A 142,950-nucleotide genomic window follows, 5' to 3' on the forward strand; every position below is an offset into this window, starting at 1 on the left:
ATCAGGGGGCGGGGCCACCGGCCATGTGACCATTTCCAAGAGGTGCCGGAACTCCGTTCCACCGCGTTCCAGCTGAAAAAAAGCCCTGGTACAGACTAAAAAGAATGGCACCACACTGACCAAACATGAGAGGTGCGAAAGGGCCCAGACAAGCCAATTCCATACCTTTCCGCTGGACTTCTGGGCTAGTGAGGAGTTACATCCCCAGTGCAGAAGGGGCTTGACTTAAGAATCAGGGTCTGTAGTCTATAGTTTCTTAAATAAAATAGCTCTTTGTCTTTGAGCAGCGTGGATTGTGGGTGAGTCTCTTAAAAAAAAAACCACAAGCACAAATATGGCAAGACCTTTACAACCTGAAAAAAATTCCATCCTCCAACCATCCTCTTCCTCTCTGTCTAAATGTTATTTTCTGCTGGGGGTTGGTTCCTTGCAGTCATCAAAAAAATGAATGGAGTAATTGGCAAGGGTGTCAGACAAGGATGCATATTATCTCCCTACCTGTTCAACCTCTAGCAGAGTATATGATAAAGAAAGATGGATTAGATCTAGAAGAAGGTGGAGTGAAAATTGGTGGAAGGAACAACAATTTGAGATATGCAGATGACACCACGTTACGGGAAGAAAATAGTAAAGACTTGAAATGACTACTGATGATGAAGGTTAAAGGAGAAAGCGCCAAGGCAGGATGACAGCTGAACATCAAGAAGACAAAAGTAATGACTACTGAGGAACTGAATAATCTTAACGTTGACAATGAGGAAATTGTTCAAGATTTTCTATTCCTCGGTTCAATCATCAACCAAAAGGGAGACTGCAATGAAGAAATCAGAAGAAGATTGAGACTTGGAAGAGCAGCTGTGAGGGAGCTAGAAAAGATCATTAAAAATAAAGATGCCTCTCTGGGAACCAAGATCAAGATAATCCAAGCTATGATATTCCCCATTACTAATTATGGATGTGAAAGTCGGATAGTGAAGAAAGCTGACAGGAAGAAAATTGGTTCATTTGAAATGTGGGTGCTGGAGGAGAGGTTTACAGATACCGTGGATGGCCAAAAAGACAAATAAGTAGGTAATAGATCGAATCAAGTCTAAATTCTCCCTAGAAGTTAAAATGACAAAGGCTATCGTACTTTGGTCACATCATGAGAAGACAAGATTCTCTGGGGAAAAAAATCAAAAATGCTAGAAAAAGTGGAAGCAGTAGGAAAAGAGGAAAACCCAAAATGAGATGGCTGGACTCAATAAAAGAAGCCACGTCCTCCAGTTTGCAGGATCTGAGCAAGTCTGTTAATGATAGAACCTTTGGGAGGTCTTTCATTCATAGGGTCGCAAGAGGTTGGAGACGATATGATGACACGTAACACACACAACTGACAAAAACAAGATGAGGTCACCAGTTACCCTTCATGCCACCTGGAAGAGGCAGGCGCTTGCTTCTGTAAGGTAGGCCTGTACTCTAATCCCCATATAGATGATGCTGGTGGCTAAGAGGATGGCTAATCCAAGGGCTCAAACACATGAAACAAAGATGGTGGTTCTCCTTCTGTAAACAAGATGCATGACCTCCATCTCATTTGCTTGAGCCCCCCCCCAAGCCATTCCCTCCCTCCTCAGCATCTTCCATATGAGGATTAGAATACAAATGCTAAACAGCACAGGGGACAGAATAGAATCCCATAGCAGAGATCACAGCGTTGAGCTCTACTCTCTCAGCACCATCTTCTGGAAACCACTGGCCAACTAGAACCAGTTTGGTGTAGTGGTGAAGAGTGGCAGGACTCTAAATCTGGAGAGCCAGGTTTGATTCCCCGCTCCTCCGCTTGAAGCCAGCAGGGTGACCTTGGGCTAGTCACGGCTCTCTAGAGCTCTCTCAGCCCCACCCACCTCACAGGGTGATTGTTGTGGGGATAATAATAACACAGTTTGTAAACTGCTCTGAGTGGGCCTTGTCCAGAAGGACAGTGTATAAATCGAATATTGTTGGTTGTTGTGGATTTTACGGGCTGTATAGCCATGGTCTTGGCATTATCGTTCCTGACGTTTCGCCAGCAGTTGTGACTAGCATCTTCAGAGGTGTAGCACCAAAAGACAGAGATCTCACAGTGTCACAACCTGCTGGTGAAACGTCAGGAACGACAATGCCAAGACCACGGCTATACAGCCTGGAAAATCCACAACAACCATCGTTCTCCAGCCGTGAAAGCCTTCGACAATATATTGAATGTTGTTGTTGTTGTTGTTGTTGTTGTTAGGCATGGAAGTGCACCCTGAACCCAGCTTGGCCAATCTGACTTGAAGGATACAATAAACAGTAGCTGAATGGTCCAGAGAAATGAATGGGATGCATTCCCCTATTACTCTCCCAGCAAAGACCAGCAATCACATCACCCAAGACAGTTTAGGTCTTGGCTCAAACCTGAACCTGGATCAAAATGGGTCCAGATAATCAGCCGCATGCTCGACAGCTTGTAGTCCAAGTTTTCTAGCTGCTGAGGCATGGAATCTATCATGCTGATACTTGCTCTTATTGCTCAAAAGTTTATCAAGAGAAGTTAAAATCCAAGCTCTTTTAAAGGTATACCCCGAAATCTACAGCCTAAAACAAAATTGGAAGACCTTACTGTATTTCAACAATCCATTCCTCCTAAGAAAGGGCAAAAGGTAGAAGAAGGATGCAGAAATGCCCAGGAGGTGTTCCTGTTTGCGAGGCTACAGTTAAAAAAAACTCTGTCAAGTATCCCAAATTTTATGCATTTTAGAGGGTGATACTCACTGCACCAGTTACAGAGAGCTGTGTTCACAATTAGTTTAGTTTAGTTTATTCGGTGTTTAACCCACCCTCCCCACAAGTGGGCTCAGGACAGGGTACAACAGTCATAAAATACAATTGCATAGCAAATTCTACAACAAAAGTCAGCAATTAAAATTATATATATACAAAAACCTGATATAGTTGGCTACACCGTCCTGCCCCCAGCATACAAAGAGGAGGTAGACAGACACACGAGCGGTACTTGAATACCGGAGACCGGTGCAAGGCTCAATGACGGTCCTGACACTGGTTACTGTCAACCACAAGATACACATGGACTTCCACCCCTGGCATGCACCTCGGGGAGGCCTGCAACTTTCCCATTCCTTGGATAGCAGCTGTTTCAACATGGGACCCAACTGCAACCACAGTTCTCTTCCGGCAAGGGCTTTGCCCACTTTCCTGAAACATAGGGTAGGTGCCACATTGGGGAATGGTGCTCAGAAAGCCATAGGTGATGTGTCAAACAGCCACATGTGGATCCTGAGCCACTGACTGCATATTACTTTTGGGGGGAGGGGGGGACTAAAAACTTGGCCATCACCTATTGCTTGGACATCCCCTCCCTACTGATGAGCTGGTGTGATGTCATGGAATGTTTACAAGTATTTTAAGGGATAAGGAGCGGTCTTGGAATGTTGAAATTCACTGCAGTTGCACTACAGAAGGAGTGTCCCTATGACCAAATTAAATGCTTCCCAACTGAATACTGTTCAAGCATACACGACATGACTGCATTCCAGCTGAACCGGCATCAAGTTCATGAGTAATTATAATCCATTCTGCTGCGAACATCACCCTGAGGCCTTGGCTACGCCTTCCCTACATTCTCACACTTTCTCCATGATGATGCTCAAGAATATGTCCAAGGAGAATCTAAACCCTGGCTGCAGTTCCTGCTTGTGGGTCAGCACTAGACATGGGCACGAACAGCAATATGAACGAAAAAAATCCACGAACATTGGGTTCAGCTGTTTGCGAACAAGCCGTTCGTGAGGCCCCAGTCTGAACGAACAAGTGGTCATTGCAAAGCCTTGTTCGTGCGTTTGTCAGCCGCATGACTGTCAGTTCGTGGATGGCAACGAACAACGAACAGGGTGTTCGGATTTTTTCCCCCATTCGTGCCCATGTCTAGTCAGCACCCCCTCATCATCCCAGGACACTTCAGGAGAGCATAGAACCTGAGCTTGTATTTTGGATTTGGCAAGCGTCACCAAATTTCGACTCTTGATTTTAGCTCAAAAACAAAGCAAGGCTCTAGCCCTCAAGGCAGCAGAGAAAAACTCAGAGGGAAGTCGTGGTCGCACCATAAGAAGAAATTTTCTGGATCAGACCAAAAGTCTAGTGTCTTGTTTCCAACAGGGAGTGGCCAGGTGACTCAGGAACCCGCAAGGAGGGCTTCTCTTCAGCACCGGGCGTTCAGCGGTGTATTGCCTCTTTGAGGTTTACCAACTCTGGGATAAGAACTTGCTAGAGATTTGGAGACAGAGCCTGGGGAGGGCAGAATATGGGGAGAGGAGGGACCTCAGCCAGGAGTCTAATCTCCAGGGGAAGTGATCTCTGTTGCCTGGAGATCAATAGCCCCTAGTAGATATCTGTGAATTTGTTCCAATTTGTGAGGGACCATCCCTGTTTTGTGGGGCTTCCATTTCCATCCCCTGGCAGAGAATTGCATTGAGTGCCCAGGGAAACTGCCCAGGGAAACTTGCAGGACCCAATACACGAAGAACATGTGTCTGGCATCTCGTGTAGTTTGGCTCTTAGGAGCAGCAGATAATTCAGTTACGTCCCTGGACTGGGAATACATGACACAGAGACATAGTAGAGATAGGCTGCCTAAGAAACCTCACAGTTGCATGGGGATTTGAACCCAGATCTCTACAGCCCTAGTCTGACACCAGCAATTATGTCCAACAGGATCTCTTTAGGGATGGGAACAGAAGTCCCACAAAACAGGGATGGCCCCTCACAAATTGGAACAAATTCACAGATATCTACTAGGGGCTAATGATCTCCAGGCAACAGAGATCACTTCCCCTGGAGATTAGACTCCTGGCTGAGGTCCCTCCTCTCCCCATATTCTGCCCTCCCCAGGCTCTGTCTCCAAATCTCTAGCAAGTTCTTATCCCAGAGTTGGTAAACCTCAAAGAGGCAATACACCGCTGAACGCCCAATGCTGAAAAGAAGAGGCTACTGCCTTCGTGCCCTTCTTGTGGGTTCCCGAGTCACCTGGACGCTCCCTGTCAGAAACAAGACATTAGACTTTTGGTCTGATCCAGCAAAGTTCTTCTTATGGTGTAGCCACCACCTGCCTCTTTTTCTCTGCAGCCTTGAGGGCTAGAGCCTTGCTTTGTTTTCGAGCTAAAATCGTCAAGTTGCATCTGACTTATGGCGATGCTATGAATGAAAGACCTCCGAAATGTCCTCTCATTAACAGACTTGCTCAGATCTTGCAAACTGGAGGAAGTGGCTTTTGTCATTGAGTTTCCTTCTCATTTTCGGTTGTCCTCTTCCACCTTTCCTATCATTATAGCCTCAGTTTTGTCATTTTAGCTTCTAGGGAGAATTCAGGCTTTATGTGATCTAGAACCCACTTTTGGGGTTCACATTTTGTCAATCTTATCAGTGCTATTGGATTCGTATTCTTTTCTACTGCTGTTGGTGGTGACGTCAAGTCACTGCCAACCTATGGCGACCCTATGAATGAAAGGCATCCTATCTTTAACAGATTAGCTTAGATCCTACAAACTGGGATCTAATTTTTAGTACAATTTTTTTCTACTGCTACAGGTGGACTCATATGGCTACCCATCTTGATCTAGAACCCACTTATTTGTCATTTTGACAGTTTATGGTATTTGCAAACCTCTCCTCCAGCACCATATTTCAGATGAATAATGTTTCTTCGTGTCAGCTTTCTTCACTAGCCAACTTTCCCCATCTATCCATTCATATACATACATAAACTTTATTGCATTCTCTCATAGCCTTAAGAAACGACAGTAGGAGAAAACTGCAATACAAAGAATTTCAGTACCAATTAAAACCCTTAAAATGTCCATTTAACATTAAAATACATAATAATTAAAATCATAGCAACAAAATAGAAAATTAGAGGCAGCTTACTGTTTCTGTATTAACACATTGAACCCAGCTAAGGACTTATAGTTTAACAACTTGCTAAAGTGGACTTATAGTTTAACAACTTCGTAAAGTGTCCAGTAGCACCTTTAAGACTAACCAACTTAACTGTAGCATAAGCTTTTGAGAACCACAGCTCTCTTTGACAGCATCTGACGAAGCGAACTGTGGTTCTTGAAAGCTTATGCTTCAATAAAGTTGGTTTTAAAGGTGCTACTGGACTTTTTACAATTTTGCTACTACAGACTAACACGGCCAACTCCTCTGAGTTTAACAACAGATGGTTTTGACAGAGTCTTTACCACCCATGTGACAAACTTTGCCATTTGTGATGTTACCCGTTTATTTTTTTCAAGAAGAAATATTATAAGTCTGTTCTGGTCCGATCTCCCTGGATCTTCTGAAAAAATATTCCTAAGATATTGCTCACGTTCCACTACTAATCTTTGGCTAGGACCTCAATAGATTTCTGGTCACAGGGTCAGACACTTTTGTTATTTGGCATCCCATTAGAACAACCTCTTAACATTGCCAGTTAAAAAACATCCAAATGTGCTTTGGTAAATGCTTTCCTATGCTCAAAATTGAATAGATCAGCACCCATACATAGTACATTCTATAAAAACATGCCTCCTTGGAACCACAAGTGAAAAGAGGAACATCCGGTATGAATAAAACATGTTTATGCTGTTTGGGGTTTGGGAAGTTCTCATTAAAAGGAGTAGATCAGGCAAGCGTCTGGCCTTTCCCTTAGATGTTTCGGAGGTGGGCAGAGAACCTTACAAGTTATGGGTGAGGCTGGCAGAGTTTGCCACAGTAGAGATTGCAAAATCCACCTCCTATTTCCAGAGGAGCTGTAAATTTGCAAGCTGAGAAGAGGACGAATTCTCAACTGGAGCTGATTTTCTGGCTCAGCCAGACTGTTTGGGCCCGCCCAATGATGCTTTGCAAATCTAACAGCCACCTACTTTGGGGTGCCTGGAGATTAAAAAGAGCCATACAAGGATCAGTTCCCAGAAACGTGGAGTCCGAACAGAGGGTTCCTTTTCCAGATCTTTGGGTCAACAGGTAAGCTGAGACCAGGGGGGTATGGAGGGAGGGGTCAGAGAGTTTTGAGGTGATACAGTTTGAGATATTGTAGCGGCGTATGGATTCTAACGAGCCTGCTTCAGCTTTCGTTCCCTTGCCATAATGTCTAAATGGAACCTCCACGTTCAGAGGCAATATATCCCTCAGTTCCAGATTCTAGGACATGCTCTGCTTGGGGGAGCTCCTGGAGGCATGTGGTTGGCTGACACCAGAAGGGAGGCAGAAGGTAGACCTACAGTCCATTGGCCAATTTCTGATGGCCCCTTCCATTGGCCAATTTCTGATGGCCCCTTCCATTGGCCAATTTCTGATGGCCCCTGTCGGTTGCTAGAGATCTTGCAAAGAAAGCTGGGTTCTGTTGGACTTTGGTCTGAGTCCGCAAGGCCCTTCTTTCGTTCATCGATGAAAGCTGAAGATTCAGGATTGTTTCAAGCGGATAACTGAATCGTGATCCGTTTACACCCAATGCAGGGGACAGAACAGAATGGCCTGCAGAAGACTTCTGGTTTAATTTCATTTCATGGATGGTAATAAGGGTACGATGTTAACAGCGCCGTTATTGCATCCAGGACGTTACTCGATACGATTGCCTCCCACAGTATTGCTGACTGCTCTTTGCCACTGTCTGAATATCCAGCTGTTGTACTAATAATTGAAAAGGCCAGAGGGTATTGGTTCTTTTCAGAGGTACTGGAAAACAGTAGCTTCAGGTGAGTAGCCATGTGGGTCTGCTCCCTTAAGGAGCTTTAACTCTCGAAAGCTTATACCCTGAAAATCTTGTTGGTCTTTAAGGTGCGACTGGACTGGAAAACAATTCAAAATATTCTTCAGCACTTAAGACACTGGCTGTCTGTGCACTGCACAGACATCGGGTACAACCCAGGGTTTGTTTATAATAGGCACGATCCTGGTTAATTTGCCCTCTTTTCCCTCTCTTTGTGTGGCACACCAAGATGGATGCTCCGAATTTGTCATGATTTCCAAATGCAGGTTCCCTAACTGGTCACGGTTTGTTCCTTGCACAGGATTAAACCGTGGTTGCAAATCCTGGTTACTGGGAAAGTGACAAACCGCTATTTATGAGTGTTTAAGAAGCTGCGGTTCTGATTTGGGATGAAAATGTGGTTAAAAACCTCAGTTATGGGGGAAACTAGCATGCCTCAATTTGCTGAGGCACCTGCATTTGAATGTCACAACCACTGGAAGGAGCTGGAATTGGTTTTTGATCCCAGCACACTGAGGTAGGGGGGAAATAACAAAGGAAGCGCACATGCTTGACAATTGAGCAGGGTTGTACCCAGGGCTGGTGCGCCCATTGAGGCCAGGTAGGTGGTGGCCTCAGGGCGCGAGGGCACCGGAGAGGCGCTGGAGGGGGTGTTGGGGGTGGAGGCATGTGCCGCAGAGCTGGCATGGCTGGGCCGCAGCTGCTGCAGCCAGCAAGCCCCGTGCTGCTGCAGCCGCCGCCGCCACCACACCCCCCCAGCTGGGTGCAGCAGCCACGAACTGCTGCTGGGGTGGCATGTGGAGTGCGGAGCAGCCTCCGCCCGCCACCCCAGCCATCCGCTGGCCAATGCCCCCGGCTTGCGCTGTGTGATGACATCATCGCGTGATGATGTCATCACGCAGTCCATGGTGCGCGCGCCTGGGGGGGTTGCCGCAGGCGCCAGAAACCCTGGTGCCAGCAGTGGTTGTACCTGTTCTCTTTCTGAGAGCGGGACCACAAGTGACGCCTGACACAGGTTGGACACTAGTCAGCTTCCCTCAAGTTTTGATGGGAAATGTCGGCATCCTGGTCTCGTAGCTTGGCTCTCTGACTGCTGTCCAATGGACTTTTCAACTGTCACTTGTCCAACATTCCGCCAAGCTGCCTCCATTTCCCATCAAAACTTGAGGGAAGCTGGCAAGTGTCCAACCTGTGTCAGGCGTCACTTGTGGTCCCGCTCTGAGATATGAACTGAGCTTCACTATCCATGTGCGAGCATTGAGATGGATGTGCACTAAATAGGATGCACCATTTCCTACTCCATGGGAAACAGGTCTGTTATCAGCTGACATGACTAGGTGGGGTAGTGACATTTCCATTTGGGGCTAGACCAGCCAATTTGCATGTGTTGGGAGGACAGAAATTACATCATGACAAGGGAGATTCCAACTCACAAGAGGAACAAGTTGTCTGTCCCGTCTTTCACTCTTTAAGAGTTGGCTGTCCTTTTAATCTCTTCTAGTATCCTTTCATGCTCTCACTCAGTCTGAGTTGAGTAGGGACTGTTTATAGCAGTTTAAATCGGCCTGACTAGCCTGATTTTGCAGAACTTGGAAACTAAGGTCAGCCCTGCTTAGAACTTGGGACGGAAGGCCACATAGGAAGGCCAGGGTTGCTACGTAGAGGCAGGCAATGGCAAACCACCTCTGTTCATCTTGCCTTGAAAACTTCATGGTTCTGGGGTCCATGTGAGCTGGTTGGGACTGCTTGTCCTATTCAGAAAGGAAGCTCTCATTTAAATGGAAATGGCATGCTACATCTCTTTTGGAAAGATCTCAACCAGCTTAGTGGCAGTGTTTCATAGTGGTTTAAGCATTGCACTAAGACTGGAGAGACCCAGGTTCAAATTCCCACTCAGCCACAATGCTCACATAGCCCAGGTGTAAGGCCTACCTCACAGGGTTGTTGTGTGGGTAAAATGGTGAACTGTCTACATTCCCCCGAGCTCCTTGGAGGAAGGGATGGAATAAAAATGTCGTCAATAGATAGCAGAGGTGATACCATCATCACCATACCTTTATTGGTGTAATAGAAACATTAAATAGTATTTACAGTCAATAAGAGGTTGAGATCATATACATAACATAAGAACACAAAATTAACATAAAACCTCATTTTACAGCATATTTGGATTTGATCTTAAGTATTTCCTCCAAAAATTTTGCAACTTCTCTGGTAATTTCCATTACCGAATCACTCAATAAGAACCAACAATTGATCACAATATTCTGAAGAACCATTACTTGGGAAAGAATATCAAACAAATTTTTACGTAGATTTGCGTAAAACTGGCAGTCGAGCATTATATGCCGAATTGATTCGGGAAGATTCGTTCCACAGGGGCAAAGCCTCTCGTGGAAAGGGACTTACTGGTATCTTCCACAAAGAAGGTTAGAAGGAAATGCATTCAATCTGGCCAACATAAAAGCTCAACGTTGGAAGGGGATCTGAAGATTGTATAAATAATGAGACATCTCCCCAGGCTGAGAGTGGAGACCTAATGAAGCGGGAGAACATATAGACAGAGTTGAGAAAGTTCCAGATCTAAAAGTCTCTGTTTAATAAATCTAAAAATATATAGTTCATCAGACAGGAATAAATGCTCGACTGCTATCTCTATATGTTTTAAGGAAATGATCAAGCTGCCAGGCTTGGCTCTAAAATAAATTTTGATCCAAAATTTGACAGTTATGATCCACACCTTCGTTTCCAGCAAGGATTGACCCATTTCTGAACAAAGTGCAAAATATGAAACTCAATTAGGCACTCCCAAAATTTGCCTACGAAAAGATGTCTAGATATCCTTTAGTTTCCAATTAAAAGCATTAATCCATATGGGAATACCATAGAAGAGTTGCAATAATGTTTTAGCGTTAAATACTCTAATTGCAACAGAAACACATTGATTACCTCTCGTAAAATAAAATTGTTTAATCTGAGATAAAGAACATCTGATCAAGTTTATTATCCTATCATGGTATTAAAGGTGAAACCGAGATATTTAAAGCACTTAACTTTTTCAATTTCCAAATTACCCATAAACCATTTCTGTGGGCATCAGCTTTTGGAAAAAAATACTACTTTAGATTTAGAGTCGTTAACACAGAGTAGATTACATTGACAGTAACTGCAAAATGTGTTCAAAAATCTTTGTAGGCCCACTCTTGTACAGGGAAGGATGGCTATATCACCTGCATAAAGAAACAGAGGAACAGCCAAACCTCCTATTCTAGGTGGATATGGGATTAAGAGATTGTGCCATATCATTTAAAAAGAGATTTAAAAGATAGGGGGCTGCCACAGCCTTATTTAACCCCCTTCAGCACGGGTATTTTGTCAGTTAAATGGCCTCTTCTAGAATATTTTACTTGACAGGTGGTAGCTGTGTGAAGTTTCTTCAATAAAAATAACAATCACATTAGGGGTGTGTGCTTTTGGTTTCCGATTCGGATAAAATACCCGATTTGTAAAGATTCAGGACTCCCAAATCGGGGCCAGAATGATGGCCCAGATTCAGAAATCCTAAATCAAAGCTTCCCCGAAGCATTCGGGTTGCTTCGGGAAGCTTCGGGCCAAGTTTAAAGGGCCCTTTCCCTGCCTCTTGCAAGCAGCAGGATCCCCCACCTGATAGCTGATAGTTTAAAGGGCCCCTTTCCTGCTGCTTGCAAGCGTCAGGTCACTTTAAACTATCAGGGGATCTCCCCGCCTGACAGCCAATAGTTTAAAGGGCCTGCCACTTGCAAGCAGCAGGGCCCTTTAAATACCCCAAACTCCGCAACCCCCAAGCTCCAGCCCCCCAGCCCCAGTCCCCCACTTACCTTGGCTCTGCTGCTGCAGTGGTGGAGGCCGTGGTGCGGCGGCTCTGGCCTTCCCTGCCACCTGTGGGCCTAAGCGCCACCAGATCCGGCCTTCTCAGGCGATGCGCCGGCAGCAGCAGTGGCTCCAGTCCTCCCCACTGCACTGTGAGGCAGGGCTGTGCAGCAGCAAAGGACATGGAGAAGGCCCTTCCTGCCCCTCAAATTGCCACTGTGGCATGGAGAAGGCCCTTCCTGCCCCTCAAATGGCTGCCATGGTGGCCATTTGAATGGCAGGAAGGGCTGGAGAAGCTGGCTCTGGCCTTCCCTGTTGCCCTGCAGGGCCACGCAGTGGAGTAGGAAGTGGTGCAGGCGTCGCAGGAACTGGCTCTACGCTTCCACACTGCCCAGCTGGCCACTGCAGCAGTGAAGGAGGCAGCACAGGCCCCACAGGAGCCATCTCCGTGCTTCTGCGCTACCCAGCTGATCAGCTTCCCTTCTCCCTGCCTGCCAGGTAAGTGGGGTGGAGGGGGGGTTGCCCCAGAGGGGTGAGATGTTGCTCCCCCTCACTTCAGTATGCTCCAAATCTTTACGGAGCATACCGAAGCAAGCTGAATACCAGAATCCCGAAGCGGCTTGCTGCTTCAGGATTCTGGTAATTCCGGATCTTTTCCCCACTTCTGGTAAACCCGAAGTGGGAAACCCCAATTTTTTGGCGGTGCACACCCCTAAATCACATATCTATCCCTATATTCATTAGTTTGCTCCATAACATATCTCTGGATATTGAATCAATTGCTGTCTTCAAGTCAATGAAGGCTACATAAAGTTTTTTCCTTCCTGTATTCATGCATTTATGAGCAAGAAAGGCCAAAGTGAAACAATGACCTATGGCAGATTTTCCTTTAGAGAATCCTATTTGTTCTGGGTCGATTATGTGGTCTGTTAAAAGACACTCTAAATGTTTGGCATATAATTTACCCATAATGTAATTAACCCATTTGACCCAGGTTCAAATTCCCACTGAGAGCCAAGCTACAACTGATGAATGACACTTGCCTGGCAAGTGAACAGACTCAGGGCCAAACCACAAGTGACGAATGACACTTGAACGACAAGTGTATTCCTCCCTGTTCACTTGCCCTCCACTTGCTCTCCCCTCGATCCACTTGCCGTTCAAGTGTCATTCGTCACTTGTAGCTTGGCTCTCAGCCACAATGCTCACATGGCCCAGGCACGTGAGCATTGTGGCCAATGCTTCAGGGTCTATCGGTGGCCCCATCTTGTCTACAGTCATGCTGGGGAAGGAGCGGAACTGTAACAAATGAGAACTCACGCTTTATGAAAATTTAAGAAGGCATTCCTGAAAAGTGGGGGGCAGAATCAAGACACAAAGGAGGCAGGGATTCATTGGGACAGGAAGCACAAAACCAGGCCTCTCCTAAGGTAAATAAGAACAGGGAGAGCCCTGGAGCTATGCAAAAACGTTGAAGATTTAAAGAGTAGACCATGTAATGCTGAAGTCAGCCTCTCTCTGTTCCATACCCCCTTTTAGCCTGCTGTGGTGGAGAAGATGGTCTTTTCTCCTCCTCCGTCTTGGCTCTTTTCCAGCTCTGCAGGCCATAGCTCACCTCTTTCAAAGAGCAGGTGGTACGTAGTGATATTGGAAGAGAGATCACAGAGACGTGTTGCATCCAACAAAGCCGCAATACTCAGTGTCATAGGCTGGATTTCGGTTGTTAAAAACACTGGAACGAGGCCTGCTAAAAACAACAACAACAACAGCAACAAACAACAGAATCCCAAAGTAGCAGCTGCAGATCTGGGCCCCTTTGATTGACACACACCAGCACAAGAGAACACTCCTGTGCGCATTAGGGTGTGTCGGAGAGGCTGCCTGGGAGTGGCAGATGTAGGTGGAGAAGAGAGAGGTGGTGGGTGGGAGAATCTTCCCCTTGGGCAGTCTGCAGGTGAAAACAAGACCAGAGCATCATTGGAGCCAGGTGGAGGGATGGTTTATATTGAATCTAGTTTGTGTGCCTCTTAACGGCTAGCATTCCTAACGTCAGATCAGAGGTTCACATGGGCCAGCATCCGCTTTCCAACAGTGGTCGTCCATGCTGGTGCCTACAGGAAATGCTCAACAGGGCCATGAAAGCAATTGACCTCCCTGATTGTCACCCCCACCCCATCAACTGCCAACAGAGGTAGACTGCCTCTGAATATGGAAGTTTCATTACATGGTCACAGCCAGGGGTCATTTCGTAGAAAAAGAGCTGGAAGAACTCATTAGCATAACTCATTAGCATATGCCACGCCCCTTGCCATCGCCGGAAGTGTGTCATTAGAATAACTGATTTGTATGTGCCACACTCTCTGACATCGCCTATATTGGCTGTTTTGGACCCAATCCTGGCCATTCAGGGCCGAAATTGGGCCCAAAATGCCAAAAAGGGGCTGAAAATGGCCAAAAAGGGGCCCAAAATGGTCAGGATCAGGCTGCTGCTGAGTGGGAGAGTGATCCACCACCCGTCAAAGGCCTGATCTGGGCCGTTTCAGCCCCAATCCAGGCTGAAACGGGCCCAAAATGGCAGAGAGTCAGGTGGGTGGGGCCACCTGACATGTGACCTCTTTGGGGAACTGCCAGAACTGCGTTCCCGTGCGTTCCCCCTCGAAATGAGCCCTGGTCACAGCCCAATGGCTGTTAAGAGACATTTATCCACGACGTTGTCTGATCATTAAAAGAAAATCTGTCACACATCCCATTTCGGCATTTTTTGACTCATCCCAAGCAAACCAACTATTTTATGCTCGGTATACCAGTGCAACCCTGCACAGGGTTTTTCCAATTTATGCCTGTTACTAGAGTCACTTCACGGGATTGTGCTGTTAGTTGTTTGCTTTAAAACAAGAAATGATCTGCTGAATTAGATGAATTAATCCCACATTTTCTATCCAAAAGGGTCCTGCCAGATGTACCTGGGAGGCTAAAAATCAAGACATAAAGGTGACAGTCAAATCTTGTTGGTCCTTAACATGTAGCATCCATTGGTAGACTGCCTCTGGAATAAGGTGTTTCTATCTTTAGACATTGTGCTTAATAACTCAAAAGGGCCATACATTATTACAGTAAATTTAGTGCAGAACAGAATGTACAATACAGCTCTTCTGCATCAGAGGATCTATCTAATTCAGCACTTCGGGAGGCTCAGATTGTTTACAAGCCATACTGTTCTTTCCCCCTTTGAAAGTGTGCGGTTTTTCATGTGCTGTAATCTTGTTAACACCCCCCTCACCAAATGATACCTTCTAGAGATAATTAGCAATAAACAGACAGCACCAACGCACATTTGTTAGCATTTCAGCATAAAGAACTCTTTATGCCGATTCGTTGTTCAAGTTCTAATCAATGAATCAGTGAGTGAAATCTGTGTGTGAATTAAAATAATGGTTTTGATGGCTGTTCTTCGATAATATTCAAACGCGTCACAGTAGCCTCTCTTTTAGAAGACGCAGAAGGTAGAATGCTTCTTAGTTAATGTCGACACATATCTCAGCAGACGTTATCTCAAAAGACATTTCAGGTGTAAGAGGAGAATGTTCTTCTTAAATAATGTCCACACGTATCTCAGTAAGCGCCGTCTAAGAAGAGGCATTCCCTCCAGTGTGTAAGAGGACCCAGGTTGGCACCTGCCGTTATTATAGATGGTTCATGCCACCTGCCATTATTATAATTGTTTGTATTATAAGTAATTTTTTTAAAAAAAGGTTGTTCAATAAGTTAGATCTACCTTTTTAGTTGATCAACAGGTTTTAGTCAATTGAACTGGTTCATTGACTAACTCTTGCAGTCCTACTTCCACGACAATTGGATAGCATGACCCCATGTTTTAATATTTCCAGGCATCCTGGTTATCGTCCTTCTGAATTTTTACCAGATAGGTTGATTGCATTGTGTTTACAGTTTTTCAGAGCTTAAATAGTCAGCAATGGGTCACCAATGGCCACCAATGGCCACCAATCATACGTGCAATCTACCAAGATGGGCCAAATTTATTTTATTTCATCCCCTCGTTTGACTGCCACACCCTCCTTTTGCAGGCGCCCTGGAGTTACATCATTGGTGGTGCCCATGGTTTATGGTAACTCTGCCGTAGCCTGATTTGTTTGGTGGCACCTGGATTTTTATGCTATTTAGATTAATGTGCATTAATATTGGATACTATGCTATTTGCAGTCATGTTTTATTGTATTTTAACATTATATTTTGTTGGAAGCTGCCCTGAGCCCACTTGCGGGAAGAGCGGGGTATAAGTCGAATTAAACAAAAACAAACAAACAAATAAATCCTTTTCTATATAGAGCAGGCTTTTTTCTTCTTTACACTTTAGGGCTCAGTCTTAGACGAGCACCCTCTGTTTGGCTAGCAAATCATTCCACTAACGTTACCGCGCCTCTGATCCACCTTGCAAATAGCCACTTTCTTTTTCATCAGTGGCGTGAGTAATAATCCACTCCAAATGATCAGAAGATAAACTAGAACATTTTATTCTGTTCACCTTGCCCTTGTGCCAAAGTGCCAGCTCGTAGGCCAGCTAGGGTTGCCAGCTCTGGGCTGGGAAATTCCCAGAAATTTGGGGGGTGGAGCCTGGGGAGGGCAGGGTTTGGGGAGGGATGGGACCTCAATGGGGTATAATGCCATAGAGTTTGCTCTTGGAGGCTGCCATTTTCTCCAGCTGAACTGATCTCTATAGCCTGGCGATCAACCTCCAGCCACCACCTGGAGGTTGGCAACAAGCCTTCCCAGTTGTCTGCTGTTGGTGGGCAATCTCCAGAGGGTTTGCCCTGTTGTCCGCTGGCAATCAGTGGGAGGTGGCAACCCCACCCCCCCGTGACCACATGCCACTGTCAGGCATGCACTGGGCACGCTTCTGGCAGGGAGTGACAGTGTTACTACCTGAACTGACACCATCACGCCAGCTGTGGGCTTGCTCCTGCGCTTCTTGGGGGCCAATTTTGGGCCCAAATAGGCTGCATTTGCCCTGCACAAAGCACGAGAGCACACCCATGGCTTCCCAGAAGTGACATCGTCGCATGCGCACAAAGCTCGCACAGGAAAAGAAGACTCCCTGAAAGGAAAAGGTAAATGCCAGGATCCCCTCCCCCCCCCGTTGGAAAGATATAGGGACCTGGCAACCTATTGGCAACCCTAACCAGCCAGCTTGTAGTATTTATGGGCTCTTAATTTCCTGTGGATTTAATTTGCAAGGTGTAGGGATACAAGGTCCCCTGGTGGCAATGGGGGCCCTCTGTTCCCATCTTCCACTTCCTCCCCGCTACCACTCACCTGGCCAGAAGGCGTGCTCCCAGTGAAGTGCAACGCCATCACTCCCAGGAGTAACGTCATTACGCCGTCCTGAGAGCACTCCCAAGCTTCGCAGCAAGCTGATTTGGGCCCCAAACTGGCTGAATAGGGCCCACTCGGGGCCCAAATCAGCCCACTGTGAAGGGTGCATGCTCATGGGCCTGCATGATGACATCACTTCCCAGAAGTGATGTCATCACACAGCCCCTGGAGAACTCTCATGCTTCACATACACTAGGAGCAATGGAAAGGTGAGTGCTGCGTCCCCCCTCCTGCTGGGAGGGTAAGAGGATCTGGCAACCATAGTTCGGAGGCACATCTTTCTGTATGCACACACATGGCTGTGCATACACAGTTATTTATTTAGTCAAAACATTTCTTTGCTGCCTTTCCACCCAACAGAGGGTCCCCAAAGTGGTGAACATTAAAACATTAAAACAGTGTTTGAAATACATATTCATGTTCATGTTCATGTTCATGTTCATGTTCATGTTCATGTTCATGTTCATGTTCATGTTCATGTTCATGTTCATATACACAGGGCTTTTTTTCAGCTGGAGCGCGGTGGAATGGAGTTCTGGAACCTCTTGAAAATAGTCACATGGGCTGGTGGCCGTGAGGCGCGGAGGGCAATCTCAACTCCCCTCTGTCTGGAGATCAGGGGGCGGGGCCACCAGCCCATGTGACCATTTTCTCCGAGGGCAACCTACTGCGTTCCACCACCTCTTTTCCCAGAAAAAAAGCCCTGCATATACACTTCCCAGAAGACTATAAATAATGTAAATAAATAAAATAAAAATAATGAAGGAATACCAAACCAAACAAAAAAGTCTTCATGTGCTGGCAGAAGACAACAACAGAGAGCTGGTGTGGTGTAGTGGCTAGAATGATGGACTAGAATCTGGGAGACCCAGGTTCGAATCCCTGCTCTGCCATGGGATCTTGCTGGGTGACCTTGGGCCAGTCACAAACTGTCCGTCTCACCCACCTCACAGGGTTTGTTGTAAGGAAAAAATGGAGGAGAGGAAAATGACATCAGTTGCTTTGAGTCCCCATGGGGGAGAAAGGCAGGGTATAAATGAAGAATAATATTTAGATATCTACAGGCCTCTTCAAGGCCTGCAACAGAAACCCAATTGCTGCTCTTGACACCATGGTAAAGATACATGGTCAGCATTAGAGATGGGCACGAACCAAAACATGAACCAAAATTCATGACGAACCAGGCCGGTTCACGGTTCGTGAACCAGTGGTTCGTCAGATCCCATTTCTGACGAACCATCACAAACTTTAGGCTGGTTCATTTAGTTCGGTTTTTGATTCCTCACTGCAGACAGCCTGGTGCCGATCAATCAGTTTCCTAGGCAACAGGGGATGGACTTCCTGCAGACATTCTGCAGGCCCGGAAATGACCTTCTGCTGGCCCGGAAGTGATGACTTTCTGACCTGTATGTGACATTTTCACAAACCAAATGAACTGGTTCATGAACTGGGGGCAGGTTCGTGAAAGTTCGTGGTTCGTGAAATTTGATGAACCACGAACCACATGGTTCAGGGGTTTTCCGGTTCTTGCCCATCTCTAGTCAGCATCCTGTCCCAAACTGGGGTGCTTGCAGATTCAAAGGGTAAAAGATCAAAACTGTTGTCTTTGGAATGTTTGTGCAATCGCCTCCTCCAAACTACCTATATCACCCAATGGGAACGATTCACAATGGGGCGGTGGTCCTACTTGTTATGCTTTTTAAAATATATATATATTATTATTATTATTTTAGAAGGTAAGAAAGAGAAAAGTGGTAGGTAACAGGGTAGAAAAGAAACAAAGCCATTTTGCAAATTCATTAAGCTTGTATTGTCGAAGGCTTTCACGGCCGGAGAACGATGGCTGTTGTGGGTTTTCCGGGCTGTATTGCCGTGGTCTTGGCATTGTAGTTCTTGACATTTCGCCAGCAGCTGTGGCTGGCATCTTCAGAGGTGTAGCACCAAAAGACAGAGATCTCTCAGTGTCACAGTGTGGAAAAGAACTGCCAACATCTTTTCCACACCGTGACACTGAGAGATCTCTGTCTTTTGGTTGTCTTTCCAACCTTGGGAATGGCACACATCCACAGGATAATTACTTTATCGATACCAGAGGTGCCAGATGAGAAATATTTGTTCTTTGATATGATAAACCCTTGCTAACTGTGAGAAGATCAAGCCCACTTGTAACTGGCCAATGAAATTGTACCACATCATTTTGGGATGCTACCTTTTGAGCAACAATGTACTTTTTATTGTAATTTCTGTAAAGGATATGCAAGGTATAAGACCTCAGTCAGGGGTGAAAATCTCTGAAGAGCCACTGGTTTCAAGGGTGATTTTAACCATGTGCTAATGCTCTTCCTTGTTTATATAAACAAAATCTCTCTCTCTCCTTCACTAGACTTCATCCGTGTGTTCATTTCAATTGGGCCTGAACATAACTCAGATTTGTGTATAACAATATAAATGAAGAAAAATAAAATCTCCCTGGGGAGGGAGTTCCCAAATTTTAGTAATAATAATAATAATAACAACAAGAACATTTGATTTATATACCGCCCTTCAGGACAACTTAATGCTCACTCAGAACGGTTTACAAAGTATGCCATTATTATCCCCACAACAAAACACCCTGTGAGGTGGGTGGGGCTGAGAGAGCTCTGAGAGAGCTGTGACTGACTCAAGGTCACCCAGCTGGCTTCAAGCGGAGGAGTGGGGAATCAAACCTGGCTCTCCAGATTAGAGTCTCACGCTCTTAACCACTACACCAAACTGGCTCTCCGATTACAAACTGGCTCTCCCAGTACAATCACCAATCACCTTTATAACCCATCTCGCTTCAAATGACTGGATAATGACTGGAGGGGGTAGGTAGGTCCATATGGGAGTGAGCAGTCCACCCTCCACCCCTCCTGCTCATATGGCCAGTCGCCATATTTCGGCGAGGATTGGGCCCGTTTTTGAACTGCTGCAGAGTGCAGGAATGCTCCTGCGCTCCACAGCGCCCAAAATGGGCCCGATCTGTGGCAGAATGGGCCCATTTTGGGCACTGCTGAGTGCAGGAGCACTCCTGCGCTCTGCAGCTGCTGAAAACGGGCCCAGTTTGCTGTGGATCGGGCCCGTTTTGAGAGCTGCAGAGCGCAGGCCCAAATAGCATGTTGAGAAGTGTGTGTATGCTCCTGGGCCTGTGTAATGACATCATTTCACATCCCAGAAGTGACATCATTGCACAGGCCCAGGAACAAAAGAGGAGTAAAAGAAAGGTGGGTGCCAGGTTCTCCCCACCTCCCGCCGGGAGGGTGAGGAGATCTGGCAACCCTATCCAGGCCATTTGCAATATAAATAAAGCAAACATAACATAAATAAACAAAGTTTAAAAACACAGTTTAGGACTGCCAGTAAACATAAAAACAAAGTTAACTAAAAGCAGTGATAAGAAAAAAATACCTGTTATTTGGGGGATCCTTGATTGTGCCAACGAATGTTGTAATGTTAAACAGCAGCTGTGAAAATGTAGGGGAAATTGTTAACTCTGCTTCCACTAGGGCACCTTTTTGAGCCCCTTTGGAATTTTAACACGGGTTGGTGGGAGCTGTCACAAAATGGCTGCCAGAGGAGGCGGAATCGCACGAACACGGGACACCCAAGTACGGGGGGAAGAGGGGTAATTTAAAAATATATACTAGGAAAAACGAGTGAGAGAATAAAACCAACACTGTAGTGGCAGCTGCAGCCAAAATAACATTATTTTAATCTGCCGAGCCCCCACAGCCAATCAGAAGCCCTGCTTGGCAAGAGCCCCACCTGCTTTCTAAAAACACTCTGTGGGCACCAGGAAAAGTGTTGGCGGGTGCCATGATGTCCTTGGGTGGCATGTTGAGGATTCCTACACTAGAGTAACTCTTAATGCTTTATAACATTAAAAAAATACATTAGAAGATCTGATCAGGAAGAGTCTGTATATGTTTGACCCCAAGCTAGGGTTGCCAGCCTCCAGGTAGTGGCTGGAGATCTCCCGGAATTACAACTGGTCTCCAGGCCACAGAGATGTGTTCACCTGGAGAAAATGGCTACTTTTCGGGGTGGACTCTATGGACTCTAAGAGCCCCATGGTGCAGAGTGGTAAGCGGCAGTACTGCAGCCCAATCTCCGCTCATGACCTGAGTTCGATCCTGGCGGAAGCCAGGTTCAAGTAGCTGGCTCAAGGTTGACTCAGCCTTCCATCCTTCCAAGGTCGGTAAAATGAGTACCCAGTTTCCTGGGGGTAAAGTGTAGATGACTGGGGAAGGCAATGGCAAACCACCCCGTAAAAAAGTCTGCGATGTCCCCCCCCCCATGGGTCAGTAATGACTCGGTGCTTGCACAGGGGAGTACCTTTACCTACCCTATGGAATTATGCCATGCCAAGGCCCTTTCCCTCCCCAAACCCCACTTTCTCCCGGTTTCTACAGGTTTCACCCCTCAGATCTCCAGGAATTTCCCAACTTGGAGCTGGCAACCCTACCCCAAACCACAATAGTGGAAAAACACTTCCAGCACTACCAGGGGTGGCGCAAGGGTTTACCTCGGTCGTGGCTGGCCAGCTGGCCGGGCGCCCCCACGCACGCGCACGCGCACGCAACGGCCTGCGTGATGACATCACGTGTGACGTCGTCACAGGAGTGCACACACCGCCGCTGGCCCGATTGCTGCGGCGGGTGGCCTCCAAGCTCTCCCGCTCGGTTGCCTGTGCCGCCACAGATGCCTGCCTGCGGTGGCTGCGCCTGGCCGGGGGCTTGTGCTGGCGGCGGCAGCGGCGCGGGGTGGGAGAGATAGGAGGCTGGTCCTTTGTGGCGCGTGCTCCCGCCCACCGCGCCTCCTCCGGCACTCCCTCTGGCACCCCGCGCCTGCGGCCACCACCTACCTGGCCTCAATAGGCGCGCCGGCCCTGAGCACTACTAAAGTGTGGAAGGCTTAAGCTATTTGGAGAAGGGCAATAAGATTCACATCACACCTCTTTTCTCTTTTTCTTTCAGGTACCCAAAGCTTCTAACTTCCTTCTGGATTGTGGAATCTGTACCAAGGTGTGACCAAGTATTGCCATGTGGCAAGGGGAATTCGGTTTCCTGGCTGGCATCCTGTTTTTACAGTTGACGATTACTGGGACAGGTGAGAGTACGACATTGCTTAGTGGTCTGTATTTGCAAAATAGTAGAGTCCAGTAGCACCTGTAAGACTAACCAACTGACGAAGAGAGCTGTGGTTCTCGAAAGCTTATGCTACAATAAAGTTGGTTAGTCTTTAAGGTGCTACGGGACTCTCTACTATTCAGTAGCTTCAGGACAGTCTAAAGAAAGTATTTCCTCACACAATGTCTAATTCATGTACAGAACTCCCTGCCACAAGATGTGGCAGTGGCCATTGGCTTAAAAAAGGGGATTGGGCCAATTCATGGAGGAAGGGGAAGGTTTCTCAATACTGAGCAGCCATCATGGTTAGAGGAAGCTTCCATGTGCAGTGGCAGTGTACCTTTAGACAGCAGATGCTGGGGATAAACAGCAGGGAAGAGCTGTTAATTTCATTCCCCTGCTTGTGGGTCCCTCCTCCCTTAAAAAACCCCCAAACAATTGGCCATTTTTAGAAATAAGTTGCTGGGCTGGATAAACCTCGGTAGTAATCCAACAGGGCCATATGAATAACGAATCAGATAAACGTGTTGCTGGACAGGTCTAGCGGTAAGCTATCAGCCACAATAACTAAGAACCGAACCTCCCTGTCCAGAGGTAGTCTACCTCATAATTCCTAATGATTTGAGAAGAGGTCTGCACCTGTCTGCACTGTTTGTAGGCTTCTTAGAAAGATCTGGCTACACTGTGAGAACATGCCACATGTAGGAACATAAGCCCCATTCATACGACAGATCTGCACCCAGCAAGGACTTGGAGGTGGGAGCAAGTTCGTGCCGCGTGGTCCCTCCTTCTCTGATCTTTGCCTGTTCTGCAGCATCACGGATGAAACACCCAGACTCTGTCCAGAGATTTGGCTGCATAGAGAACAGTACTGTGGATAAGATCCTGTCACTTTCTTTTGAACAGTTGTTGAATGTGGCCTCCTGTCAGGGCTGACCCACATGTCACAAAGCCCTCATGTCCCCCACGTGTCCAATTGACAGACACCATCTAGGAGTAGGGTTGCTATCCTAGAGGTGGAGATTTTCTGGAATTACAACAGATCTGCAGGCGGTAAAGATTGATTCCCCGGCTGCTTTTGAGGGTGGACTCCATGTAGGATTACCAAGCAACAGATGTGGGGGAGGGGTGGCAGGGTAAGGTGGTGGTAGAAACCTACTAGTCTTACTGGTGCACTTGTGCATTTGTGTCCCTGGCCAATAATGCCAATTCCAAAGTGGCCCGGACACAACAGTTTCTCACTTGGGCTGATTCTTTAATACTCGACTTCAAACACACCCAAAATACTACATTTCCAGCCAAGCGTTAAAGAACTGGCCGTGGTGCGACGCCATCATTTCCAGGTCATGCCAAAATTCATGTAATCAGCCAGGAATGTGTGCCCATTTCCCCAGCATGCCTTCTCCTGCCAATCAGCTGGCAATTGGCAGGTAGAAGCTTAAATTGCTGGGAGTTTGACCACCATAAGCGGGCACCTGACTGGCAAGACCGACTCCATGACATTCTATCCCACTGAGTCCCTCACCCACCCCCAAATCCTACCTTCCCCTGTTTCCATCCTCAAATATTTAGGAATTTCACAGACATGGAACTTGGAACTTTATTCTCAGGCATGCAAGGGCTTGGTTTAGATAAAAGTTAGTGCATGCAGTAAGATGAGGCTTATACCTTCCCCGTGCATTGTATTTCACACCTGAAATACCCACAAGAAGTTGCTATTTGCCCTGTTGAGGAAAGTTACATGGAACTAATCAGTATACATCGGTTTCTCCAACAGGGCATATAGCAGCTCCCAAGGGCTCCTTCAGGTTGGGGAAATGGTGCATGGGATGGATGACAGACTGAAACTGAGAGCCAAGCTACAAGTGACGCCTGACACAGGATGGACACTTGTCAGCTTCCCTCAAGTTTTGATGGGAAATGGAGGCATCCTGGTCTTGCAGCTGTGATGGAGAGCCAAGCTGTAAAACCAGGACGCCTACATTTCCCATCAAAACTTAAGGTAAGCTGTATTGTCGAAGGCTTTCACGGCCAGAGAACAATGGTTGTTGTGGGTTTTCCGGGCTGTATTGCCGTGGTCTTGGCATTGTAGTTCCTGACGTTTCGCCAGCAGCTGTGGCTGGCATCTTCAGAGGTGTAGCACCAAAAGACAGAGATCTCTCAGTGTCACAGAGTGGAAAAGATGTTGGCAGGTCATTTGTCAGCTTACCTTAAGCTTGGCAGCTTAAGGTAAGCTGACAAGCGTCCAACCTGTGTCAGGCGTTACTTGTAGCTTGGCTCTGAATTAGACCCATGTGCATCTGGGAAATAAACTCTGAGCACACAACTTCCAGGGCAGGTTTTGGAGGGGGGGGGCATAAGGACTTTGTGTTAGAATTAGCTCTCATGAAAAGGGCTCCAGAATCAGTCCAGGCCCCTCTGCCTCTGACACTGGCCACAGAAAAAGCCCCCTGATGGGTAAAAACCTCAGAGATACTCCCGACAAAATTTATGATGTGATCCCGCTCGTTTCAGCTGAAAAAAAGTCTTTGGAGCCAAAAAAACCTTAAGACGACTTGGAACATTTCCCACCACTGCATTTGCCCAGCCACCCTCATTCCCTGCTTGTATAAACAGCTCACACACAAGCAGGTAAGACCCCAGCCCTGCTCAGAACAGCCAGGAGGGATGTCATCTTGGTCCCTAACCCCCAACCATTCCCAGTTTGATGCCAGGACAAGAGAATCATCAAATTGGGCTGTTTGGGTAATGTTGGCCATGGGAACTCCTTGCAGGTAGGAATTAGGGTTGGCAAATCTAGTATAGGAAACTCCTGAAGATCTGAGGGGGAAAGAGGGACCTCAGCAGGCATGTGATGCCATAAAGTTAGGTTGCCAGGTCCTGGTTGGGTAATTCCTGGGGATTTGGTGGGTGGAGCCTGGAGACGGCAGGGTTTGGAGAGGGGAGGGACCTCAGCGAACTATAGTGCCTCCAAAGCAGCCATTTTCTCCAGGGGAACTGATCCCTGTGGCCTGGAGATCAGTTGTAATTCCAGGACATCTTCAGCCACCACCTGGAGGCTGGCAACTCTATTCCACCCTCCAAAGAAACCTTTTTCTCCAGGGGAATAGTCTCTCTAGCCTGGAAGTCAGCTGTAGATCTGGGGCGGGGGACACGGGGACTCCAGGCCCCCACCTGGAGGTTGGCAATTCTAGTAGGAATTCAGTCTTTTTATAGCTTAAACAAATACAAGCTTTATTCTACCAGCATACAGGCTACAGGAAGTACAGTGCAGATACTAATAAAGAAAATAGAAACAGAGAAAGGTTTCTAACCTAACACACACACACACACACACACACCATGTGTGTAAAAAGATTTTGACTGCAGCAGCCTGCCAGAACTCAACAGCCAATAGTCAGGTGTTTGCACATCAAAGGGATTCCTTATTTTCCTTGCTGGAGGTGAAAACTTCTAGCTCGGAGTGAAATGAGGTATTCCCAGCTTCCCTCTTTTGCTACTAGTATGGGTCGGTCTCCGTAAATGCCAGCTCTTTCTAAGATGAAAGGTCTTGTCCTACTCTCAATCGATGACAGACCCTCACTCACTTTTTAGCCAATACCTCTTTTCCAAAGATGAGCGTAGCATGGGGCCCACAAACAGGACATTGGGAGGACCTCCCATCCCCTCAGGTGGTTTTGAAAAAGGTTTGGTAAGTTTGGAGACTAGGGGTCCATCGGTGGCTGTTGGATGTTGTCACTCAGAATGAATCTACGTTCGGATGCAGTTTACCAAGGGCTGTGTTTAATACCCCCCTCCCATTCCAATATTTCATTCATTCATTCATTCATTCATTCATTCATTCATTCATTCATTCATTCATTCATATTATTTATTTATTAAAATATATATGCCCCGCTTTTCCTTTTGGCCAAAGGGGGGCTCAGTGTGTCACAGGAATCCAAATTCCGCAACGAGAGCAAAATTCTTCAGCCTGAATTAATTACGCGCTGCTAAGAGCAGGGCTTTTTTTCAGCAGGAGCGTGGTAGAACCGAGTTCCGGCCCCTCTTGATAATGGTCACATGGCCGGTGGCCCCGCCCCCTGGAGGAGGGCAAGGAGCCAGCTCAAGGTTGACTCAGCCTTCCATCCTTCCGAGGTTGGTAAAATGAGTACCCAGTTTCCTGGGGTAAAGTGTAGACGACTAGGGAAGGCCATGGCAAACCACCCCGTAGTGATACGACATCCTCCCATGGGTCAGTAATGACTCAGTGCTTGCACAGGGAACTACCTTTACCTTTACCTACTTAACATATAGATGCTTATAGTTTCATTCATGCAGGATCCTGGTACTTTTCAATATTTTTATCAGTGATCTGGAGGAAGGGGTAAACGGGCTACTCATTAAATTTGCTGATGATACCAAATTGGGAGGAGTGGCAAACACCTAAGAAGATAGATTTAAAATTCAACAAGACCTGAATACTCTGGAGAAGTGGGCGGTTGTGAACAGGATGCAATTCAACATAGATAAGTGCACAGTATTACATCTGGGCCACAAAAACATGAAATGCAAATATTGGATGGGGGATACACGTCTGGGTAGTAGTGTATGCAAAAGAGATCTTGGGGTAAGAGTGGACTGTAAACTAAATATGAGCAGTCAGTGTGATGAGGTGGCAAAGAAGGCAAACACAGTCTTGGGTTGTATCAAAAGGGCCATTACATCGAAATCGCAGGAGGTCATAGCCCCTCTCTATACTGCCCTGGTCAGGCCACACCTGGAGTACCATGTGCAGTTCTGGAGGCCTCACTTCAAAAAGGATGTGGACAAAATCGAGAGGGTGCAGAGGAGAGCGACGAGAATGATCAGGGGTCTGGAGACTGAGCCCTACGAGGAAAGGCTGAGGGCCTTGGGAATGTTTAGTTTGGAGAAGAGAAGATTGATGGGGGACATGATTGCTCTCTTTAAGTATTTGAAAGGCTGTCATTTGGAGGAGGGCAAGGAGCTGTTCCAGTTGGCGGCAGAGGGTAGGACCCGAAGCAACGGGCTTAAATTACATGCACAAAGGTAACGGCTGGATATTAGGAAAACCTTTTTCACGGTCAGAGCAGTTCAAAAGTGGGATCAGCTGCCTAGGGAGGTGGTGAGCTCCCCTTCATTGGCGGTTTTCAAGAAGAGGCTGGGTGAATATTTGTCAGAGATGCTTTGGGCTGATCCTGCACTGGGCAGGGGGTTGGACTAGATGGTCTATATGGCCCCTTCCAACTCTATGATTCTATGATTCTATGATCTCCAGACAGAGGGGAGTTTAGATTGCCCTCCGCGCCACTTCAGCAGAGTGGAGGGCAATCTAAACTCCCCTCTGTCTGGAGATCAGGGGTCAGGGCCACAGGCCATGTGGCCATTTTCACCAAGGGTGATTTAAACTTTTAAAAACTCCCCCCTTGTTCCAGCTGACCCAAAGTGATGTCATTGTGCGGTCCTGAGTTCCACCACTGAGTCCCACCACCTCTTTTCCCAGAAAAAAAGCCCTGGCTAAGAGTGTTTGTTTTATCTAGCAATGGGGAAGGACTGAAGCCCCTTTCTCTGACCCCCTACAAATCTTATTTAGCAACTGCTCTGGCCAGCGTTGCCAGGCCCCCTCCCCAGCAACCACTGGGGGTGGGATTTGCTGGGTTGCAGAGGGTGCTTGTCAGCAACGTCACTGTGTCGCTGGTGACTTGCTGCCGTCACTCCAGGAAGTGACATCAGCGTGATGCCAGGGGATGCTCCAGCATAGAGTTTTCTCCAAATGCATCCACTGGCGACACGCTGATGCCACTTCTACGTGCACAGGAAGTGACATCAGTGCATGAGGACACTGATGATGTCCCCCTACTGCTGCCCCGCTGAGAGTTGGTAGGAAGCCCCAGTCGGCAACAGGGGATCGCCCATCCCAACCTGCAGAATGGTAAGCCTTCCTCTGGCTCCTGAAATGCCACTCAGTCTAGTTCACAGACTTTAAAGCAACAATGTGGGCTAGAAGTTTGCTTTCTTCGTTTTAAAAATAAAAGTGGTGAGTCTTAGGAAATGGAATGCCATGTTGGTATGTGGTGTCCTGTGGCTTTTACATGCAATGGACATGCAATCTTCTAGTCGGCACCTTCTGGATGAAAGAGCCATAGCTCCAGTAGAGGGTTGTGGAGCTTCTGTGTTCAGAGGCTGTCTACCTTAGATTACTAAAAGACATTGCTTGATTACAGAGTTGCTGGCATCCGGATGGGGCCTGAAGATCTCCCAGAATTATAGCTGATCTCCAGTCTACAGAGACCAGTTCTCCTAGAGAAAATGGCTTCTTTGGAGGGTGGACTCTATGGCATTATACGCTGTTGAAGTCTCTCCCCTCCCTAAACCCTGCCTTCCTCAGGCGTCACCCGCAAATCTTCAGGAATTTCCCAATCCATAATTGGCAACCTTACTTGAATGTTACAATGTGCCAAGGTTTAAATTCTGTCTCTGAAATTATATTCTGTCCCTGTCCACTCCTGATTCATCCCTGAGGCCTGAAAGTCCAAGCCTAGAAAGGAGCCTGACTTGAGCTTTGGCTCAGCGAAAACTTTCCTGCTGACAAAAGCACGCTTGCTTTTCCCAGGTGGCCGCCCTTGTTCTGCCAGAAATTTTGGGCATGGCTCGTTGGTGTGCGAATGTGGCGCCTCCTACTGTGACACGTTAGAACCTGTCTCCCTTCCTCCCTTGGGCTCTTTTGTCAAGTATGAAAGCAACAAGGCTGGGCGGCGCATGGAGAGGACCGAGGAGGGGATGCATGACAGCCCTTTACAAACAGGTAGGTTGGCCGGTTGTTTAAGACTGTCATCATACTCTGTCTCCATGTCGTCCGTCTCTGTCTCTGTGTTGCTCCTCTCTGTCTCCATGTCTGTCTCTGCCATATAAGTAAAATCAATAGCTCTGAAGAAACAAAAAGCATCCCTTCTTGGTTATTAGATGATGCACATATGTATCCCATTAAGCTTCCATGGCACAGTGGGGTTTTGAACCCGGATTTCCCAGATCCCAATCCAACACTCTAACCACTACACAACACCATCTGCAATTATTTATATTCTTTATAGTATTAATATAATATATATTTTTAAAAAATCTGCCACCCAGTTAAGAAGGGCATGTTTTTATTTATATTATGTTTTTAAAAGAGTTGATTAATGTAACCAGTTAGTTGATTTCGGCAGCGTTCGAATGTCATATTATAAACTGCTGTTTTATAAAATTCTGTTTTAGTATGGAATCTGATTTCTGGCAGTCCCATTAACTGTAGCTAGTTAGAATGCTATTTGGGTTTGAATGCAAGAATCCCAGTTTGATCCCATTTTGTTCAATCGCTCAGCCCTGGGGAGTATAAAGCAGAGGAGCTAAAAAAATGCAGTTTGTGTGCAATAGTTGCCCCATTGCTCCCAAGAATCTTCAAATGCCAGAAAAGATTCTGGCCTCCTTTTAAACAAAACTTTGCTGTTGGTTCTTGTTGGCAACAGAAAACCCTTGATTTCTGCACAGACTCGTGTAAACTACCAGTTGCTAATCAGGATGTCTAAATGGAGGCACTTCACATGCATCACCTTGTTGTAGTCTTTACAACAGCCTTGTAAGGTAGGCCCATATTGTTAAACCAATGATCCCTAAGGCCTTCCTAGCAATTTCACAGCAGAAGCCAGATTTGGACTGCGGAGGTTCTTGTTTTCGCTCACTCAAATGTCAAGTACTCCCAGCTTAAGCAGTCTTCCAGAATTTAAAAGTGACATAAAACCAACCAGATCTGTATATAGATAGCGGTTGGCTGTCTTCCGCAATGCACATCAAAGAACATGCTTTTAAAAAATTCTGCTTGAACCAAGAATTTCAAATAGTCTACGATACCAAATATAGACAGGTCTTTCCAAAAAATAATAACCTTTGCGTTCCTGTCCTGGATGAATGATAACATTTTCACTGTCTTCTTTCTGAGATCTTTATAGATATTTAGACATTGTTAACATAATCCTCCTCCCCATCCTAATTCCCCAAGATAAAGAATGACTTTGGAAAGGATCACTTTGTGTGGATAAAAAAAAAAAAGGCCTTGGTGTCACGTGCTGCAGCGTCACACTGTTGGCTCCTGTTCACGCTGTTATTCACCATAGTTTAGATTGTGATCATTGGTATGTGCGAATGCAGGCAAAATATAAGCACATTGTATTCTTTGCCTCAGGGATGATCACTGAAATGAGGCTGGGATTAAAAATAGCTGGATGTCAAGTCTATGGATGACAGGCTATGGCGGATAGATCCCTGTACCCTCACAGCAAGCGCTCCATGGTCTTGGTTGAAAAGACTTTATTCAAGGAATCAAATCATGTTCGTAGATATGTCCACAGGTTGATCAGAAGTTGACAGGAATAACAAGATCGGTAAAACTATGGTTCATATAGGCCAAGACCTCATCCCCCCTCCCATCAGGAAAACATAACTTCTAGCGCAAAGCAGTCCTGACAACTCCCTAAATAGTTTACATGCTTAGTCTAGATGTAAAAGAGGCAATAGATTAAGGATGAAACATGGTATTCTTCTTCCCCTGAGAACTAGCAGGTTTGCAAGGGCAGAGATACTGAGCTTCAAAGCACAAGAGAGAAGACACTCTGGATACAGCAGGCCTGTGAATACCAGGCAAGTTATGGCATCAGCAATATGATATCAAGGCACAGCGTAGAACAACGGTTCAGCACGGAACAATGGTTCATAGCATGGAAGGGTGACAGACATGACACTGGAGAAAAACTCCACTGGTGCCTTCTGTTTAACTCAGCTTTCTTCTCCCCCACCAGCTGGTCTTCAACTCAAGCTTAAGACAGCCCAGAAATATCAGAAAATCAAGGGCTTTGGAGGGGCTCTCACCGACTCGGCGGCTCTCAATATTCTGGCTTTGTCCCCAAAGGCTCAGACGAACCTTCTCAAATCTTACTTCTCAGATCATGGTAAGTGCCAGAGGAAGAGTCTGGAGAACCTGTCTTTCAAAAAGGCCAGCCAGCTACAATTCAGTAAGCAAAGCACCTCCTGCTCCCTGCATACCAAGGACAGCTTGGCCTTTTTGGCTGCTTCGGGCACACGAGTCAAATGCTAACTACGAGCAGAACCACAAGTGACAAAAGGCACAGGTTGGACACTTGTCTGCTCCCCTCAAGTTTTGATGGGAAATGTAGGCAGCTTCGCGGAATGTTGGACAAGTGACAGTTGAAAAGTCCATTGGACAGCAGTCGGAGAGCGAAGCTGCGAGACCAGGACGCCTACATTTCCCATCAAAACTTGAGGGAAGCTGACAAGTGTCCAATCTGTGCCTTTTGTCACTTGTGGTTCTGCTCTACATCACAAGGACAGCGACTCCAGTCTTCCTACTTGGCTATTCCTGAACATGAAGGCAAGCATTTTATTTTAGTTTGATTTCCACTGGGCCTTATTAATGGTCCTTGGCCTCACTTAAGACGGAGTCTTCCAACACCCTCGGCTGCTGTGGCGCCAGGATGGGAGGTGCCCTGGGGTAACATTAAATAGCCAAAGAATATATCGTGACGTACTAACTAAACAATAAATCATTTTTCAAATATAAATGTCTTATTATTTGTAATAAATATTTTCTTATACACATGGCGTGCCTTCAGTATATATCATTACATGCAAGCTTCCCACCACAATGGCTTTACAAAAAGTGCTAGTGCATACGTAAACATAAAGTCCTATGAACAAACATTAAAGTGCTAATAAGGCAAGATAACGCATATTCAGCAATAATTCAAAACATAAAGTTCATAGGAGAAATGCCAAGTATGACACAAAGGGTGTAGATGGAAGGACCGTCTGACGGGCAGACTGGTTCACTTTCTTAATCCCGTTTCTGTTCTTTCCCCCCCCCCCAATAAGTTATATTGAGAATTATCAGAAAAATATAATAACAATAAAACAGTTAAATACAAAATACAATAGGTTTAATTTTTATTATTATATTATTTTATATTATTATTATTGTATATTAAATACAGTTTACAGAATGGTTTCTTAATTTCTGTAACAATAACAACAACATAACAATTCCTTAATTCCAGTAATTACAACAGTAACGAGTAAAAATGGGTGGAGGTAGGATATAAGCTATTGTTCTCAATATATTCATAAAATGGTTGTGATTGCACTTTTAGCCGCAAATTAAGAGTGTGTTATTAAGGTCTCTTCTAATCAAGGGGACTGAAGTATTTTCCCATAGATTTAGAAAGAGAATTTCTGGTAGCATAGGAATGTTGTATCCGGTAATATCTTTAATAGAGGTTAGAACCTCTTTCCAGAATTTTTCGATCTGTGAGCATTTCCACCAGCAATGTGTGTATGTGCCTTCAACTTTATAGCTGTTTCCGTTCTATATCAAAGATGGTTGAAGAGCCAACGTCAATTTCAAGTTCTAGAAGCAAGCCATCAATGTATTGATAATACAGACGTCAAGAGATGCTCCTAAAGAAATGGGATGAAGAAAGTGAACCGGTCTGCCCGTCAGATGATCCTTCCATCTACACCCTTTATGCTGTACTTGGCATTTCTCCTATGAACTTTATGTTTTGAATTATTGCTGAATATGTCTTATCTTGCCTTATTAGCACTTGAATGTTTGTTCATAGGACTTTATGTTTACGTATGCACTAGCAGTTTTTGTACCGCCATTGTGGTGGAAAGCTTGCATGTAATGATATATATTGAAGGCCGTCCGTGTGTATAAGAAAATATTTATTACAAATAATAAGATATTTATATTTGAAAATTGATTTATTGTTTAGTTGGTACATCAGGATTTATTCTTTGGCTTTTGACTCTCGCGATTCTCTCTGTACTGGTAACAGTAAAGCAAGCCTCTGTTTTTAATTCAGAAAATTACAGCACCTGGGTAGAAAGGCCAGTAGAAAAGGGCTTCTTTGCGCGTTTCTGATCCCCGTGCATTGTTCTCGCCTGTCTCGTAGGGATTGAGTACAACTTAGTCCGAGTCCCCATGGCGAGCTGTGACTTCTCTGTGAGGCTGTATACATATGCTGACACGGAGAATGATTTCGAGCTGAAAAACTTCAGTCTGACGGAAGAGGACACCAAGATGAAGGCAAGTGACGTTGCTGAATCCACTCCAAAGATCGACATGTAGGCTCTCCTCTCCCCCTCAATGAATCTTCCCCACACATCATTGCAATGGTGAAATTTTTAAAAATCTGCCCATTCAAAATCATGCTATACCACAAGGCTAAGGTTTGCCAACTCCAGATTGGGAAATTCCTGGAGATTTGGGGGTGCAGCCCAGGGAGGGTAGGTTTTGGGGAACAAAGGGACCTCACTGGGGTATAATGCCATAGAGTCCATATTCCTAAGCAGCCATTTTCTCCAGAGGATCTGATCTTTGCAGTATGGAGATAAGCTGTAATTTTTTTTTAATAATATTTTTTATTTTTAACATCTAAAACAGTAAACTACAAGAAACTACAATAGTACAAGGGGATGGAAAAAAGGAAAAAAAGAGAGGGGGAAGGGGGGGTGGAAAAAAGGGGAAGGCAGCATACAAACACTAAACACTACACTTCAATGCTTTCCCTTCATACTGCCATAATTAAAAATTAAAGCTTAATAAAGTAATGATGGAATGGTTGATCTTACAAAATACAAATTACAGTTCAAATTAAATCTCCCCCCCCCCGGGCCTCGGACGCAGTTCTCTCTGAGCAGCTACAGCCGCAGCGCTCGTTGCCTCCCCCCTCCCTTCAGGCTTCGAATCTTCTTCTTTTTGCTTGGTGTCTTGCCCAAATTCTTGATTTTTGTCCACAAAATCCCTTGCTGATCTTCCGAATTAATCTTGTAAGCTTGATCTTTATAACTAAACCAGATTCCTTCCGGAAATAGCCATTTGTACTTTATGCCACGTTCCCTCAAGAGAGCTGCCAGCCTTTTATACTTAAGTCTTCTCTTCCGAACTAAAAATGGAACGTCCTTCAGTATCTTGACTTTATTTCCCAGAAAGTCCAAGTCCGCATTATATGAGTTATATAGGATAGTGTCCCGGACCCTCCTAGATGAAAACTCAATAACAATCTCGCGAGGCAGCTGCCGCTTCATTGCATATTTTGAAGAAGCCCGACGGACTCCCAAAATGGCGCTTTTAACTTCTTCTTTAGTTGCCCTCGCGGGTGTCGCTAAAAGTTCCGAGGCAAGATCCCTTAAATCCTCGTTTTCCTCCTCTTTAACATTCTGGAGACGCAAAATGGTCTGTGTTCACTCCACTTGCAGCCCAATCAGCTGGTTTTCCACCAACTTTAGCTCCTTGTTCGTTGCTCTCATAAGTGACGCATTTTCCCGAGCAGACTTCTCTGCCCCCCCCCGCTACTTCCTTGATGGCTTTCACATCGCTCTCAATTAAGCCCACCCTTTGATCTGTTTCATTCAGCTTGTCAACAAAGGGTTTAATGGCTTCGATAACCGATCTTTTCACCAATTCCTCGAGCGACTCCCCTCTTCCCTGCAGGGCAGCCGAAACTGACTTGCCCAGAGCAGGACTCTGCTTTTTCGCTGCCATTTTAGTGGGGGGGACCGCCAGTCTTCCGAGACTCTGCGAGGGGGAAAAAATCCAAATCTTCTTAACTTCAGATCCCACCACTCCTTCACATGCGCTTGTAGTGACAGAAGGGATTCGCTTACTTATAGGCTTCCGCCTAGTCCTGTTCTTTGCCGTTTTCCGTGGCCCGGCAGCACGCAGGGTGCCGTGCACGTCTGCCGGCCTCCATAGGGACAAACGGGCAATTTACCCCCTGCCTCGATTTGCCAAAGGTCTCTTCCCACCGCGTCCCGGACCCAGACTCCCTCCCTGGGAGTCCTGGGGGCTAACCTTTGCAGATCAGCCACCCAGTCAGGCTGCTTGGCCGCTTCCTCTCGGACCTGCCAAGAGGAGCATCCGACATGGCCACGAAAACGAAAACGAATCAGAGATCAGCTGTAATTCTGAGAGATCGCCAGAAACCACCTGGAGGTTGGAAACCTTAAGACCTGAAGCTGGTTTCACAGCATGGCTGAAAATTAGTACTAAAGACCAGGGCTCATTTTGAGGGGGAACGCGCCGGAACACAGTTCCGGCAGTTCCCCAGAGGTTACACGTCAGGTGGCCTCGCCCACCTGACTGTTGGCATTTTGGGCCCATTTCGGCCTGTATTGGAACCGAAACGTCCTGGATCAGGCCTCTGACGGGTGGTGGATCACTCTCCCGATCAGCAGCGGCCCGATCCTGACCATTTTGGGCCCCTTTTCAGCCATTTTCAGCCCCTTTTTGCCATTTTGGGCCCAATTTTGGCCCTGAATGGCCAGGATTGGGTCCAAACAGGATAGGTAATGTCAGGGTGTGTGGCATATGCGAATCAGTCATGCTAACGACACATTTCTGGTGATGGCAAGGGGCATGGCATATGCTAATGAGCTATGCTAATCAGTTATGCTGATGAATTCCTCCAGCTCTTTTTCTATAAAATGACCCCTGCTAAAGACCTTTGGGAATAGCCTGGCCAAGACCAAGTGTCATGTATGCCTGCCATTAATGGGTTTTGCATTTAGTACTGATCATGCCTGTTTGTTGGAACTGTACTCTGACTTGCTCATCTGAGAGTGTGTAAACTGCTAACAAGAACTGTACTCGGCCAGTGGGGGTTGTCTGTTATCTACTGAAGGTATTTATTTTCACTTTACAGCAAGTGTCCTTGGGCGCAAGCTGCAGGCAGCGAGCGATGTATCTTTTCTCAGAGACTGTGATGATTTCATTCTGTACCATGTCTAGTCTTAAACTAATCAGTTCCCATGAATCTCTTTGGGGTTTTCACGCCAGAATGCCGACGGACCCAAAGGGCAGGAAGTTTCCCTATAATTAGTAGTGTCCATTTTTGAATAGTCACTTCTGCCAATTGCTACCTTTGTGTGAACGCCTTGAACTGTATGGATCTCTAATAATAGTTACTTCAACCAATGCACCTGAGTGCTTGCTGTGAGGGACTTGAGGATCTAACTGCCAAGGACTGACACAAGGCAGCTCGAATAACAGCTAAGTGGAAGTCAGGGTGAGGTCCAATGGTGTAGTGGCTGGCGTGTCGACCTAGGATCTGAGAGACCCAGGTTTGAATCCCCTCTCTGCTGCGGAAGCTCGCTGGGTAACCTTGGGCCATCACACAGGGTCAGCCTAATAGATCCAGAGGAGTTAGCCATGTTAGTCTGTAGTTGCAAAACAGTAAAGACTAAGGGTCCGGTAGCGCTTTTAAGACTAACCAACTTTATTATAGCATAAGCTTTTGAGAGCCACAGCTCTCTTCGGCAGATGCATGGAGGGGATAAAGAAACTGGCCAGAGACCTCTTTCATGTCTTTTGCAACTGATTTGCATTTACATGGCCCTCACTCCCTGCACCCTCTCCCCCCTCCCCTCACCACCTATATATCTCTGGCCAGTTTCTTCATACCTGCCATGCATCTGATGAAGAGAGCTGTGGCTCTCGAAAGCTTATGCTACAATAAAGTTGGTTAGTCTTAAAGGTGCTACTGGACTCTTTACTATTATGTCAGCCTAATGTATCTCCCAGGATTGTTGTGGGAATGAAATGGAGAAGGGGAGAATGGTGGGGGGAAGCCTCTTTGGATCCCCATTGTGGAGAAAAACGGAGTATAAATGAAATAAATATATTAATAAGTCACGGCCATTAACAAGCCTGTTCCACACACAACCCATTGGCAAATGAAAACGCTTTAGCATCCCGACTCGCACAAGTGGCGCAACAGTCATAATTATTTAATGCTAGGGTTGCCAGCTCTGGGTCGGACAATCCCTGGAGATTTGAGGGGTGGGGCCTGGGGAGTGCAGGGTTTGAGAAGAGGAGGGACTTCAGCAGAGTATAATACCATACGGTCCACCCTCCAAAGCATCCATTTTCTCCAGGAGAGCTGATATCCGTAGTCTGGGGCTCTGTTGTATTTGCAAGCCTATTTAATGCTGAAGGGCAGCAGTGTACGGCACACGACTGCACAAAATCCTGGACTTCCGTTTGTTCTGCGGGCTGCTTTCCCTTCCTGCTGAGTCAGTTTCCTTGAATATGCATTTGGCTGCCGGGAGTGCAAAGTCCAGCCGAATGACAACGGCCTTTTGTCCCCTAGATCCCCATCCTCCAGCAGGCCCAAGCCGTGGCCCCGAAGCCCATCCTTCTCTACGCCAGCCCCTGGACCTCCCCGGTCTGGATGAAAACCAACGGAGCCATGACAGGCCGTGGGACCCTGAAGGGGAGACCAGGGGACAAGTACCACAAGACCTGGGCCAACTATTTCATCAGGTATCGGTGCTGCTTTAAGTTTATTTATTTTTTATTTATTTATGTCATTTATAGTCTGCCTTTCTCACTGAGACTCAAGGCGGATTACATGTCCAGTACTGATACCTCCGACAAGTTATGTCTGCAACCAGAAGCTCCTAGTTTTCCACTGTCTGGAACTGAGAGCTAAGCTACAAGTGACACCAGACACGTGTTTTTTAACATGTCGGGGACACAGTGTTACCTGGGAACTGTAGTTTTCAAAGACAATTTTCAAAGACAGTGCCGTGTGGGATTGCTAGGGGAGAGGAACTTTGTAGGGGAAGGATGGGGAAGAGCTGGCAGTTCATCTCTCCACTGAAATTGCAAGAATGAGGCAGCTGGGAAAACATGCTCCCCAATTCATCTGGGACTACCTCCAGCACCTGGCCCGTTAGCCACCTACTTGTGTTCTCTAACCGATCCCCACCTAAGAAAGGCACTAATGTTGGCCAGATTTAACATACTGTCTTCGGCCATCTTTGTTGGTAGATGTCAAGGGACCCCTTATGAACTTAGGAAATGCCCCTGTGGCCTGGATGTAATTGAGTCTGTCTCTCACGTTTTATTAAACTGTTTATTTTACTCTAAGATCTGAGACAAATTTCTGAACTCCCTTCTTTATCCATGGTGTGGCCTTTCTGATAATGTCAAGGTCCAGCGTCTATTATCTGGTCACAATTTTTCTATAACCTCCAAGGTTGCTTGTTTTCTTCAGTCTGCAATTTGTATCAGGGAAGCTGTTAATTAATTTTTACTACTTTGGTTTTTAATGCCTTTTCCCTCCCATTTTTTAATGTATCCCCTTTTGCTTCTGACATGCCAATAAAGGTTATATGTGTGTGTGTGTGTGTGTGTGTGTGTGTGTGTGAGAGAGAGAGAGAGAGAGAGAGAGAGAGAGAGAGAGAGAGAGAGAGATTGCAAGAAAACAATTACAAAGTTCCTCTCCCCCAGCAATCCCAAATGGATCTGTCTTTGAAAACTGTCTTTGAAAACTACAGTTCCCAGGTAAAATTGTGTCCCTGACACATTAAAAAACATGTGTCTGGTGTCACTTGTAGCTTAGCTCTGAGAGTTGCCAGGTCAGATCAGAGGCGGGCCTTGGGGGATATGGGAGGGGGAATGTAGGAGCAGAGGGTAGCCTATGGCAAGTCAGGATGAGGCCTTGACTTCCCTGGCACCTCAGTGGATGTGAATGGGCAGAATACATAGCAGAAACTCTTATTCCAGGCTACTGCCTCGAATCAGCCCCTTGTCTTGAGATTGTACTTCAGAGGAAGTCTATTCTGAATGCTCATTGATGAAGAACAGAGGTTGGCTGTTTCCTTCACGTCTTCCTTATGGGTTTCTTGCCATCATCCGACTGTTCACGTTAAAACACAGGATGCTGGAATGGACGGATTTCTGTTACAACCCAGCAAAGCAGTTCTTGCTAATTGTAATAGGAATGGAAACTCCATATTCAGAAGCAGTATACCCTTAAAGACATAGGAGGGCTTTTTCCTTCGTACCGCTTCGGGGGCTTTCCTGGAGCACCTGACTGGCTGCGGTTGGGACCTTGAGTCCAATCAAGCAAGCGGCTTACGTTTTAGCATTCTCCATCCAGCCCACTCTGAGCTCGGTCTCCCACTTGCCTTTTTCCTGCTTACAGGTTCTTAGATGAATATGCCAAGTACAACCTGACCTTCTGGGCGGTGACTGCTGGGAACGAGCCCACGGCTGGAGACATCATCTTCTACCCGTTCCAGTGTCTGGGCTTTTCTCCGGAGCACCAGAGGGACTTCATTGCCCAAGATTTGGGCCCTGCCTTGGCCAACAGCACTTACAAGGGCATTGAGCTCATTATCCTCGATGACCAAAGAGTCATGCTCCCTTACTGGGCCAAAGTGGTAAGTGTACTGACCCCAGTGGAATGGAATCCCAACATCACTGGTCAAAGGAGGGCATATATGCTTACAGAGGGCACATTCTGTGCTCTTAGGTGCCCCTAATTCCAGATGTGTGAATTTATTATTGTTGTAATATGAATGGAAATTCCATATTCAGTAGCAGTATACCCTTAAATATGAGGTGCAGGGAGAGAGACATAGGAGGGCTACAAGGTTGTTTCATTTGTATACCACTCTTCTGGACAGATTAGTGTCCACTCAGAAACTTAATGGTATCTTTATTTACTTTATTAACAAATATACAAGCGGGCCATGAGTACAGGCAAAGAGATATACCTACAAGGCAGCAGATCTGCTACCCCACAGAGGGAGGACCCTATACTCCCAGATTTTGCATTCTTCAGTTAGCTGTTTCTAGCAAAAGGAAAGAAATCCCACTTCAGACACCAGTTTCACACACTCCTCACTTCCCCAAGTGGCAAGAGGTTCCAGGGGCAATGCTAATGGGAATACTTTCAGTTTTCTTTGAGTGACTATTAGAGCCATAGGGAATGTTTGTAATACTTGCTTAATTTACAAATGCACAAGGAGGTAACAGGAGGTAAATAGACTTTCCTGCAACATAGCCGATCTACCCAACTATGGATCCCTTGTGAGTTACCCTGAAACCCAAGGTGGTTCATCTTCAGCCAATTCACCACTTACTTTTCCTGCTCCTCTCTCTTTCTCACAACTTCCATTCTGTTGCTGTCCACTGTCTCTCTGTACCCACTTTTCCCCACCTTGTGCAAACCTTGAGGGGGTCTCCTGTTCAATAACAGAGATTCTCAATCATCAGGAGAACCTCTTGATGAAATGTCAACTCTTGGATCCAAGCAATCCTCCATAGTAAAGGACTGATTGGCCAGCAGCTGTAACATCAGTATTCCCCTTGTTTCTAGGTTCTCAAGGATCCCAAGGCTTCCCGTTATATTAATGGGATTGGCATTCACTGGTATTTGGATTTCTTGGCCCCTATCGACTTGACGCTGTCCATCACCCACCATCTCTTCCCCCAGTACTATCTCATCTCTACTGAAGCCTCCACCGGCTCTTACTTCTGGGAGCCCCGCGTAGTGCTTGGGGGCTGGGACCGTGGCAGCAAGTACAGCCACAGTATACTCACGGTAAGTTTTAAGGTAACTCTGACCCTAGGGCATGTCTTCTTTTGGGTCATGGAGAATTTATGGCATAAAAACCTTGCTGAGAGATAAGTAAAGCTGAAAAATCCAGTAGCTAGCCTAAGAGAGCCCCTGCAGTCTGTGTTGACAATGCAAATTGTAATTGATTTTTAGGGTTGTCAGCTCTGGGCTGGGAAATTCCTAGAGAACTGGGGATGGAGACCGTGGTCTGGGGAGTGGAGAGACCTCCGCCATGTAATGCCATAGAGCCTATTCCCAAAGCAGCCATTTTCTCCAGGGGAACTGTTCTCTGCACTTTGGAAATCAGTTGTATTTCTGGGAGATCTCCAGGCGCTGTCAGACTCTGGATGATAGATTACAGTGGACAGATCCCTGGTTCATTGTAGCAAGACACAGGTTCTTGGTTAAATGACTTTTATTCAGAAATCAGTTCTTTCCATAATCAGATCCAAAGGTCTACTTAAGAGCAAGGTAAGAACCTAAGTAGTTCTAGTAGAAAGTTGACCAGAATGACCACATAGGAAAATTCGCCCCCTGATCTCCAGACAGAGGGGAGTTTAGATTCCCCTCTGTCTGGAGATCAGGGGGCGGGGCCACCAGCCATGTGACCATTTTCAAGAGGTTCCGGAACTCCGTTCCCCTGCATTTCCCCTGAAAAAAAGCCCTGGTGAGTGCTATAAGAGCATGTTTCATGGTAAGTGCAAAATTCTATGTAGTTATCATGAATAACAATTCTATTATCATAACTACCATAGGATTGTTATTCTTGATAACTACATAGAATTTTGCACTTATTATGTGTGGTCAGAATTTTGGAGTAATATTTTCACAACGTTATGGAACTTGCACTTATAGCACTTGCACTTTCTTAATAGAAATTTGAAAAGGATATGTTGAGTTTATTGTTTCAGTCTCCAGTAGAGGTTTCCTCTCTTGGTTATTACTTCACTTCACAGCGACTCCGTCCTCTTTGGTTGTAGTCCCTGCCTGGAAGTTGGCAACCCCAGTCATGGCTCCTATCCACAGGATCCTGGGAACTGTAGTTCAATGAATGAGGCTTTGTTTTTAGGCAGCCCTCTGGCTCCTTTCTATAGTCCTGTAATTTCACCCCGAAGTCTCTCGTTTTGATGCCTGGAGAACTGGGATGGGCAGCCTGTGATCTTCAGATGGGATTGCCAGGCTCCAGGTGGGCCCTGGAGGCTTCTGGGAATCTGACTAATTGCCATCAGTTCCTCCAGAGTAAATGGCAGCAGCAGAGGGTGGACTCCCGGGCTGTGCCCTCAAAGCTCCAGGAATTTCCCAACCTAGAGTTGGCCACCCTAGATGTGGCCTGCAAAGAGATTGTATCCGGCCCCCACAGCATCCATGAACTTGCTCGAGCAGTGTCTAATTCTGTTGCATTGGGGACTATGAACCCTCATTCTCCCATCTGCTTTGCTCACAGGGCTCCATGAGGGTCCATGCAGTGGAGTTAGGGTTGCCAGCCTCCAGGTGGTGGCTGGAGATCTGCTGGAATTACAACTGATCTCCAAATGACAGAGATCAGTCCTCCCGGAGAAAATGGTGGCTTTGGAGGGAGAACTCGATGGCATGATACCATTCTGAGGCCCCTCCCCAACCCCACCCTTTCCAGGCTCCACCCACAAAATCTCCAGGAATTTCCCAACCTAGATCTGGCAACCCTAACGGAGTTCACTCACCCCCATTCAGCCGCCTTGCCCGACACAGTGAGGCCAGTGAGCAAGCTGGGCTCGGGAGAAAACGGTTGGCTTGTCTGAACTCTGGCGAGATTCAGAATTCTTGCGAGAATTTGAGAGTGGTAGGTGGTAGGACTGAAGGCAACTTTATAAGGGAACAAAGAGGGGGTGGGCAGAGACGAGAACCTGGGTGGGTGACAACAAGTCCCCTCCTCTCCAGTACGCAGTTATCCATCCAGCCGGCATCTGCTCATGGTACAATTCTCCTACCCGTCACTGGTAAAAAAAATCTCTATCCTCTGTTTTAAGAGAAAGCAACGTTGTCTTTTCAAGGATTACAATTTGCTGCATCCTTCTCCTCATTGTTCTTGTTATTCCACCTTTCTCGTTGAGGTCCAAGGCAGATTACACAGTGCAAATGAAAATATAGTATAACCAGCAGCTAGGACATTCACTGACTAAATGCGTAGTATTTAGTCCCTTTGGAGGAAGGGAAACTGAGAGCCAAGCTACAAGTGACAAATATCACGTGTTTGACACATGAAATGACTTACACGGGTCCCCCCCATTCTTTCCTGTTCACTTGTATGCCGCAATCACATTGCTCTGGATCCCGTGTCCGTCCTTGCACGGGTTTCTTCCTTGTTCCGCCCATACTGAGGGAGGTATCCCACGAAGCACCTTGTGTTTGCGCATGCTTAACTCTTTGAATTTTCTGTTCTGATCTAAGCACAGCTTTTTGGTCAGCGGGGTCAGGTAGCCACAGGGGGCTTGTCCAGGACCTGGATCCATATATTCTAAGCCTGTTCCCTGAATGACTAGCAAGCAGTTGGCAACAGCTGGTAACCTACCACTCTGTTCAGCCAAGTCTGAAACCTTCCCCAGGCCCAGGGGTCTTTTGAGCTTGGCTGATCAGCATTGTAGGATACAACCAAGGGCAACGATTTTAATCAAGCGTTTCCCAGACTTCATCTAGGAGCAACATGCTCTTTCCTGAACAGAAGATCATACAGAGATCCAGCGGTCCGCCTCCAACACTGTTGTGCTCCCAGGAGCTTTTCCTTATTCATTTGAATGCATGTATTGAGGCACACAAGCAAACTTTGGGACTGGCCCCTGATGCTCTCTTGGTTTTGCAGAACCTCAACAACTACGTCACAGGCTGGACCGACTGGAACCTGGTGCTAGACATGGAAGGAGGCCCCAACTGGAGCAGGAACTACGTGGACAGCCCAATCATCGTGGACGCGGCCAATGACGTCTTCTACAAGCAGCCCATGTTCTACCACATGGGCCATTTCAGGTGAGCAGGGCTTTTTTCCGGCTGGAACGTGGTGGAACGGAGTTCCAGCACCTCTTGAAGATGGTCACATGGCTGGTGGCCCTGCCCCCTGATCTCCAGACAGAGGGGAGTTTAGATTGCCCTCCGTGCCACTCAGTGCAGAGGGCAATCTAAACTCCCCTCTGTCTGGAGATCAGGGGTTGGAGCCGCCAGCCATGTGACCATTTTTGCCGAGGGCAATTTAAACTTTTAAAAACTCCCCCCTTGTTCCCGCTGACCCAAAGTGACATCATTGTGCGGTCCTGGGAGCTGAGTTCCACCACCTCTTTTCCCAGAAAAAAAGCCCTGCAGGTGAGAGACACGCAAGGCCCCTTTGCTGTCTGGAAACAACTGGGCTGGGCTATGGGGCAAAAGTCCGGGGCCTTGCCCACTCAGGCTCTGCAGGAAGAACCCCTAACGCAGGCTGCAGCTAGATGATGGGCATGCCTAATCCACCCCCATCTTTATCTCTCCACTTCCTTCTCCCCAATAAGTGACAAATTCTTTAAGAATTGGCTCATTTGGGGCCCAAGTCGGTCCCAAGCAAGGCCAGCATGAATTCACTCCTGGAAGTGACATCACACCCTGCCGGGAGAGCAATCACTGTAGGTTTGCCCAGGAAGTATTTTGCCTCCTGGGCCCGTTCCCCATGCCTCCCCCCCGGCCAGGTGAGTGGGGAGTAGATTGGGAGCGAGGGATCCCCCACAAGGGGTCCCCTGCCCCACTGAAGAATTGGCAGCACTACCTGGGCCCCGCCCTTTCGCCAGGCCCCCTCACAAACAATCCAGGCTACAACAGGCCTCCAGTAAAGAGTAGCAGTGCTACAAAAGGAGGCTAGCAGACCCAAATCATTCCAGGGTTCATAAATAAACAGGGCAAGGCATGGAGCAGGGCTGCCAATTTCCTGGTCGGGCCTGGAAATCTCCTGGAGTTCTAACTGATCTGCAGATCTAACCCACTCTGCAACCTGTACAATTCGGCAACCTTCTCATCTGCATAATTTATTCATTTTTTGCTGATCTTGGGGCGTGGCACTGAGCTACCTAGACTACTGAAGCCTCAGCCCCTGATTACTGGAAATAATAACAACATTCGATTTATATACTACTTTTCAGGACAACTTAACGTCCACTCAGAGCGGTTTACTAAGTATGTTATATTTATCCCCACAACAACAATCACCCTGTGAGGTGGGTGGGGCTGAGAGAGCTCTGAGAGAGCTGTGACTGACCCAAGGTCAGCCAGCTGGCTTCAAGCGGAGGAGTGGGGAATCAAACCTGCCTCTCCAGATTAGAGTCCTGCCGCTCTTAACCACTACACCAAACTGCATCCATCTAGTCCAGTGTCTTCCTACTGCAACAGCCAATCAAATGCTTTTTAGGCAGGGAGTGAAGTGGGGTTACCAACCTCCAGGTGGTGGCTGGAGATCTCATGGAATTACAACTGATCTTCAGATGACAGAGATCAGTTCCTCTGGAGAAAATGGCTGCTTTGGAGGGTGGACTCTTTGGCATTATACCCTGCTGAGGTCTCTCTCTTCCTAAACTCCACCCTCCCCTGGCTGTATCCTCAAAATCTCCAAGAATTTCACAACCTGGGGCTGGCAACCCTATCATGAAGGTAACAGCTAATAATAATTACATTCAATTTATATACCGCCCTTCAGGATGACTTAACACCCACTCAGAGCGGTTTACAAAGTATGTCATTATTATCCCCACAACAATCACCCTGTGAGGTGGGTGGGGCTGAGAGAGCTTTGAGAGAGCTGTGACTGACCCAAGTCCACCCAGCTGGCTTCAAGTGGAGGAGTGGGGAATCAAACCTGCCTCTCCAGATTAGAGTTCTGCCGCTCTTAACCACTACATCAAACTTTCTCTCTCACTTTCAGTGGAAGATGCCAGGCTAAAGCTTTTGAGGAAAAGGCAAAATCTCAAAACACCCAAATTCCCAGCATAGCAAACAAAACACTGTTGTGGTTGCAGAATATGACCCATAACTGACTTACCGTTCTGTTACTACAGTAAGTTCCTCCCGGAGGGGACCCAGCGTATTGGCATCCAGAGCAGCAAGTGGACCGGCTTAGAATTTTCCGCTTTCCTGCGCCCGGACAATTCGGCGGCTGTCGTGGTCTTGAACAGGTGAGCACTCAGGATTAAGAATGGGTGGAGTGATGCCGTGGGGCAGCCAGGGCTCCGCAACAATGAGGACACCTCAGAGGGTAAAGGGCCCTGTGTAAGCAGCCCGGACTCGACAGGAGCCGACCTGCAGGAGGAGAAGGCGCGGGCGTGCCAGGACTTACAGCCAGGAGCTGGGTCAGAAGTGTGGGAAAATATAGCAGAGTTGGTGCAAAGATTGCGCATTGGAAGGAATGAGAATAGACTCACACACATTCCAGTGTAGCTCCGTAAAATACTTTACTAAAGGTAAATGTAACTAGGGTTGCATTTGGTGAAAATAATAAATTGCTAAGCTGACTACATCTTGCATGAGGAGTAACTGAGAGAAGACTGAGAGAGAGAGAGTAGTTGAGAGAGTGTACAAAGAGCAATAAAACTTCAGTATATAGGATCATAATTGCCCCCCCCCCAATAAACAAGTTGCTCAATTGGAAATCCTAATTCAACTCCATTATTCATGGAGTCTCCCCTTTCTACAGCGGGGAAACTCTCTCGAAGCCCTAATGGTTACATTCAAAGTAAGGCCGTTTTCACACTGCTTACCTTCTCTCGGAACAACCTGGAACACCGCACAAAAAACGCGGAAGATCACGACATCGCGCAAATCTCGCGTGAGAAAATGTGATCTTCCGCAGTTTCTGCACGATGTTCCGGGTCGTTCCGAGAGAAGGTAAGCAGTGTGAAAACGGCCTAAGTTTACTAATTAAGTAAGTAACACAAATAGTTTAACTCTTTCATGACTGAAACGAAAACACTTGCTAAATGCCAACAAGAAGCATCTCCATTCTTCAGCTCTGACCCAGCAGGTGAAGGCCAGCTGGCCGCTCCCAGCTCTCTAGGATCACCAGTGCCCCTGGAATGCCATAGAAGAAGACTAAGGTCAGAATTACAGGCAAGGAGGCACAGTGCACGCCATTTGGCTCGACCCCAGCTGCCTGCTAACAGTGAAGATAAATCTTGGCAGGCTTGTGCTTGAGAAGCCCGCTGGGTGCTTGACATGTGGGCGTGCAGGCTATAAAGCCTCCAGAGAGATGTTTCATTGCATACCTTGAGAGGCTGACCTGCTGACACTACCTGGATAGATTGCTTGAAGATCTGACCTCAGCCCGAACGACTCTGAATTTCAGATATCCCCTCTCGTTACCTTAAGAGTAAAGGAAGGCAATAGCAAACCACCCCGTAACAGAAGTCTGCCAAGAAAATGTTGTGATGTGACATCCCCCCGTGGGTCAGTAATGACTTGGTGCTTGCACAGGGGACTACTTTTACCTTTTATCTTAAGAGACTGATCGCTGGAAGACCTGACCTCAGCCTGAACGACCTGACTTTGGAACTCCCCCTGGCCTTGTTATTCTCAGTAACTGGAAGAGACACTCAAAAAGAGTCCAGTAGCACCTTTAAGACTAACCAATTTTATTATAGCATAAGCTTTCGAGAATCAAGTTCTCTTCGTCAGATACCGGAGCCCGGCAAGCCTGTACAGGCAGTTGCTGAAATTTGGCTCACTGTAAAATGGAGAGTCCAGCTGGGAGCTCGCTCATGAACGCTTTCCGGGATTGCCTGCCAGTGGTGGGCAATCACCGGGGTGGGTGGGTGGGATTGCCCACCACTGGCGGGCAACTGGTAAGCCTATGCATGGGGTAGAAAACATGGAAAGAGAACTTTCTCTCCCTCTCCCATAATCCTAGAATCTCCACATGGAGCACCCAGTGAAGTGCAGGGCTTTTTTTCAGCTGGAACGCGGTGGAACGGAGTTTCGGCACCTCTTGAAAATGGTCACATGGCCGGTGTCCCCGCCCCCTGATCTCCAGACAGAGGGGAGTTTAGATTGCCCTTCGCGCCGCCAGCGTGGCGCTGAGGATAATCTAAACTCCCCTCTGTCTGGAGATCAGGGGGCGGGGACACTGGCCAAGTGACCATTTTCGCCAAGGGAGATTTAAACTTTAAAAAACTCCCCCCTTTGTTCCAGCTGACCCAAATTAACGTCATTGTGCGGCCCTGAGTTCCACCACCTCTTTTCCCAGAAAAAAAGCCCTGGTGAAGTGGATAGACAAGAAGTTCAGGATGGATAAAAGGAAATATTTCTTTAATTACTCATTAAGCAATTCACTGCCAGTGGAGATGGTTATGGCCATGAGCACACATGGCTTTATTATTGTTGTTGTTATTTAATTTATAGCCCGTGCTCCTCACAGGTGGGCTCAGGACGGGTTACAACAAAAAATAAAAATACAGGAATAGCAATAAAATCACATTAAGGGGAATTGGACAGATTCATGGAGGAAAGCTCCATTGACAGCCACTAGCCCTGGTGACTAATGGGTAACCTCCATATCCCAAGGCAGGAAACCTCTGGATCCAAGTGTCAGGAGGCAGCATCAAGAAATCTTGGCCTCTATACCCTGGTTGTTGGCCCTCCAGGGCAACTGGTTGGCTGCTGTGCGATGCAAGATGCTGGATCACAAAGGCCACTGGTCTGATCTGGCAGGCCACGTTCTTCTGCTGCTCTTATTGTGGCCCAAACATAAGCCTTTGGTGCCTGGGCCTCAGCATTTTGTACTGTCATTTTGTACTCCCCTTGTTCGTTTTTCTTCCCAGGTCCTCCAAGGACGTACCTTTTGGCATCTCAGATCCTGGCGTGGGCTACATCCAGGCAGTGGCGACGGCGGATTCCATCCAGACCTATCTGTGGAAACGGCCCACAGGTGATGCGGAGCAGCCCAGCTCACGATAACAGTCGCACTAAAATGCTTTGTTCCCTTGAGAAGGCTCAACGCTGTTGGGTAGATCGGGAATCGAGGTCCTGAGGATGGGTCTACTGGATATACAGAAAGGCCTGCATGAACCAGGATGAAATGGTAGAGGAGGGGTGCCTGCCGGCCCCAATCCCATCCTAACCAAGATCGAAGTAGTAAATATTCTCAGGGTACCCGGAGAGGCCTAACCTGCCTTCCCGGTCTGCTTCGTTCTGGTTGGTCGACATTAATCCCTCAGCGTTCCTCCTCATCGGTTCAGGGTTTCCTTCTTTTCTCAGATGTTTTCATACAATAAACCGTTTTTTTTTAAAGAAAACTGTCTGCTCTCTGGCTTTCCTTGGGTATCCTAGCTAGAGAGGGGATGAGGGCAGCTTCTCAGCCAAAAACAGAGGATCCGGCTCAAGCGGGGAAGATTCAATAAATTTTGAGGAAATTTCAGTTAGGAAGGCTCGGCCAAGTTCATGAGGTGAGGGAGTTTCCATGCCTGTGAATTTTGCCCACATGGAAACTTCAGGCTGATGATGATTATTTATTTATTTATTTATTTATTTATTTATTTTATTTAATTCGATGTATACCCTGCCCTCCCTACAGATGGGCTCAGGGCGGCTGAGATGATCAGAGGATCTGAAGGCTTTCAAAATGTGAGATTCCTGAATGTAAAGCAGTGGCCTTCTTTCCCCTTTTACATGAGAATGTACTGGGGGGTCTTGTTGAACTGTAATGTGGATGACCTTGGACCTGTCACACAATCTCAGCCTAACCTATCTCGCAGGGGTGTTGTGAGGAAAAATGGAAGAGAGGAGACTGACGTAACCCGCGTTGGGTCCCCAGTGGGGAGAAAGGAAGGGTGTATAGATGAAGTAAACATTTTTTTAAAAAAATCAGGAGGTGCCTTCCGTTTGAGGCACTTTGGTTCATCCCTAGTGGTTATCCTTAATGCGGGCATTGTGGCAAAGGATGGTGTGTGTGTGTGTGTGTGTGTGTGAGAGAGAGAAACCTGTTCTTACTCTTTCCTTCCTTCCTTGGGGAAAAAAGGCCCTTCCCAGCATGCGGCCTAGGGCAGCTGCCCCTGTCAACCATTAGCGAAGAACACCCCTTGTTTTTGTGCCATGTGTCCCCAGAAAGCAAACGTGATTCTTTTACGGTGGTTTCTTGAGGCAGACCTTCCCTTGAAAAACCGTGGTTTCCCAAAGCACCTCTTTAGCTTAAAGACTGCAGTGACACCTGGTGAGCATAAAATGCAAATGGTGTTGAATTTCTTTCCCTCTCTTGCTATATAGAGGAAATCAGTCCGAAGAAGCAGCTACAAAAGCATCCTTTGACAAAATTTACTCTGTAGTAACTTCCCCCACAACCTTACACAACCGTCCACCGCACCCTTCCCTATCCTGCCCCCATCAGGCCCAAGTTGGTACTGTTGATGCAGGCTCCAATGATGTGAAAGTTGGACAATGAAGAAAGCTGGTGGGACGAAAATTGATTCAGTTGAAATGTGGTACTGGGGATACCGTGTGGATGAGCAAAAGTTTTGTGGATACCGTGGATGAGCAAAAAGACAAATAAGTGGGTTCTAGATCAAATCAAGCCTGAATTCTCCCTAGAAGCTAAATTGACAAAACGGAGGCTATTGTACTTTGGTCACGTCATGAGAAGACAAGATTCTCTGGAAAAGTCAATAATGCTGGGAAAAGTGGAAGGCAGTAGGAAAAGAGGAAGATCCAAAATGAGATGGCTTGACTCAATCAAAGAAGCCACGTCCTCCAGCTTGCAGGATCTGAGCAAGTCTGTTAATGATAGGATGTTTTGGAGGGCTTTCATTGATAGGGTCGCCAAAGGTTGGCAGTGACTTGACGGCACATAACACATACATAGCCACTGAAAACCCACTGAAATGGGAAGGTGACTAATAGTTTCCATTAAGTGGATTACGTACGTGGACTACATATGTACGTGCCATCAAGTCTCAACCAATTTGTGGCAATCTCAGCAAAGGGCTTTCAAGGCAAGTAAGAAGCAGAGGAGGTCTGCCATTGCCTCCCTCTGCAGAATCTCCCTTAGTAGTCTCTCACCCAAGTACCAACACTGCGTAGCTTCTGAGATCTGAAGAGATCGGGCAACATCATGCCACCTTCCCTCCTGCCACTGTGGATTACAAACACACCCCACACTTGTTGGAGGATTTCCCCCCACCATTCATAGGAGCCTGCGAATCACCCTCTAAGAAGACTCCGTTGTCTTGCAAATTCTGCAACCAGAAACTGAGGCCCTTGAAAATCCATGTTGAATAGCATCTCGAGCTCCAGGCTTTTTTTCAGCAGGAACGCGGTAGAATGGAGTTCAGGCACCTCTTGAAAATGGTCACATGGCCAGTGGCCCCGCCCCCTGATCTCCAGACGGGGGGAGTTTAGATTGCCCTCTGCGCTGGTGAGAAGTGCAGAGGGCAATCTAAACTCCCTTCTGTCTGGAGACCAGGGGGCGGGGCCACCGGCCATGTGACCATTTTTGCCAAGGGCAATTTAAACTTTAAAAAACTCCCCCCTTGTTCCAGCTGACCCAAAGTGGCGTCATTGTGTGGTCCTGAGTTCCATCACTGAGTCCCACCGCCTCTTTTCCCAGAAAAAAAGCCCGGTTGAGCTCTAAATGTGAAATCGCTCAAATGGAAGAGAAGGGAAAAAATAGCTATTAAAATGTTTTTCTTAGGCTCAAGATGTCTTAGTCACTGGGGCTTCTGTTTTCTATCCCCTCCTCCACGCCAGTCATATGATGCTTGGCCCTGAAGTGGTGTCTTCATACATCGTGATGTGAGCCAGTGTTTGGGCTGTCCTATTTTTCAGCCCATAGCAATACATTCAAATTCCTGTTAAATATGTTTAAGGGCACCCTCTCTTGGTGGTGAAGCCACCAAGTGATGCTTCCAGTTTATGTGTTATGTGCTGTCAAGTCGCCTCCAACCTACGACGACCATATGAAGGCCTCCAAAACGTCCTACCATTAACACACTTGCTCAGATCCTGCAAACTGGAGGAGGTGTCTTCTTTTGTTGAGTCAAGCCATCTCGTCTTAGGTCTTCCTCTTTCCCTACAGCCTTCCACTGTTCCTTGCTCATCTTGTTGGAACTTAAACTCAGGGCTAGCAATTTGAAAGGAGAAAATGAAGGAGGCTAAATGCCATGTTACCGAAAAAGCTCAGAGACAGTGACTCAAGGAGGGTTTGCAAAAGGAAAGGCAGTTGCAAAACAGAAATAGAGTCTAAATCACGTTAGAAATTCGTAAACCCCCATCACCACCACCCAATACACGCACAGCTTCATTTACTGGAAACAATGCACTCTGAAAACACTTGTTTTGGCACGACGGGTGGGTGAGGCGGGGTTGGATATTACTGCAGAGAATGCTGGACTAGCTGGAGCCATGATCTGACCCGACAGACCCAGTTGCATGTTTAAATATTTGTTTGCTGTCTTTTCCTCCAGTTTTGCAGCCCAAAATTGGCTCCCAGAGCAGCCCCCTAGAAATTATGATCTAACAGATATAACGATGGAAATGAAATGGAAAAATGTTCCCCAGGGGAAAAAGTCTCACTTGGAAATGGATCCAGTTATGATGGATGAATGCCTGGCTCTTTCCTGCACTTTCTCTGGTTATTGAAAGCAGGCAGGGAGAACGGCTGGGGCTGGATTAGAGTTGCTAACCTCTAGAGAGCCACTTTGGTATAGTGGTGAAGAGCGGCAGGACTCCCATCTGGAGAGCCAGGTTTGATTCCCCACTCCTCCGCTTGAAGCCAGCTGGGTAACCTTGGGTCAGTCACAGCTCTCTCGGAGCTCTCTCAGCCCCACCCACCTCACAGGGTGATTGTCATGAGGATAATAATAACACACTTTGTAAACCTCTCTGAGTGGGAGTTAAGTTGTCCTGAATGGTTGCCATCTCCCCGCTCAGGGCGGGGGATATCTCGATCCCACCCTCCCCCAGTGCCCACTTACCTGGCTGGCGGGGGGGGCGCACTCCCTGGGGCACCCCTCCCCAGGTGGCGCAGCACACCACTGGGTGCGGGGCATGCTCCTGCGCCACAAGAGCAGACAGCAGCTGCAGCAAAAAGAGAGCAGGCAACGGTTGCAAGAGTACGCCACTCTCACCACTGCTGCTGTGCAGCTGGCGCCGGCAGGGACAAGGGGTGCGGTGGTGGTGGCAGCGAGAGAGCGAGCTGTAGTGGCCATGGCCTGCTCTTTCTCTCACCGCCCTACCCCTTGTCCCTGCCGGCGCTGACTGCACAGGGGTGGCCACAGCCACAGCCAGAGAACAGGATGTGGCCACCACAGCTCACTCTCTCGCCACTGCTGCCGTGTCCCTTGTCCCTGCCAGCGCAGGCAGCACAGGGGCGGCTGCGGCCACAGCGAGAGAGCAGGCCATGGCTACTGGAGCTCGCTCTCACTGCAGCTGCCGCTGCCCCTGTGCTGCTCACGCTGGCATGGTCAAGGGGCGCAGTGGTGGCGGCAAGAGAGAGCTGCCCGCTCTCTCTCTCTCTCTGCGTGAGAGACCCTGTGTGATGACGTCACTCCCGGAAGTGACATCATCACGCTGGGAGACTTGAGGGACCTGGCAACCCTACTTGCTGAGCTCCTTCCCCTCTTCAAATCCTTCTCTCCCAGGTTTCACCCCTAAATCTCCAGGAATTTCCCACTCTGGAGAGGGCAACCCCAGGCTGGCTCCAAGCACCATGGAGGGGTTGCTAAGTTTCTCCGTACCATTTACCATTTGTACTTGCAAAGGCCTACAACTGATATCCTTTTTAGTTCCCTTTTTGCAGCCCCCGAATTGAGCAGTTATGCTTTATACTGAGTCTGACCCTCAGTCTCTCAAGGTTAATATTGTCCACTCTGACTGGCAGCTGCTCTCCAGAGTTCCGGGTGGAGGGAATTCACATCACCTCCTATCTGATTTTTTAAAGTGGAAGTGCCGGGGAGTCAACCGAGGGCTGTCTGTCTGTAGCCATGGCTGCGCCTCCAGGGCATTTGTCCCCACCCCGATAATAATCCTTTCTTCGCAAGAAAGCTACAATTCGGCCTCTAGTTGCTTCCAAGAGGGCTTACATCACCATTAATATGAGGCAGACTGGCCACATATCTTAGATTTTATTCAGGCTCACAAGGTGCTCCTCCCAGGATGTGTTTTGATAGGGTTTCCAGGTCCCCTTAGCCTCCAGGTGGGAGGCAGGGGATCGGGCACTCACCTTTTTCAAAGTCTTCACATGTGCATGCGCAAAGCCTGCACGCGCTCCCAGCCTGTGTGATGACATCACTTCTGGGAAGTGATGTCATGGTGCAAGCCGTGTGCTGCCCCTGGAACTGCTCATGTGATCACGTGCTCTGCAGTGGGCCGAATTGGGCTTGTTTGGGGCTGAAATTAGCCCACTGTGGAATGTGGGAGCGCTGCCAGGGCGGCACAACGGGCCCTGGTGTGCTCCTGTACTCCACAGTGGGCCAATTTAGGCCCGTTTGGTGCCAAATTGGGCCCATTGGAGTCCAAATTCAGTCCACTGTGGAGCGTGGGAGCACTGCCGGGAGGGCCCTGGAGTTCCTGTGCTTCACAGCGGGCCAATTTAGTCTTCAAACGGGCCCCATTTGGCCTGTTTGGGGTCCAAATCAGCACACTGTGGCATGTAAGAGGCGCCATGCTGCCTGGGAGTGCATGTCGGGAGGCGTGTTCCCCTTTTCCCCCTGCCAGCCAGGTAAGCAGGGGCAGAGGGTGGGAGAGGGGAATCCCCCACCCCCAGTGCAGGACTGGCCAACCTAGTTTTGAAAGTTAGACCTCAACTTCAGCCTTAAAATTTGAGGTACTGTATTGAGGATTGCCTCTGAACGTGTCCAGAGTGTCTCTTATTCCTCCAGCTAGCTGGAATGAGCAGACAGGCCTGCCAGTTTAGAAGACACGGTGATCTCCAGAGCAGCAGGATGTCTTTGTTTGCCCAAAGAGCAAAAAGACAACCTCACTTTCTGAGGCCACCCACTGTGCCTGTGGCCGAACTGGGATTCAAACCCAAGCACTCTCAGATCCAACTTTTAAAAAGAACAACTCCAGGCCCTGTAAGTGCAAGAGCCTTGGTGAGCTTGAGGGCAGTGGGGAGCAGGGCTGCCAAGACAAACGGGTCAACCACACTGTCTCGGAAGGCGTATGGGCGAGAGGCACCGAGCGACAGCCGGGCACAGAAGGTTGGGCCGGTTCCAGGCCTCGCTCCGGAAACAGAAGCTGTTTGCTTCGGAACTTGGCAAGACGCAGAGAGCTGACGTCACCCTGTCTGAATCAACAGCTACGGCTGGGGAAAGCGCTTCTGTCTGGCCCACGCTGCCAGGAACCAGCCCCGGCCGAAGCGTGGCAGCCAAACCGTTTGCACAGCCAGGGCAGCAAGCCTGAAACCACATGAGAAGGGCAAAGCCAGTGGTGTGAACAAGGTCATGGAATTATGGGTGTGGGAGGGGAGGTTGATTTGGGGGGATGTGTCTGTGTGTGTGTGTGCTCGTACGTGTATATATAAAGGTTCAACCCATTATCCTTGATCTCTCCTCACCCCAAATCCTCCCCGAAGAGCTGGATACACATTTTGCAGGGGAAATGCTACAGAGCCTCTGAAACTTCTGAGAAAAGGGACTCAGCAGGTCTTAATTCAGATTGCAGGGCATTGAGTTTGGGGAGCCAAAGCAGGCCCAAACACATCCTCTCCAAAAACCCCCGGATTCAAACGGGAGGGAGGGCTTCGTTTGAGGCATGGTAGAAACGTGACGAATGAACCACTCCCCTTCTCAACATGGGACAAATTGTTTTCCCGCCTTCCTCTTCCGGAGGGCTAGAATCCACTACGAAACCATGCCACCCCACGTCTTTCAGAAGGGGACAAAGCACAGATGAATATTGGAGCAGACAAGCACCGGGCTACTGAGGAATTCCTGAGATGTAACTCCGCCTCCCATCTTTTAGGGAAGTGTTGCAGAGTTGCTAGCCTTACTTAGAAATAACTTTTTAAAAAACAGGTAAAAGAGAGGTTGGGCTAGGGGTGATGACTGCCCTTGTCTTGCCATCTGGATGTAAAATCTTCCCCATCCTCACGGGAAGAACAAAATGTCCACAAATTTCAAAAAGGATTTGTGGGCCTGCTTTGGGAACGCCGGCTCTAGTCCAAGGGGCATGACTTTATGGTAAGAGGGGTGGGCTTCTAATGGCCAGAAGGTGGAGCCAGCATCTTTCCCTACACTGAGTCCAAAGTCCATACTAGGTTTGACAGGCTGTGCATGGAAACCAATGGGATATTTGGGCATGGGGACACGGGAGCGGGAGGGGGATGATGTTGTCAGTGCTGCTACGCAATTTCCACGGAAAACCTGGAAGTGGACAGTAGCTCTAGGAATTGCCAGAAACTCTATGGGAAAATAATAGTTTCCAGTGATTCCGAGAGCTACCCCACGTCACTTCTGGATTTTCCCTGAAAGTGATGTAGTGGTACAAACAATGCCATGGTGTTTCCCCACCACCACTTGGAGTGGCAGTGGGCAAAAAGGACCGCTGGTGGAAGGTATCCTGCCATAGCAAGAGGGCTGGCAGCCCTAAGATATACAGGGTGCTCACATCCCTTAAATATTTTAGACTCTTGGTTCCTAAACTTCAGGGCATCTTGCCTGAAGTTGTCACTCCTTGTCCTTCCCCACTCACCCACAAACAAGGTTGTGCTCTGCCCACCCACAGATTCTGGAGACTAAGGATGCACAGGGCCAGGGAGTCGGGGGGAGAGATGTGCTTTTCAATATATTTTTGTACCATTTATCATTTTAAATGTATCAGTGAATGCCCATAGATTTTCCAAGGGGCTGGCATCCGTTCAAAAAATTAATCCAAATGATAAAAACACTGCGCCAGGTACAAAAAGAGATGGTAACGTAGTGCCAGCTTGCAGGATTTGGGCAGCCTGCTCTGCGTACAAAAGCCCCACCTTTCCCCAACTCGGTTTAATTTCTACTTCTGTAAGCTTTTAGGAAAAATTCCCTACCCCTTTGGAATTATTTCCCCTTCCTCCTCCCTGAGGATTAGAAACCTGCTCTGCCTTAAGATGAAATACCTTCTTTTAGACAAAAAGAACACAAAATGAATTGTTTACAGTAGGAAAAAGAGAAGAGGGGGAAAGAATCTGACCGAGTCGCCAGAGACTCCCTAAAACCCAGTTTCACCCGCGCTCGGGTTCAAAAACAGAAAGAGAAATGCGGGCATTCAAAGAAACTGCAGAGGGCCGTGAGGAAAGACAGGCCAGAGGAGACACAGGCGAAGCCACAAAGGATTCACGTGGATTTATTGTCCTTGGCTCCCCGCCCTCCCTGCCGGAATTCTGGAATGAATATGAGGAAAGAGTCCGAGGAGGCGGGTGGGTCAGGCCTGACAAGGTACAAAACAAGTCTGTGGAAAGATGGTGCCTCTCGTTTTCAGCCTCTGCAGGTCACTCCTCTTCCTCCTCCTCTTCCTCCTCCAGGGTGATGGCACGAGGCCGTAACTGACTCGGCGCCTGCCTCTGGACAGAGATGATGCCGCTGAGGAAAGCGTAACCGACCATGGCCGCCAGACCCACCAGCACTGACAGGATCTGGTTCCGGCGTTTGTAGGGCTCCTCCTCAGACTCGCTTCCATCCCCAGCAGCTGCCTTTGGAACCACGGGCGGAGGGTCACCTGGAAGGAGAGAAAACCTGTGAGGGATACGAAGGCAGACCCCTGACTCCGGCCTTAACAGCAAGGAGACAGCTGGCCTTAATTTGGCCAACTAACAACAAAATGGGGCAGCCAGGTTTTGTCAGGCAAGAGATAACTGCTAAATCACCTCAGAAAAGCCACTTTCCAAAAGGAAAGAGGACCAGACTTTGGCAGGCTGATGTAAAAGAGCAGTAACATAGCTCAGTGGCACAGTACAAGCAGAGGGTGCCCGGTTCAATCCCCAGCATGTAGTAATTTTTTTTTGCTTGTTTGTTTAGGATATTTCTATTCCGCCTCTTCAGAATTCTCCTCGAGGCGGCTTACAATTAAACACCACGGTGTGAAAAAAACCCAAAACCATTCTTAAAACCACCATTAGACATAAGTAGCATAAAAACTAGCCATAAAAAAGAAGCAGATCAGTAAAAAGCTGATAAGGTAAAACCCCCAACTAAAAGTCTGGGTAAAAAGATGGAAGTTCTTTAAAAGAAGCAAGTTTCTAGTCCTTCTGTCTGTGAAGATATGCTTGAAAATGTGTGATTGTGGAAATCTCTCACGCCAGAGGGATGGGTGAGTGAGAAAACCAGTTTGGTGTAGTGGTTAAGAGCGGCAGGACTCTAATCTGGAGAACTGGGTTTGATTCCCCACTCCTCCACTTGAAGCCAACTGGGTGACCTTGGGTCAGTCACAGCTCTCTCAGAGCTCTCTCAGCCCCACCCACCTCACAGGGGGATTGTTGTTGGGATAATAACAACATACTTTGTAAACCACTCTGAGTGGGCGTTAAGTTGTCCTGAAAAGTGGTATATAAATCTAATGTTATTATCATTTCCAGTAATCAGGGGCTGAGGCTTCAATATTCTAAGTAGCTCACTACCACGCCTCAAGATCAGCAAAAAAAGAATTATGCAAATGAACATTAAGTCTTCAGATTAGGAGGATCCGAGTCAACGAAGAATAGATTCTATGACTCTCTTCTGCTAAGACATCTTTCAAGGTAGAAAGAGTTCCTCTGACAAAGAACTCGCTCAGATGTAGAGAAATTTTCCTCTGATGGAGAAAAGCCTCTCTTTCCCGAAGGAAGTGCTCCCGTGTTTGAGAAAGACTGGTGGCAGGGGGTCATGGGTTCCCTCCAACACAGCGCCTGCAGCCCTCACCTTCATCCCAGGGGAAGTAAAGACTCAAGATAGCCGTGCAGTAATTGCAGAGATTCTGCAAGGACTTCAAATGGTGCTGGAGCTTCCCGTTGGGCAGCTTGGCCTTCAGGAGCGGGGCCAGGTGGCTGAAGACAAAGGCATCCAAGGAAGCAGGCCTGGAAGAGAAAGAAAACGGGGACGCACAAAGCTGCCTTATATTGAATCAGTCCCATATTCCATCAAAGTCCGTACTATCTGCTCAGACTAGTACCGGCTCTCCGAGGTCTCAAATAGAGTAGAGCCTTCCTTCACATCATCTGCTTCCAGATCCTTTAATTGTAGATGCCAAAGATTGAACCCAGGGCCTTTTTGCATACCAAGCAGATGATCCACCAAGCCACAGTCCCTGCTCTGACTGGTAGGAACTTCTCCCGGGTCAGAGGTGGAAGGTCTATCACATCAGCTACTCCCTGAGCGTTTTAACTGGAAATGCCAGGACTGAACCTGAAGAAAAAAGTTATCATCCGTGTAGGGAACAGCTGCCTACTTCTTTCTCAGCCAGCAACAGAAATCTTGAAGTACAGGTGCTGCTTCTATTACTGGGAGGGGGGTGGTGTTTAAGTGTTTTTTTTAGATTTCAAATTTTCTGCAAACCTGGGGCTTTATTCAGGTTTGTAGGAACATCTATCTGGTCTGTTCATGAGCCACACTGAGAATCAGACATATCGACATCAATAATAAAAATAAATAGTTGATGTTGCCCTTGTCACTGCTGACCCTCTGAAATCTGGGATTTAAAGCCAAGGGGGAAACATCCAAGCAGACTTTCCACAAACCCTGCCTCCTTTAGCAGCAAGTCTCCGCCATCAGCTCCCCAATGTTTTTCCATCGGCTACTTACGAGTCTCCGAAAAAGAACTTCTGCCTGCCAAGCCTTTGGGACAGGAGCGTCAGGCACTCACAGGCTTCCCGGTACAGCTGTGGGGCACAGAGAGAGGAGCTACGTCAAAGCCCGTGACCCATACCACAATCACAAAATGTAGGCCCACCCCAATCTTTGCCAGTTCTCTTCCCCTAGTCATAAACTTTAAATTTCCAAATGAATTGGGAGATTAAGAAAACAGCTCTCATCAACCATGGTAACTTCTGAACGTATATGAATAGCAGATACCAGCTGGCTGGCTGGCTGCCTATATGGTGATAAGCAAAGCCAACCACGCAGATGCGAGCACACTCAAATCAATGGGCATTTACAATTCAAATGAATCAGCCATAAGAGGACAGTGTGCTCAATCTGAAAGAAAGCAGGCCGCGTACATTTTTGAGTACATTATTTTTGTAAATATCACAGCACTATTACTTTTAGAATCTCTGTCAGAAACTAATGATAGCCTCCAGCCAAATCTTCATTGAGTAGTGCCGCAACTTTCAACTGACTGGTTAAAAAAAGTAGCACGAATCTAAAAACCAATTGGTCTGCAACTTTTATAACATGCGTTGAATCATTTCTGTTGTAAATATGTACAAAGGTAGGAATGCCAGATGTTTTCTTAGAAGAGCCATTCCTGTGTATGAGAGATGCACAGAAAGGAATGCTTCTTCTAAGATGGTGCCTACTGCAGTGTCTGGTCATTATCTAAGAAGAGGCATTCTCCCATCTCCCACACAGTCAAGGGAATGCCTCTTCTGAGGTGGCATCTGTTGTGCATGGGCATTATCAGAGAAGAGGCATTCCCTTACACAGATGAGAATGCCTCTTCTAAGTTGTACCTACAGTGGTATGTGCAAGCATTATCCAAGAAGTCTGCATCCTCTAAATATATACAAATTTCTGCCGAATTATGGTTTTGTTCATCTGCAAACTTACGCAAATGCCTTTAACTATTTCTCTGAACAGCCATTAAAGCAGTCCTCGCTTAATGAAAGCAATTCTTGCTTAAGGGCAAAGAAAATTCCTTGCAGGATCGGACCAAGGCCCACCTAGTCCAGCATTCTCTGCAACCAGCAGGTTGTAGATGGCTTGAAGCAAACCAGCCAGTAGACCAGGATTTATTTCAGGCCCAACTTTAGTTTCCTGACTCCTGCCCCCTACGCCAGGGCTCCGGGCTTTCGGACAGCTTTTCTGGCATGGAGGGGCAGATGGCCACAGCTACTCCACTCACCTCCTTCTCCAGCTCTTCCTCGCTGTCCAGGTAGTTTTCTCCGCAGACCACCTGCAGCCTTTCTAGCTGCTGCTTCTGCATGCGGCTGGGCAGGAAGAAGTTCAGCGGGAAGGGGATGGCCTCAGCATACCACTTCCGCGTGTGCTCCACGTAGTTTTTGGCATCTCCCCAGAATGTGTGGATCTGGAAGAGGGGGGAAAGCAGCACTCCAACCACCTAATTTTGCTACTCTTACCCAAGGCGAGCCTGATCTTGTCAGATCTCAGCAGCTAAGCAGTGCCGGCCTTGGTCAGTAATTGGATGGGAGATCTTCGGCAAAGACCAGGGTTGCAGAGGCAGGCAATGGCAAACCACCTCTGTTAATCTCTTTGCCATGAGAACCCCAACAGGGGTTGCCATAAGTTAGCTATGACTTGAGGGCACTCTCCACTACCCAGGGTCAAGTATATTCCAACATTATACCCATCTCTGGAATTTGGCATCAGGCACAGAGTTCTTTGAATCTCAGATTTTTGTGAGTTTTCTTTTTTAAGTTTCTAGCTCTTATGATGGTGAAAGGTAGCAGAGATTCAAGAGTCACGGTTATATTTGAAATCACTAGGACTAGGATCTTGCTTTAATTTCAGAAAATCAGAGTAATCAAAAAATAAGCCTTTCCATTGATTTTTTAAAAAAGTTTTAAACTACAACAGAAGAAGAATGTTCAATAGATACTGTCCTTCAGGACAACTTAATATCCACTCAGAGCAGTTTACAAAGTATGTTATTCTTATTATCCCCACAACCATCACCCTGTGAAGTGGGTGGGGCTGAGAGAGCTCTGAGAGAGCCGTGACTGACCCAAGGTCACCCAGCTGGCCTCAAGCGGAGGAGTGGGGAATCAAACCCGGTTCCCCAGATTAGAGTCCTGCCGCTCTTAACCACTACACCAAACTGGCTCTAGTCCTTACAACTCTTAAGAGAGGCTTGTATAAAATGAACTACAAAGTAAGAACAAAGCATCAAGTTTGCTAAATTTGTACAGATCACAGAATTGTGTATTTCCTATTGTTGTTTTCAGGGCACACTTCGTACATCTAAACTCCACCTTTAGGCACAAACTGGGGGCAAATTTCTAGTCCTTCTGGCTGTGAGGGGACACCAGAAAGTCTATGGGCAAGGAATCTGAGTAAACTTTGGAGCAAGCTTGTTTCCCACCTTGAAGACACAAGCCATTTCCACATGCTGTTAAAGCGACGGGCTGCTTACTGAATGCTGGCGGTTTTTTTCACAGATTCCAGATGCCTCCGATTTCAAAGTGGAAGCAGGCAGTTTGGCTTCCGTGTGTTCAGCATCCTTTACCCGGCACAGGAAAGAGTGGGAAATCCCGTTCTCACAAAAGACCCTGAACAAACAAAAGTGAAACTGCCTGCTTTCTCTTTGAAATCGGAGGCGTCTGGAATCTGTGAAAAAAAACCCGCCAGCATTCAGTAAGTAGCCCATCGCTTTAACAGCACGTGGAAACAGCCACAATCATGTCTACTGGAAACAGTTTATGTCCCACAGATACTTCTTGGACCCAAAACAGATAGAAAGGCATTTAGTGGTATGTATGAAATGTATACGGCAGCACTAGCCAGGCCAACTGCGCCCAGAGGAAATCGAGCACATGGGCCGTTTCCACACGGCTTACCTTGTTCCGGAAAAAAGCAAAATCTCGCACGAAATTGCGTGAGAAGATGCGGTAACAGCGTCTTTGCGCGTGATTTCACGCGAGATTTCGCTGTTTTCCAGAACAAGGTAAGCCATGTGGAAACGGCCCTGGCCTAGAACAGTGGTCCTCCCCCAATGTGGCACCTATCGAGTGTTTTTAGAAAGTGAGTAAGAGCCAGTTTGGTGTAGTGAATAAGAACGGCGAGACTCTAATATGGAGAACCAAGTTTGATTGCCCACTCGTCCGCTTGAAGCCAGATAGGTGACCTTAGGCCAGTCACAGCTCTCTCAGAGCTCTCTCAGCCCCACCCACCTCACAGGGTGATTGTCATGAGGATAATAACACGCTTTGTAAACCGCTCTAAGTGGGCATTAAATTGTCCTGAAGGGCAGTATATAAATTGAATGTTGTTGTTATGGCCACTGGAGATTTGATTGGCTTTTCAGATTAAAATAACGGTGTTTTAGCAGCAGGTGCTACCACAGTGTTGGTTTTATTCTCTCTCTCACGCTTCTTTCCTAATGTATTTCTTAAATGACTCCTCTTCTCCCCCGCACATGGGCTTCCTCTGTGTGTGGCTCTGCCTCCTGTGGCGGCCATTTTGTGATTGCATCAGAATTCCAAAGGTGCTCACAGGTTCAAAAAAGACTGGGGATCCCTGGCCTAGAACTCCTGCATTGCGGGGAAGAAAGTGGTCGTGGTTGACCAATCTGTCTTCTGGGGAAGTTTCCCAGCCATTCCCGATCTTTTCAATATGGGACACTTGACATGCTTTGGAGGGATCGCAGGGTTTCCTGAGTGAAAACCACCATCTTAGGTCCAAACAGTTTTGCGATTCTTAAACTGTCTCACAAGATGTGGCTTGAATCATGCATAACAGACACACCCTCAAAAAAAGAGCCCAGCTCGATCAGACCAGCTGTCCTTCTAGGCCACCATCCTGTCTCACACAGTGGCCAACCAGTTACTCTAAAGGGCCAACAACAGGGCATAGAGGCCGAGGCCTTTCCCCGATGCTGACTCCTGGCATTGGGATTCAGAGGTTGACTGCCTCTGAATAGAGAAGCTCCCTTTAGACATCCCTTTAGACATCGGCTAGTAGCCACAGACCTCTCGTCCTCTATGGATCTGTCTAACCTCCTTTCAGAGCCATCTATGACTGAAACAGTGAACTAGACAGATTCATGGAGGAGGAAATACTGCAGTTGGAACTGAAAACAGTCTTCTGTGGTGAAGAATTCCTCAGTCCAGGAGAAGTTGGATCAAATGGTCCCTGCTGATCCCTGATACACATTCTCTCTCTCTCTCTCTCTCTCTCTCTCTCTCACACACACACACACACACACACACACACACACACACACACACACACACACACGCACTCTCTCACACAGCTGAAGCCTAGGGGCCCCACAGGGACTAGGGGCCCATCAATTTTTACACACCACATAAATTACCATTAATTGATTCTCTTCTAGAACCTCTATTAGTAAGATAATTAACTGCTTCCTTAGTGAAGTGAAACAAATTGTATCTTATATCAAAACAATTATCCATAAATTATATATATTTTTAATAAATAATAAAAATGTTGTATTGTCGAAGGCTTTCACGGCCGGAGAACGATGGTTGTTGTGGGTCAGGAACTACAATGCCAAGACCACGGCAATACAGCCCGGAAAACCCACAACAACCAATAAAAATGTTATTCACTTCGAAATATTACAGTATTGAACAATTATACCCCTAAAATGTGCGTTCCTGAAGAGTTCTACTTGTGCAATAAAAACATTTTAAAAATTGTGAATAGAATTCTTCAGGAGACCCTCAAAATGGATATAGGGCTATGTACTGCGGTCAAGTACCTATCATACCAGGGTCAGGCTGTCAGCTGTAGTGGGGTGAAAGATTCAAGTGTTTGAGGGGGCCTGAAATACCTGAAAGCCTCGGGGCCCGGCCATGGGTTAATACAGCCTTGCTCACACACACACAAGGGGCTGGATCCAGTGCCCATCTTTCCTTCCATCTCTTCCATTTTAGTCCTACCTTTCTTAAAAAAAAAAATCAGGGCAGGAGTACCTCATATTTTAACTACACAACACCCTGCAAGGTAGATTAGGCTTAAAGACAGAGAGAGAGGTTCAAGGCCACTCAGGTACCTTCGTAGTAGGGTGAGTCTTTGAACTAGGCCCTTCTTTTTTTGAGCTTGAATCATGAACCACGCCCCCACATAAACTCCCTTCTGCGATTCAGAGCCTGGACTAAAGAAGAGTCAGGCCTTTTGACCTACACAGCCCTGCCCTTCCCGTCTCCATAGACACATAATTTCCTCTTGCTCTGACTCACCAATACAGGCAGCAGCTTCTTCTGCAGCAGAGACACAAAGGCTAGCGTGTCGGCCCCCTGTCGAGCCGAGAGGTCATAATCGGCATTGAATTTCTAAAGCCAGAAGAAGACACAGTCAGGGCTAGGAAGATGCTCAGAAACAACATCTGAGGAGCAAAACCTGTGTCTAGAACCAGTTTCTGACTGCAGGTGTTGCCTCACATGCCCGATTCCTTCTCCCTATAAAAAAAATCCCTGCACACAGAAAGCCAAGGTATCAAGAATACTAGGCCAGAACTCCTGGGTCTGCCATGCTAGCTTTTTATGAAAAACTTCTCTCTATTTGGAAGGAACTTGCTGCATTTGATGTTAACTGACAGATGTTGCTCCTATAATTTGCACCAATTATGATTTTCGCTGGTTCGGATGACCAAAGTAACAGTTTGTTTAATCCGAGGGCCAAATGACACATTACGTTTTTTGATGAGTTGGGTCTGGTTTGCCCAACTCGCTCTCCCCGCAGTTGCACAGCAGCTGCAGGAAGGGCATTTTAAAAGTCCAGAAGAACCTGACTGGGCTCAGGAAAATGGCATTTAGGGGAAGAGGAGGCAGGACCCACCCCCCTCCCATCTCAGGCCCAACCAGGCTCCTGGGGACTTTAAAAATGCCTTTTCTCGCAGCTGCTGTGAAACTGCAGGGAAAGCAAATGGGGGAACCCGGACCCAACTCGTCCAAAAATGTATTGTGTAGTGCGACCCTGAAAAGGCAGCTATGAGCTTTCAAACTTTTCAGGCTCCCTTTCTCTTTCATGAGTGGTTGGCACATGACTTGTAGACTGAAAGCATCCAGGTTTACAACAGACTGCAATGGAACCACCTGAATCCGCCAAAGTGACAAAATGAGATTTGTTTCTTGCTTACGAATAGGAATTTCCAAACCAAGGTTTCATTCAACCATGAAACAAATTGCACTCTCTCCTTTCACCTGATCTGGATGTCTCAGTAGGCGGTGGTTTGTTACAAACCAAAAAGTTTTAAAGTCTGAAAACTATGAACCACGTGCCAGGGGATGGAGAAAAGTACGGTTCATACGGTCACTGGTATTCATCCATCAGATCAGATACTGACAATATATGGTTTCAGGTAGGTAGCTGTGTTGGTCTGCATTAAAACAGCAGGACTTGAATCCAGTGGCAACTTAGTGGCCAATAAGAATTTCAGGGTATAGACTTAAAGCTGCCTTCTGAAGGGAGCTGAAGAAGGGAGCTTTGACTCTGGCCATTTCCACACACGTTGAATAATGCACTTTAGCAATCCTTTGGAAGTGGATTTTTTGTTCCACACATGGAAAAGCAGTTCCAAATGTTCACTAAAGAGTATTGAAAGTGGATTATCCAATGTGTGTGGAAGCAGCCTCTCAGAAGCTTATACCCTGAAAATCCTGTTGGTCGCTAAGATGCCACTGGACTCAAATCCTGCTGACATTATACAGAAGTTCTCAACATATCACATTTATTTCTCTTCTCTTGGGGGGGAGGGTGTCATGTTTTTCAATCTAGAGGGTGTGTGTCCTTCCTTCCTTCCTTCCTCCCTCCCTTCCCCTGCTTGTGAACATTACTTCCTCTTCTGGTACCCAGTGCTACGAACAAACGCCTGGACTCGCCATCTCAGCCCTGGATACAGGGACAATTCACCCAAGCAACATACCTGTTTCCTGAGATGAGTGATGATCTGGTGCGTATCGGAGAGAATGCCCTCGTCCTTGGTCCTCAGCGCTGGAAGGGTCCCTGGAAGCAGAGGCAGAAGGGAGGAAGGTGACATTTTATCACTTGTAGGAGACATTTTGGGGAAAGGGATTCCCAAATTGTTTATTCCCCACCCTGGACGACTCCTCTCAGGCCAGCAACTGGTCGCCAAACATCAAAAGGTCGTAATTGCTTTTAAAAAAATGTTTTTGCATGTATTTTAAGCTCTAGTTTTGATTGTTTTAATGATTTGCTTCTTGTTGGCTTTAATGATTTTTAAAATGCATTTTTATTATGCATATGTTAATTTGTTATCTGTCTTTGTGGCCTATACGAGGGCAGAAAGGTGGAGTACAAATTTTGTAAAATAAATAAAACAAATAAAAGTACTGTAAGGGGTTACTGTTAGGATAACACAGTAAAACGAGGCCTTCCATAGATAAGGCAGGGGCCACCCCTGGTGTACATAAAAATATGACTTTGTGAATTGACCAAAAGAAAAGGACACACAGAAGTCCCAGCTTGGTGACAACGGAGCATGTAGCAAGAGGGTCACAGTGTTAAGAGCAGAGTCAGGGTCATAACCAAAAAGGCGCCAAACCCAGCCAAGGAGAATAAAGGATCGGATAATGTTTCTTCAACCAACCACTTAGCGGCCCTCGAAGTAATAATACAGATGCCTCTGAACATGAGCGAAGTGCCTTTGAGCAAGAATCACTAGGTGGTGCGCATCTGGGATTACAGCCAGGTTTTCCTGTCAGATCAGGAGACTTCTGGGCGGTCTTCAGTACAGAAGCTCTCATTTAAGGAATTAAAACCTGTCGCAGACTGTGAATTTTAAGGGGTGCAGCTGGAATTCTGGCTCCTGGTCTTAGAAACAGGGACGCCCAGGAAAAGGTGCTAAGGAGGTTAAAGCTGCCAACTTAAAACCAGCCTTACTGCTTTGGCTCAAGAGGCAGAAATGGAGTTTTCCTCTTTTTCTCCCAGAAAAGCCCGCACCCCTTTATATTTCTACATTTCAGGCATCTGTTAATAGCGAAGAAACAAGACCGGTTTACAAAGCTGGCAATCCCAGCTGGAAAAAAGAACGTTTCCTTTGGGGATTTGAAGCCAACATAAGGATGAGGTTCTATATGGATTTCAGCGGGGCCATAACCAAGGCCAGATGCTCAGCGCCTGTTTCCTGTTGCGATGGAAGTTCAAGGCAGCCAAAAGTTTGCAGAGCAAAGAGAGAGAAAACCAGCCCTCTCTCTTAAAAAACTATTTTGGAGGTTGATTCCAGGGCGAAAGGGTTGAGGCCATGGCACGGAGAAGGCGCCAAGCTGACTTGACTCAATGTGTTCTAGGACTTTCTGTCCAGCCAGGAATGGTTGGTCTTTACTGGGCCCAACAACCAAAGGGCTGGCTACCTCATCTGCAGAGACTTGGAACGGGCAAGTGGGAAAATTGCTTCACCTGAGCCAAGACTAACCAGCGCAAAGCCAGTTTTAAAGGAATAATGTAAGTGCCTCTGAGGATGTGAAGAGTGCGTTTCCTTCTCTACCCACATAGCACTGCTTCCATCTATGTCGGATTTCACTAAGGAGTTATTTATTTAAAACATTTTTATGCTGCTGTTCCACCCAAATAGGGTCCCCACTGAAAACATTTGAACATTAAAAACAGCAATTAATATACAATTATTCAATAAAAACACTTAAACACATCAACGCGCAACATCAAAACCAGGGAAGAGAGCCAGTAATAGTTCTTGGGGACATGCCAAATGAAAGAAAAAAGTCCACTGGTGGAAGACAATGACAGAGGGAGATGGACTAATCTCCTTGGGGAGAGAGTTCCAAAGTTTTGGCACCACAACCAAAAAGACCCTTTCTCAGATTGCAATGGGAGCACCTGAAGAGGGGATTCCAAAAAACCCTGAATGGATAGGTAGGTTCATATGGGTAAAGGGGTCCTTAAGGTATACCTTGAATTGGGCCTGGAAGCAAACTTGGAGCCAGTGTAGATGGAACAAGAATGGAGTGATGTGGTCCCTGTGACGCACTACACTGGCTCCAGTATTTGGGACGCAACATTATGTGACAACTGTAGCTTCTGGACAGTCTTCAAGGGCAGCCCTACGTACAAGGCATTGTAGTAATCTAATCTGGATGTTACCGGAGCACACCACAGTGGCAAGACCTTTCCTGCCCAGGAAAAGCCAAAATAGAAAAAGAAAAAGAAGTTCTTTCCTGCCCAGAAAAAGCCAAAGCTGGTGAAAGCTGCCCCAGGCACTGTTACCACCTGCTTATCCAATAAGAGGCCCAGGTCCAGCAGCACCCACAAGCTGCAAACCTGCTCCTTAAGGGAGCGTCTGACAAAGAGAGCTGTGGCTCTCAAAAGCTTATGCCCCAATAAAGTTGGTTAGTCTTAAAGGTGCTACTGGACTCTACTATTTTGCTACTACAGACTAATACGGCTAAAACCTCTGGATCTATGACTTAAGAGAGAGTGTAACCCCACCTAGAACAGGAGATATTCCTATTCTTCGGTTGGGCCTTCCTCCATCAGTAGCACCTCCATTTTGTTGGGATTAAGTTTCAGTTTATAATAATAATAACAACAACATTTGATTTCTATACCACCCTTCAGGATGACTTAACACCCACTCAGAGCGGTTTACAAAGTATGTTACTATGATCCCCACAACAAAACACCCTGTGAGGTGGGTGGGGCTGAGAGAGCTCCAGAGAGCTGTGACTGGCCCAAGGTCACCCAGCTGGCTTCAAGCAGAGGAGTGGGGAATCAAACCCGGCTCTCCAGATTAGAGTCCCACGCTCTTAACCACTACACCAAAATGGCTTTAACAAAAATGCAGATAGGCCTGCCAACCTGAAGTTGGGAATTCCCTTTAGATTTGGGGATTGGTGCCTTGGGGAGGGCAGGCCTCAGAACAGAAGAGCAAAAGGGAGTGTTGGAGCATTCTGGTCCTCTGCAGTATCTTGGGAGGGGCTGAGAGAGCTCTGAGAGAGCTGTGACTGACCCAAGGTCAACCAGCTGGCTTCAAGTGGAGGAGCAGGGAATCAAACCCGGCTCTCCAGATTAGAGTTCTGCCGCTTTTAACCACCACACCCAACTGGCTCTTAAAACTGGTTTGTTAGCTCTCATTCATTCCAAAATTGCCTCCTGGCAGTGTCTCCTTGGAGCCTCTTAAGGTGATCACTTTCCCCTGCACCCATGTTTTCAGAGCTCTCTCAGACATCTTAAGGACTAGAAACACGCTTTCTCTTTAACAGGCAAAAACGGAGAGGTTTTTCTACCAAAAAAAAAAAAGAGATACTGGGCATTGCCTAACGTGAAGGCTGTCAAGCCCTATCCATTGCTGAATTAACATAATCTTAATCGACCCCCGTGGCTTCCTTCTTCCTCGGAAACATTACCTGAGGGGCTTCGCCATGGGTTTGTGATTTTGTGAACCTTGAGAGGCGCTCCTGTGAAGCGGGCATAAGTCTGGAAAAGAAAATAAGAGGGAATGAGTCAGGCTTCTGGAGTGTAGGTATTTGGGGAGTCTTTTTCAGAATATGCTGGGAATAAAAACCTTGTTACATCATCGTTATTTTAAAAACTACTTTTTCCCCAGTTAGATGACAACAATCCATCAGTCCATCACATTAATAGCTTAAGAATTTTTTTTATTTTACATTTTTATTTGAAAATAAAGAAAAACAGTAAACATAAATGGATAAAATAACATAAGCAAGATATATAACAATACACAAAATAATAAACACAGACTATATAACGCCCTATTATACTACAAATCTATTTCTCCTCTCCATCCCATTATTTACATACACTCAATATTTTTAATCAAAGTTTTAAAATGTTAATTTTACAGTTGCTTTATTTTAATAATAGCTGTTCTTAAGTTTTTCTTAATTTTCAGCTACATAGTAAAAAAAGTCTTTCAATTTTTTTCTGAAATTCTAAGATTGGTCTATTATGTATATAAGAAGTTAATTTTGCCATAGATGCATATTCAAACAATTTGTTCATCCACTCAGTCACATCCAGACAAGATTCTGTCTTCCATTTTGCTGAATATACTACTTTCACTGCTACCACCATATATTTAAAAAGTCCACAGTGTGTTTTTATAATATTACTAGATAAAATATTTTAAAACTTTCTAATTGTCCTGAAAAGAGCTCCCGCTTAAAAGGGCGACACATTTTTTAAAACGCTAATCACATTTAGCATAAGCACTTGCAAAATTGTTGGGGTCGGGAGCCATTTTAGAAGAGACATTTTCCTTTCTCAAGATGGGTAGCCATGTTTGTCTATAGAAATTTGTCTGTTTATATAATAATAGTATTGAAATAATAGTATTTCAACAGGTGTTTGTAATTCCAGGCAAGTAGCCATGTTAGTTCACAGTTTAGTTCAGCGTTTTTAGCCACAAGGTTTTAGCCCCAAAGTTAACCATTCCAGAGGGATATTCATGTCAGTTTGTACCAGCAAAATGAAAGAGGAGTCGAGTGGCACCTGAAAGACTAGCACAACTCATACCAGAAGAGGCACAGAAGTTTAAATTGGAATAAAATTAGGCCACCTTCAAAGTGCCACAGGCTTTCTATTTAATGAAGACATTAAACAAACGCATATGCTGAATCTATCTCAAAGAACTCAGTAACTGCCTAGATGGATTTAATTTAAGCCAGATCAGCTAAAATCTTCAGAGCAGGAGGCAGGCAAGTCCTCTGTGAAGGCAAAAAGCACCTTCTGAGCAAGGGTTGCCAACCCTAGAGTGGTGGCTGGAGACATCCTGAAATTATAACTGATATTTAGGCAACAGAGATCAGTTCCCCTGCAGGAATTGGCAGCTTCAGAGGGTGAAATCTGTGGAATTATATCCCTCAGTTCCCACTCATCCTCAAATTCCACCATCCCCAGGCTCTGCTCGCTAATCGCCAGGAATTTCCTAAACCAGAGCTGGCAACCCTAAAATGTGAGCGCACAGAAATTGTCTAAGCAGCCGAGGCACTCCTTTCTCCGCCTAGAATTCAGGGTAGAGTTTCAACCCGGTGAAGGCTACTTTCTTAGCACAGAGGAGTTAGCTGTGTTAGTCTGTAGCAGCAAAATGGTAAAGAGTCCAGTAGCACCTTTAAGACTAACCAACTTTATTGTAGCACAAGCTTTTGAGAGCCACAGCTCTCTTCATCATGCATCTGACGAAGAGAGCTGTGGTTCTTGAAAGCTTGTGCTACAATAAAGTTGGTTAGTCTTAAAGGTGCTACTGGACTCCTTGCTATTTTTCTTAGCACAGAGAGTAAAGGGGCATGAAGGGATAGACAAAAATCACACAGGCAGAAATCAGGCAGGTGAAGCTTCTGATTGCAAGACTGAGGACCCCTCCTCCTAAATATACACCCAATCACCCAATCAAATCAGGTAAGTTTGCAATGTCTCTGAGCATGGGCCAAGTGTCCTTCTGAAGAGAACTTTTTTTCAAAATAAGGACCTAAAGTAAACAAGGCCTCCGAAGGCCCACCTAACCCAGCATCCTGTTTCCAAGACTGGCCAGCTGGGTGTCTCCAAGGAATTATCCAGCATAAAAGTGGCAGCCATCAACAGCTTTGGCCTCCGCCACTGATATTCAAACCACTCTGAATGGTAAGGAAAAGCTGTATCAGAAAGACATTTAAAAAGACATAAATACACATAGTGGTTGACTTCCTCTGAACATGGAGGTTCCATTTAACTATCAATGTTTAATATGTATGCGATGAGATGAAGAGCATGTGCATTCGGGTATATTAAGCAGGCAGAAGTCAGACAGGTGAGACATCCTCCTGCTGAGATTCAGCCTCAGGGCTTTCTCAGCCCTGGCACCATCCTGGTGGAACTCTGAGGGCCAAACTACAAGTGACGAATGACACAGGTTGGACACTTGTCAGCTTCCCTCAAGTTTTGATGGGAAATGTAGGCAGCTTGACGGAATGTTGGACAAGTGACAGTTGAAAAGTCCACTGGACAGCGGTCGGAGAGCCAAGCTGCAAGACCAGGACGCCTACATTTCCCATCAAAACTTGAGGGAAGCTGACAAGTGTCCAACCTGTGTCGGGCATCACTTGTAGCTTGGCCCTCTGTTTGCAGCAACCTGGGCTCATTCAGATTTGTTATCTTTCCACGGGCCTGCAAGACAGAAATGTTCTGCCAGGCATATAGTGATTGAGGCGGACAAGTTGTCCAAACCAGCCTCCTGCCATGGGGAAGCATGTGTCCCTCCTGCTTCCATATCCATCTGCAACAGGCCACCCTGCCCCACGGGCTTGTTTAGGCTGAACGGGTAGAGCAACAATATAGCATTGTACTGGTGTTTGTTGATTTTTTATTCTTATTATTGTATACTTTTATACTGTTGCGGTCCGCTCTGAGCCCGCTTGCGGGGAGAGCAGAATCTAAATTCATTTAAATGAATAAATTCATTTCAGCCTCTCTTAAAAGACACACTAGCAGGGCCAGGTGATAAGGCCAGCTAATCGAGTTGCCAACATCTGATTTCCAGACTACCAAGATCAGTTCCTCTGGGAAAAATGTAGAAAAGAGCAAAAATCCAGTAGCACCTATAAGACTAATAAAATCTGTGGTAGGGTATGAGATTTTGTGAGACACAGCTCACTTCTTCTTGCTTCTGAAAAAGTGAGCTGTGACTCACGAAAGCTCATCCCCTGAGACAAATTTTGTTAGTCTTATAGGTGCTATTGGACTCTTCCACTTTTCTATTGCTGTGTGTGTGTGTTATGTAGGGTTGCCAGCCTCCAGGTAGCAGATAAAGAGAATGGCCGTTTCCGTAATGAAAGCTGAGCAGCACAGAGGGGAAACCCCCACGGAAACCAAACAAAACATCAATCAGTTAATAAACTTTGAAAGTTCTTAAAGTGCCAGTGCAATATACAGTGCAAACTCTTAACATGAAAAGTATCAAATTCATTCAAATTACATTCATGTACAGTAGCATAAACATTCAGATAAACTCTACAGTAGTAGTTGTAAACATTCAGATAAACTCTACAGTAGTAGTTATAGCAGCATAGACAGAAAGTGTCCAGAAGTATGCACAGACTACAGAGGTAAACCCCTCCTAATGACGATGTTCTTGCTGTCCTTTATTCCATATTCTTCCAACAGGGATATATAAGAAGCTAAGACCTTTTTCCTCCACGCTCAATCTGGGGCCGGCTGCAAATCACAGATTTCGTGCCCACTTCATCAGGAGCGTGATTTCTATCGTGAAAAAGATTATATCAATTTCTCCCCTCAATATATCAACCTAACCCAATTCTCACTGTTCCCAATTCATTTCCATACTCACATATCCCATCCATTATTCTTATTCACAATCAAGATTGCTAATTAGTCAACCTGGAGTCTGGCTGCTGCCTGTTCTTTAACGCGTACATAGTCCCCTCATTAGACCTTTTTATCTCTACTCCTTGATTGGAGACTCACAACTTAAAGGTACAGGCTTACAAAATACAAGTCAACTATGATGTGCAACTTACAGGTAACAGTTCAGTAACAGCTCATTATTCAAGCCCTTTGGTTTCACACAGTCAAATTTGAATATCCAGTAAGCCTCCCGTTGGAGAAGCCACGATTGTATTCCCTCTCGTTCGCCCTTGGCAGCCACTTCTAAAATAACAATCTTAAGGCTATTAGCTTGGTGCTTTTGCTCCTTAAAGTGCTGAGTCAGTGGTGCTTCTATGACATTGTTCCGAACTCGTGCCATGTGCTCCAATATCCTGACCCTGACAGGTCTGAGCGTGCAACCGATATAAAACAAGTTGCAGGGGCATTCCAGAGCATAAACCACTCCTTTACTCTGGCAATTGGCAAAATGGCCAAAACTATGCTTAAATCCCCTGATGGAGATCTCTTTACCCTCCACAAACAGATCACAAATCTGGCAGTGCCCGCATTAGAAATTCCCCTTAGGGAGGCGGCATAAGTTGGTCTCACTGCAAACATCAGCCCTAACTAATACATCCTTGAGATTCTTAGTTTTACGGAAGCCTACCCTTGGTTTCAATTCACAGCCTTTGATGCTCTCTATAATATTCCAATGGTGGGAGATGATCTTCCTTATCTGATTAGCCCTGGGAGAGAAATCCAAAGCCCAGACTATCCTATCTTCCCGTGCTTTTCTTTCTGATTCAAACAGGGATCTTCTCTCTCTCACTCTTGCTCTCTGCCAAGCACGCTCCACCACTTTCTCTGGGTAATTCCTCCTCAAAAACTGCCTACAGAGGGATCTGCCATCTCTGTCAAAATCCACTGCACAGGACGAATTCCGTTTGATCCTGAGCAGCTGCCCAAAGGGGATGTTCTCCCTTAGGTGCCGGGGGTGAAAGGATTGGAAATCCAAATATGAATTTTTATCTGTCTCCTTAGTGTAGGTCTTAATTTTAACCAAATGGTCCCCACTCCTGTACGTAACCACATCCAAATAATTAATTTGTTGTTCATTATGTTGCCACGTGAACTTGACATTGGGATCCTGACTATTCAGCCACTCACAAAATTCTTCCACTCCCTCCATATTCCTATAGATGAAATTTGAGGCACGACTTAAGGAAATAGAACAGGAAGTCAAAGCGTTTGAAGCCCGTACCAGGGAAATTAAAATCAAGAAATATAAGAGGGACACCCTTGATTATGCCAACAATAGGGTATATTATTGGTGGGACAACTCGAATACTAACAAAGATACTCAACGCAGGGTGACCTGGGCAGAACCGATTAGATCCTTTTCGGACTTAGAGACATCGGGACTCTCTGATAGTTCAGGGGATGAGGGTCCGAGTGGACGTCATCTCCGGAGTAGAACTATATATTCCAACAGCAGGCAGCCTTTTTTGGGCAAAGGCAAGAGGAGAGGTTTCCACAAACCGAGATAAATAATTTAGTTATCAATTTATCAGGACGCCCGCTCTCCCCTGCAGAGGAATCTGTCCTTAATAAGGGTCTGGGATATGTTCCTACACCTACTTACTATCCCTTCCAAACGCGTTTGGATCTCTTTAAACTGATTCGCCAAATCAAACTTAAGGCGTTTTTTAGCAAAGTAGGAAATGACAGGTCCGACTCGGAGCTCACTGTGCCCAAACGACTTATACAGAAATCTACTTTCATGCCCCCGGTATCTGACCACAGAATTGATACATTCGAATTTATGGTAATGAGAGATGTGGCTAGATTAGAGAAAGAACCTTTACGATCTTGGAAGAATCTCACTGGGGCGGAGTTCAGAGCAATTAGGACATTGAATGAGGATAATACCATTGTCATTAAACAAGCCGACAAAGGGGGAGGAGTGGTTGTTTTGGATAGGGAAGTGTATCTAGGAGAAGCTAGGAGACAACTGGCAGATGCATCCAGCTATGTGAGAATACCATCAGATCCAACAGACCACATTAGAAACATCATTAAGGTGGTCCTTAATGAAGCACGGGAGTCGGGAGAAATAGATGAGATGCTTTTTAAATCTCTGTGGATTAAGAATCCCCGGACTCCTTTATTTTACATTCTACCCAAAATACACAAAAAAGTGGACCCTCCCCCTGGTCGGCCAATTATTTCAGGTTGTGGATCCATTTTGGAGCCATTGGCAATATTGATTGACTCTGTACTTCGTCCAGCAGTGTTTAATATACGTCCCCTTCTGCAGGACACTAGAGATTTCATTAAACGTATAGAAGGCAGGCATCTAGAAGAAGGGGCTGGATTCCTCACCATGGATGTGTGCTCCTTGTACACAATCATCCCGCATGAATCAGCTAGAATGGTGGTGGAGGATGCGCTGATTAGGGAGCAGGGCTATGGGCATTCTAGGGCTTTTCTGTTACAATTGCTGGACTTGGTACTTGAGAAAAACTATTTCCGCTTTGAGAAAGATTTCTATTTTCAATTGAGAGGGGTAGCGATGGGCAGCTCTGTGGCACCCAGTATAGCCAACTTATTCATGGGCAGCTGGGAGAATCAGTTTATTCTACATCCTTCAAACCCATATAGAGAACATATTGTCCATTATTTCCATTTCATAGATGACCTCTATTTCATCTATAGGAATATGGAGGGAGTGGAAGAATTTTGTGAGTGGCTGAATAGTCAGGATCCCAATGTCAAGTTCACGTGGCAACATAATGAACAACAAATTAATTATTTGGATGTGGTTACGTACAGGAGTGGGGACCATTTGGTTAAAATTAAGACCTACACTAAGGAGACAGATATAAATTCATATTTGGATTTCCAATCCTTTCACCCCCGGCACCTAAGGGAGAACATCCCCTTTGGGCAGCTGCTCAGGATCAAACGGAATTCGTCCTGTGCAGTGGATTTTGACAGAGATGGCAGATCCCTCTGTAGGCAGTTTTTGAGGAGGAATTACCCAGAGAAAGTGGTGGAGCGTGCTTGGCAGAGAGCAAGAGTGAGAGAGAGAAGATCCCTGTTTGAATCAGAAAGAAAAGCACGGGAAGATAGGATAGTCTGGGCTTTGGATTTCTCTCCCAGGGCTAATCAGATAAGGAAGATCATCTCCCACCATTGGAATATTATAGAGAGCATCAAAGGCTGTGAATTGAAACCAAGGGTAGGCTTCCGTAAAACTAAGAATCTCAAGGATGTATTAGTTAGGGCTGATGTTTGCAGTGAGACCAACTTATGCCGCCTCCCTAAGGGGAATTTCAAATGCGGGCACTGCCAGATTTGTGATCTGTTTGTGGAGGGTAAAGAGATCTCCATCAGGGGATTTAAGCATAGTTTTGGCCATTTTGCCAATTGCCAGAGTAAAGGAGTGGTTTATGCTCTGGAATGCCCCTGCAACTTGTTTTACATCGGTTGCACGCTCAGACCTGTCAGGGTCAGGATATTGGAGCACATGGCACGAGTTCGGAACAATGTCATAGAAGCACCACTGACTCAGCACTTTAAGGAGCAAAAGCACCAAGCTAATAGCCTTAAGATTGTTATTTTAGAAGTGGCTGCCAAGGGCGAACGAGAGGGAATACAATCGTGGCTTCTCCAACGGGAGGCTTACTGGATATTCAAATTTGACTGTGTGAAACCAAAGGGCTTGAATAATGAGCTGTTACTGAACTGTTACCTGTAAGTTGCACATCATAGTTGACTTGTATTTTGTAAGCCTGTACCTTTAAGTTGTGAGTCTCCAATCAAGGAGTAGAGATAAAAAGGTCTAATGAGGGGACTATGTACGCGTTAAAGAACAGGCAGCAGCCAGACTCCAGGTTGACTAATTAGCAATCTTGATTGTGAATAAGAATAATGGATGGGATATGTGAGTATGGAAATGAATTGGGAACAGTGAGAATTGGGTTAGGTTGATATATTGAGGGGAGAAATTGATATAATCTTTTTCACGATAGAAATCACGCTCCTGATGAAGTGGGCACGAAATCTGTGATTTGCAGCCGGCCCCAGATTGAGCGTGGAGGAAAAAGGTCTTAGCTTCTTATATATCCCTGTTGGAAGAATATGGAATAAAGGACAGCAAGAACATCGTCATTAGGAGGGGTTTACCTCTGTAGTCTGTGCATACTTCTGGACACTTTCTGTCTATGCTGCTATAACTACTACTGTAGAGTTTATCTGAATGTTTACAACTACTACTGTAGAGTTTATCTGAATGTTTATGCTACTGTACATGAATGTAATTTGAATGAATTTGATACTTTTCATGTTAAGAGTTTGCACTGTATATTGCACTGGCACTTTAAGAACTTTCAAAGTTTATTAACTGATTGATGTTTTGTTTGGTTTCCGTGGGGGTTTCCCCTCTGTGCTGCTCAGCCTCCAGGTAGCGGCTGGAGATCTCCCAGAACTGCAACTGGTCTCCAGGCCACAGAGATCAGTTCACTTGTAGAAAATGGCTACTTTGGGGGGTGGACTCTATGGAATTATGCCATTCTAAGGTCCTTTCCCTCCCCAAACCCCACTTTCTCCAGGTTTCTCCCACCAGATCTCCAGGAATTTCCCAACTTGGAGCTGGCAACCCTAGTGTTATGTGCCCTCAAGTCGACTCCGACCTCTGGCGACCCTATGAATGAAAGTCCTCCAAAATGTCCCATCATTAACAGACTTGCTCAGCTCCTGCAAACTAAAGGTCGTGGCTTCTTTGATTGAATCCAGCCACCTCGTTTTAGGTCTTCCTCGTTTCCTGCTGCCTTCCACTTTCCCTAGCATTATTGACTTTTCCAGAGAATCTTGTCTTCTCACGATGTGACCAAAGTCCCATAGCCTTAGTTTTGTCATTTTAGCTTCTGCCCCATCTCGATCCATCTGGGGAAAATGTCTGCTTTGGAGAGCGGACCCCGATGCTGTAACAGCATTACAGCCGCAGGGCTCCCTCCCCTTCCCAGGCTCCACGCCCCCCCAATCCAGCATTTCCCCACGCAGAGTTGGCAGCCCTGCACGGGCCGTTCTCCTTGAGCGGTGAACGAGCCCCGCTTTCTCCCCCAAGCCCGGGCTCTCCTCTGCCTCTACGTTGAAAGACCCCAATTCCGGGGAGCCCAAGGGGCGGGATCGCCGCCCCCCTCGCCCGCCCGCTCTCCCGGGCTCACCAGCACCGTCAGGCAGTCGGGATCCACCGTAGGCAAGCCCCAGCCGCTGGCCCAGCAGTACAGCTCCATGGGCGCCGCCATCTTCCAGCCCGGCCGACCCGGAACAACAGCCGGGCGGCCGAGCAGCGCCGCGCCCCGCCTCGCCAAAGGCGCGCCCGGCTCCCTCGTGCGCCTCCTGCGCGCAAAGCTCCGACGGGAGCGCGGAGCGCCGAAGGCAATCCCGCGGCCTTTTCAGGTTTGGCTCCCAGGTAGAGGCGCGTCGGCTGGCAGGCTTATTCCGAAGTAAGCCCCGCGGAGGACGTGGGATCGGGTCCCCGGGGGAGCGGGTTAGGGGTGCGTTGGCGCAGAAATGAACCCCGGTTTGTTGCCTTGGCTCCATTATCGACCCAAAGGGAGGCTGCGCCCAAGAAATCAGAAGCAGCTTGGAAGAGCAGCTGCGAGGGAGCTAGAGAAGATATTGATGTCTTCCTGGGCACCAAGATTGAGAGCCAAGCTACAAGTGACGCCTTACACAGGTGGGAGCTAGGCTCTGAGAGAATCCAAACAGTGGTATTCCCTATTGCTATGGATGGATGGGAAAGTTGGGCAGCGGAGGAAGATGGCAGGAAGAACATTGGTTCATTTAAAATCTGGTGCTGGAGAAGTTTTGCGCATGCCGTGGATGGCCAAAAAGACCAAAAAGACAAATCGGTGGGCGCAAGATCAAATCAAGCCTGAATTCTGCCTGGAAGCTAAAATGACAAAGCGGAGGCCGTCGGGCTTTGGTCACATCATGAGAAGACTCTCCGGAAAAGTCAATAATGCTAGGAAAAGAGGAAGACCTAAAATGAGATGGTCAGTCAAAGAAGCCACGTCCTCCAGTTTGCAGGATCTGAGCAAGTCTGTTAATGGTAGGACTTTCTGGACGTCTTTCATTCATAGAGTCACCATAGGTCAGAGGTGACTGCATAACACACACAAATGCAGGTTGACTTGCAGCACTGCAGCCAGGTCCATAAGGAAGTCCTACTGAGCAGAAAGGATTTACTCTCGTAGGGTTGCCAAGCTCCAGGTGGAGTCTGGAGGTCTCCCCGACGAATTGATGCATCTGACGGAGAGAACTGTGATTCTCGATAGCTTATGCTACAGTAAAGTTGGTTAGTCTTAAAGGTGCTACTGGACTCTTCGTTTTTGTACTACAACTGATCTCCAGGCCACAGAGCTCAGTTCCCTCTGATATGATGGCTGCTTTGGAGGGTGGACTCTATGTCCGAGCTCCCTCCCCTTCCCAAATCTTGCCATCCCTAGGATCCACCCTCCAAATCTGCATATTCCAGTCTGGATATGGCAGCCCAATCTCAAGGAAATGAGTTTAAGGGTTGTAACCATCTCTTATGTTGGTTCTGTTGGCACAGAAGTGAATCTTACCGTCTGCGGTGGAGTTTACTCTCATGTCTGCGCTCCGATCCAATGTGTGCTTACACCGAAGTAAGCCCAAATAAACTTAATGCCAAGGGAGCATACCTAAGACGGCAGTAGGGCTTGCTTCGTGTACAGGAACTGGATGCACAAAGCATTTGAATAGGGATTTCAAACTGCAGTAGTGCTTCTGAGCATGCGCAGAATGCATTTCGTTTGAGTTCCCACATCTGAGGTGGGGGCAGGACTTCCAGAGCAGATGGTGTGCAGAACAGAAAGAAGGTGTGGGTGGCGTTCCACAATAGGGGGCAACATGGATTTGTGTGCCTTCGCTCAAAAAAATGTTTTCAGTGCCAATGATTTGATTAGATGCGTTCTTTTTAAATGACCTGCTTTCCTAAGGATTCTGTTCCAAGCAGGTTGCGGGCCTTGAAGCATCACAAAAAATAAAATTGAACATTACCATAAACAACTCGGCAGTGTGTATAAAGAAAAGCAGTGGCCATTTAATAAAGAGAACTTTAGAGGTGTGTTGATATTTTAGTGAGATAGAAATATATCTCACATTCCAGAGGAGCAGCTGTGATAGTCTGCTCAGCCAAAATAACAAGAAAATCAGGCAACTCCTGAAAGACATGTTTGTGTTCTCTTTGACTCTTCAAAGGTGGTGTCAGGCAGACGCCCTTGGAGACACATTGCGCCAACAAGCCCCAAATCTGATAAATTCTTGCTCAGAGTCACTTACTGTGGCTTGAGCAGATTACATGCAGTTGTCTTAAAGAAAAGAGTTCCTCTGAGCTTGAATAGAGAGCACTTTCCTTATTGCTTCTTTAGTGGCATCAGATCGATGGGATGCCTCTCCCTGTACGGAAACTGTGAAAAACTGAGAAGTGTCTCTTGCGGATTGTAGCACTACTGAAATCACAAGAGCTTTCTTGCGAAGTTTTTGGGGCCAGCCTGAGACATTTCAGCGGCTGACGTTTGAGCCAGTTTGGTGTAGTGGTTAAGAGCGTGGGACTCTAATCTGGAGAGCCGGGTTTGATTCTCCACTCCTCTGCTTGAAGCCAGCTGGGTGACCTTGGGTCAGTCACAGCTCTCTCAGAGCTCTCTCAGCCCCACCCGCCTCACGGGGTGATTATTGTTGTGGGGATAATAATGACATACGTAGTAAACTGCTCTGAGTGGGCATTAAGTTGTCCTGAACGGCGGTATATAAATTGAATGTTGTTGTTGTTATTGTAAGTGGGAAATCCAAAATGCATCTTCTTTCTCCCACTAAGTAACAGGAGGTGAATATTACAGTAATTTCAGTGAGGTTTGTGTAAGACTCTTTCATGGAGGAAGTGAGCCCGATCGCGTCAGATCTCAGAAGCTAAGCAGGGTCAGCTTTGGTTAGTAATTGGATGGGAGACCTCCAACGAAGACCAGGGTTGCAGGGGCAGGCAATGGCAAACCACCTCTGTTCGTCTCTTGCCATGAAAACCCCAGCAGGAGTTGCCATAAGTCAGCTATGACTTGAGGGCACTCTCCACCACCAAGTCTCTCAGTAACTATTTGTTCGTGAGAGGGAAATGGAGCCTCCATGTGTAGCAGCAGTATGCCCCTGAGTGCCAAATGGTGGGGATCAACACCAGTGGATATTGGGCCTTCATGTCCGCTTCTGGGATTCTCAGCAAAGCCGGCTGATCACCTGAGGGGAACAGTATGCTGGACATGAATGGGTCTTCGGCCCAATCCAGTCTGTCTGTCTTCCCATTCTGCCTGGCTTTGCCTTCAACATATTAAAGTTACTGTTGTGACTTTTTAGATTTTTTGGAAGCTGCCCTATCGTAACCAAAAGGGAAAGAAGAGGCTCAAAATGAAGTTCAATACAGAAAAAAAAACAGTCATCCCCTCAGATGCGTCAAGATCCCCATTTGCAAGATGAAGGACACAGACCCCACATACGCACCCCATTGGCTAAATTTGCAGTGCCTCTGAGCATGGGCAAAGTGTCTTTCTGAAGAGAACTCTTTTTCACAAGAAGAACAAGGCCTCTCTGAACTTAAGGGGAGCCCTTCTGGACAAGCCCAAAGGCCCATCCAACCCAGAGTCACCCAGCACCCTGTTTCTGACGGTGGCTAGCTGGATGTCTCCAAGGAATGCCCCCCTCCTCGGCATGAAAGCGGCAGCCATCACCTGCTTTGGCCTCTGCTACTGATATTCTTTTTTTTAATTTATATCTTTTTAATTCGAGTTTTTAGTATCTGTTGCATATGCACATACATTGTTCATATATTGTTTGTTTCGCTTTGCCTTTTTTTGCCCCTTCCTCCCCCCCCCCTCCCCTTCCCCTTATAGTCTCTAGTCTTTTAACCCCAGTCACGGGCACAAAGTCTGAATCTTCCACCGAATGCCTTTTCTTCCTTCCGTTGACATCCACTCTAGGTAGGTCTTCCATCTACTCCTTATTTCTTCGTTCTTTTCTTGCCATGTAGTCTTCTGACGTATTCTCTCGACGATATCCGACTATGAATTCAAACAGATAGTTGTGCCAGATTTCTACAGTCCATTTACTTTTATCCTTCCAGCCCAGTGCAATAACTGCTTTACTTGCTAATAACATAATCTTAAAAGTGGCTTGGTCCCCCTTATTCACTGTCAGGTTCCCTGTTATACTCATTACCATTAGGTTAAAGTCTATAGTTAAGGATACTTTACATATCCTTCCTATAATTTTTAATATTTTTGTCCAAAAGACCTTGACCTCTTGGCATTCCCACCACATGTGGGAAAACCACCCTTTAGACTGTCTACAGTGCCAGCACCTAGGGCTTAGTCCCAGAAACATATTTGCTAATTGCGCTGGTGTTTTGTACCATTTTGGAAAAAAATTGTTCCAACTCGTTAAATTTCATCACTTTGATTTCCTCTAGACCTTTCATGATTTTTGCCTGCTGTCTCTTCTGATATCTGACCCTCCTTACTCCAAGTTTTTTGTAAATATGCTATTGTCTTATCTTTATTTGATATCATTCTCCTATAAATTCTTCCTGCTAAACCTTGTTTTGACTCTTGCATTTGTTTATATATTTCTTCCATTGGTTCATCTGTCCATATTTCCTCCTTTCCATTGATCGTTTTAACCCTATTATAGAGTCCTATTATTTTTATCCGCTGCTGATATTCAAACCACTTTGCACTGCAAGGAAAAACTATATTAGAAAGACACAGAAGTATGAAAGAGACATAAATACATTTAGCGGCTGACTGCCTCTGAACATGGAGGTTCCATTTAACTATCCATGTTTATTACTGCTGACAGGCTTGGCCCCCTAAATTTATCTAATTCTTTGTTAGTTTTGCCTTGCTAAATCAGACCAAAGGTGCAGCGTCCTGTTTCCCTCAGTAGCTACTAGCCAGATGCCTCCACAAAAAGGAAGGAAACAACCTTCCCCTGTTGGTTTGCATCCCCTACAAAACTGAGATGCAGAATAAGCTGCCTATGATAATGGAAGCTCCATTTAGACAGCCAGTTCTGGTGCTTGCTCTCAGTGCAGTCTCCCAAGAAACTGCTTTCGTCTCCAAATACCATCTTAGAAAGTGTATAGAAAATAAGGAAATATGTGATGGGTGACTCAGTGTTAGAATCACAGAGTTGGAAGGGGCCGTACAGACCTTGTAGTCCAAACCCCTGCCCAATGTAGGATGAACCAAAAGCATCTCTGACAAATATTCACCCAGCCTCTTCTTGAATACTGCCAGTGAAGGGGAGCTCACCACCTCCCTAGGCAGCTGATTCTACCTTGGAACTACTATGACCGTGAAAAAGTTTTTCCTAATATCCCGCCGCTACCTTTGTGCATGTAATTTAAGCCCATTGCTTCAGGTCCTACCCTCTGCTGCCAACTGGAACAGCTCCTTGCCCTGCTTTGACAGCCTTTCAAATATTTAAAGAGAGCGATCATGTACCCTCTCAATCTCCTTTTCTCCAAACTAAACACTCCCAAGACCCTCAGCCTTTCCTCATATGGCTCAGTCTCCAGACCCCTGATCATTCTCGTCGCTCTCCTCTGCACCCTCTCACTTTTGGCCACATCCTTTTGGAATTGAGGCCTCCAGAACTGCACACAGTACTCCAGGTGCGGCCTGACCAAGGCAGTATAGAGAGGGACTATGTGACCTCCTGTGATTTCGATGTAATGGCCCTTTAGATGCAACCCAAGACTAAGTTTGCATTTTTTACCACCACATCACACTGACTCCTCATATTTAGTTTACAGTCCACTCTTACCCCAAGATCTCTTTCACATACACTACTACCCAGAAGTATATCCCCCATCCAGTATTTGCACTTCACATTTTTGTGGCCCGGATGTAATACTGTGCACTTACCTTTGTTGAATTGCATCCTGTTCACAACTGCTCACTTCTCCAGAGTATTCAGGTCTTGTTGAATTTTAACTCTATCTTCTTTGGTGTTTGCCACTCCTCCCAATTTGGTCTCCAAATCCTCAGTTTCTGGGATTTTCACTGAAAGAAATTCCAGGAGGTTCTGGGCTATCCTGTGACAAAATATGTCAGTGTATAGAGATCTATGGTATCGCTGATTTGTAATAATGCATACCATTCTGGTCACCTCTCTAAAGGAATCTTGTAGCATAAGAAAAACTTCCAGAAAACAGCAACCAAAATGATCAAGGATATATCGTCAAAGGCGTTCACGGCTGGAGAACGATGGTTGCTGTGGATTTTCTGGGCTGTATCGCCGTGGATACAGCCCGGAAAATCCACAACAACCAAAATGATCAAGGGTTTGAAACATCTTCCATGTGAGGAAAGTTCTAGGTCTGTTGTGGAAATTAAAAACCAGTAAGTCTTCAGGTCCTGATGGCATACACCCAAGAGTTCTTCGGGAACTCAGATGTGAGATTGTTGGTCTTGTAAACCCATATGTATAACCTATATATCACTAAAAGCAGCCACTGTACCAGAAGACTGGAGAGTTACACTGATTTTTCAAAAGCAGTCCAGAGGGGAACTAGGAAATTACATGCCAGTTAGCCTAATGTCTGTCCCTAATTCTCAAAGAGAGAATTATTAGGCATATAGAGGAACAAAGACTGGAGGGAAAATCAGCATGGCTTCTACAAAGGTAAGTCCTGCCTCACCAACATTTTGGAGTTCTTTGAGAAACTGAACAAACATGTCGATAATGGTGCCCCAGTGGACATTATATACTAGGACATTCAAAAGGCTTTTTGTCAAGGAACCTCAACAAAGACTCCTGAACAACCTTATCAGTCATGGGATAAGAGGGCAGGTCCTTTTATGGATTAAACGTTAGTTACATGACAGGAAGCAGAGTATAAATAAATGGACAGTTCTCGCAATGGAGGGAAGCAAGCAGCGAGAAAGGTGGACTATAAATGACATAAATCATAAATAAGTAAACTGGGTCCCACAAGGATTAGTATTGGGGCTGATGCTATTTAATTTAGTCATAAATGGTCTGGAACAGATCTGGAAAGATTTGCTGAGGGCTGTGAGAGAATCCATCCCCGCTGGAATCATCTCCACTGGCTGTGTCTTTCAAAACTACGCTTCCTGGCTAACATTGCGTCTCCCGACACGTGACGGACACGCGCCCCAGCATCTCGTGTAGAGAGAGACCTTGGGGTCATAGTGGGTAGCTCAATGAAAGAATCGATCCAATGTGCCACAGCGGTGAAAAAGCACATTCCATGCTGGGGATTATAAGGGACTGAAAATAAAACGGCTAATATAACGCTCCTATATAGATCTATGGTGTGGTCTCATTTGGAATATTGTGTGCAATTCTGGTCACTCTTATCTCAAAAAGAATATGGCAGAGCTGAAAAAAAAATACAAGAGAGGACAACCAAGATAACTTGGGGGAGTTGGAGCACCTTTCCTATGAGGAAAGGATGGACCATTGAGACTTCTCAGTTTAGAAAAGAGACCATTAAGGGGGGACATGATGGAGGTGTGTAATATTATGAACGGGATAGAGAGCAGACAGAGCGGACAAAAGGAAATACTTTTTTACTCAACAAGTGATTAAGTTTTGGACTTTGCTGCCAGAGGATGTAGTGATGGCCACAGACATAAACAGCTTTAATGTGGTTTAGATGGATTCATGGAAGATAGGTTTGTCGGCAGCTACCAACCATGGCGATTAAATGAAACCTCCACATTCAGAGGCAGTCAACCTCTGAATGTCATTGCCAGCAGGCAACATCAGGGGAAGACCTCAGCCTGTATGCCCTTTTGTTGGCCCTCCAGTGGTTGGCAGAATGCTGGACTAGATGGGCCACTCGTTTGATTCAGCAGGGCTCTTTATATTCTTAGTCCTAAGAGTTTTAGCTTTTCAGTTTACTGAAAAGACAACTAAAGTTGCGGGGGGGGGGGGGGGACATGATCAAGGTTTGGAGAGAATTTCTACTCCTCCCATAATGCCAGAATTTAGAGGCATCCCCTGAAGTTGATGGGCAGTACATTCAAGACATACCAAAGAACGTTATTAATTCACACAATGCGTGATTGGTTTGTGGGACTCACTGCCACAGGATGTGAATAGTTCTATACGGTGGCTGCTAGCAATGCATGACTAAGTGGAACCTCCATGTTCAGAAGCAGTATACCTCTGAATGTCAGTTGCTGGAGTTTGGCAGCTGGTGGAGACTTTGGCTTTGTGCCCCTTCCTGTTTGAAAATCTTCTGGGGACCCCGGACAGCTGTTGGGGTCCATGAAATGCGGGAGCTTTGGTCTGAGCCACCAGGGCTGTTCTTAAAATAGCATGCATTACAAAAGAGCCCTTTGCCAGGATCAGTTCTTGGCATCTTGATGGGAAAAATAGTACCTGGTGGAAATTGTCCCTTCAATGCAATGACACACATTTCTTTTTCCCTCCTTCCTCAGCTTGTATATTTTCCTAGACCAGGAGGAAGAAATTCTGTCTTGGCCAAAGGAACTCTTGCTAAGATACTCTAATTTTAAATATGCTTTGTATCTCTTTTCCCGCCCTTTGCCCTGGCTTAGCTGAGGACAGGATGCGGACAGACCGGATGTCTTCCTTTCATTGCAAAAACAGAATCCCCAGCAAAGGAAACAGGATCTTCTGGCCCAACCTGGCGGGCGGACGCATCCTGCCCCTCTTCGCCAACGGAGGTGCGATTCAGCTCTGAGACTGCAACATGCAGGGCCCTGTTGCTCTGTGAAGGAAAGAGACTCACTCGCGGGGGCATCCTCGGCTAAGAAAGAACCAGCTTTGCCCTGGCAGACAGCCAATGCATTCTTCTGTGGCTACATGACATTTCCCTCTACGATGATCTCATTTGGAGGAGAACCCGGCTTACCATTCCATCATCTCCTGGGCAGGAGAGAGCAGGGAATGTGTGTGTTTTAAAATCCAAGAAGAGCTCTGCAAGAACAGAGTAGAGGCCAGCCTAATTCAGTATCCTCTTCTCGACAATGGCCAGCTATAAGTCCTACAGGAGGGCATGGAGGACCAAACTTCTCTCGGTTGTTGTCCCGTACTCAGTAACTAGTTTTCAGAGATACACTGCCTCTGAGCATAGAGGTTCCATTTAACTATCGTGGCTAATAGCCATCATTGGACAGCAAATGTTTTAGTTCATGAGGCAAATTCAGAGTTGACACAGGCCTGCTTTGTTCAGTGCAAGGATACTTGAGAAAGAGAATACCATTGTAAGCTGATTTGGGTCCCCATTTTGGAGAAGAGCAGGCTGAAATATCTAAATAAATACTCTTCATTTCTCATTGCATTCTCACAACAGCCCTGTGAGGTAGATCAAACCGGCGTTGAGTGGCCCTTGGTCACCCAATAAGCCTCGTGTCGGGTCGCCCAGCTCTGCTTCTGAAACATGGGGGTACCCTTTATGACTAATGGCAATTTTAAAACATAGGTTTATTACACCTAGGTTTATCACTGGCTGTTAGCTGCAAATGGAACTTCCATGTTCAGAGGCAGTAGTTTAGCGTTGAATATCAGATGGTGGAGGGAAAACGAGCGAGCATTTGTGTCTTGCGTGTCAGCTTTCTCGAGGTTTCTGGCTGGTTAGAAACAAAGCAGCCGGGCAAATTGAACCTTTGGTCTAATCCAGCGGGGGCTGATCATGAAAGCAATTTCCAAGCCACTTGTGAAAACGCCCTTTACACTCCTGGGCAGCACTTTCTTGCGTTTCCTCCTCCAGCCTCTCTCGGCTGCCTTTCCTGCCAGATGCTGCATGTTTTCGGGAGGTCGTGATGCTTGGATCCAGACCCGGCCGATGTCGTGGTCTCCAAAATTGTTGCCATGGAAAGAAAACAAGGCCTGTGGTAGCTGCCTGCTGGATAAACCTCTCGCTCTGTAATTTGGGGGAGAATCCCGTCAGGAATCCCGCCCCCACCCTCCCGAAGGAGCCCCTTTCATTAAGGGCTGGGATGGGATCCCGGCCTGACCACGGTGGCCTGCCTTGACTTGACTTTGTGGCCCGGCAAGACAGGAAGCGAGGGAAAGGCCCACCTGGGCACAACTAGGCCTCATCGTCATGGCAGCGGGGGAAACAAAGCATAAACACAGCTTCTCCCATCAAGGGCTTGGCTGTAGCTCAGGGAAAATCTTCTCAGTCAACTTCTGGGATGGGGGAAATCCTTCCTTCTCAGCACCAGTCACCAACAGTTGCATCTGAACAGGTCACCGAGGATTGGGGCCTTCACACTGAGCCTTTCTGGGCAGTGTATCTGTATGGAATTTTCAAAGGGAACTGTCCCTAACTGATTTTTTATCTCCAGACTTCAGATTTGTAATCTCCAGAATCAAATTTGCAAGTTACTAGTCCACAATAAAGTTTATGAATCTCATAACAGGCCTATGATTTGCATTTGTGACATAAAAGTGTGAATACTTTCTGTTGTTGCCAGTTTTTAAACTAGTCCCTTTGATCCGCAATAAACACCCGTCTATCTGCATGCCTGGAAAAGCTTCAGTTGCCCATTCCCACACATTAAACCTCTATTCAAAAGACAAGACATTTTCTCCAGGCCAGTTGGTAACCCCAAGGAAAAGGGAAACATGTCTCCTGAGCGCCTTGAAGGAAAATGGATCCAGAGGAGTCAGCCGTATTAGTCTGTAGTTGCAAAAGAGTAAAGAGTCCAGTAGCGCCTTTAAGACTAAACAGGTTTATTGTAGCATAAGCTTTTGAGAACCACAGCTCTCTTCATCAGTGCATCTCTTTATCAGATGCATTATTGTAGCATAAGCTTTCGAGAACCACAGCTCTCTTCATCAGACACATCTGATGAAAAGAGCTGTGGTTCTCGAAAGCGTATGCTACAATAAAGTTGGTTAGTCTTAAAGGTACTACTACTGGACTCTTTTTTGGAGGAAAATCAAAAAGAGTCCAGTAGCACCTTTAAGACTAACCAATTTTATTGTAGCATAAGCTTTCGAGAATCAAGTTCTCTTCGTCAGATGCATGATCCGAACTGGTCAAATACAGAAGAGGAGGGGAGAGAGGGGAGAAAGAAGGGGACATATATCACAAGGGGACAGAATGCAATTAGCGTGGAGGCAATCAAAACATTCCTTTGCTTGGAAATGTAAACATCTCCTTTTGGTGTGCAGTCAGTTTGCCGTATTAGTTTGTAGCAGTGAAAGTATCCAATTCCTATGTAGTATAAGCCTTCGATAACCACAGCTCTCCCTGCCAGCTGCATCTGACAAAGAGAACTGTGGTCCCCGAAAGCCCATACCAGGCGTCACTGGGCTCCCCCAGACCATGCCTCTGTAAAGGGAATCTGTTACCTGTGATAATGTGATAACCATTCATAGTCTCTATTCAGTCCCAGCTAGGGGTGTGCAAGGAAAAAACTTTCGGCTTTCTTGTTTCGGGATTACCCGAAACAAGATTCTCTACCGTCATTAGCCGAAAGCCGAAACAAGAATCTCTTTCGGGATTCGGGATTCGGCATTATTTCGGCATTCTTTCGGGATTCTTTCGGGTTTTTTTGCTGGGAAAATGCCTCCGTCTTTCAGGACGCCTGGAGGAGGCATTTTCCCACCAAATAAGCCCAAAATTGGTGGGGACCTTCTTCTAACCCTTCTCTAACAACTACCCAAGTTTCAGACAGATTGGACTTTGGGGGGCCATGTTATGGCCCCCCAAAGCAGGTCCCCCCATCCTCCCCATAAGAAAGCAAAGGAGCAGCATATTGTTAGCATGCTGCTGCTGATCTCTCTTCATTATTTCCTATGGGGAAAAAATGAAGAGGCAGGCTTCCTTTGCCAGGGGTGGCATTTTGCATGCAAAATGCCCCCCAGCCCTCAGGGGCCCTTCTACCACCCCTCCTCCCACCCCCCACCAAGGCTCAGCCTGCTCCCACTTGGGGGGGCCATTTCATGGCCTCCCCAAGTAGGTGCTCTAATCTCTACCACTGACAGCTGGGGGAGGCTTGTGTTGCCAGGGGTGGCATTTTGCATGCAAAATGCCCCCCAACCCTCTGGGGCCCTTCTCCCACCCCTCCTCCCACCCCCCACCAAGGCTCAGCCTGCTCCCACTTGGGGGGGCCATTTCATGGCCTCCCCAAGTAGGTGCTCTCAGCCCCTAAAGTCCACCCCTCACAGCCCCACACAAACCCAGTTCCCCCACCCCAGCTGCCACACACAGACCCAAATCCCCCCAGTAGCCCCTCACAGACCCAAATCCACCCCCACCTGCCCCACACCCACCATAACCCCAGGAACAGGCTGGCCTGCCCTCCCCTTTTGGGAACCCCTAAACTCTCTTTCCCAGGGCAGTTCTGCACAGACAAGGGGTGCCACAATGGTGGCAGTGCCAAATCGTCCCTGGGAAAGAGCACCTGCCCTGGCACACAGACAACCACCCCCCTGACCCCCCCACCACCCGCAGAGAAGGCTGGCCAGCCTGCCCCATTGTTCCCTATGCTGGGAACCAACCTCCCATCAAAGAAGGGAACACAGACACACAATCATTAAGTTTAAAAAACCTTTATTTTCTCATTTTCAAATTACAAGTGGTCAACAAATCACAACATATTACACTTATTGTCCCTCATAGCACAACACAACACAATTAACTACACATCAGAGAATCTTAAACACAATTTTTTTTTTGAAATGGACAAACAGTAAAGTTTTGAACATTACAACAGGTCACATAGTGAGCGGGCACAACAGGGCATGGAAACAGAAGATGATCATAATAACTACCAGCCTAATACAACTCTCCCTCCATAACATGACTTAATGGGGGGGAACCACAGCAACAAAATCCCCCCCCCAACCCTCTGGGGCCCTTCTCCCACCCTTCCTCCCATCCCCCCACCAAGGCTCAGCCTGCTCCCACTTGGGGGGGCCATTTCATGGCCTCCCCAAGTGGGTGCTCTGCTCTCATCTCTACCACTGACAGCTGGGAGAGGCTTGTCTTGCCAGGGGTGGCATTTTGCATGCCAAATGCCACCCTCACCCTCAGGTGCCCTTCTCCCACCCTTCCCCCCACCCCCCACCACATGCATTCCTTGACAATCAAGAAATCTGGAGTTAAATATAATGTGCATGTAAGTCCCTCAAAGACAGAAGCAATATGGAGGTAATGACCCATTTGATTTCCACAACCTCAGACACAATTAGGGATCCGTTTCCCCTTGGTGGGGGATCCCCCACTCTCACCTATCACCCCGAAGGGGGAAAGTCAGTGAATGAGCCTTCAAGGTACGCTCCAGGGGCTGCTGCCGTGATGTCACTGATGTCATCTGGCTGCCCTGAGAGTATGCCTGTGCTTTGCAGTGGGCTGATTTGGGCCCTACAGGCCAAAGCAGGATCCCTTGTGGCCCAAATCTGCCTGCTGTGAATTGTGCGTGCTCCCCAGCCTTGTGTGATGATCACATCACCTCCTAGAACAGACATCATCATGCCAGAGCATTGCCATTAAATGATCATGCGTGTGTGAACAGACCCTAAGTATCCTGTAGGCTTCAGTGATGGTATAGTAATGTTTTCACTCACATTATAGAGAGAGAGAGAGACAGAGAAGGGGGGGAGGCACTGAAGCTAGATTATTTCTTCTATTTTACTGTCCCCTTCCAAAGCCAGGGTGGCATTGGCACAATGCCCCCCTCCCCCCGGCCAGAGCCTTAGTACCAGTATGCATTGACAGGCCCATGCATCATAGTCCTTTTTGAGACCCAGCCAAGTTGTGCCTTTTGGAGAAAAATGTTCAAGTTGCTGGTGGGGGTATGAACAATTTTTAGATATCCACTGTAGTGCAATGGCTAGAGAGTTGGTCTAGAATCTGGCAGACTCTGATTCTGTGCCTTGTAGGCTTGATGGATGTTCTTGGCTCAGCCTAAGTAAACAATTGTGTTGTGTTTTCCAGAGGCAGTCTACGTGATTTTGGGGCCCTGGACAAATGTTCTGGACGGGGCCCCAGAACCAGTGCCGCCCCACCACTGGCTCCTTGCCAAGGCCAAGCAATTTGGTCACCTAGGCCCCAGATAGAGTGGGCAGGAGTGCGTTGTTTCCTTCCTCCCCCCCCTCCACCCCCTCCAACAACTAAGAAGGCCATCGGTGGAGTCACTCCAATGTGAGGCATGGAGCAGCTGTCTATTGTTAGCCTGGTTGTGATGAGGGTGAAACAAATCAAGGGAGAACAGCAATGTGTAAACCACTCTAGGTTCCCATGGGGGAGAAAACCGGGGCATAAGATAAACCTTTAATTTGGTGGGGAGGGGGTATATACATTTTATGTGTATGTGTCTGTATGTTTTATGCATTCAAATCACTTGTGGTGTACTTTAGAATTATATTGAGCTCCACAGTATCCCAAAAACCTTGTCCATGTATTGCAAACCGAAGTCAATCTACCACATCTAGGGTATTCTTCTTTTCCCTACTGCCTTCAATTTTTCTTAGCATTATTGTCTTTTCTAGTGAACCTTGTCTTCTCATGATGTGACATAAGCACTATCATCAATTGATATCTTCAAGGGAGAAAGCAGGCCTGATTTGGTCTGGATGCCACTTACATGTCTTTTTCGGAGTCCATGGTACATGTAAATTGAAACTTTCTTCCCACTTCACAGTGTGAATGCTTTTTCCTCCTATGAGCTTTGTCTAAATTTTACTGTACTGATACTGCTCATTTGGCCAAAAGGCCTGCCCTTGATCAATGCCACATTAAATACTTCATAATAAAAAAATGTTTTTAGAACCATTTAAAAGTGTCCTTAAGTGCCATACGCTGATTTAAAAAAACATAAGCTAAATGTTTGGGAACACAACCAGATATGTGAATGACTGAAATGCAGCCCAATCCCACTGCTACTTAAAATCCATTTTTGATGGAGGTCTGGATTGTCTTACATTGGTGTCATTGGGCTTGGAATCAGGAACCTGGAAGCGTTCCATGGGGGCTACAACTTTCATGCCAAGGCTAAGAGGGTGGGAACGGGATCTCTCTGGGGTGGCAAACTCTGGCCTTGGAAGTTACTGGCAATTTGGGGGTGGGACTTGTGGAAAGGAAAATCTGAGTAGGGATCTCCCCCAGAATCCATGGTCCGCATTTGCCCTCTAAAGAGATTGCCCTTGGAAGCAGCCAGTTTCTCTGTAGGGAACTACTCTCTCTAACCTGAACTCAAGCCCAACCAGGAGTTTGGCAGCCCTAGGAAAATTTCAGAAAAAGATGGCAAAGGAGGGCCAGCAACCGATAGAGGCATGGAAGCCCACACCAGGACAGTAGCAGGGGCCTACTTGGGCACAAGGGACAACCAGTGCTCTCATCCCCCATAGTCCACTCCTTACAGCCCCACACAAACCCAGTTCCCCCACCCCAGCTGCCACACACAGACCCAAATCCTCCACTCAGCCCCTCTCAGAACCAAAACCACCCTCAGCTGCCCCACACCCAGTACCCCAGGAACAGGCTGGCCAGCCTGCCCCATTGTTCCCTATGCTGGGAACCAACCTCCCATCAAAGAAGGGAACACAGACACACAATCATTAAGTTTAAAAAACCTTTATTTTCTCATTTTCAAATTACAAGTGGTCAACAAATCACAACATATTACACTTATTGTCCCTCATAGCACAACACAACACAATTAACTACACATCAGAGAATCTTAAACACAATTTTTCTTTTGAAATGGACAAACAGTAAAGTTTTGAACATTACAGCAGGTTACATAGTGAGCGGGCACAACAGGGCATGGAAACAGAAGATGATCATAACTACCAGCCTAATACAACTCTCCCTCCATAACATGACTAAATGGGTGGGGGAACCACTGCAACAGGGTCCAGCAGAACCTATGTCATTTCCTGTGGCTGTGCTTTCAGTTCAGACACACAAAGCTGAACTGGGCACTTCCAAGGCACTGGACAATGGTATTTCTGGAGCAGTTCTGCAGAGGTCTCCCCCCACCCCCACACCAGCCTCAGAATTTACCTGGGAACATCTGTGAGAGATCATCATTGGCCGGTGCCCATCCACCACTCTACCCGCATCCCCCAACCATGCAAACCCAACATTAACATCAAATTTTTTTTTTTTTAAACATGAACATTCAATCAACTTTTAAAAAACATAATCACAACATTTTTTTTTGGTTTTTTTTCCTTTTTTTTACATGAACAGAACATCAACTTTTAAAAAACATAATCACAACATTTTTTTGGGTTTTTTTTTTTTCATGAACATTCAATCAACTTTTAAAAAACATAATCACAACATTTTTTTTTGGTTTTTTTTCCTTTTTTTTACATGAACGGAACATCAACTTTCAAAAAACAGTACAACAATTCTTCTACAATTTTTTTTTACAAGGAGTTCATCTGATAAAAACACCTAAGCAATCCCTATCTAACCTGTTTCTCCCTCCAGTAGCAATCCATGTTTCTGGGGCATTATTTCTCATAATAAATTTGGTCCCACAGGGTATGTCTCAGTGATGGGAGATGTTTTGAATACCCTGGGGGGGGGCTTTCAAATTGCTGGGTGTTTTCCCTTTGCCACTGGTTCCTAACCACCCTCCCTCTACTGGCCGGTTTTAACTGTATATACAGGGTTTTATACAGGGGAGAGCGCGATTCCAAAGGATTGGACTCATAGAGGATGCAGGCCACAAGTTGGGCTCACCTCAGTCACTCTGGAAGTCCAGTCCTGAGAAATCGAAGAGGCGAGAGTTGACCTTCAGGAAGGTCAACTGCTCGACTCTCCATGGGAGAAGGCGAGTGCGATGTGGGCCGACAATGTCGCCCGCATGTGAAAAGACGCGCTCGCTCTCCACGCTCGTCGGAGGGCATGAGAGCAGCCGCTGCGCCTCGAGGGAGAGGTCCGGCCAGACCGACTCCTTCCTGGCCCAGTAGCTGAGCGGATCGGTGGAGAGCGACTCGCAGGGCTCCGCGAGGTAGTCCCTGACCATCGCCTCCGCCGGATCCTCTCTCACGGTCCTCACGACCCCAGAGGGGACGAGGGCCCACCGGAGCATCTCCATCTCCATCGGCACTCCGGTGGTGGCCTCGGGGGGGGCCTGCGCAGAGGGGGCGTCAGAGGGACCCGCACGGCAGGGCCCCTCTTGCGTCCCCCCTGTCGACAGGCGTCCCCTCTTGGCCTGCCTGCGCCTCACCCAAGAGCAGAGCCCGTCTCTGGCTTGGGTGAGGTTCCCGTCCCGCTCGGCGAAAGTGCCCTTTATGCGCGGGTCACACATGGTCGCCAACATGTATGACTCTTCCTTAGTGAGAGGAGTTAGCCTGGCAGCTATGCCCTGCTGCAGCCTTCTCACTAATGCGCGCACCGCTGGAACAAGGTCAGCACGGGGCGCGACCCGGTCTGCAAGGGTGGCCAGATTCCTCTGGAGCGTGTGCACCAGGGGAATGACCAGACCGAGGGTCGCCGTGTCTGACGAGACCGCCACAGTGAAGTCCTTGAAGGGCTTCAGGACCTCCACTGTCTGGGTGATGGTGAGCCAATCCTCCCGGTTGAACTCACCCACCTGACTCGCACCGCGGTGCTCGGAGAGCCACGCGTGGAGTGCGGCCTGCTGCTCCACCAAGCGCTCAAGCATGGCGCAGGTGGAGTTCCAGCGAGTGCTGACGTCAGTGATCAGAGCGTGCTCTGGCACACCTGTCCTGACCTGTGTCTGGCGCAGTTCGTGCGTGGCCTTCACGCTGCGCGAGAAGTGACCCGTGAGCCTCCGACATTTCTGGACAAGTAACTGGAGTTCACGGGTCCGGGTATCCACAGGTTCCTTCGAGGAGCCCAACCCCAGCGCATCTCTCACCACTAGGTGAAGCTTGTGAGCGGCACAGTAGACGCTCTCTCGGCTCACTAGATGCGCCGCTGCCCTCATGTTCTTGCCACCGTCCGTCACCATGCATCCCACGGTGGCGGGTCCCTGGCCTATCCACTCGTCCAACTGTCTCCTTAAGGTGGCAGCGATGTTCTCCGCCGTGTGGGACACGTCGAGCACCTCGGCGTGAAGCAAGGCCTTGCAGTAGCCGGCCTGGCGGTCTCGCATCCTTCCCTGTCTAGCTGTGCTAGGCACCTCCCCCCGGCCCCCACCCAGAACCGACTCGGGTTCCCACCAGTGAGCAGTAAGCGAGAGGTACGCTTGCTGCACACTTGGGCAGGTCCAGATGTCCGATGTGAAGTGCACAGTTCTCCCGGCAACCCGGGACAGCTGTGCCTTCACATGATCCCTGGCAGCCCTGTAAAACGAGGGCACCACCGATCTGCTCAACGACGTGCGAGCAGGGACGGCGTACCAGGGAAAGCAATCTTGGAGCAGCCCTGAGAAGCCGAAGTCTTCAACTACGGAATACGGTTGCCCATCCACTGCTATCATGTTGACGATGTGGCGCGTGATGCGCCTGCTCGCCCTCCGGATCCCCTCTCTGGGCACACTAGCGCCCTGCATACCAAGCATCTCCGGGAGAGAGGCTTGGCGTCCCTTTCCTGCAGGTACCCTTGGGGGGAGAGCACCAGAGGAGCCTGCCTCCTTCTGGCTAGCTGGCGGCCGTGCGGCGCCACTCGAACCCTCCTCCCGAAGAAGCACCGCCTGGTGGTGCCTCTTCATATGGTACCTCATCCCAGACGTGGAGAGATGCCACACATCTTTGCCACGGCTGACGCGCTGCCTACAATGCAGGCACAGGGCTGCTCGGGGATCCTCCGTTGCCTGGAAGTGCTTCCAGATTTCGGAGGAAAAGGGCATCCCACGCTTCCCAGGAGAAGCGCTTTCGGGACCACCCTGCGGCACCTCCTGTGAGGTGCTCTGGCCGGACACACCGTGTCCCACTCTCGGCCGGGCAGGTGGGGATGGACGAGGCTGAAGGGGCAGAGATGTGGGCTCTTCCACCACAGTCTCTGCCTCTTCCTCCCGCGTCCTCTCCTCCTGCACAGCCGCGAGAGGCCTGCTGCTGGCCTCAGAGGAAACTGGGGTGGACCGCCCCAGGGGGGGTCTCACGGGCAGTTCCTCCAACATCCTCTGGGTTCCTGGGGTGAGCGGGAGCGCAGGGAAAGTCATGTGCTCCGCGCCCATCCCAGGAGACACCACATGCTGCCCCTCCTCCAGCAGCTGGCTCGCAACCACTGGAGGAGGAGGAGCCTCAGCAGCAGGCCCCTGCCCAGTGCCAGCCCCTGCCTCACGCACCCGGGTTGGGGGTGGCCCTCCAGCAGCTGCCTCAGGAAAGAGAGTCTTGCGAACCCTCTTCCTGTCACCAGAAGCCAGGCTGGTGAACGGCAGCAGCGCAGGGGAGGGCCTCCTCCGCTCAGATGGAGGGGCTGCCGCAGCAGTCCCCCTCCCCCTCCCCTCCTCCCCTCTAGATTTCTCCCTAGCCTTTCCCCCGGGGCCCCTCTCTGCTTTCCTCTCCGACATACTTTCCCCTCCCAAATTCAACCCTAACTAATCAGAAAAGATTTAGAAAACAAAGGTCAACTTTGTTTTCAAGACCTAACTAACCTGCTCTAAATCTGTGCTTCTAGTGGCTCTGTGACTTGGAGATGAACAATCAAGTGCCTTTTTAAGCAACCCTATTTATGTCAGGGAACCTGAGCCTGCCAATCAGCTGAATTCCTCTGGAATTGAGCTGGCCCTAAACCCCAATAACAGGTGACAAAGCCTTAAACACTCACACACTAGTATGCCCGGGCCGGCCTGGCACCACCACGGGTGCCAGAGATGGGCGGTGGAACCCTAGTTATGGGGGCACTAATGGGAAGCCTATTGACAGCTATTACAAATTTTTATATATATATATATATATATGGAATTCAAACCTAACACTCACTCACTAATGCTTTCCCTGCTGAGTCCCTATTTAGTTTTTTAAAAAAAACTAGGCTCGGTTTCCCTAATAATTATGTTGAGGGCAATTATCCACTGATCACCTACCAACTGGCCTACCTACCTAAGAGACACTATTTAGCGGGACCGATGTATCTGTGGTATGTCGGTGTGGGGTGTGGATGTGGTGTTTTGAAGATGAGCCTCCCCCCTCCCAAGCTAGCAAGAACCCACCCCCAAGGCCACCCAAATGTGAACCCGGACTCGCTCACAGTAACACCAGTCCTGCAGTCCAGCGATGTTCAGGCGGTCTTGCAGCTGGTCCTCCTCTCCTCCACGATGCTGTCAAGAAAATTGGAAATGTTAGCAGAGTCAACACCACACGCCGCACACGCAACCCCAAAATTCAAGGCCCCGTTGCACAAGCCAAGTCAGCCCCCCCCCCTTAAAGGCTAGGGCCAACCAGCAGCAAAACAAAACACATCCACCCAGCAGAGCTTCTGGCCTGTGCAGGCCAGAAGCTGGCACACTCATTTTTTAGTCCTGTGAAACAGCAGTTCATGCCCACCCCACACTCAAACTTGAAAAATGAAACATGAAAGAAAGCAGGCACTGCGATCAATGCTGGCCCCCCTAACCCCCAAACAATATCCTCTTGCCCAACCAGAAAATGCCCCCCCCCCGGCCCAAGCCATAAAGACAGAGCCAAAGCATATGCTCGCAGGTAGGCACAGCAGCAGACATAAGCTCAAAAACCAAATTTAACAACAACCCTACCAGTCCACCAGTGCAGATGTCCAGCAATGTTGATCCTCCACGCAGAGATCTGCAGGCCGATGTCCACCAAGTGCAGTCCAGTCCAGAAGAGGTCCACCAACGATAAACAACCTGAATGTGAAGCAAAACAGTGAGTGCCAGGCCAGCAAACGGGAAGGGTTACCAAAGCCGGAGCAGCAGGCCTGTGTGTGGGCCGAAGGCTGGCACAGTTGATCAGGACGGAGCCTGTTGGGAATCCTTGCAAGCAGGGGACCAGACACAGAAAAGCAAGCCACACCATTCCAGATTGTGAAGCACAACTGTGAGTGCCAGGCCAGCAACCAAAAAGGGTTACCTTGGCCAAAGCAGCATACCTGTGTGTGGCCCACAGGCTGGCACAGTTGATCAGGACGGAGCCTGTTGGGAATCCTTGCAAGCAGGGGACCAGACACAGAAAAGCAAGCCACACCATTCCAGATTGTGAAGCACAACTGTGAGTGCCAGGCCAGCAACCAAAAAGGGTTACCTTGGCCAAAGCAGCATACCTGTGTGTGGCCCACAGGCTGGCACAGTTGATCAGGACGGAGCCTGTTGGGAATCCTTGCAAGCAGGGGACCAGACACAGAAAGGCAAGCCACACCATTCCAGATTGTGAAGCACAACTGTGAGAGCCAGCCAGAAGAAAGGCTTCTGGCCTGTGTAGGCCCAAAGCTGGCACAATCTTTTTTTAATCTTAAAACAGTGGATCAAGCTTAAAGAAGGCAAGCACAACAACCAATGCTGAACCCCCCCCCCCCACCATCAAACATTGTCTGCCCAACCTGTCCCCCAGGCCATACCTGTGTGTGGCCCACAGGCTGGCACAGTTGATCAGGACGGAGCCTGTTGGGAATCCTTGCAAGCAGGGGACCAGACACAGAAAGGCAAGCCACACCATTCCAGATCGTGAAGCACAACTGTGAGAGCCAGCCAGAAGAAAGGCTTCTGGCCTGTGTAGGCCCAAAGCTGGCACACTCTTGTTTTAATCTTAAAACAGTGGATCGAGCTTAAAGAAGGCAAGCACAACAACCAATGCTGAACCCCCCCCCCCACCATCAAACATTGTCTGCCCAACCTGTCCCCCAGGCCATACCTGTGTGTGGCCCACAGGCTGGCACAGTTGATCAGGACGGAGCCTGTTGGGAATCCTTGCAAGCAGGGGACCAGACACAGAAAAGCAAGCCACACCATTCCAGATTGTGAAGCACAACTGTGAGAGCCAGCCAGAAGAAAGGCTTCTGGCCTGTGTAGGCCCAAAGCTGGCACACTCTTGTTTTAATCTTAAAACAGTGGATCAAGCTTAAAGAAGGCAAGCACAACAACCAATGCTGAACCCCCCCCCCCCCACCATCAAACATTGTCTGCCCAACCTGTCCCCCAGGCCATACCTGTGTGTGGCCCACAGGCTGGCACAGTTGATCAGGACGGAGCCTGTTGGGAATCCTTGCAAGCAGGGGACCAGACACAGAAAAGCAAGCCACACCATTCCAGATTGTGAAGCACAACTGTGAGAGCCAGCCAGAAGAAAGGCTTCTGGCCTGTGTAGGCCCAAAGCTGGCACACTCTTGTTTTAATCTTAAAACAGTGGATCAAGCTTAAAGAAGGCAAGCACAACAACCAATGCTGAACCCCCCCCCCCACCATCAAACATTGTCTGCCCAACCTGTCCCCCAGGCCATACCTGTGTGTGGCCCACAGGCTGGCACAGTTGATCAGGACAGAGCCTGTTGGGAATCCTTGCAAGCAGGGGACCAGACACAGAAAAGCAAGCCACACCATTCCAGATTGTGGAGCACAACTGTGAGAGCCAGCCAGAAGAAAGGCTTCTGGCCTGTGTAGGCCCAAAGCTGGCACACTCTTGTTTTAATCTTAAAACAGTGGATCAAGCTTAAAGAAGGCAAGCACAACAACCAATGCTGAAACCCCCACCCCACCATCAAACATTGTCTGCCCAACCTGTCCCCCAGGCCATGCCAAGAATAAACTGCAACACCTTTTTGCAGAGGCAGGCCACAGCAGCACATTGCCCAGCATCAAAAAAATTTACAAAAATTTTAAAAAGGCCTACCAGGTGTCCTCTCAGGATGTCCAGCACAGTTGATCCTCCAGGCAGATGTCCTCCAGGCTCCAGGTGCAGTCTCTCTTCTTCTCCTCTCTCGGTCACAGCTCAGCAGCAGCAGCAACAGAAGTGTTCCAGACAGTCTTGCTCCAAATTTAAATCCCCTGCTGCAGCCTCAGCCAAAGATTTAAATCTATTGGCTGGCATGAGAATGCAGCAGTGGGATTGGTGACTCCTAAAGTCCCCAGTCCCCTGCCTTTCCCCACCCACACTCCAAGAGCCACCCTCCTCCTGCTCCCCCTCCCCTACCTGTTAGTTTTGGCGGGAATCTCTGCTGCTTTGCAAATGCAAAGTGCAATGCAATGCTTGCACCTTGCATTTGCAAGGCAAAGCAGGATTCCCTATCCTCCTTTGCAAGAGGGGTGGGGGGTGACAGAAGGAGTGAGTGATTCACTCCTTCTCCCCCCCTCCCCTCTGCTAAGAGCCTGCAGGAAGCCTTTGCTTCCAGCAGGATTTTGCTAGCCGCTTGCTAAGGCAAACGGCTAGCAAAATCAAAATGGCGATTCTCGAATGCCGAAAGAATGCCGAAAGAATCCCGAAACGTTTCGGGTTTTTCTTTCGGCAATCCCGAAACGTTTCGGCATTCCCCGAAACGTTTCGGGATTCTTGAAGAATGCCGAAACACTTTTGTTTCGGCATTCTTTCGGCATTCTGAATGCCGAAACGCACATCCCTAGTCCCAGCTTGACAGAGTCAAATTTGCTTATGAATTCCAATTCAGCAGCCTCCCGTTGGATTTTGTTTTTGAAAGGTTTCTGTTGAACCACAGCGACCTTTAAGTCTTTGGTGGAATGTCCTGGTAGATTGAAGTGTTCTCCCACTGGTTTTTGGACGTTTCCATTTCTAATGTCAGATTTGTGTCCATTTATTCTTTTGCGTAGAGGTTGGCTGGTTTGTCCAATGTACAGAGCAGAAGGACATTGTTGGCACATGAGGGCATATATCAGATTGGAGGATGAGCAGCTGTAAGAGCCAGAGACAGTGTAGTTGATGCCATTGGGTCCTGTAATTGTATTCCCTGGGTAGATATAGGGGCAGAGCTGGCATCTGGGTCTGTTGCAGGGCCTGGTACCTGTGCTGGTGACTCCGCTGGCTGATTCATGATTGTAAGTGAGAAGTTGTTTAAGATTGGGGGGCTGTCTGTAGGCAAGGAAAGGTCTTCCACCCAGGACTTCTGAGAGAGAGAGGTATCATTTTCCAGGATGGGTTGTAGCTCACTGATGATACGTTGGATGGGTTTGAGCTGGGAGCTATAGGTGACAACCAGTGGTGTTCTGTTGTTAAGTTTGTCCTGGAGCAGACTGTTTCTGGGTACTAGTCTGGCCCTGTTGATTTGTTTCTTCACTTCATTTGGTGGGTACTGTAGTCTCAAAAATACTTGTTGTAAATCTCTTAAGTGTGAGTCTCGGTCGAGAGCATTGGAGCAGATACGGTTGTAACGTAAGGCTTGGCTGTAGACAATAGACCGAGTGGTATGTTTAGGGTGGAAGCTGGAGGCATGTAGATATGAGTATCGGTCTGTTGGTTTCCGGTATAAGGTGGTATTTATTCGTCCATTATGTAGTTGTACAGTGGTGTCCAGGAAGTGTACCTGTTGTGTAGAGTGGTCCAGGCTTAGGTTGATAGTAGGGTGAAAGTTATTGAAGTCCTGATGAAATCTCTCAAGGGCTTCCTTCCCATGGGTCCAAATGATGAAGATGTCATCCAGGAATCTTAAGTATAGTAGTGGTTCCAGTGGATGGGAGCTGAGGAAGCGTTGCTCTAAGTCCGCCATGAATATGTTAGCATATTGTGGTGCCATGCGTGTGCCCATGGCTGTGCCATTCACCTGTAGATATAAGTTGTCACCAAATTCGAAGTAATTGTGAGTGAGTACGAAGTGACAAAGTTCAGTGGCGAGGTTTGCTGTGGTTTTGTCCGGGATAATATTCCGTATGGCTTGCAGTCCATCTGCATGTGGGATATTGGTGTACAAGGCCTCCACATCCATGGTTGCTAGGATGGTGTCATCTGGTAGGTTGTCAATGGACTGTATTTTCCTGAGGAAGTCAGTGGTGTCCCGTAAGTAGCTGCGTGTTCTGGTGGCATAGGGCCTGAGGATAGAGTCCATGTATCCCGAGACTCCTACTGTGATGGTGCATTTTCCTGAAACAATTGGGCGTCCTGGGTTACCTGTTTTGTGGATTTTGGGTAGTAGGTAGAATCTTCCTGGTCGTGGTTCCTGGGGTGTGTCTGTATGGATGCATTCTTGTATGTCCATGGGGAGTGTTTTTAATATTTTATTGAGTTCCCTTTTGTATTGCTCCGTGGGGTCAGAAGGTAGTATTTTATAGAATGTTGTATTGGAGAGTTGTCTTTCTGCTTCTTGTATATAATTTTGTTTGTCCATGATGACAACTGCTCCGCCTTTGTCAGCTTCCTTGATTACGATGCCAGAATTATTTTGGAGGCTGTTTATGGCCTCTCTTTCTACACGGCTGAGGTTCTGCTTTAGGTGTTGTTGTTTGTCAATTATTTTTTGGAGGAAAATGTGATTGATTCGTTGATAGAATCCTGTCCTGAGTTTGCAAAGTTAAAATGTGGGGGGAGGGATGTTTGCTTGGCCACGGAAAAGGAGCCTGATAGGAGATTTCTTTCCAGGAGACAAATCCTCCTCTACAGATTGAAAGGGATTCCCCCCCTGCCTTGACATGGGGACCCCATGTGCAATCCCAGAGCTTACTGGGTGGAGAAAGGGAGTTGAGCCAGACCACAGCAACAACAACCACCCCCGAAAAGATTCCTATTCTTGGGAGTCAGCCTAAGTCTTGGGAAAAAACAATGAGGTCATTTTGGAATCTCCTAGACAAGACTAGAGGAAGAGAGGCAGGGAGCAGAGAAGACGGGACGGTATTGTAGTGTCAACCGTGGGCTGTGTGAGATTCTACAGCACCGTTTTCCAAACTTTGCCACAAAACTGCAGCCAGTTCTCCTGAGAGCTCTTTGATGCAGGGATTGAACCTGTGACCTTCTACTTGCGCACCAAGTGGTTCAGCGTTGACCCACAGCCTATTCCACATAAGAGTTAACATAAGAAGCTATTTGTAGCACAAGCTTTCAAGAACCACAGCTCTCTTTGTCAGATGCATCTGACGAAGAGACCTGTGGTTCTCCAAAGCTTATGCTATAAATAAGTTGGTCAGTCTTAAAGGTGCTACTTGACTCTTTACTATTTTGCAACTACAAACTAACATGGTTAACTCCTCTGGATCTATAAGAAGCTATGTTATTCCTAGGCTGACCTATCATTGAATTTGAAGTAGAGAATTTCAGGTAGAGAAAGCTCTTTCTCAGAATCTGATACCTGACATCTTTTATAACCAGAGATGGGACCTCGGACTTCCAGCACGCAAAGGCATTGGTCTCCCACAGGGAAGTGAATATCTGAAACTGCTCTATACTATCAGATCAATGATTCATCCTCCCTTAATAATAATCTTTTCTGCTTGGCAATGGCGCTTCAGGTCTCAGGTAGAAAAACACCTTTCCAATCCCCTGCTCCTGGAGTTCTTTTAACTTTTGGTGCCAGGGATTGAACCCAGGGATTGAACCCTGAATGCAGAGCAGGCACTCTACTACCAAACTGCTTCTTCTTACAAATACTACGAAACCAATTCCCTGTGCATAGAAATCTAGCATGTCAGGGGGAAAGCCCAGCTCAAACTCCTCTCCCTGATACTGAGGTCACTCATTGTCTTCCCTATCTAGCTTTATAGTATGTCCAGTGACTGGAGTGTTCTTTAATTTTGTAATCCAATTTTATTATTTATTTGATTTGATTTATACCCCGCCCTCCCCAGAGATGGGCTCAGGGCAGCGAACAACATTCAAAAATACATTAAAAGTCACAAAAACATAAAATCAGTAATAATTTTTAAGAAGTCATTAAAATAGTCCAGGAGCAGGCTATTTAAACAAATATTGGGAGTCCGTATACGGGCATAGCAGATAGCCGAGGGCAGCCCCAGAAGAAGTGGTGGTCTTAGATGGAAGAAGGAGGACACCCGCTGGCACTCAGCCAAAGGCAATTTTATTGTATTGTTGATCGCATGGATTATACAGCATTCTCTTTAACTCTTTAATCTGCCTTAAGTTTCTCAGGGAGAAAGGCAAACTGTAAACAAAGCAAATTAATGTCAGAAGACTTTTTTTTTTATTTCTCATGGAGGACTCTTCAGCCATGCAGTTTCCTATTTGGAATCCAAACTTGTAAAATTCAGGAACCGTCTGACAACTTTGTCGGTTAGGTCAAATAGGCCAGCGTGACCTAGAACATACCCAAGACACTTTTGCAACTTTACATTGTGAAGAAAGATCCACAGCAGAGGGATAAGCTATATTTTAGCTAATCTTGTGCCCTGTTACTGATCTTCTGAGGTGGGGGAGAACTGAATAAGATGCCAAGGAACCTTTTTGTTTGCAAGACATAGTTTGAAAATAACTGAGCCAGTGCTTAAGCTGTTGCTGGGACTGGTACAATCTGTTCAAAGCACAAATCTAGGATCCTTCAAAGGAACTTCCATGTTCAGAGGCACTGTACCTTGGAGAACCAATTGCTGAAAGCCATACAGGTTTTTACATGTTTAATCTTATGCATACACCCTGACCTGGATAGCCCAGGTGAGCCTGATCTTGTCAGATCTCAGAAGCTAAGCAGGGTTGGTCTTGGTTAGTGATTGGATGGGAGATCTCCAACGAAGACCAGGGTTCCAGAGGCAGGCAATAGCACCTCTGTTAGTCTCTTGCCATGAAAACCCCACCAGGGGTCGCCATAAGTTGGCTATGACTTGAAGGCACTCTCCACCATCAATCGTCCACATGTAGGAGTTAGTTCTGAGGTCATTGTGGGTTCCGAGAAGTGCCCCACCTAAGGTATTTTTTATGTTAGAATGAACATATTGCCTTCCTGTGAATTGTGGCATATGATCATTGCTTTGTAAGAAGGAATTTTAAATCCGTCTTCAAAGGGATGAAGGAAAGACACTCTGTTTTGGATGATTCCAAACTAAGGCATTGTGCTGAAAACTACTTCCACGGCAAAGTCTCAAGGGGTCGTGCTCCCCGTAACCTCTACCCAATCCACCAGCCTGGGCCACATCCACAAGAATATTTTGGAGGTATGCAGCAATGAGTAAACTTGCACCACGGAGCTGCACTTGTGGGACACGCCTATGATGGCTAGTCCCAAACTCTGAAACACATTTATAGTGGCTTTCAATGAGTAGTTACAATGGACACTAAATAAGGTTGCCAACCTCCAGGCTGGGCCTGGATATCTCCCAGAATTATGACTGATCTCCTGAAAACAGAGATTGACCCTTCCTGGAGAAAATGGGTGCTTTGGAGGGTGGACTTTGTGACATTATACCCTTCTGGGGTCACTTCCCCTCCCCAAACTCCAAGTCCAACCCCCAAATCTCCAGGAATTTCACAACCTGAAGTTGGCAACCCTAGCTCTAAATGGATCCTCCACATTCAGAGGCAATCTATCCCCAAATGCTGATTGCTTGTGAGATAGATGATGAGAGTGGGCTCTTGGTGGCCAGGTCTAATTATTAGCTACAAACTAGCTAAGAATAGATCATCCACAGCCATGAGCAGTCTACCGCTGAATACCAGTTGCTGGAGACACACCGCGAAGGAGGACCGTTCACACCATACTTGAAAAAGAAATCCTGCCCTCAAGTCATAGTTGACTTATGGCAACCCCTGGCTGGGTTTTCAAAGCAAGAGATTAACAGAGGTGGTTTGCCATTGCCTGCCTCTGCAACCCTGGTCTTCATTCAAGGTCTGCATCTGACGAAGAGAGCTGTGGTTCTCGAAAGCTTATGCTACAGTAAAGTTGGTTAGTCTTAAAGGTGCTACTGGACTCTTCTATTTTGCTACTACAGACTAACATGGTCCCTTGTTCTCCGACCGCTCCTGTACCTTTAAGAGCTCCACGGCACAGCGGGGCTTCACCCCTTATTGGAAGAGCCACATAGGATGGGAGCGCTTTAGTGCCCAGCAGCTCTTAAAGGTACAGGAGACCTTGGGACGGCCCTGCACGGAGGTCCTGTAGTCGTGCTCCCTTCGGCAAAGGAGCTCCGAGAATTGTCCCCCGCCCCCGCCAGCCTGCAAATCTGCTCAGGGCTATCCGATCTGCGAGAGGAGAGGAGGAAAGGGAGGGCTTGGCTGGGCAGGGCCCTCGCGGATCTTGCAAGGGGAGGGACCGGCGAGGAGGCAGCGCTCTGGCCGCGCCGTTCAAAGCGAGCCAGGCGCCTCCGCCGCTGCCCTTTGTCCCAGCAGCGCCGCCCCTTCCTCAGCCCCCCCCTCCCTGGAAGCAGCGATGGAGCGGCGGACGCTCCTCCGAAGACCCCTCGCCCTCCTCCCCTTGCTGCTGATGCTGGGGGCAGCGGTCGCTGCCAGGCAGGACTTGCAAGGTAAGTCCTCTCTGCTGGCACCCCCCCTAGCCTGGCACCCCTGGCATGGCGAGTCCCCAACCGCCTGGTGCCTCTGGTAACACCCCCCCCCACCATGCAGCGTTGTCTCATCCCAGATAGAAAGAGTGCCATTCCCGGAGCTTGGCACCCTGCAGCGTCCCTGGCATCTCAGTGGCACAGCCACTGTTGATGCCTGGCACTTTTCAACTCGGGCACCCTCTGTCCTCCTCCCCCTCTGTCTATCCTGCTAAGTCTCTTAAACTTGCCCTGGCATCCCAGAAGTCTAGCTGCATGCCAAAGCTCTGCTTGGCACAGTCTTTCCTAAGCCTCTTGGCATTGCCACCCTGGGAATTCTGACTGCATGGTACTTTGCACCCATGACCCTAGGCATGTTGGAGCCTTGGCATCTGGCTTGGGCACTTAAGGGCATCAGAATTGGCCGGGTTTTGGCCAGGAGGGGTCAGCCAGATGCTTCCGGGAACCAAGCAAGGCACGGAGTCAATCGCCTTCTCCTGACGTCCTCCTTCCCAGCAATTGGTGTTCAGAGGTACACTGCCCCTGAACATGGAGGTTCTACCATTTAGCTACCCTGGTGAATAGCTGTCAGTGTTCTCCGTGACTGATCCCTCTCTCCCGTGATGCCCTCTAAGACCCATTCAGCGTATCCTTTACCTCTGGCAAAGCTCTCCAAGCCTCAGGCTCCTGGCATCCTCTGGGCATTCTGAGAGCCTGGTACATGGAGGGCCTGGCGCCTCTGAACGTTGGCATCCAAGTTCCCCGCTCCATGTCGGCTCTGCTGTGATGCTGCCCGGGCTGTTTCCCTTGGCACTTGAGCAGAGAAGCCCTCAAAGAACAATTTCACAAGCATATGAAACTAATATGGGAAAGTAACACCCTTAGTCATAACAATGTACTGGAATCGTCTTTGTTGTTCTATATGGAGAGATTTATTCCCCCCCCCCTTTTTCTCCCCAAGGGAGACCCAAAGCAGCAAACAGCTTTGTCCCCATCCTTGATTTTATTTTCACAACAACCCTCGGAGGTAGGTCAGACTGAGAGTGACCCAAGATCACTCAAGTGAGTGTTCATGGTAGAGAGGAGACTTGAACCCGTCTCCCAGATCCTAATCTGACACTCTCAACTTCTGCTCCTGACAATCTAGCTAGCTACTTCCTCTTCCTGAACCATTTTGATATAATATTGGGGGGAGGATTTTGTTTGATGGCTGCAACCTTTCATCTGGGAAGGAGCCAGGGTTGCCCGCTCCAAGTTGGGAAATTCCTGGAGATCTGGGGGGTGAAACCTGGAGAAACCTGGAGAAAGTGAAGTTTGGGGAGACCTTGGCATGGCATAATTCCATAGAGTCCACCCCCCAAAGTAGCCATTTTCTCCAGGTGAACTGATCTCTGTGGCCTGGAGACCAGTTGTAATTCCGGGGGATCTCCAGCCACTACCTGGAGGCTAGGAAAAGAACAATGGCTTCTCCCACAACAGCCCTGCAGTGCAAATAGAGTGGAAACTCACAACATTTATATTGATTGTAAATGTTTCACAAACTTGTAGCACATTGCACTTTGAAAATACTTTTTGATACTTTGTAAGAGTGTAACCTTTTTTCTCCCGTGAGTTTCCACTCTATTTGCTCTGCAGCACTACCTGGAGGCTGGCAACCCTAGAAGGAGCCCCTCCTCCAAATGCCCTTTCCTTCTGGGCACCACACAGGGAAATAGTAACTGCCATTGCCTCTGTGCTTTAGGGAGACAGCAGCAGCCATTGCACCAGTCTCTGCCAACACCTCAAACCTATTTGCATGCCTAGCAACCAACACACATCTCACCCAAAGGAAAGGGGCAAAGAGTGCCACTCTTTCACAACAAAAGGTCCAGAAGGCACGGCGAGATGAACAACAATTAGAACAGCTGTGTCTCTCTTCCCATTCCGCTTATACACAATACTGCATGTTATGCTGTATTATTGCAGTAGACATAACTTTGGTAGGAGCATTGTTTCCTATGGGTCTTAAACCCCTTGGCATCCTGCCCTCTGCCACCTGGCAATCTGGAAAATGGAGTGCCAAGTCATTTGGCATTTTGGCTGCCCTTCCTCTGATACAGATGTCTCACCCCGCTTCCTTGGCATGCTGGAATCTGAGCTCCCAGTGCCTTCGCACCGGTTCTTTAAGAACCTGAATGCTCGGGGATCCAGAGCTCTTGCATTCGTCTAGCTCCCTAGAGCCTTACTTGTTCCCATTTCCTCCTCTTTCACTCATACTTAGAATTGCAAACCTGTTATCTCAACAAGCCACTAGTCCCTGGCAAGGGAGCTTGTAACAATTCATAACCAAGAAGGAAATTCCTGGCAGAGGAATTCTGCTATTCCAGGTTTTAATGATCTGTATAGTTCAGAGGATGCGTATCATTAAGGCTACAATCCGGTTAGTTAAGCACTTTTAACGCTAATTTGATGGCCGTGGGAATAAATAGAGTGGTCATCAACCTGTGGTAATCTTTAAAAATAACAGTAGCCAAACACTTATTACGTTTTTAGAGTATTCGTAGAGCTTCATTAACTCACAGTGCAAATCTAAGAAGAGTTATTCCAGTCTAAGCCTTTTAATGGCACTGTCCATCACAACGGCCTTGTAAGGTAGGCCAGTGTTCTCAGTATTCCCATATTTCTGATGACTGAGAAAATGTGGCTCATCTAAGGCCACCTAATGAGTTTTAAACTAAAGTGAGAGTCAAGAGTCTTCGTTTTTATCTCAAAAACAACTCAGGAAAAATGTAAGAATTGTCCTGATGAAATGCGGGGAGGTGTCAGGTTTTGGAAAAACCATATCTGATGCAAGATTGTTCAGGACTGGTATGGTGATCTTAGAATAGCAGTACCCAGGGCTTTTTTTCAGCTGGAACGCAGTGGAACAGAGTTCCGGAACCTCTTGAAAATGGTCACATGGCTGGTGGCCCCGCCCCCCGATCTCCAGACAGAGGGGAGTTGAGATTGCCGTCCACGCCACCAAGCAATCTAAACTTCCCATTGCCTGATGGTTGTTGTGGATTTTCCGGGCTGTCTTGCCGTGGTCTTGGCATTGTAGTTCCTGATGTTTCGCCAGCAGCTGCGGCTGGCATCTTCAGAGGTGTAGCACTGTCTGGAGATCAGGGGGCGGGGCCACCAGCCATGTGACCATTTTCTCCGAGGGCAATTTAAACTTTAAAAAACTCCCCCCTTGTTCCAGCTGACCCAAAGTGATGTCATGGTGCGGTCCTGGGAGCGTGCGTGCACTTTGCGCCCATGCATGTGGTACCAGAGGCACCACCTCCCACCAAGAGTTGCCCCCTCTGCTGGCAACCCACTGAGTTCCACCACCTCTTTTCCCAGAAAAAAAGCCCTGGCGGTACCTAACCTGTGACTCACAGAGAGCCACGTTTGCAGTTACCATCCGTCAAAGTAACTACCTTGACTTCCATCCCAGGTATCTTGCAGCTGACCCATTCCTCTGGCAGCGGCTATTTCAAGGTGGGCATCTCCTGCCAGCCACAAGACCCGCCGGGCAAGGGCTTTGCCCACTTTGCATGGGGCAGGTACCACATGGAGGAGCATAGCCCAGAAGAGACACAGATGGCATGTAAAAAAGCCGACGGTGTCTCCCTAAGCCACTCACTATTAGTGGATTAGAATAATACGTTGAGAAATCAATGTGAGATTAGACGAAAATGGATAGCGCATTGATCTGATATGTGCTTGGAGGCTGGAGTTTAATTCTAAAAAATTAGTAAATTATCCCAATAAACCAGGAAGAGCTGGTTAGAAGACTCGAAAATCTGATTCCATCTAAGTCTACATACGAGGATGAGGTGGCAAAATGAAATTTTGAATGCTTCTATATGTTTTAAAAAAATCTTTCCTGCAGATAGAAAAGTGACAGAAGGACTCTTGTTGCTCTCTTGTGCTGGTTTTCTGCCTGCAGGGAGCTTTTAATAACTGGCCATACATACTCTGCAGTTAGCATACACAGCTGCCTTACACCAAGTAAGACCATTGGTTCATCTAATACAGTATTACCTCTGGTCTATTTGACAACTTGAGAGACTCAAGCAAAGAAGCATTTTCCCACCTGAGATCCTCCAGTGGTAGGGTTGCCAGATTCCAGGTAGTGGCTGGAGATCTCCCGGAATTACAACTGATCTCCAGGTGACAGAGATCAGTTCCCCTGGAGAAAATGGCTGTCTTGGAAGGTGACCTCTATGGCGTTATAGCCAGCTGAATTCCCCCTCTGTCCCAAACCCCGCCCTCTCCAGGCTCCCCCCCCCAAATCTCCAGGAATTTCCCAACCAGGAGCTGGCAACCCTATCCAGTGGAGATGCCAGGAAGCGAATCCAGGACATTTGGGTAAAACAAAGCATGTGCTCATCCGCTGAGCCATAGCCTTTCTTTTTGACGTAAAATCTGCAATAGGGCAGTCCGATTCTCCCTCAAGGCTTAAGTCAAGGTGTCCCCACCCGCCCTGCAGAACAGATCCAGTCCTTGTGCCTGGCTTTTGCATCACCTGGACCCGCAGCCGGCCTCAAAGCCGGGCAGGCCATTCGCCCAGCCAAGTGGCTACCTTGGTGGGAGGCCGTAACATTCCTTTCCATTCCAGGCTTGTCCAAAGTATGTGTTGTTAACCAGGAAGGGAGAATGTCTCATTTGGGAATACAGCGCTCTGTTTGTACTGAAAGGTCTGGGTGGAATGTGGCCAAAGACTGCATGCCAGGAACCCAGGTTCTGGCCTTGGCCTGGGTGCAATTTTATGGGTCACCACATGTCCTTGGGAGGTCCGGCGCAAGTGGTTGTGGGAAGATTCTTCCTTTCACTGCCAGGGGAGACCACAATGGCCTTGACAGCTCTGTAGGCCTTCGTGTTCTTCAACTGGGACAGTGTCTGAAGCCCATTCTTGAAGATATTGAATAGGGGTCTGTAGACAGGAAATCTTCTTTAGCTCTCGAGAGCCAGAGTGATGTGGTGTGGGTATGGTGTTGGATAGGGTTGCAAGCTCCAAGTTGGGAAATTCCTGGAGATTTGGGAGGTGAACACTGGAGAAGGCTGGGTTTGGGGAGGGAAAGGTCCCCCGCACGTTATAATTCCATAGAGTCCACCCTCCAAAGCAGCCGTTTTCTCCAGGTGAACTGATCTCTGTGGCCTGGAGATCCGTTGTGATTCCGGGAGATCTCCAGCCACCACCTGGAGGCTGGCAACCCTAGTGTTGGAGTAGGATCTGGAAGAACCCGGTTCAAATCCCTACTCTGCCATTGAAGCAGGGTTGCCAACTCCCAGTTGAGAAAATCCTGGAGATTTGAGGGTAGAGCTTGGGGACAGTGGAGTTTGGGGAGCAGAGGAAATTCAGCGGGGATGTGATGACTTAGGGTCCAAAGCTGCCATATTCTCCATGGTAACTGATCCCTGTAGTCTAGCGATCAACCGTAGTTCTGGGAGATCTCAAGGCCTACATGGAAGGCTGCCAAATGACCCAGGGCCAGTCGCACAGTCTCAGCGTAAACGACCTCACTGATCAAGATAGATAGCCATGATAGTCTGTCTGTAGCAGTAAAAAGGAACAAGAGTCCAGTAGAAGCTATAAGACTAACAAAATTTGTGGTAAGAGTATGAGCTTTTGTGAGCCACAGCTCACTTCCTCAGATACAACTAGAATGTGAGTCCATCTGTCTTTATATCTTGGAGAGTGGAGCAATTACAGAAGCCAAATGATAATAGCCAGGGAATGACAATAGCAGGTGTGATTGGATGGGGTGGGGTATGCAGAGGGGTAGTGGCTGTGGAGAAATCAGCATTGGTAATGAGACAGGAAGCCTAGGTCTCGATTCAGTCCACGTAGATGCATTGTCTAGAGCTCAAGACAATACATCCACCTGGACTGAATCGTGACATTGACTTCCTGTCTCATTCAATCACGGCTGCTATTATCAATTAACCAGCTATTATTATCTGGCTTCTGTAATCTGTAATCACTCCACTCTCCAAGATATAAGGACAGATGGATTCACATTTGAGCTGTATCTGAAGAAGTGAGCTGTGGCTCTCGAAACCTTATACTCTGCCATAAATTTTGTTAGTCTTATAGGTGCTACTACCTCTCTGAGTAAGAGGGGAGAATGCTGTAAGCTGCTTCCGGACCCTACAGAGGACAAAAGCAAGATACAAATGAGGCAAATGTGATTCATTTTGCTAGTTGCTGTTCATTGACTCGTCCGCATTTCTGGCTTCGCTCCTGCTTCTGAATTGGGGGGAAGAGTTCAAATCCTCCCTCAGTCGTGAAGCTCAATGGGTCCCCTTGAACCAGCCATGCAGCCTTGCGAGGGTACAAAGTAACCCCCCATTTATGACTCTCTGATCTCATCAGATACATCCCTCCTCCAATTCATACTGGGTCAAAGTCCAGGAAGAGAAGAACACTTTCGGGGTGAGTCGGCGTCCCTGATCCGGGGTCAAGATTGTCAAGGAATGACACCCCCCCACACACACACACCTATGACATGCTTATGCTCGCCCATATAGGGCACCCCCTTGTGGTGAGACGTGAATCTGCAGAGGTTTCCTCTGTTCTTTGCAAAGGGCCCTTAAACTCTTTTCTGGTGGTGGTGGGGTCTCGTTTGCCTTGGAAGAAGAGCTTTGTAACTTGGGAAGGGCAAGATACACAAGATATGATAGGATTTGCTGCCTGCAGATCAAATAATCTTATACACATTCAAAATGAAGGAGCACATTTAAACTTTTAGGAAGAGCATAGGTGGATCACAGAGTGTCTGTCTGGTCCAGCATCCTTTTTCCCATAGTGGCCAACTAAATGATGATAATAGTAATAGTAATAGTAATAGTAATAGTAATAGTAATAGTAATAGTAATAGTAATAGTAATAGTAATAGTAATAGTAATAGTAATAGTAATAGTAACTTTGCTTATATACCACTCTTTTAGACACATTAGTGATTCACCCAGAGTGGTGAACAAGTTAGTGTTATTATTATCTCCACAATATAGCTGGAGAGCTGGGGCTGAGTGGAGGGGCTTACCCAAGGCCACCTTCTGAGCTCATAGCCATAGTAGGATTTGAACCACTTAACCACTGTGCTACAGCTTCATGCCCTTATTGTGTTTCCTCCTGCACCCAGTAGAATGCCTCTGAACCTGGAGGGTTCATTTAACCATCCACATAGTACCAGATCACAGATTTGCGTTCTTAATTAATCAGGAATTATGCTTGGTTCAATACTGGCGGACATATTAAAACCCCCAATTTGTACAGAAAAGGAACGGTCATCCAATGTTTAATGGTTTAATAAAACAGAGGAAGAGCTGCATCAGAATAAGGGTCCATCTAGTCTAGCAATCTATATCCCACAGCAGTCAGCTGGATGCTTCCAGGGAGCTAGAGTCCCCAGCCTCTAGGTGGTAGCTGGAGATCTCCCGGAATTACAACTGATCTCCAGGCAACAGAGACAAGTTCCCCTGGAGAAAATGGCTGCTCTGGAAGGTGAACTCTATGGCATTATACCCCACTGAGGCCCCTCCCCTCCCCAAACCTCACCCTCTCCAGGCTCCACCCCCCATATCTCTAGGAATTACCCAACCTGGACCTTGCAACGGAGCCCCAAATGCATTATGAAAACACCATCCGCATCCAGAGGTAGACTGCCTCTATACTGGCAGGTTTCATTTGGCAATTGTGCTAATAATCACTAATATTTATTATTTTTTCATTCCATCCTTCCTTCCAGTGCAGACTTGCACATATGCGCCTCCATTTTATCCACATAACAAGTCTGTGTGGTTGGTTAGGCTGGGAGAGAGCGATTAGTTTTATGGCTGAGCGGGATTTGAACTTGGGTCTTGCAGGCCTAGTTCACCGTGCTCGCTTTTCTCCTGCCGGCATCGGTTCAGCCCCCTTTTAAAGCCATCTAGACCAGTAGCCACGTCACTATATCTTACTGGGCACATTCCACACTTTTCATATTCGACAGTCTGAATTCCCAAGTGGGGGGGTGTATGTTATATTAGCAACTACGTTGTGGAATGTGCGGCTGAGCTCCACCTTGAATATTTCCTCCCTTTTAGTAATTGACCTCCTGACAGTAACGGAGCCACGGCACATGGCCAGCGTCGCCAGCAAGATCCGGACGGAGCTGCTTTCGGTCAATGACATCTACCTGTTGTCCACCTTCCGCCTGCCTCCCAAGCAGGGTGGGGTGTTGTTTGGCCTGCACTACAAGAAGGACAATTCTCGTTGGTTTGAAGCCTCAGTGGTTGGCAAGAGCAACAAAGGTGAGAGGGAGGGGTGAGAAAGATGTACCAGATCCGAGTAGGAAGCATCGGTCAAGCGGGCACCATGTGGTCCATAGCCACCACGTTTGTGTGCAACAGAGAGGCTTCTGAATTTTGTCGTGGGCTCAAAAATACATGTTTGAATTTTGTTTCTCCTTCGTGCAAACTGAACCTGGGATTTTTATCTTTTTGTGCTATTTTCCACAAGTCCCTTTTCATTGAGGACTGATGCTTTCCCTCTTATATCTGTTCAACAAAAAGCTAGTGACCTACTTAAAAAAATGAAAGTGGGGAATTCAAAGAACCCGATACATAGATTGTTGTATTATCATAGGGTTGTCAGATCCCCAGTGCTGGTGGGGAGACCCCCTCTGGTGATCCACGCCACCCTACTGGTGCTCAATGGAGTGTTGGGAGGGAAATGGGGGCACACAGCACTGTGATGTCACTTCTGGCTAGGAATCTGGAAGTGATGGAGCTGCATCGCACGAGGTTATAAGAATTCCCCCTATTTCTATGGCTTTTACCACAGAATTTCAAAGAAACCCTACGACGTCATGTGAGATGGCGATGTCATTTCTGATGATAGCAGGATTGGAGCCCAGTGGCACCTTAGAGACCAACACGTTTTTCAGGTTGTAAGCTTTTGAGAGTCACAGCTCCCTTCTTCAGATATTTCTGGCGAGGTAGCCTGAAGTGGCGTTGCTGAATGCCATTCTCACCTATCTCTTCCCTCAAATAGCCTCCAACTATTTGCCAGCCAAGGGATTGGCAAGCTTTTTATTTATTAGATTAGATTTTTAGTCCACCCTCCCTGCTGAGCGGGCTCAGGGCGGAGCACAACATTTTAATTTACATAAAAACACATAAAAGCAGATAAAAAATTACAATAAAATTTAAAACACTACATACAATAAAAACTTCTCCTCAGATGGTGATGGAAGAGTTACTTCATTTCAGACATGGCCCATATATCCATATCTATAGATATATATATAGGGTGGTGGACAGATAATTCAAGTCAAGTCAAGTATGGCCGGCAAGGGCCCAGCCTAGCCTCCACCATATGCCTGGTGGAACATCTCTGTTTTACAGGCCCGGTGGAAGGATAATAAATCCTGCCGGGCCCTGGTTTCATCAGACAGAGAGTTCCACCAGGCCGGTGCCAGGCCCGAAAAGGCCCTAGTTTTGGTCGAGGCCTGGTGAGCCTCTCTAGGACCGGGGACCACTAAAAGATTTTGTGTGTAGAACGAAGTGTCCTCTGGGGTATATACAGGGAGAGGCGGTCCCGCAGATATCATTATGTCATAATGATATCATGATAATCAATCGCTTTAAAAAAAAAACATCCCGCTGGTAGTGAGATAAAAGGTCTGCTGTGGAGACAGGAGTGGGGGAATCTGAACTTTCCCACCCATGCAGCTGCCATCCAAGCTTTGCCCCAATCTTTCCCAAAAAATCATAGTAAAGCAGTCTTGGGAAAGAATGGCGAATAGGTGAGAACACCTGAGAAAGTACCTAAATGCACCACAGTGCTGTGCGGAAGCAGGAAAAAAATCTGCTTCCTAACAGCATCAAACCTGGGGCAAATAATCTGTGCGGAAAAGGCCTAAGAGAAAAGGAAAACATCTGCATCAAGCAACTGAGCTGACTATTCTTTATACTGGATTTCAGCCTATCAGCTCTTTAAAAAAAATATGCCTCAGTATTTAAAGGACTGAAGTTCTACACCGAAATGTTTCTTCTTATTCAGACTTTTCATTCCTCATTTCTAATGTTTGACTCTGATGGTGGCCCATCCGCATGATATGCTCTCCCCGCCATACTGGTCTTAATCCTTTAATGGTTGAACTATTTCTGTTGTTATGGTGACGTAGCCTGTTGATGTAGTTTAATGCAGCTTCTTTGAATTGTTCGATTTACTGGATATTTGTTATTACTGCTGAGTTTTGTTCAGATGATTCTAACGGCAGTTTTAATTAGAGGCTGGACACCACATTGGTGGCTGAGACATGGGGCATTAATCATTGAAATGTACCCTACTCCATTAGGGTTGCCAGGTCCAGGTTGGGAAATTCCTGAAGATTTGGGGGGGTGGAGCCTGGAGAAGGCAAGGTTTGGGGAGGGGAGGGGCCTCAGTGGAGTATAATGCCATAGAGTTCACCCTTCATAGCATCCATTTTCTCCAGGGGAACTTATCTCTGTTGCCTGGAGATCAGTTGTAATTCCGGGAGATCTCCAGCTACCACCTGGAGGCTGGCAACCCTATACTCCATATATACAGAGGAGGTTTAGGGCCAAATCCCTAGCAATATTTAAAGTGTTCCTTCAGGAGCCCCTGAAGCCTAATCCTGATGTGTGCCAGGGAAATCAGGTCATCGGTACACAGCAAACCTGGGTGTCAACTGTAACTGGAATCCAGTCACTTCATGAAAAAGACGGCACTGTTCGTACAAACCGGAGACCTGCCAAAACTCAGCCCTGTTTTGCTCCTCTTGTGAGCTGAGGGCATCTTCCCCAATGTGTAGTTTTCAGGTCAGATGTGTGAGGTACCAGATGGGGAAAGAGGAAACTACTTTTGGAAGGATGTCTGCTGTCTGTCTTTATTCCCTGGAGTCGTTCTGCTCAAAGGGTCATGAACCAAGCTTACAATGTGGCTACAGAAGGGTACATGTAAGAAAAATCAGGACTGCAGTGGTAAGGAAGGGAGATTTCGCTCTTTCCCGCAGTGCCTTTCCCCTTCTTAAAACTGCCCACTCCCCCAGTTGAAGTTAAATCTTGTGAGGGAAATGAAAAGTATCCTTTCTTTACCTTTCTCTTCCCCCTAAAGGGGCTGGTAACAGCCTGAGTCATGACGGTTTTTGATTTGGAAAGAGTTAACTTAGCAGTCCCAGTCCTAACGGAGTTTATTGACGGCTAAACGGTGTGTCAAAAAATCTGATCTCTTGATTGGTGCCGAATCGGATCTGTTAAGCAGCCCTTAAAACATGTGCGGGCCTTAGTTTGTGCAACCCGATAGTCTGTGCCAAGAAGAGCAGAATTTCACAACTGAACAAAAATAGAGCAATTAAAATCATAGCAGTGTGATCGCTCTCTCTCTCTCTCTCTCTCTCTCTCTCTCTCTCTCTCTCTCTCTCTCTCTCTCTCTCTCTCGCTTGCTTAATACATTCTACAGTTCTGAGAGCTGGAGTGAGGACAGAGATTTATATGAGAAATCTTAGCCAGCCAGTCCTCTGGCTTCAAGGATTTCAACAACCTCTGTCCTGGGTATTTTCACATACCACCTGAACTGAAAACTTCTGTTGGCTATGATGGTTGCAAAATTTTGTGTCCTTGGTATCTCTATGCTGAAAAACCTATTTTATTTGCATTGCAAGTTAGAACAGGAAACAAGTTCCATTTAAAACCCAAAGTGCCTTTAAGGACTGTGAACCAAACTCCAGATTACGGTGGCCACAGTTCTGTCCCGTGGCTGCCATAACATCTAGTATGGCCCTGAGATGGTATGCTGCTATAGTGTTTTCTGACTCTCTGGATTTGCAAGCCATCATTTAATAGTAGTAGTAGTAGTAGTAGTAGTAGTAGTAGTAGTAGTAGTAGTCGTATCTCCGTTGTTGTTTAGAAAATAAAAAAAATTGAAGAAAAAAATGAAATGTATAGATCATGGTGTATTCTGTGCTATTGATTTGGAGGTGGAGGGGGTATAGTGGTAAATATTGTTAAATACTTTATAATAATATTTTTGGTTTTAATAGCAAATGTCTCTGAGAATGGTTGTTGTGGGCTTGAACATAATATTCAAATGATGTATAGTGATCGTGCTCTAGATTATCTGTGTAAAGGGTATCTTAATCTTCCTCCAGTTTTTCTTTGGCCGTTTCCAGATGGCTTAACTGCCTCTGGAACGTTGCGCCATCTTGCGGGGAAAACGCGAAATATTGCGTTTTCTTGCGCGAGTTTTGCGCGACGTCGTGCGAGAAAACGCGATATTTCGCGTTTTCCCCACAAGATGGCGCAATGTTCCGGAGGCAGGTAAGCCATCTGGAAACGGCCTTTATCTTTTTTTTTGTATCTCTTTTGTTGCTTAGAAAATAAAAAAATTAAAAGAATAGTAACATTCAGGGCTTTTTTTCAGTGGGAACACAGTGGAACAGAGTTCTGGCACCTCTTAAAAATGGTTACATGGCCGGCCCCGCCCCCTGATCTCAAGACAGAGGGGAGCGTAGATTGCCCTCTGCACCACTTGGTGCAACCTGTCCTGGGTATAATAGTAAGAGTAATAATTATTTTAATAGTAATAATAATAGTAATAATTATTGTGCTTATATACTGCTCTTCCAGACAGATTAGTGCCTTACCCAGAGTGGTGAACAAGTTAGTGCTATTATTATCCCCACAATACAGCTGGGGAGCTGAGACTGAGAGGAGTGGCTGACCCAAGACCACCTACTGAGCTCATGGCAGTAGTGGGATTCGAACCAGTAGAGTGCCGATTTGCAGCCAAATCACTTAACCGCTGTGTTGGTCTAGAAATCTGAAAAGTACACGAAATTTTTGGAAATTTGATAATGTCACCCAATACTGTATCCCACTGCCTTATGAGAGAATCGCAGTATGCACATACCCTTGATGGTAACTCCCCCTTCTCCAACCTTCCGTAGTCCTCATCCGATACTTGCGGACGGATGGCAAACTCCATTCACTGAATCTGCAGAATGCCAACTTGGCGGATGGCCGCAGCCACACGGCCCTCTTGCGACTGAGTGACCTCCAAGGAAGCACCTTGTCGGCGGAGCTGTACGTGGACTGCAAGCAGGTGGACTCGAACGCAGGGCTGCCTGAGATGGTGCCCATAGACCTGGAGCAGGTGGAGGCTATGGAGGTGCGGACAGGACAGAAAGCTTATCTCCGCATGCAGGTAAGGAGAATAGGAACATAAAAGATGGTGTCCAACATGCTGTCACCATAAAATGTACCCCCTTGCCAGGTCCAGGTTGGGAAATTCCTGGATATTTTGAGGGTGGAGCCTGGAGAGGGTGGGGTTTGGGGAGGAGGGAGGGGGCGCAGCAGGGTATAATGCCATAGAGCCCACCCTCCAAAGCAGCCATTTTCTGCAGGGGAACTGATCTTTGTCACCTGGAGATCACTAGAAATTCCAGGAGATCTCCAGCCACCACCTGGAGGCTGGCAACCCTATGTCCAACATGCCGTCACACTGTTGTGTGACCAAGGGAAGAAACTGGACTGTGTAGATTAAAAAGCTGGCTTGATTTAAAATGGGTGGGTTCTCTGGAGCAAGGGTAAAATTTATTCCCCATCGTATTCTTCCTCCAAGAGCTGAAGGTAGTGTACACAGTTCTCCTCCCATTTTATCCCCACCACAACCCTGTGAAGTAGGTAACGGAAAGAGAGAGTGATTGGCCCAAGTTTCATGACAGATTAGGGACCTGAACCCAGGTCTTCAGCACTTTAACCACGACACAACACACTAACCAATAAACCTCCCCCCTTTAGAGACTGGTCTGTGGCTCAGGGGCTGAGCAACATTTTTTGCATGCCAAATGTCCCAGGTTCGATCTTTAGCATCTGCAATATATTGTCGAAGGCTTTCACGGCCGGAGAACGATGGTTGTTGTGGGTTTTCCGGGCTGTATCGCCGTGGTCTTGGCATTGTTTCGCCAGCAGCTGTGGCTGGCATCTTCAGAGGTGTAGCACTAAAAGACAGAGATCTCTCAGTGTCACAGTGAGACACTGAGCATCTGCAGTTCATAGAAACAACACATTGTGATGACATAGAAACAACACATTGTGATGACATAGAGCCCAACAGCAGGATGCTGAACCCAGTGGGTTGGCTTCCATTCTGCTGCCCTTGGGGAGAAGGCAAGGTGGAGACAAATGAGCAAGTTTTGCGCCATTTGGATTCTATGTGGATATCTGAATAAAGTTTCTTTTTTCTTTGCTAGGTAAGTTTTCAGGTTGTTCCAACTCAGACCTTACCATGAAACTACGTTTAGGTGTTAACCCACTGATTACTGCTCCATGTTCTAGATTTCTCACTGCAGCATGTTAAATTCAAAAGGAAATAGTAAGACATGTAATCTGATTTTTAACCAATATTGTTTATGTCCAAAGAATGTTATGTGTAAATTATGTATAAACCATGTTTTATGTGCTGTAATTGTATGTGTTTTATTCCAAGGAACAGTGTTGCATGTTGTGTGCTGGTTCTAGACTGTATTATTATTATTATTATTAGTAGTAGTAGTAGTAGTAGTAGTAGTAGTAGTAGTAGTAGTAGTAGTAGTAGTAGTAGTAGTAACAATAACAACAACAATAACAACAATAAGAGCAGCAGCAGCAACAACAACAACAACAATAATAAATCATAGAGTTTTAGCAAATCCTAGAGCATTGTCCCCAATGTCATGCTATCACTTCCAGTTTTTGCTGGAAATGATGTTGCTCACTGGTGCGATATTGATGCACCTGTCCCCAGCCTAGAGTTTCCAGGTTCCTCTGTCCTTCTGCCAGGAGGTTTGGGACCTGGCACTTACCCTCTCCCAAGCTGGTTTGAATTCTCACATGCGCATGCTCTGGCGGCATTGTGATGACATCACTTCCGTAAGTGACGTCACCACATCAGCTGCGTGGCGATGTCACTTCCACGAGTGACGTCATCACACCGGCTGCACGAGCATTTCTGTGCTTCACCCAGAGCCAATTCTGCTGGTTAGGGTCCCAAATCGGCCCCAAACGAAACACGGAAATGCTCCCATGGGTGGCACAACGACGTCACTCATGAAAGTGACATCGCCACGCTGGTAGGGAGCGCACGCACGGTGCATGCTCCTGAGGTGCCTGCCGGTGGCGGGAAAGCTCTGGGAGCTTGTCCCCCCCCCTGCCAATTGCCCAGCAATTGGCAGATGAGGGGGCCACCGGTGGGCACCTGGGAACGCTACTTCAGCCCCCAAATCCTTCTAGGGGTGCCAGGCAGTGGCCTGGTATTACATAACCCTGGGGGAAAGCTGATTTCACCTTCTGCACAAATGCAAATATGAATTCCAGATTGCAGAAGGAAATGAAACTCTACCACCCCAGGTACTGTGGAGCTGCAAAGCTGTTCAGCAGGAGTTTATATCAGATGGTGGCCAGGTAAGGCGATGTGCCGCATGCCTCATGAGTGACCGTGGCTGTTGAACCCTGTGATTTCTTGCTGAACATCTTTGCCACGAGGCTTCCCAAATTGGTAGTAAGAAGTGAGTTCCTGATACTGATTGGAGACTGAGAGCCTTGCTACAAGTGACATTTTACACGTGAAGGATAAAGGATCATTTTCGCAAGTCTTTCTGGGAACTGAAGTTCCTCTCCCCCACCCCTTTTCCTTTTGTTCCTTCTCCTCGCTGCCTGAAGAGACAGAGAGAGCCTGTTTCTCCAGTCACAAGCCTGCTCTCAATGATCTTTGGGGCAGGCAGCTTGAACTTTCTCAGCTTTCTCCGGAGCATTCCCCCCCGCCCCCCCCCCCAGCAAGACAGTTTGCAAAAGCTGATGTTGCCGTAGGCTCTCTCTGTCTCTTCAGGCAGCAAGGGGAAGGAACAGAAGGAAAAAGGGTGGGGGAGAGGAACTTCAGTTCCCAGAAAGACTTGCAAAAATGATCCTTTATCTTTCACGTGTAAAATGTCACTTGTAGCAAGGCTCTCAGAGAGAAGCCGGTTCGCCACCCGCCCCACCAGTTTTGGTTGCAATGTGCAATGTGAATGCTCCTGGTTTTTATTAATCGGAACTGTTTTTATTATGCTACCTTGTTTTATACCCTGTTGTGATCCGCTTTGAGCGTGCTTTGCAGGTAGAGCGGAATATAAACAACAACAACAACAACAACAATAATAAGCAAGCCAGCCATGCCTGCAAGAGTGTTCCCCCCCCCCTATTACACAGTTCCCTTGTTTCTGTGTTAGGGCTTCGTGGAGACACTGAAGCTGATTTTAGGGGGGTCCATGAGCCGAGTAGGAGCCCTGAGCGAGTGCCCCTTCCAGGGGGACGAATCCATGCAAAACACAGGTCAGTCACGGGTTATAATCCGCCCGTTGTGATTTTCTTTTCTTTTTTGTCGTTCTTGTCTTTATTGCTGTTCTGAATGATTTGGACTCCACTGTCTTTTAATCCCATTATATTCGTTTTAGAAAAGTTACACCCCTCCTTTTGGTTATTTAGACAGTACACGAAGCCACTCACAATAAAACAAAACAGAGAGAACAATAAAATCAATGAACTAAACAAACATGAGAATTAAAGCATAAAAACAGCCCGGCGGGAGCAAGTAGTACGGTTGCCAGCTCCAGCTTGGGAAATTCCTGGAGATTTTGGAGGTGGAGCCTGGGGAAGATGGGTTTGGGGAGGGGAGGGGCCTCAGCAGAGTATAATGCCATAGAATCCACCATCCAAGCAGCATTTTCTCCAGGGGTATTGATTTCTGTCACCTGGAGATCAGTGGTAATTCCAGATCTCTGGCCTCCACCAGGAGGTTGGCAACCCTACCAGCAGTCCATCTAATTCCACATCCTGGTTCCCACAGTGTCCAAACAGATGCCCCAAGTAGGTTTGCAAGCAGAGCAACTGGTACTAAACTGGTACTCCCCAGCAACTGGTACTAAAACTGGTCAGAACCAGGGCTCGTTTTGAGGGGGAATGCACAGGAACGCAGTTCCGGCAGTTCCCCAAAGAGGTCACATGACAAGTGGCCCCGCCCACCTGACTCTCAGCCATTTTGGGCCCGTTTTGGCCTGGATTGGGGCCGAAACGGCCTGGATCGGGCCTCTGGTGGGTGGTGGATCACTCTCCCGCTCATCAGCAGCCTGATCCTGACCATTTTGGGCCCCTTTTTGGCCATTTTCAGTTCCTTTTTGCCATTTTGGGCCCAATTTCAGCCCTGAATGGCCAGGATTGGGTCCAAAACAGCCAGAATAGGTGATTGGTATAACTGCAAATCAGTTATACACACACTTCCGGTGATGGCAAGAGGTGTGGCATATGCTAATGAGTTATGCTAATGAGTTCCTCCAGCTCTTTTTCTACAAAATGACCCCTGGTCAGAACATTACTAAAAGCAACAGCAAATACTCATCGAGCAGCAGTCAGAGGGAGGGAGGGGGACAGACAAGCCACTGCGTCGGCAGCTTGTTTTGCAACTGGCCGAAAAATTACAGATCAGATGACAAACTAATAGATCAGAAGGTCAAACCGTTCAACACACGCAAGAGCCAAATGGTCTTGGTAAACTTCCAGAAGGTCAAAAGAGAAAGGGGGGATAGAGTGGACTTCATGGAGCAGGGGATCTCACTGTCTGGGGGCCATCACTGAGAAAGCCCTGCAACAACATCAACTCTTTACTGAAGTCAAGTAGAGTAGGGTGCCAGAGGAGGGTTTGGGAGGTAATCAGGGCCGTTTTCACACTACTAACCTGCCTCCGTAACGTTGCGAAACGTCGCACAAAAAACGCGGAAGATAGCATCTTCTCACGAGAGTTTTGAGCGATGTCGCGTTTTGCCTCCGTAACATTGCAAAACGTCGCGCAAAAACGCGGAAGATAGCATCTTCTCACAAGAGTTTTGAGCGATGTCGTGCAAAACTCTCGCGATGTCGTGCAGAACTCTCATGAGAAGACGCTATCTTTCACATTTTTTGTGCGACGTTTCGCAACGTTACGGAAGCAGGTTAGTAGTGTGAAAACGGCCCAGATTTCATGCACACCCTGGGATGGATCTTAAAACGCCTTTGGTGCCAGGAACCCTCCTCCGAGGGAAGATGCTGGTCCTCCGGAGCAAAGTAGTGGGATCCAACATACAGTTTCGATCGGAAAATTCCAATTTCTGAGGTAGGTTCTGCCCGCTTCAGACGAAACTATGGTCCTCTTTTTATCCTGAGCACCATTGATGCTTATCAATGGTGTCAAAACAACACGAGAGCAACAAACGAAACGGGCTAACAAGCAGCGAAAACAACGGGGATGAAAATGCTCATGACGAATTGGCAAGAAAATGAAAACATTCCCTAACGGTGAAGTCACCACTGCCCTGTGCAGAGTGAGTGCAGTGCTCTTTCCTTCAGATGCACGTTGTGGAGGACTTTCTGCGAAACCTGCTCCTCTTTACTGATCTCCTCCTCGTAATCTCCCTCCTCCCAGATCTCCATGTTGAAAACTGCTAGGCACACTGCAATAGGGACTAGAAACATGGTTTTTTTGGACTCGGTTGCTATTTTGATTCCCTGATGTGGCATTTCATTATTCAATTTCTCTGGATCGGTGGACCTCCTTTCCCCCTGTTTTGGTTAGATACGTCTCCTTTTTTGCATCTCGTCTCTGCAAGAAGCCTGTTTTGAACTCCAGTCGTCTAGAGCCTGGAAACAATAGCTTTTCGTTCCAAAAAGATGCACAGACCTCGGCCTTGCTAAAAATGGCCTAATGTTGGGGATTTAGAAATGGAAAAGCATTAAGATCATCTTGGCAAGGGAGACCTGGTACACCCTTGCACTTTTTCTAACCCAGTTTCTTACAATTTACCTGCTTCTTTTTGCTTTGTTTCTCTTTCAGTATCCAACGTGATCAATTCCCTTTTTGGTGAGTTTCTTGGTGGCTCTACTGACCTTAATTGTGTTTTTTCTTAGTGTTTCAGAATGATTTTGTATAGGAGAGAGAAATCCAGAGGTTGAGGAATGAAGACAGGGTTCCAATATTGCCCCAGTGGACAAATACTAAACTAGTAACCAGCACACAGGCTTAATGGCTTGATGGAAATGAGTTAAGCAGTTAAAACTCTGCATACAAAGCAGATGTTCTACCATGGCCCAGGCCTTAAAATAATCAGGGGAGGAATACTCTAGTTTATGAGTCCGTGAAGCTGCCATATACCAAGTCACACACCATTGGTACATTTAAATAGTACACTATTTCCTCCTCTGGCTGGTAGGAGCTCTCTGGGATTTCAGGCCAAGCATAATCTTCCTCTATCAAGATTAGCAGCAGCTAAAATGGGATGGAGGTGGTGGTGTGTTTCACTGCAGGAAATAGAATGGAAAGAAAGGGTTAAAGAAAACTCTGTGTCCCAGCGCCATTCCAAATTGGGGCCCTCTTTGCTGTTGGAGATGAGGAGTGATTCCGCACACGTTGGATAATGCACGTCCAATCCTCTTTAGAGATCATTTGGAACGGATTTTTTTGTGTGCAGAACAAAAAATCCACCTCAAACGATTGATAAGGTGCATTGAAAGTGCATTATCCAACCTGTGCGGAATCAGGTTGTGTCCGTATAAATCAGAGTCTCAGGGTGAAATCTATGTGGGCCACATTCATCAGCAAAGATCTGTCATCTGAGATGATTGACTAAACAGTCCTTTGAATAGTGAAAGTGTTAATAAGGGCTGCACCAGACTTTATTCCTTTACTGAAGACAGAATTCCTATGCGGGGAATCCTGGATCTTAGTGCAAGGGGTGGGAATCGGTCTCGGGGATTGCCCTCTTCATCTGACCGTTTTGGGCAGGCATCCTAGAGGGCAGGGTAATGAACTGTTCCATTGCTTGGCAGGTGAGCAGACGAAGGCTTTAGTGAAACAGCTCACCCTCTTCAACCAAATTCTGATGGAGCTTCAAGAGGACATGAGAGACCAGGTGAGTGTGGACTGGCATAGGTGGACTCAACTTCATTGGCTCAGATTAGGAGCGCTGTCTGGGGTCCAAAAGGCTTCGAACAGGGATGACTTTGGGGAATAGCAAGGGATAGCGGACACCCCTCCAAAAGTATTTCCCTCTATCCCTTCAGGTATCCTACACATCAGACTTTAAAAGTAGGATCACTTCTTAGGCAGAAAGATTAGGGGAAGTGATGCTAAGTGGTGAGTGACCACAGTGTAACAGCCTGTAATAGATGTTTCCCTTCCTTGTTGTGGCTATTGAGGTAGGTACCATGACCCACCACCCTGACTTGAATAGCCCAAGTGAGCCTGATCTCGTCAGATCTCAGAAGCTAAGCAGGGTTGGCCTTGGTTAGTAATTGGATGGGAGACCCCCAACCAAGACCAGGGTTGCAGAGGCAGACCACCTCTGTTAGTCTCTTGTCATGAAATAATAACATTAATAATAACATTCGATTTATATACCACCCTTCAGGACAACTTAATGCCCACTCAGAGCGGTTTACAAAGTATGCCATTATTATCCCCACAACATACACCCTGTGAGGTGGGTGGGGCTGAGAGAGCTCTAGAGAGCCGAGGCTGGCCCAAGGTCACCCAGCTGGCTTCAAGTGGAGGAGTGGGGAAGCAAACCTGTTTCTCCAGATTAGAGTCCCGCGCTCTTAAACACTACACCAAACTGAAATCCCCGCTGGGGATTGCTGTGAGTCAGCTAGGACTTGAGGGCACTCTCCACTACCATGACCCACCATTTCTTTACTTTTTCGGTGCATGGGTAAATGTCACCCTTCTCTTCAAGGTTTCTTGATTCTAGCATTAGGCGGCATTCAAGCATCATGAAAAAAAACAAGGTTTGCATTCAGATGTCGCTGTGAGCGAGAGTTCTCTCCCTTTCCTTATCTTCCAATATCCAACCCAGCAAGTGGGATCCAGTGTAGCTAATGGCGGGATGCAGGTTCCCAGCCAATAGGCCCAAGGCTGGACTTCCCTGTCCACAGATGGGATGGGAGAGAAGGAAAAGAAATTCTTCCTTGTTACTCCCCTCAGTGCTAGAATTATCCTTGGTTTGGAGGAAATAGAATCAAGAGGAATTTCTCTAGTCCAAACGAGGGCTTTAAAAACTCGCTGTGATCTCTCGCCATTCGAACCCGAAATGTTCTACTTTGTGTTTTGCAAATTTGCTCCAGTTTTACTCACCTATTTTAATCACCAAATTTTGTTAGTCTGATAGGTGCTACTGGACTCTTGCTCCTTTCTGCTGCTATAGACAGACTGACACGGCTACCTATCTTGATATATCTCCAAATATGAAATGGGAAAATGTCCCATTGACATTGTGGGGGCCTAGGGGCAATCTTACTTTTCTGGAGGGAGCAGATGGGCCTGTGGGTGCTGGAGGGCATGCTGCCAGACCGTGAGCCTCAGCAGATGCCCTGCATGCCAACCCTCAAGGCATGGCAAGCTGTCAGTCAAGTGGCCACAGAGTGTTCTGCCGAGAAGCCTGGCTTTGTAGAAGAGTCTCTGTGGCATCCCCCTGTCTGCCTCCAAAAGGGCTTCTCCCTTCCTGATCCTCGGTGAGCGTGTGCCAGCGCCCCTCCCATTGCCCGTTCTAACACCATATAAATTCATTTCAGGTGAAGGAAATGTCCTTGATCCGGAACACCATTATGGAGTGCCAGGTGTGCGGTAAGTGCTGGACGGGAACGTTTCCAAACCAGGAGGCCAGCCAAGTTTTGACATAATGGACACGGGTTTCCTCACATTATCCATTATATCCTGACAGCCCCCCTTTTCAGCCGCTGATCTGTTTATAGACGGCTGACAGGCTTGACTAAAGCTAGTTGAGTGCGTTGGAAAGAGCCTCGTAGATAATCTGGGGGCTTTGGACCTGCTCGTATCTCAGGATAAGCCATCGTATAAAAAATATTTAATTTGGCATCCTGAAGGTAACAGGTTTTAATACAAAAGAAAACACAGAACAGAAAAAATGTAAAAGAAGGCCAGTTATAAAATTGCTCCTAGCCCTTTAACTTTTGTACTATCAAAGTAAGTGGAATTTACAATTTGACTGACAGGTTTGAGAGTTACTTAATTTCGTTTTTACTTTATTTACTTTTTATTCTTATTTCCATTATTACTGACTTTCCGGAACTGATCTTGCATCATGATAAACTTGATTGATTGATTGATTGATTGATTGATTGATTGATTGACTGACTGACTGACTGACTGACTGACAGGCACAGGGGAGGTATGAGAGGGAGGGCAGGAAGGGTTACATCAGTGTTTAGTTCTAGCAGCCCCTTCTTATACGCCCAGTGTAACGCTGATCAGTGGAAGCAATTTTCTCCAGGCCAGCTTGACTAGGGATCTTGATGGTGTTTTGCCATCGAGGTCTCTTCCAACCCTATGATTCTATGATTCTATTCTAGGATGAAAAATATTCCGGCCACGTCCATTAGCACCTCTGGTTTCTGCAGTGCGGTTTTGAACCTTATTTCAACAGTCCTAAGAACTAGGAACTTGATTTTTTTTAAATCAGAGATAGTCAGAATGCTGTGTACCTTCCAATTTTCTGGGTTCTGAGCCCCATAATTTCTCTGCACCGCAGGCTTTCACGAGCACCGATCTCGTTGCAACCCAAATCCCTGTTTCAGCGGTGTTGACTGCATGGAGACATACGAGTATCCCGGCTACCGTTGTGGGCCTTGCCCTCCGGGCTTTGCAGGCAACGGCACCCATTGTGCTGACATCAACGAAGTAAGCCGGGCTGAACATGTTGGGGCCGGCGGCGCCAGGTCTGGAGAGGTGTGGTGGAGGAGGCATAACTCACACCAGGCTCTCCGCTCTGTCACCCTCAGTGTGCCTATGCCAACCCATGTTTTCCGGGCTCCAAGTGTCTGAACACAGCTCCCGGCTTCCACTGTGAACCGTGCCCGGCTGGCTTCAAGGGGAATCTCATCTCTGGGGTAGGGGCTGACTATGCCAAGGCCAGCAAACAGGTGAGACATTTGTTCTAATTTTTAAACCTGGGATAGCCAAATTCTGAATTCACAAGGCCAAACCAAAGAGAATGTGGGAGAGACATGAATCTGTGTCTCGGTGGCAGAGCACGCACTTGTCATGCGGAAATCCCAGGTTTGATGGCACACGTAGCCTGTTGAAGGATTTCATGTAGCAGATTTTAAGAAAGGTCTTTCTCTGAGACTGTGGAAACCAACTGCCAGTTACAATAGGCAACGGTGAGCTACATGGACCTATGGTCTGACTCATGAAATTTGTCAGCTGTTTATCTCCAACCCCAGTAGCTGACCTCCATTTTACTTTTACAACAACCCTGTGAAGTAGGTTGGAAGTTGAAATTATTGGCCCAAAGCCACCTAGTGAGCTTTGTGTCTGAGCAGGGATTTTAGTTTCCTCAGTCCTGGTCTGCTGCCTAACAAGGGTTCCCAACCTCCAGTTTGGTGTAGTGGTAAAGAGCAGCAGGACTCTAATCCGGAGAGCCAGGTTTGATTCCTCACTCCTCCGCTTGAAGCCAGTGGGGTGACCTTGGGTCAGTCACAGCTCTCTCAGAGTTTTCTCAGCCCCACCCACCTCACAGGGTGATTGTCATGAGGATAATAATAACATACTTTGTAAACCACTCTGTGCGTATATATTTTGGCTCCTGTTGAGCGTTTGTTGTCTGACTGCTTCTAGTCCTCAATAAAGATGTTTCTCGGAGCTGAAAATCTCAATATTTAATACGCCCCACCCCCGTTTCTGTCAGGTTTGCACAGACATTGACGAATGCAATGACGGAAATAACGGTGGGTGTGACCCCAACGCCATCTGCACCAACACAGTGGTGAGTCCAATATGTGGGGGAAGAGCTGAGGGAATGACAGACGGGTGTCGGGTGCTCTTTGTTCCACTTGCTGGCATATTCAGGCCTCGATGGGTGGGGCTCGGGCAGCGCATCTGCTCTGAGGCGTCTCTAGTTCAAGCATCTCTGGTAATGGCTGTGGAGGAAGAGCTTTGTTTACCTATGCCCCATACTAACCTAGCGAGGTCGAGAGTTTGACTTCATGTAAGATGGCTTGCTGAGCAAATTGAAACTGCTGTTTGGAGGAGGCAAATGGGATAGAGATTGTAGGCCAATGCCCTGGCTTCCGGAGATGAAGGTGAAGGTCGGGCAGTGGCCCATCTTGTTCTCTGTCTCTCCCCAGGGATCCTACAAGTGTGGGCCTTGCAAGTCAGGCTTTGTTGGGAACGAGACGGGCAGCTGCACCCCACAGAAGACCTGCCAGAGCCCCACGCATAACCCCTGTGACATCAACGGCTACTGCCTCTTTGAGCGCAACGGAGAGGTTTCCTGCGCAGTAAGCCAACAGTCAGTTGTGGACTGATTTATAGAAGAAAACTCCCGACTGAAGGCCTTTCTAGGGCTGCACTATGTTTCCCACAGCTGGGTGCTTTCCGGAAGCCCATGTATAGGGCTGTGCAGGAGACAGCCCCACACTCTTAATCCTACCCCAGGGGTCCCCAACCTTCTTTGGATCTGACACAAGATCGTGGATACAGTCATAAAATGGCCGCCGTGGAAAGTGGAGCCATGTACAAAATGGCCACCTTGGGAGGCCCAGATACATCTACACAGATAGGCTTGCAAAGTTCCCATTTATGGCTGGTGATATCCCAGCAATTAAGGCCTCTGCCTGCTGATTCTCAGCTGATTGGTGCATGGAGAAGCAGATTGCGAATGGGGGAAATCATCGTCCCCATGTGATGATATCACTTCTGGTGTGACCCAGAAGCAATGGTGTCGTGCCAGGGCTGATTCTTTAGCCCTCAGCAAAAACATAGCATTTTTGGCCAAACCCCACTATGTTTTTGGCTGAATGCAAAAGAATCGGCCCTAGCAAGATGCTGTCACTTCCGGGTCATGCCAGAAGTGATGTCATCATTCAGGGATGCTGATTGTGCACACCAGTGAATTCCCGCCACTGCCCCCTCCCCATCTCCCACCTGTTGCCAGGGAGACTTGGCAACCCTACACATAGAGGAAAACCAAATGCAGAGGACAATAGAAGGAATGTCAAAAATACACTTGAAAAGAGGAGAGAGAGAGAATAAAAGCACGCTGTGATGACAGCTTGTGTTGAAACAATGTTATTTTAATCTGCAGAGCCACTCAGATCTCCAGTGGCCAATGAGAAGCCCTTCTGGGCAGTAGCTCCACCTGGCCCCACCCACTTTCTAAAAACACTTGGTGGACGCCATGGCACCCATGGTTGGGGACCCCATGGTTGGGGACCCCATGACACCACATGTTGGGGACCCCTGTCCTGGCACCTAGTAGTAGACTGCCTCTGAATATGAAGGCCCTGTTTAGATAACAGCCATTGGTAGACTTCCTTGAATTTACCTGGTCTCCTTTTAATACCATCTAAGCTGGTGGTTATCGACACATCTTGAGGCAGTGAGTTCCATAAGCTAATTCCAACCCTGTGTGAAGCTCTTTCTTTTCTCTGTCTTAAATCTTCTACTAGTTTCCATAGGTTCTATTATTTAGAGGGGAGGCCTTATGGATCAGCGTTAGAGGCCACACTTCAGTTGCTGAAGGATCCTAGTTCAAGGATCTTGGGAGCGATTGACACATACGAGAGAATGAAGTGGTAAAGTGCTGAAGCGGTAGAATGGACCACACTGTGTCAGACTACAGCAGAGTATTACATAAGGGAAGGCCTGTGGCTCAGTGGTAGAGCATCTGCTTTCTATGTAGAAGGTCCCAGGTTCGATCCCCAGCATCTCCATTGAAAAGGACCAGGAAATAGGTTATGTGAAAGACCTCAACCCAAGACCCTGGAGAGTGGCTACCAGTCTGAGCAGGCAATTCTGATCTTGATGAAGGGTCTTGATGAACAGCTTCATGTGTTCATGAGCCCAGTAGCACCTGTAAGGCTAACAACATTTGTGGTAAGGTATGAGCTTTCCTGAGTCACAGCTCACATCTTCAGATACAGCTAGAACATGAATCCATCTGTCCTTATATCTTGGAGAGTGGATTGATTTCAGATGCCTAGGTCTCGATTCAATCCAGGTGGATGTATTGTCTTGAGCTTTGTTATTGGTTTCAAAAACTGATAACAGTTAGAAAGAGAGACCGCTGAATTACAACTGATAACGAAGCTCAAGACAGCACCCACCTGTCAGATAGGCTTGCAGCATATCTGCCATGCATTATGCATCATATGTATTTTGTATATGTATTTTGCTTCCGTCCCTCTGAGTACATGCAGAGTGGAACCAGAGTTGTGTAGTCTTGTTGCTAACTGCTTATCTTTCCAGCAAGGTGTTTTGGTTATATGAGTTCCTGCAGAAGCCTGAGAATGAGACCTTGGATTTAGTACAGAGACTGAACTGAGCTCCTCTTCCCTCACCCTTGTTCCCAGGCGATGAGCGAGGAAACTCCTAACTGCTTCTCCCTCCTACTGGTGGGGGGAAGGAGAAACTGACCTATAATTGATCCTGCTTTACCGCCTTTAGGCATTCCAGTCAATTCCCTTGTCGCCGCATCTTGATACTGGTATTTACCCTAATAAACATCTTTAACTCATACACTGGAGTGATGCAGTAAAGTGTTTGGGAGAAGTACCTGGCAAGACCTGACACCACCTGGATTGAATCAAGGCTTCCTGTCTCCTTACCAGTGCTGATTTCTCCACACCTACCACCCCTCTGCATACCCCACCCTATTCAATCACACTTGCTATTGTCATCCACCAGCTTTTGTCATTTACCTGCCACTGTCATTTGGCACTTTCCAGGATATAAGGACTCACATTCTAGCTGAAGAAATGAGTTGTTGTGACTCATAAAAGCTTATACCCTACCACAAATTTTGTTAGTATTATTAGTACTACTGGACTCTTGCTCTTTTCTGCTTCTACAGACAAATACCCATCTTGATCTACCCTCATTTTTCAAGTCAGCCTTTTCAGCATTTTCCCATGTCCTGTGATTTGGTTCTTTTGCCTTGCTGGCATCACATTGAAATCAGGCCTCTGGCACCCTTTTTGAAATGGCGTCTCCCCAGCAGCCATTTTCTCATCCCGAAGTCTGTCTTTTCCCTGCCAACGCACACTCTGTCTTTGCTTCCTCAGTGTAACGTGGGCTGGGCCGGCAATGGAAACATATGCGGACGGGACACGGACATCGATGGTTATCCAGATGAGCCACTGCCCTGCATTGACAACCACAAGCATTGCTCACAGGTAGAAGGGGGGGGCACAGCAATGGAAGGGGGAGTGAGGAAGAATGTGTGTGTGAGAGAGATGCCACAAATATGGAGCTTGAAAGATCGTCTTTTCGCGTACCAAGGATACATTCTGCTGACTTCTTTAAAAAATAGATGATATGTTTTATATGCATCAGGGCGTAGTTTCCAACGGGAGAGCCGGGCACCGATTTCACTCAAAACTAGCATGGCTTGAAAGCATTTCACATTGGCTTCCTGTCACATTTTTATCCCCGTATTCCTCTGAGGAGGACAAGGTATGAGGTAAAATGATGAGGGGAGGAAGATATAGGGTTGGAGGTGTTATGTTGTGTGTTATGTAGCGTCAAGTTTCCTCCAACGTATGATGACCCTATGAAGGAAAGACCTCCAAAACATCCCCTCATTAACAGATATACTCAGATCCTGCAAACTGGAGGACGTGGCTTCCTTTATTGAGTCAATTGACTGTAACATCCAGAATATTTCTCTAAAGTCTTGTTTCTTTTTCCGCTAGATGTGTTCTGACTCTCAATCTTCTTCAGTGGCTGTAAAAAAACTAAAAATACGTTAATGTTTAGGATGTTTCATGAGTGCTATATTTTGTGATAGGATAAGGTTTTTTCCCTGCATTTTACATAATACTTCAATTATGAGTCTGATTTGATTTTGTTAGAATCTCCAGGACAGGCAGACAGACAGATATTATGGCATTTTATTCCATTTATATACTCCTGCATCTATATTCCTCTGACTGAATGGTGCCGCTCTGGATGAGGTTCTTATTAGGAACGCTGTCAGATCCAAAGCAAACATCATTTTGCTGGATCCTGAGGAAATTTTGTAACAAATTTTCCAACAAAATTGAAGAAAAAATGACTTTCCCCCTTCCGAAATAACAGACCAGGGCCGATTCCAGACGGCCCCCCGCCTTGCGAAACGTCGCGCGTCATTGCGCGTCGTCGCGCAGAAAACGCGAAATATCGCGTTTTCTCGCGTGAGTTTTGCGCGACATCGCGCAAAACTCGTGCGAGAAAACGCGATATTTCGCGTTTTCTGCGCGGCGACTCGCAACGTTTCGCGAGGCGGGGGGCCGTCTGGAATCGGCCCATATCATGGTAATGGGGGTGCAGCTGGGCTAGCTTCTTAGGACCCCCAAACCTTGGAAGGTGTCACCATTATCCCACCTATACATGGGCATAAGTCAAATCAAAGAGATGTGTAAATAAAAAATTAAAAATGAGATAAGCCCCAAATTATTTTGTTCAATGTTTTGCTCCTGCCTTTGTTGGGAGGCTGTAACCATTGTTTGTCTGCAAGATTTCCTTTTCATCCCATACGCCACACCGATTTTAACTTCACAACAACCCTGTAAGGAAGGTTAGGTAGAGAGTGTGTGACTGGCTTAAGATCACCCATTGACCTTCCATGCCAGAGCGGGCCTAAACTGCTATACAATACTGTTTTTCCCTTCTTCGTGTAGGAAGGCTGAAGCCAAAACATTTAATTCAGTAAGATTATGCTTATCTTTGGCTGGCTGGGCACATCTTTCCTTAGATGTCCATAATATATATTTATGATGTATTTATTTACTAGAAACAAGCTTCTTATTAATTATTATTAATGCATCGACCGACAATCTGTCTTAGTCTAATTTCTTTTGTCACCCTCTCCCTGAATTTATTTCGTCACCCCTCCCCAAATTCAAACAGGACAACTGCCGGTTTACGCCAAACTCAGGACAAGAGGACGCAGATAACGATGGCATCGGGGACCAGTGTGATGACGATGCGGACGGCGATGGAATCAAGAACGTAGAGGTGCTCAGTGCCCGCCTTCCTGTTCCGCCTGGGTGGAGGAGTGGGCAGGGACAGCTCTCCCCAATAGCCAGTGCAGTCAGCTGCCAGGTGATGCAGCATTTCAGGGACTTCCACATCCTACTTGGGCCTGGTTTTGACAGCCTCCAAGACCTGGACCACAGTGAACCATCTTTCAGCCCAGCAGGACGTACAGAAAATCCCAGGTTTGGTCCTCTACATCTCCAGTTGAAGGATCTCATGTGGCAGAGGCTGGGAAAGACCTATGTTTACAGGAGACTTTAGAAAACCACAGAGGACACAATATTGGTCTTCTTGACTCTTGGCCAATATGTCACTTCCTGGTAAAACCTGGAAGTGATAAGGGGTAGCTCTAGGAATCACTAGAAACTCGGTGGTAAAACCTGTTTTACCCAGAAGTGATGTAGTGACATCAACGACATTGCAGGTTTTTATTTTATTTTTCTCCTGTTGCCATTCAGAGCAGTGAGCAACAGGGCTTACCAGTAGGAGGCCTCTTGCCATAGCAGGAGCCCTGGCAAGTTTATACGTTATCCAAACATCACTGTCAGTATGGTCGTATATCCTCTTTCTGTCTCTGTCACCAATACAGGATAACTGCCGTCTGTTCCCCAACAAAGACCAGCAGAATTCAGACACCGACTCGTTTGGGGACGCTTGCGACAACTGCCCCAATGTACCCAACAATGACCAGAAGGACACTGATGGCAATGGAGAAGGAGACGCATGTGACAATGACATCGATGGGGATGGTGAGGGCACCCCAGATGAGGAGAGGGAAGGGGTGGCAGTGCTGGCTCTTGGGAAGGCATGATGAGGCTCCCGTTCCCTAGAAGCAGCATGCAGATCTGGTCTTTTGTGTTTCCCACACAAACTGATCAGGTGCCATAGAACCATCTGCAACCATCTGAGAGCTAGTTTGGTGTAGTGGTTAAGAGCAGCAGGACTCTAATCTGGAAAGCCAGGTTTGATTCCCCACACCTCCGCTTGAAGCCAGCTGGGTGACCTTTGGTCAGTCATGGCTCTCTCAGAGCTTTCTCAGCCTCACCCACCTCACTGGGTGTATGTTGTGGGGATAATAATGACATACTTTGTAAACCATTCTGAGTGGGTGTTAAGTCATCCTGAAGGGCGGTATATAAATCGAATGTTTATTGTTATTATTTGTTGACGTTGTTGTTGTTGTGGCATCCTCAGTTTGATTTCGAAAGTACCATCACCCTACCCGAAGTGGCTGGTCAAACTTTTCCAAACAAATAAAGTTATGCCACCTCTGGAGAAACTGCTCGAGGCAACTGACAAAGTAAAACATGATAAAAAACATAACATAAAATTATTAAAAACGAATAAACTGTAAAAACCTAGCATTAAAAAAGAGCCATTCACTGCCCATTTGGAGTATAAAAACAGCATAAACCACAGCCTTAAATAATCATAATAAAATAGTTGTTAGGCTAGAAGCGATCGTAAAAACAATGAAAAGATCAAATCCCAAACTGAAAGGCCTGGGTACAAAGAAATGTTTTGCCCTGGTGCTTTAAAATCAGTAGGACATCAGGCAAACCTCAAGGGAAAGAAAATTCTACAGATGAGGTGCCACCACTGAAAAAGCTCTGTCGCCTCCCACCTCACTTCTGCAGGAATTGGGCGGGGCAAAGATTTGGGCTTGTGGGGACTGGACATTACTAGTGGCATTGAGGGAGATCTGAGGGGACAAGCAGGAAATGAGCAAGATATGGCCATATGCCCAGGGGTCATTTCATAGAAAAAGAGCTGCAGGAACTCATTAGCATAACTCATTAGCATAACTTATTGGCATATGCCACACCCCTTGACATCACTGGAAGTATGTCATTAGCATAACTAATTTGCATATGCCACACCCCCTGACCTCACCTATCCTGGCTGTTTTGGACCCAATCCTGGCCATTCAGGGCCAAAATTGGGCCCAAAATCGCAAAAAGCTCCAGCGACACAGAGGTCAATCTAAACTCCCCTCTGTCTGGAGATCAGGGGGCGGGGCCACCAGCCATGTGACCATTTTCAAGAGGTTCCGGAACTCCGTTCCCCCGTGTTCCCCCTGAAAAAAAGCCCTGCTTTGAGCCTTTGAGGAACTGAGATGCAAATTTGACTGTTTCTTTCTCCTTGTCTACAGGCATCCCCAATGGGCTAGACAATTGCCCCAAAGTACCCAACCCACTGCAGACAGATCGGGATGAAGATGGGGTGGGCGATGCTTGTGACAGCTGCCCTGAGATGAGCAACCCAACTCAGGTTGGAGCATTTGGGGCTGGGATAGGAGGGGGGGGCATTGGACTCTGAAGGGTGTGGGGGCCATGAAATAATGGCCAGTAGGGAGTCCTAGTTCTGAATTAGAGGATGGACTATACCACTTTGGTCTACAAGTGGGGTGGGAGATGCTTCAGAGTTGGATAAGCAAAAGACATAAAGTGTCTGCCCCAAGGAGCTTACAGTAAAGTTCTTCTTTTCCCCTTCTGCTGGGGCAGCACTATGGGCAGTCTTCCCCCTCCCCCCAGCACAGGGCTCTTGATAGCTGTTCTAGTTGCTGATTGGCATAGGGCCAAGCTGCAAGTGACGAATGACACTTGAAAGGCAAGTGGAGCACAAGTGGAGGGCAAGTGAACAGGGAGAAATACACTTGCTGTTCAAGTGTCATTCGTCACTTGTAGCTTGGCCCTAAGACCGCCCCTGGAGAGGAACGTGAACAAATTTAACTCCATATCCTCAAATTGTATTGCAATTAGACATGAAGATAAGGGGCGGGGGTTAAGGAGCTAAGCAGAGCTCAGAGGCGGGAGAGGAGCTCAAAGCAAGGCTCTCCTAACTGGAACTGGATTGCAAAACTTTTCCTAAAACGAATTTTGTAGGGCTTTGCCATTAACAGGTAGAGTTGCGGAACTCTAGCACAGAAGATGTGAAGTACCCCAGGTGAAAAATTAGCAGCACATTTAAATTTGTAAACAAGATTGCATTGCATTGTATTGTCGAAGGCTTTCATGGCCAGAGAACGATGGTTGTTGTGGATTTTCTGGGCTGTATAAATCCACAACAACCAAGATTGCATTGCTTTAAAAAAAAACCCGAAGTGATTACACGATAAAATTTTGAAATGGCAGAATTGGAAACCTGATTAAAGAGAAGTGTCAGGATTTGAAATCGAATGGAGATCTTGGAAATCGACCACTGTTTGAATCAGTGGGAAATCTCATCTCTGCCAAAAGCAGATTGCATGGGGTGAGGGGCGCTGTTATAAATGGGAGGTGTTTTGCTCACTGGCGTCCCTGATGTCTTTCAGACAGATGCAGACAGTGACTTGGTGGGCGATGTGTGTGACACCAACGAGGACAGGTGAGTATGATGCAAATTCAAGAACGTGGAAAGATGTTCTTCTCAGGGTCGACTTATTTTGCAATCTGAGTTTTATCTTCCATCAAAATGACTGACAAAAATGAAGCTGCTATGAAACCTGAGCTGTATTTACTTTCTGCTAAGACCCAATAGATAAGTGGCATAGCACAGTGGCTAAGTTATGAATGTGGAAGAACCTGGCTTGAATTTAGCCTCTGCCACTGACTCAGCAGATGGTCTTAGGCAAGCCACTTAATTTCATCTCTCTCTCTCTCTCTCTCTCTCTCTCACACACACACACACACACACACACACACACACACACAATCTGGGAATAAGAGTATTGGCCCACCTTACAAAGCTGTTGTGAGGACTCCTGAGATATTGGCAATGAAGCACTCAGAGTATGAACTCTCTAAAAGTACTGTAAGAATGCTAATGAAACTAGCATATTGGAATTCTGTGTAAAGCAAAGTTGAATTCTGTGGCCCACATAGGCCGTTTTCACACTACTAACCTGCTTCCATAACATTGCGAAACGTTGCTCAAAAAACATGGAAGATAGCATCTTCTCGCGAGAGTTTTGCGCGATGTCGCAATTTATTTTCCATAATTTATTGAGCATATTTCATTTAGCCAAGGGGTGGGGCAAACAGTTATTTGGGGCCCTATCCTGCCGGCCCCTGGAAATCTAAGTGTGCCACCTGTCAGGCTTCTGAAATCTTATCAGGAAGATTTGGCAACAGATTTTGCAAAGATTTCCTATCTTTGCAAAAAGAAGGACTAGAAACTTGATCCTAGAAAAGGCTGGATTCTCTACCCCCACCCCCACCCCATTTGCAAGGGGGCTCCTTTTTCATACTTCCCTTTCGCATCGCTCATGCCATCCCCTCTTGTCTTGTCCAGCGATGGCGACGGTCACCAAGACAGCAAAGACAACTGTGCGGAGATCCCCAATAGCTCTCAGCTGGACTCAGACAACGATGGGTTGGGGGATGAATGCGACAACGATGACGACAACGACGGCATCCCTGATTATGTGCCCCCTGGCCCTGACAACTGCCGCCTTGTGGGCAACCCCAACCAGAAGGATTCGGACAGTGAGTGCCAAAGGAGGAGGGATGGGGCTGGATTCCGGTGCTGCACAGTTTAAGTATTATTATTCTGAAGCAGCGGGGGGATCAACATTCAAAAGCTGGCTGGTTTTATTTAAAGAGAGCCAGTTTGGTATAGTAGTTGAGAGCGGCAGGACTCTAATCTGGAGAACCGGGTTTGATTCTCCACTCCTCCGCTTGAAGCGTAGCTGGGTGACCTTGTCACAGTTACTTGGCGCTCTCTCGGAGCCCCACTTATGTCATGAGGATAATAGTAATACACTTTGTAAACTGCTCTGAGTGGGCATTAAGTTGTCCTGAAGACGGTTTATTTATTATTTATTTGTTTGTTTTATTTGGCTTATATCCCGCCCTCCCCACGAATGGGCTCATGGCGGCTCACATCATAATTAAAACGCGATAAATTAACAGTCAGATTTAAAAACTTACATTAAAATACTCCGGCGCCATTATATATAGGCTACTTTGGATACTAATAAAAGACCTGCATAGGCCATAGCTGTGGGTAAAACGCATAGCCGAGGGCAGTCATAGAAGAGGTAGCAGTCTTAGATAGGATAAGAGGGGATATCATCCTCCTCCTCCTCCTCCCTGTTCTGATTTTGCATTTCCCTTGTGGGGAACGAACCCACAAGTCTTTCGTCTCGGACAAGTTTCTCTTTTCTCAAGCCAGATTTCTCTCATGCAAATCACACGGCTTGGATTTTGGATAATGTTTGCGAAAAAGATTTTGATCTTGTTAAGCAGTGCTGATCATGAGTATGCCATTTGGGTACTAGGAAACTAAAAATTACCCCGGCACCAGGGTCCAGTCCAAATCTCTCCCCCACACCTCTGGCGGCTGCTTTTTGAGTTTCATTTACACAGTGGGAGACTCGGTCATGGTTCATCAATGTCGGTGGTTTAGAGTTCAGACAGACTAGAATCCACTGTCTGATCGAGACTGCTTCAAGGTACACTTGCAGGCTTACATGATGGTATAAGCAACATAGAAAGCTGTCATTTCAGGGAGAAGGGTTTGAGCCTAGCCTTCTCACTGGCGTGGTACTTTTCTGTTTTAAGCAGGCCGCCTCATTATCCTTCAACCAGAAATCTGTACGGTTCAGACATCAGTTAATCCCCTTAACAGCCATTTGTAAGAATTAGGCTGTTCCAGGGCAACTGATCTCTGTAGCCTGGAGATCAGTTGTAAGGGAGATCTCCAGCTATCACCTGGAGGCTGGCAAGCCTCTCAGACCCTCCAGCCCAATACTGTGTACTCTGACTGAGAGCAACTTTTCAGTATCTTGGATATTAGATGCTCAG

The 142,950-nt window shown here is 47.1% G+C and overlaps 3 protein-coding genes across 4 annotated transcripts in view; 2 read left to right on the plus strand and 1 right to left on the minus strand.

Annotated features, from left to right (window-relative positions):
* The first annotated feature begins 6,928 nt into the window (after positions 1-6,928).
* On the plus strand, positions 6,929-48,876 carry LOC129329599 (lysosomal acid glucosylceramidase-like). Of its 2 annotated transcripts, none has more exons than XM_054979065.1 (11): positions 6,929-7,023; positions 22,006-22,138; positions 28,772-28,963; positions 30,993-31,142; positions 33,165-33,298; positions 37,362-37,534; positions 39,204-39,441; positions 40,383-40,607; positions 43,459-43,622; positions 45,665-45,781; positions 48,419-48,876. In XM_054979065.1, the coding sequence occupies exons 2-11, from the start codon at positions 22,072-22,074 to the stop codon at positions 48,552-48,554; spliced, it is 1,596 nt and encodes a 531-aa protein (XP_054835040.1). In that variant the 5' UTR covers positions 6,929-7,023; positions 22,006-22,071; the 3' UTR covers positions 48,555-48,876. The 2 variants fall into 2 exon arrangements, with proteins under 2 accessions (XP_054835040.1, XP_054835048.1); XM_054979073.1 differs by lacking the exon at positions 6,929-7,023 and adding an exon at positions 7,623-7,754.
* An 8,008-nt stretch (positions 48,877-56,884) lies between these two features.
* MTX1 (metaxin 1) lies at positions 56,885-79,083 on the minus strand. Its single transcript, XM_054979014.1, has 8 exons — positions 78,982-79,083; positions 69,781-69,850; positions 66,324-66,403; positions 64,639-64,731; positions 60,600-60,782; positions 59,339-59,415; positions 58,460-58,614; positions 56,885-57,281 (listed from the first exon to the last, which is right to left on the minus strand). Exons 1-8 carry the CDS (start codon positions 79,060-79,062, stop codon positions 57,055-57,057), a joined length of 966 nt encoding a protein of 321 aa, XP_054834989.1. The 5' UTR covers positions 79,063-79,083; the 3' UTR covers positions 56,885-57,054.
* Positions 79,084-107,902: 28,819 nt separating this feature from the next.
* The window catches only part of THBS3 (thrombospondin 3), a 49,453-nt gene continuing 14,405 nt past the window's right edge, over positions 107,903-142,950 (plus strand). The window contains exons 1-17 of the mRNA XM_054994418.1: positions 107,903-108,060; positions 116,170-116,376; positions 121,038-121,294; positions 124,335-124,437; positions 126,968-126,994; positions 127,960-128,042; positions 129,700-129,751; positions 130,677-130,825; positions 130,927-131,067; positions 131,835-131,912; positions 132,274-132,426; positions 135,211-135,321; positions 137,036-137,143; positions 137,754-137,913; positions 139,317-139,435; positions 140,478-140,530; positions 141,437-141,630. Coding sequence (XP_054850393.1) covers positions 107,967-108,060; positions 116,170-116,376; positions 121,038-121,294; positions 124,335-124,437; positions 126,968-126,994; positions 127,960-128,042; positions 129,700-129,751; positions 130,677-130,825; positions 130,927-131,067; positions 131,835-131,912; positions 132,274-132,426; positions 135,211-135,321; positions 137,036-137,143; positions 137,754-137,913; positions 139,317-139,435; positions 140,478-140,530; positions 141,437-141,630 — 2,089 coding nt within the window. The 5' untranslated portion in view covers positions 107,903-107,966. The remainder of the gene's footprint in view (positions 108,061-116,169; positions 116,377-121,037; positions 121,295-124,334; positions 124,438-126,967; positions 126,995-127,959; positions 128,043-129,699; positions 129,752-130,676; positions 130,826-130,926; positions 131,068-131,834; positions 131,913-132,273; positions 132,427-135,210; positions 135,322-137,035; positions 137,144-137,753; positions 137,914-139,316; positions 139,436-140,477; positions 140,531-141,436; positions 141,631-142,950) is intronic.

The sequence above is a fragment of the Eublepharis macularius genome, chromosome 1 (assembly GCF_028583425.1).
Source record: "Eublepharis macularius isolate TG4126 chromosome 1, MPM_Emac_v1.0, whole genome shotgun sequence".
In the NCBI taxonomy this organism is placed as follows: Eukaryota; Metazoa; Chordata; class Lepidosauria; order Squamata; family Eublepharidae; genus Eublepharis; species Eublepharis macularius.

Bases quoted from the DNA above. Each gene is read 5' to 3' on its own strand.
- LOC129329599 (XM_054979065.1), top strand. From the start codon at position 22,072: ATGTGGCAAGGGGAATTCGGTTTCCTGGCTGGCATCCTGTTTTTACAG. The intron at 39,442-40,382 runs GTAAGTGTACTG...CCTTGTTTCTAG, and splicing joins TCCCTTACTGGGCCAAAGTG to GTTCTCAAGGATCCCAAGGC. The intron at 45,782-48,418 runs GTGAGCACTCAG...TTTTCTTCCCAG, and splicing joins GCTGTCGTGGTCTTGAACAG to GTCCTCCAAGGACGTACCTT.
- MTX1 (XM_054979014.1), bottom strand. From the start codon at position 79,062: ATGGCGGCGCCCATGGAGCTGTACTGCTGGGCCAGCGGCTGGGGCTTG. The intron at 58,615-59,338 runs GTAAGTAGCCGA...TTTCTCTTCCAG, and splicing joins AAGTTCTTTTTCGGAGACTC to GCCTGCTTCCTTGGATGCCT. The intron at 57,282-58,459 runs GTGAGGGCTGCA...CTCTCCTTCCAG, and splicing joins TTACTTCCCCTGGGATGAAG to GTGACCCTCCGCCCGTGGTT.